General features: G+C 40.0%; 1 protein-coding gene across 2 annotated transcripts; it reads right to left on the bottom strand.

Annotated features, from left to right (window-relative positions):
- Positions 1-24,788: 24,788 nt before the first annotated feature.
- Tspan7 (tetraspanin 7) lies at positions 24,789-136,277 on the bottom strand. Of its 2 annotated transcripts, none has more exons than NM_019634.2 (8): positions 136,155-136,277; positions 41,890-42,078; positions 39,154-39,228; positions 37,256-37,351; positions 35,741-35,896; positions 31,174-31,257; positions 26,039-26,114; positions 24,789-25,763 (listed from the first exon to the last, which is right to left on the bottom strand). In NM_019634.2, the coding sequence occupies exons 1-7, from the start codon at positions 136,233-136,235 to the stop codon at positions 26,046-26,048; spliced, it is 750 nt and encodes a 249-aa protein (NP_062608.2). In that variant the 5' UTR covers positions 136,236-136,277; the 3' UTR covers positions 24,789-25,763; positions 26,039-26,045. The 2 variants fall into 2 exon arrangements, with proteins under 2 accessions (NP_062608.2, XP_006527646.1); XM_006527583.1 differs by lacking the exon at positions 136,155-136,277 and adding an exon at positions 103,957-104,146.
- Positions 136,278-144,179: the final 7,902 nt, after the last annotated feature.

The following is a 144,179-nucleotide window of genomic DNA, read 5'->3' as shown; positions in this document are numbered from 1 at the left end:
GATTTGGGACCCCAATTCATAAGAAGAAAAGTACATTCTAATATATGATTCTTCCCACTTGCCTCCCTGACTTCCAGCTAAGAAATTCCCTATCCAGATCACTGATTTTACATGGAATGCAAAGTTCTATTTACTTACTTACTTACTTACTTACTTACTTACTTACTTACTTACTTATTGTGGTGGTTAGTACTGATGTCAAGCTGTTAGGAGGCAGACCTCTAGACATGTCTATGGAACTATCTAGACTGGGATACCTGAGGTTGGAAATGGCATCATTCCATAGACTTGAATCCCAGAAGTAATAAAAAGGAAAAAACCAAGCCAAATACCAGCTTCATCCCTCTCTGCTTCCTGAGTGTGGACATCATGTGACCAATCATTGCCTCATTCTCCTATCACCATGGCTACCCTCCCATGATGTAATGAATTCTTTAAAGAGGTAAGCCAAAAAATAATCCCTTTCCCTTCTTAAGTTGCTTTTGTAAACTATTTTCCCACAGCCCTGAGAAAACTCCTAATACATTTTATAGCCTTTCCACACAGTGAAACTGGCTTGACACTGATTGAGAGCTTCATAAAAACAGGACGCATGTACTTTTAAATATCTAGTGAGTGTTTAGTTTGCGGAATGAAAAGCCATTAATTCTGTTCCTTAACACATGTGTACATGTGTGAGTGCACACACATACACAGCACACACAATACTGATGTATAGAAGAGATGGAGTATATCATAATGTGCCTTTTGTTCATAATACTTTGTAAAAACATATATTGTTGTACATTGCTGTAGGTTTACTTAGAATAAAAATTTCAGAAAATTCAAAAATTTCTGGTACTAATGCCATCATTTTTGTCTTGTTCTTGTCTCTGAGTCTGATCTTTTAAAGTTTTGTATATTTTTTTCACCATTGAGAATATCATAGATCCACATGATATGTTTTGATCAAATCTACCACCCATTACTTCCCCTGAAATTCTTCCCTTATTCCCTCAACTACTTTTCGCTTCCAACTTCATGTGCTTTTCTAAAATCCCACAGAGTCCACTTAGTGTTACTTCTATGGGCAATGGCACAGGACCACCTACCGGAGCATTAGTAGCATCTTAGAGGCTGCATCCCTGTAGAAAACTGATTCTTTTTTTCTCAGCAGCCATTAATTGCAAATAGGGCCTCAGCTACCTAAGAGTGGAATTTTGTGAGCCCTCCCCTATCCATGCTGGAATTTTGGCCGTCCTAATGTGTTGCAAGTCCCCTGCATGTAGTCACTGCTGCTGTGAGGTCATATGTGCAGTGGCTCTGTGGTGCCCAGTAAATTCTGTTTCACTGAAGATGGCCACAACCTTTGGCTCTAATACTCTTTCTGCCCCACATTCCTACACAACGGACTTTGAAGGTAGAGGATATGACATTGCTATTCCATCTGGAGCTAGGTACACCATAGTCTTTTATTCTTTGCTCCTTGACCAGTTGTGGGTCACTTCATTAATCACCATTTTCTGCAGAAAGAGCCTTCTCTGTTGAAGGATGGGAGATGCATTAACTTATGGGTATAAAGATAAGAACTTATGGCACAATTTATCACTATGTTCACTGAACAGAATAATAGTAGTAAGTTCTTCTCTAGGGCCTATGGCGTAGCTAGCCATAGTATTTGCTACCAAATATGAGTTCCATCTTGTGGAACAAACCTTAAGTCCAATCAGAAGAAGCTTCAATACTTTCCTAACATTTGCCCAACTATTGCACCAATGGGCAAGTTTTGTTGGGCCTATCACTGTCACCGCTCAAAGGATTTAAAGATGGGAGAGATGTTGGTTACTCTCCTTCCCAGTAGTGTACATAGACTTTCCCAGGTCCATTTCAGCTAGTCTACGGAGGCAAGTTTTCAGGTCTGTACCAGCTTAATTTCTCCATGTCCCATGACTCAAATATGTGATATCTTCAGCAATAGAGTCTTACAGTCAAGTTATTGAGGGTATCTAAGAGCACTGGCAATAATAGCCTATGATATCTGTGACTGGGGGATCCCACTGACCATCAACCCTAAAAGAGGTAGCCTATTCCTGGTACTGGGATTTTTATTTAATAGACAACGAAGTCTAGGAGAAGAATTGTCCCCCTCCCTTGTTATGAGATACTTTCATATAAACTTTTATAAATATATATAAATGTATATATGTATGAATATGTATATGTGCATAGATATAAATATATTAATATATGTATGTTTATATGTGTGTATGTATGTACATGCATAGACATCATATGCATATACATGTTACATACACATACATATACATCATATACATACACATCATATATCTATACCTATACATATCGATATGGAAGCTTCTATAGTAGGTTTTCATATGGCATTTCAGAGGTTTTTAGTGTTAGTTATTTCCTCCTTTTACTCTCTCCTTTACTTTGCTCTCCTCTCCCCCACTACATTTAACTCGCTGGGTTTATTGCTCCCTTTTCTCCCCCTATACCACCTGTATTCTATCCACCTTCCAATTAAATCCCTGCCCTGCCCCCTTACTACTTTCCTGACTCCTATGTGTACTCCTATTTAAGCACATATATCTAAAGATTCAAATGCAACCTCCACATATGAGTGAGAGTGTGAAGTGTCTGTCTTTCTGGGCCTGGGTAACCTCACTCAGTGTAGTATTTCATAGTTTTATCTATTAACTTGTGAATTACATGATTTCATTTATCTTTCCAGCAGAAATAATATTCTAATCGTGTAAATGTATCCTATTTTTATTATTTATTCATCAGCTGGTAGACATCTAAGCTACTTGTATTTCCTGACGAAAGCAAACGGAACAACAATATGAGCAGATATCTCTGTGGCTGCATGTGGAAGCCCTTTGGGAATCTATCCGGGAGTGGAATAGATCATATGGCAGAACTGTTTCTAGTTTGTTTTTTTTTTTTCTTGAGGGACTGTCACACGGATTTCCACAGTGGCTGTATCAACTTACACTCCCACTAACAGTGAATAGTGTTCCCCTTTCTCACCATCTACACTGGCATTTGTAGTCATTAAAAAAAAATCTTAATCACTCTTAGTTGGCTAAGACAAATAATTCAGGGGCTTGATCATTTATAACCTTTCTTAGCTGGATATTAGTTTGCTCTAAAGTGGGAAAACTGGACTCTATACTTGTCAGAGAATGACCATGGTATAGGTTGAATGTAACAATGGGCTCCCTTGGAAAGTAAGGTTCACTTGCATATTATTTCTGCAATCAGATCCAAAGTCTTCCAGTGGCACAGGGAGCTAAAAGAGTAAGCCAACAAGGACTAGTTTTGAAAAGATGGTACTATTACAATCAGGATGAAGAAGAATATAAAATTGGAGGTGGGAGGAGCAGAAGGTAAGCCAGGATTATCTTTACATTGCATCTGCTGAAGCTCTTGGGCAACTATTTCCTACCAATGGATACTTAAGCATACTATCGTATACTAGAAATTGATCAATTATATCTTGACTGCTGGGTTTTATTTTCAGTGTATGTGTGTGTGAGTGAATGTGCACACGCACAGGTGCACATGTGTGTGCCTCGTGTAAGTCTATGATATATGTGTGTGTGTGTGCTTGTTCATGTGTATGAGTATATGTATGCATGTGTCAGAGTGTATGTGTGGTACAGCACAAACTCTAGCGTCAATAGTCAGTTTTCATCTTGTTTGAGACAAGTTCACATGTTGTTTGCTTCTGCATACAACCAGGGTAGCTGGCTTGCAAACTTCCAGGGATTTTCCTGTCTCTGCCTAATTAACATCTCACTGAAGCAGTACTAGGATTGTAGGTGTGCTCTTTCATGTCCAGATTTACGCGGGTCCTGGGAATTTGAATTCATGCTTGCACACTAAGTATTTTACTTACTGACTTCCCTCTACCCCTACCTCAAAGCTGGATCCCGTTTTTCCCCTTCTCCAGAGGAATTAAGATACAAAGTCTGTTTGAATCCTATGGAGACAATTACAGCAGTCTGTCTGAAGCCACGGATTAGGAATGGAGTCTCCCAGTAACCTGGTAGGCGGCTTTGTTTCTGCCCCCTAGCGGTTCATTTGGAGTGGTTGCCCTGTAATCGGAGCTGCTTTGAAGGCTTTCTTGCCATCTGTTCAGGAAAAGTGAAGCTAATTTTCCCTAGGGGGAAAAATGTTTGTTTGTTTGTTTGTTTTTGTCCATTTTTTTTGCATTTTGAAACAGGAATTTATGGAGTATGTTCCATTTAATTGGTCACCACTACATGTCAACTCATTGATAAAAGCTTAGCTTAATCTATAAAGAACAGCAGGCATCAACTCTCACTTTTACACAAGCCTGGCCATGCTTTCAAAACACATTATGGTTTCTTGATTCTGATGAAATGATTGACACACTGATTTCATTACCTCCATCCTGTCTAAAATTGTTGATGGTGTGTTATTGGGCTTGATCTTCCTTCTCTGTTAATCTTGGCTAGATTTGCGATTTGTAATCCTTATGTAAGTAAGCAGCATTCTCAAATGATGTCCTTTTTGTTTTACATTAATCTGAAATGGAATGTTATTGGGTAAAATACCCCTTAGGGGTATAATGAAAGAGACCCATTAATTTTCAGAGCAAGAAGGCTAATTACTCCCCTCCCCCTTAAGTCTGTACTAATTGCTAATAACTTTTTATAGAATGGAGTACATGAAGTTAATTTTGATTTCTTCTTTCCAAGGTACAGTGTATCTGAAATGTTTATCCAGAAAAAGAAAAGGAATTTCGAAGCTTGAGCATTTAATAAACATGCTTTATGGCTTTGCAGTTTGTAAATGAGTCAAAATTGAGTGGAATTTGGGAGTTTTAAGAGGAAATATTTATGTTTTTAATTAAAGGGAACTGTAATGGAGTAACCTAAACATTTCTGAGTGCATGAATGAGCAGTGTTACATAGGAGGCCCCTTTAGAAAATAAAAATGAGGCAGCGGGGCATGCTGGGTAAGAGTCCATTGCTATCGCTTCTCAGCCTTTTGGCTAAGATCAAGCGAAGAGTCCATTGCTGCTCCTACTGACTCCACTGTTGCAATCTCATGGAAAGTGGCCTGTTTCTTGGTTTATAAATCTGTAAAATGGGAAGAAAAACACTCCCTAATTCATATCCTTGATTTGAAGATTAAGTGATATTTCCAAATACCTTGAAAACACTTGCAGACATTAGGACCAACAATTTTTGCTCTTGTTCCTGGTAGAAGACATGCTTATGTTCATAGCAGCATTATTCACAATAGTCAACAGGTAGAACGCCCCTGGACAAACAAAATGGATCAAGGTGAAAACACGGCGTGGAACGTCAGTGGGATTTAACACAAGAGGAAACCTCGTGTCTGAGACGACACAAACACAGATAAACCTTCTGGAGGGAATACACCTAGTGAAATAAGTCCACAAGGCACGCGATTTTTACATAAAACCTCTAATGAAGTTCCTAGAGACAGCCAGCGCAGTGGTGCTTTACAGGGGACCCCAAAGAGGGGAGCATAGGGACTTGGTTAATGGGGACAGAGTTTCAGGGCCCAAGATGAAAAAGTTGCAGCATTTTGTTTCACAACCACATGAATATACTTAACACTGTTCAACTGAGCAGCACTAAGGAGTAAGGTGCTAGAAATGATATAAGTAGTTTTAGCAACAATAGAAAAAAAAAGAGCATTTTGTTCTGAAAACCAAAGAGTTTCTGGGAATGTGTAATTATTCTATTCTTGGCCTTTGTCAAAATTTGTAGTTGTTGTTGTTTGCGAAATTTTGTCAAAACATGTTTATAATTTATAAACAATAATTCCTATATGTCTGGGTTTTGAATAAAATGGCCTCCATTGGCTCATAAGGAGTGGCACTACTAGGACTTGTACTGCTGTTGGAGGGGGTGTGGCTTTGTTGGAGGGGGTGTGGCTGTGAGGAGGTGTGGCTTTGCTGAGGGAGGCGTGTCATATGGGTGAGCTTTGAAGTCTCAGAAGCTCAAGCCTTGACTGGCCTGTCACAGTCTCCTGTTGCCTGTGGATCAAGATGTAGAAGTCTGAGTTCCCTCTCCAGCACTATGTCTACCTGCATGCCTCCATGCTTCTTCCCTCCACGGTAATAATGGACTAAATCTCTGCATTGGAAGCCAGTCCCAATTAAATATTTTCCATTATAAGAGTTGCCTTGGTCATGATGTCTCTTTACAGCAATAGAAACCCTAACAAGACAATGTATTTTATACTAATGAAAAGATTTGAAAGAAAGGTGTTCCATTCCTTCACTGACTTGAGCTGACAACCATGCAGCCAGGAAAAGCACGCAGCTGTTTGTGAAAACAATTTTAAATATCACGCAGAGTCAGCAGGTGTGTGCAGAATGTAAAGAATTCTACACCCATTCCCTAATGTTGCAATAAACTGGAGAAACTATGACAGTGTAACAGAGATAGAGTTCTTACTCATTTTGCAGACTTTAATTTACTTTCTTTTTATTCTCTTGTATTTTATTTTATTTATTTTATTTTTATTAGATATTTTCTTTATTTATATTTCAAATGTTTTTTCCTTTCCTAGTTTCCCCTTCGAAAATCCCTTATCCCCTCCTCCCTCCCCCTGCAATCAGCTTCAGGGAAAGACTCAGAATTCAGTGACAAAGCTATTGTCTTTAAAAATAATTAACAAACACTTTTAGCACAGTATTTTACAATAGCTTTGCTTTATAGCACTGTATATTGAACCATATAAAGAATATAATGCATTATTTTAGTAGGTCCTCAGAGTTGGGGAACGATTGCAACAGCCAACTTTAGACCACTTTTATCATCTCACAAAGAAACTCCATTCCCTTCAGCAAGAACTGTCTATTTCTCTCCAGTATTCACTACAATCTATTCCAGGCTGTGGGCAATCGTGACTACTTTGAGTTTAAAGATATTATTTTTAGCACAAGTAGAATCATACAGTACTTAACCTTTCTGAATCTGATGTCTTTTTCTTAGCATGGTACTTCATCCATGTTATAGCATGAACCAGTATTTCACTTCTTTGAATGTCTGGAAAAATATTCTATTGTTTCATTTACTTTGCAGTGGATAGAGACATACAAGTTATTTCAACTTTTTGGCTGCTATGAAAAATGCTGTTGTGAACCTTTTAACTTTTGTAGAGAAGAGATGGTTGCATTTCTCTTGAGTAGAATATACATATTTGACATTCACTAAATGAACCTACCTAAAGTGTATAAATTGGGAAGTGATGATGTGTATATACACTAAAGCCATCACAAATATGATCATGATAGTAGACATCTGCAATGTCTACTCCCAAATCTCATTTTCTTTCATCACTCTTTATCACCAGCATGGTACCCAGACAACCTTTAATCTGATTTCCATCTTCATGAAGGGATTTGTACTTCCCATTGTTTTATACAAATGGAATCATATAGTACATATTTTTCTTTTGGCTGGTTTCTTTCACTTGGTATTGTGATAGCCACCTGGGTTCCTTTGTGGATTCGTTGTTCATCACATTTTATTTTCCAATGTATAAATTTTCTACAATCTGGTCACCCATTTACTTGCTGATAGACAATTCTATCTACAGTATATAGGCATACCAAATGGTATGATAATCAGCACTTATATGATAAATCATTTTAATTTTGGCCATTGTCATAAATGCATAGCGTAGTTATGATTTACTGAGTTAACTATTACACAATTACAATTTGAATTTCCATTTTCCTAATGACCAATGTTATCAAACATGGCTGTATGTACTTATTTAGCATTGGTTGGGTGTATCTTCTTTAGAGAAATATCTGTTCAACTATTTTCCCATGTTACTAAGATTGATTTCTTTGAGAGCTTTTAAAATGCATTCAAGACACAAATCATTTATCAGGTACATGATTTTCAAAGACTTTATTCCAATCTGTAGCTTGTCTTTTCATTTCTTTATTGATGTTTTATCTAAGAAATCCTTGTGTAACACGTCCTTTTTTTTTTTTTTTTTTCTAGAATTTTGCCACCTCCAGCATGGTGTGGTCCTGGAAATTTGACTAGGAAGATGAAGCAACGAAGAAAGGTCAGATACACATACACATGCAGGTCAGGTGCGTTATGCTTGCTCTGATGGATCAGCACTGTGAAAGAACCCAGAACGGTGGGGCATTTATCATATACAGCATGAGAAGGGACTAGCTAGTCTTGTAGGAGATCTCTAGGAAAGCAGTCTGAGGTTGCAGTCCTCCAGAAGGAAGAAGCTGTAGTTTTGTATGCACTGGTCAGTCATTTGTAAGCACCTGTGTTTGGATTAGAGGAAGGCTTTTGCTCTGAGACTCATGGGAAGGAAAAATTTTCCAATTTCCATAGATCCAAGCTATATTGGTTCTTGTCAATAACACACACTCGCCCAGAACTTCATCCGTGCCATATGGATTCACTCAAGGCTTCCTTGGCTCCCAATGGGGAGACTGTAGTTTTAGGTTTTACATTAAATGTGTAATTAATTTTTATGAAAGAGTTACTACAGGTTCTTTGTGTATGTAGCCATTCAAACCTTTCCATATTTTCCAATGTTGTTATTTGTCCCTTTGCTTTTGAGCCTTTGTGAAAACTCAGCCACCTGATATCTCTGTTGCTCTGTTCTTTAGACTCCCAAGTCTCTTCCATTTTCTTAGACTGATTTTGGCTATGGTGAGTCTTTCATATTGCCATATGAGGTTTAATATCATACATATAACTTTATATGATATAATAAGCTTTCTGGAGTTTGTATTGGGACTATATTGAATTTGTCAGTTCACAGGAACTGAGATCTCAGCACTGTTGAGTCTTCTGAACAATTAACATGATATATATATATATATATATATATATATATATATATGCATATCTATTTTGATTTTCAATAATTTGTCAGCAATATTTTTTTTTTAGTTTTCAGCTTATAGATTTGGTAGTATTTTCTCATTTTTATCATTAAGAATTTAATTGTAGAGCTGGAGAGATGGCTCAGTGGTTAAGAGCACTCACAGCTCTTCCAGAGCTCCTGAGTTCAATTCCCAGCAACTACATGGTGGCTCACAACCATCTGTAATGGTATCTGATGCCCTCTTCTGGTGTGTCTAAAGACAGTTATAATGTGTACTCATATACAGAAAATAAACTCTTAAAAATAATTTAACTGTAAGTGGCATTTTAAAAATTTCTGTTCCAGATTACTTATTGGTGATTCGCTTGTTTGTAGTTTTTGAGGATTCATAAAGAAAATGCCTGTGGTTGAGGAGATTTGAGAACAGACATGAAAGATTTTGGTTGCCATGTCTTCAAGTGTGTATATGCACATCATCACTTATTAATTTATACACTTTAGATAGGTTCATTTGTTGTACGTCAAATATGGAATATGCATATAATACTCAGGTATATACTATATATACACTCACATATAATATATTCAGATATTGGTATATTGGATCCTCAGGTATCTACTCAGGTATAGAGGCACTGTAGGTCACACAAAAGTTTCTTAGATAAGTCACAGGTAAGGAATGAAAAGACTGGCTACTCTGGAAAACTCTAGCTACTTAACTGTCGGCTCAATTCAGAGCCTTGCTATCGAAGAGTTCCTTCTTCCTACAAGATAGCAATGAAATGTTCTCAATATTTTATTTACTCATTTCTAATCTACATGCTATTAATTATTTTTTCTTATCTTACTGTCTTTACTGAAAATTTATTACAAGGCAGAAGTCCTGATTCCCGGGATCAGTGCCACTGTTAGAATGAGAACTTCTGCCTCATACTACAAATTCTAGTAAGGACAGTTAGATAAGAAAAATATTACGGAGAGTGTTTTGTTGCCATCACGTAGAAAGGAGGAACTGTCTGAGATCAAGCCCTCATTTTACTGCCTGTGTTGCTTTTGTTTTATCTGGGCTTTGTTCTCTTCTTACTTTTTCCCCAACCATCATCAGATTGAATATTTAATCAAGCCCACTTATTGAATTACTAATTATACCTTTCGAGTTCTGTTAGCTAGTTTAGGGTTTAGATTGTGCATCTTTAACTAATCACAGGATTGTTGCCTTCTTTCAGTACAATAAAAATGTTATCCCACAATCTTCCCACATAATACTTTTCCCCACTTGAAGAGAAGTTTATGGACATCTTTATTCCTGTTTCTTTTACATAATCTATTTGTTCTATTTGTTCTCTTCTGGCTTTTACATTTCTCTCTTTCTCAGAAGTTTTCAGTAAGTTCTTTAACATATTGTTTAGTGTACTTTTCTTCTGTCTTGTGATTCTGATTTTGTTCCAATTTACTTTGTATTTAGAATTTTCATCAAATCTGCACAAATAAAATTGTAATTGTTTCATTATCATTGTATGCTAAATCAACCATCTGTTTTAACTCCTGGGTTGATTTGATCGATTGCTTTTTCTTTTCGCTACAAGGATTATTTTTTACAAGTCTTTGCATACCTGATCATCTTTTTATTAGGTGCCATACACTATAAATTTTACCTTTTTCAGTACTAGACAGTTTTGTTTTCCTATAGATACTCTTGAGATTTGCTCTGAAGTGCATTTTAACAACTTCAAAGCAATCTCACACATGCAAATCTTTAAGGTCTTGTAGGGTGACCAAAGCTATGATTATTCTAGAGGCAATTATTCAATCCCAGTGAGGAAAGCTTCTTGAATACTGTACTAGCCTGGCTAGTGGAACCAAGGACCATTTCTGTACCTGAGCCCCAAGTAATATTCCCATTAGTCCTTTTGGGCAGTTCTTTCCACAATTTCTGATACTTTCCCACATATATACATAGATCTCTACTTTAGGGATGATTTAAGTCCTTCTGTATCCCTCTGTATCCTCTTAAAGTTCTCTCTGCGTGTTCCTTTCCATTATGCAGTACTGTGTCTTGAAAACCCTAGTTTCTCTTCTGGAATTAACTGTTCAATTCAGGGACTTGACCTCAGAGAGTTCCTTCTTCCTACACGATGGCAACGAAACTCTTTCAAGAAAGTAAGCTGGGGAGATCACAGGGTTCATCTCCTCCTTTGACTCTTGCCTCAGGAATATCTGTTCCTTTAAAGAAAATGGCTTATTCATGCTTCCTGGCTGGTGGTTCAGTGTCTGTGAGCCCCTGTGGGTCCAAGTTAGTTGATTATGTAGGTTTTCTTGGGGTTTCCTTGACCCTTCTGGTTCCTACAATCCTTTCTCCCCCTTGTCCAAAGGATTTCCCAAGCTCTGCCTAATGTTTGGCTGTGAGTCTTTGCATCTACTTCCATCAGTTGCTGGGTGAAGCCTCTCTGATGATGTTTAGGCTGGGCTCCTGTCTCTAAGTGTAGCGGAATATCATTAACAGTGTCAGGGGTGGGCTCCCTCTCACGGCATGGGACGCAGGCTGGATCACTCATTGATTGGCCATTCCCTCTTCACTGCAGCACATCTTGTAGGCAGGACAAATTTTAGGCCGAAGGTTTTGTGGCTGAGTTGGTGTCACAGTCTCTTCACTGGAGGTCTTACCTGGTTACAGGAGATGGCTGTTTCAGACTCTATATTTCCCATTGCTAGGAGCCTTAGCTAGGGTAACCCTCACAGATTGCTGGGAATTTGTATTGCCCTAGGTTTCTAGTTCCTTGTAGAGATGCACCACCCCCATTCCAGTTGTGTCTCCTTGTACTCTCTTTCCCAAACCTGATCCTTCCTGTTCCTATTCCCATCCTCACCCTCATCCACTCTCCTTCCCCCATCCACTATGAAATGTATTCTATTTCTCCTTTTCAATAAAATTCATACATTCCCCTTTGATCCCTCCTTGTTACTTGGCTTCTTTGAGTCTGTAGATTGTAGCATGGTTATCTTTTACTTTATAGCTAATATCCTCTTATAAATGAATCCATACCATGTCTGTCTGTCTTACTGGGTCTGGGTTACCTTACTCAGGATGATCTTTTCCAGTTCCCTAGCCTCAATAGGAAAAGATGCATCTAGTCTTACTTCAATTAGATATGCCAGGGTTGGTTCATATTCATGAGATGCCGCCCCTTTTGTGAAGAGAAACTGAGGAGTGGATAGAGGCAAGGGGAGAAGGAAAAACTGGGAGGAGAGGAAGGAAGGGAAACTGGAGCTGTGATGATAATGGACTGAACCTCTGAACTGTAAGCCAGCCCCAACAAAATGTTTGCCTTTGTAAGAGTTGCCTTGGTCATATGTATCTTCACAGCAATGGAACCTTAACTAAGATTCCATGGTCATGGATTGTTGCAGTTTTCTATAGTTCTTTTAAATCAGAAATCATCTTTTTCTGCCAATTCTTCCTTGCATAGATGATATTTTTTAAATATTATATTGTCCTATTTTATTTGTGCTCCTGTTATTCTGAGTTTTGTGGTTTTTTGAAGTAATGTAGTATTTTAATGAATGCTTCCATACTGTGTGCTTTTCTATCAGGGATTCATGGAAAAGATAATACCCAAAAGATATCTTTCACTCTAGAAAGGTACTTTACTGGAAATCTTGCCCATAATTGTGTGCCTGTGGATGTGGAGTCTCAGAAAAAAAATATAAATGTTGATTAAACGAACCTCTATATGTGGAGGCTCAGGCTATAGAATTGTGCTTACTTTCTGGTCAGGGAGGTCTCACTTAGTTTCTGATTGTCTTAATACCAGTGAACCCTCAAAGAACGTGAGGAATCATTAGTTCATGTATTCAGAAACATCTATTTCCACTCTTCATTTTGTAGATGAAAATCTCAGAAAATTCTTGGCCCTAAGCTGAGACTTGTGTCTCTCTTAGCTCCTCTCCTGGCCATTCTGGTTACATGCATAACAGCTCTCCTCCCTGCACATAAATGTTAGTGAGGACTGCACTGGGGATATTTCGGAGACATTGTTACATGCTGACTGTCATTTAATTCAGAACTGTTACTCTATTTCTTGCTTGTGAGTAATTTAAACACTGGATTTTGGCATAGGAGCAGAAGAATGAGGCAAAGTGGCCTAAAAAAATCCTAGACATTAGGGAAAATTGAGTTAGGGACCTTTCTGGGGACTTAATCTGGAAAGTTCTCAAGAGAGGATTCTTAAAATCCTTTCTCCCCATCTATTACTTAACGATGCCATAATGGTCAATAGAAGATGTATATTTGAGATATACAGTATGCTATTTTGATATATGCACACATTGTGAACTAGTTACCACAGTCAAGTTAAGTATTAACTTGAGGAGCCCCTCAGCTCCTTTTGTGTATGTGAGAAGATGAAGATCAACTCTCTGAACATGTTTGAAGTATACGTTATCAATTATAATGACTATGCTGTACATTCACCAATCAGAACTTACTAAGAAGCTTATTCTTTTAACAACAACAAAAAAATCCCTAACCCCTGCCTTCTGTCAAATGCTTCTATTTCCACACTTCCACTGAGTTTTCTTTCTTTAAACTCTAGCTGCAGAGTGAAACCATGCAATCAGGAGCTGCCATGTACTGTCTGGCTTATTTCATTTATCATGCCTTCCAGGTTCATCTATGTTATCATGAACACTAGGATTTCTTTCCTTGAAAAGACCTAATATTCCAACATACACACATTTTCTTATCAATCCATCTGTTGATGGACACATATGTGGTTTCCATATCCTGGTTTTATGTGTAGTGTTGCAAGGAGCATGAAAGTATAGATGTATGTCTAACACATGCCTTTCATTTCCTCTGGATATATACTGAGAAATGATATTGTTGGATCGCATGGTAGTTCTAATTTCTTCTTCAGGCTCTTTGAAATGACTCTCATAATTTCTGAGGATTGCTTAGCTTTATCTGCTCTTGAATTTCTTATTAATAGGACAGTATCCTTGTTAGTATATTCTTTCACTTTATATTTTGCCTGAGATATTCATCCATATTATTGTGTGAAAGTTTGTTTTCTGTTAATGTGTAGAGTTTGACTCATAGAGCATAGTTTGGTTATCCATTCTTCGATTAATGGATACTTGAGTTGATTCTAGTGTGAAGCTATTATAAATAAAGCTGCTATTAATATTCCTGCTGCAGGTTTTAGTGAAAAATACACCTTGACTATTTTATAACCCCCAAGGGCACATTGGGGCCCGTGTAGAGTTCCCCCACAACTACCCTAGTTCTTTATGGTCCCAAAATGGCCTTGGATGTTTTAAAATTAATCCCTGTTTTTTTTCTATATGAATGGGATAAATGACATTAGGAGATCTTCGAAATATGTCAGTGAACAAAACTGATTTACTGTTATAATGCAAAAAGGAAATGCTTGATTTCCTTCAGCTAAACCAGACATAGAGAAACAGTGTCCTGGACCAGGTGCAATAGTCATCAACATGATTACCTGTTCTCTGTAGGCAGATCACCTTGTGGTAAGGAGTGGAAGCTGGGGAACTTGGGCTTCCTGGTTATGACTACTTTCCAATTTGAGGATGCAAACCCCTCAGGGCTGCATCTACAGCAGCTGATTCATCTTCAGATTATGTCCCACATTTATTCATATGTTATCCCTCTTCTCTGTTTTTCAACTGTACTTTTTGATCGTTTCTATTACTAGTAGTGTGCTGGCTTAAATGTAAAGGATAGGCTGTGGATGGGCTTGGGAGGGTGGGCTTTGGGGCCACATTTGGGCTTTCCTGCTGAAAGACGACTTTTCCTAAGTACCTTGGTAGACTTGATGATAGAACGGAAACAACTTACTAAGTCTTGGGCTAATAGCTCAGCCTTCATCACCGTATTTCCCTGTGGGCTAGAAATCAGGCTTTGGTATATTCTTGGCTCAGAGAAACATCCCAGCCTCTGGAATAGTCTACAGTATGGGCCACTTGCACAGTTACATCCTCAAAGTTGCTAGTTGGACATTAATCCACCTGAGGCTCCTGAGGACATATGGTACTCCAGACCTGGAACATGGTATATGTTATGCTATGTGGTGGGAATTTTTCAAAATTCTACTTTCTCATTGATTGTTTCCCTTATTTCTAATGGACTTTCCACTGGCATCTTTGGTAACATGATGAGTTTGGCTTCATTCTTTCTACCCATGCTGAGTACAACCTAGCTTAGGACATTTAGTACACTCAAGCTTTCAAATTTGTCCTACAATTTATTTTAATGGTAACATATGAACAAGGCTCCAAACAGCCTAACTTTGTATCTATGTACCTCTTTCTTCATCCCTTCTTACGTCTTCCATTTTTTTCTTTGCATTTGTGTGTGGGCACACATTCATGTGCAGGCTGGAGATTGACTTTAGGTATTGTCCTTTATCACTCCTTTTCTGAGACAGGCTCTTTTATTGAGTCTGAAGCTCACTGACTTGGTTGGTCTATCTAGCCAACTTGTCCCAGAAATTCTGCCTCTACCTCTGGAGCACCGGGATTACAAGCAGGCCTCCACGTCCACCCAACTTTTTGTATGGATGCTGGGGATCGAAAATGTGGTCCTCATGCTTTGGTGGAAAGTGCTTTATATAACAGAACCATCAAGCCTCTGCTTTCTGTCCCCAGGCCTTTCCTTCAAGATCATGGAGTATGTGAGAACTCAAGAATCAATGCTTATGCAAATTTTTATAATGAACATCTACAATTTTGTTGTCCGTGATACAAAAGCAATAGTGTACCATCTCCCCTCTACCACACCACCAGCTTTGATCCCGTAGAAGCATGTACTCCTTGCAACAGCAAGGATATAAAGGGACTAAAATCAGAAAGGCAAAAAGGTGGAAATCGTCCATCCAGTTCAGTTTCATAGAAGAACTCTGTGCTGTATCCATTGTCTAGAAGGCATTAAATAAAATTAAGGTTACTGGGGAAACATTATTTTTTTATAAGTTCTTGTTTTATTTTTAAAAGAATATTTTATTTTAATTGTGGAATATGTGTGTGTGTGTGTGTGTGTGTGTGTGTGTGTGTGTGTGTTTGTGTTCATCCATGGAAGCTACCCAAGGGAATTGGAAACTTGAATCCCCTAGAACTCGAGTTACAGAGCTTTGTGAGCCACCCTCACTTGGGTGCTGTGAACCAAATTAGGGTCCTCTGAAAGAACGTTTCTTAACCACGGGGCCATCTCTCCAGGCCCATTTTACAAACTCTTAATTGAAAATATTCTCATAGAATACATGTTATTTGAGAGAGAAGAGTAGGGGTTTTGACTGGCAGTCTTTTGTGTATGAAAAGTCCCAACACTTACCTTTAAACAAGAGCCACAGACTGTGTGAACAAAATGCTAAGGTTGTGGAGGAAGTGGGTGGGGATACAACTCCTTGTATTAACATGTTTCCAGTGGATCAGCTATGCTACATTTATTCATGGACCCTGTGTATAGTGGTAGACTTGCGGTGGGTATTCCCATGGTGACCATACATACAATGAAATACATAGCTGAATTGCAAATCTCAGTGTTACAGTGTAAGCACATTTTCAGCTACCATGGACATTAGTTTGGAAGACCACAGCACTCAGAGGTTTTAGTACTCTCATATCTGTAACATGGAGAGCATCCACTCTCAGAGTACCGGTTTTCACTTGTTATTACAAGCACGCATGCTTGATTCATAATGAAAAGCTCACTGCAGCCTGCCTTCTGAGCATCAAGATAAAACTTCACATGTGCTTCCCTCTAACAATATCTAAGTTAATGTAGCTTTAGGACCATGGGGAATTTAATATATTAGAATTCTTAAAGTAGTGTATGGCTTGTGTGTTTCCATGATTTGATATTAATTTAAAACCCTGAAAGTACTCATATAGATTTAATTGTTCAAATCACATTTCTGGGAGAGAGACAGACATGGAAGAAGGGTGCCCAGACCCAAAGGTATCTTTTTATGAATGTTCTGTAACTAGTTTCTCTTGTCCACCAATCCTCTGCTGTTTGCTTTATGACTTAATGAATGCAGAAGACCTTTCTATTTACTGTCTCCGGCAGCTCGAGCTATCCATGTGGCTTCTTTCCCTGGAGGAATTTCACAGATAAATTATTGCATACAATTACATCAAATAAATTTAAACTGAATAGGGTGGGTAGCAGGCAGGCTAGTTTTTCTAAGTGTTTCTGTGGAGTTAATCCCTAGTGAAGAGGGGGAAAAATCACTGCATATAAATGAGATATCGCTGCTGTCTAATCCAGCTGATAAATGATTCCATCTGCTGGAAAGGAATTCTCAATGCCCTTGACACTTGTCCCACCCAGTTACCAGAATAGCCATTCTCCATTACTTACCAGCTTTCATGTGAAAGGATGGGGCTGGGGTGACAGGCTGCTATTTTCCTTCATTGGTAGAGGGTTGTAGCTGATAGACTTAGACTATAAATCTGGTTCTTTGTGTAGCCACACGGTCCATATTTTTAGACTCCAATCACATTAGGGCTCAATCTGTGGTCTAAATAAGAGTGTTCTCAAACTTGGCTACACATCAGAATTCTCTGGGGAGCTTAAAAAAATGCCCAGCCTATTCCTCAACTCTCAGGTCATTTCGGAAGTAGGGCTAAGTTTGGAAAACAGTGGCCTAAATCCCAAATAAGCACTTTCTCAACTTTGTGTGAATCTGAATCCCCTAAAGTCTTTCAAAAAAAAATAGATGCTGACTCTGAGTGTGGCTTGAGATTTTGCTGGTCTAACCAGGCTCTCAGGTGACACACACACTGCTGATCAAAGATCACATTTGTGTAGCTCTGAGTTCTTTCATTAGCATCACAATCTAGCTCAGTGTTCTGAAAAAAAAAAAAGGAACACCTTTTCTTAAGGCCATTGGCATCCTTTCTTTAAATCCTCCGTTACAGCAAAGCCTTGGGTGTACAAAGAGCATATCTGTTGTTGTTCCGAGGGTGAAAGGCTAGGGCTACTCCACAAAGCTAATCCGGCAGTATCACAGCATGTACCTCCTTTGTTAATATTCTCCCATGAACACTCATCCCTTTCTGTCTGAAGGTAATTCTTCTATGTAGCAAGATGTCTAATCCTTGATTTACTTTCTTTATGGAAGCCCATTCAGGGTCCAAATTTGGGGAAGGTGTTTGTCTTGTTTATGTTAGTGTAAATAGCTAGCTTTAATACTGATATTCTCTTGTAGCCAAAAATGTCTCAGCCCAAACCCTAGGCACATATTATCTGATTCCAGCCCACTTTTCAATGAACTCAGATGAGATAACAGCTTGCTTGTCCAGGTTTGTGAATGAAAGTGAAAGTTCACCTGCCACTCCTTCACATTTACTGTTGGTGCCTATCACCAGTCTTATTGAAGCATACACTCTTTTCTATTCTCTTTTAAAAATTTCCACTTTTTATTATATATGCATTGGTGATTCACCTGCATGTATGTCTGTGTAATGGTATTGGATCCCCTGGAACTGGAGTTACTGGCAGTTGTGAGCTGTCATGTGGGTGCTGGGTACTGAACTCCTGACTGCTGAAAGAGCAGCTAGTGCTCTCCAGTCCCTTGTCATCTTCTCTTAAAACATAAGTTCCATATAGATAATGGCCTGGGCTGTCTTGTCACCACTGTAGTCCCACAGTGGTTAGCACATAACATTTGCTTGCAGAATTAGTCCATAAAGGAAATCTATTGAACTTCTAATTTCTTTTAGTTCAAATCACACTGACATGAACCTCGCCTGGATTAGATCCTGTTAGTTGCATCTGAATCAGCATTTTGGATGTCCAGGGTATCTTTCTGAGTTGTGTTTTTTCGCAGCTAAACTATACACATCTACAATTTGCAAGACTGTGAGTTGGATAACCGAAAATGAAAGACACTGCCATCTGTATGGTGATTAAAGCAACCTGGACGGATAAAATTGCCCAGGAGGGGAGGATTGAGATGATGATCAAGGTTTGATCCTCATGAACTCCCCGTTTAAAGAAGAAAACGATATTCCTCCTTAATGTGCCCCACTGTCATATATGCAAACCTGTACAGACCTGAAACTGTCACAAACTCCTTCAAGTCAAAGATGAGCCTTACTGTTCTTGAGAGTACTTCTGGACATCATTGACCAGCTTCTCAGTGGCCTCTGTACACAAAGCTATGACAGTTAAAATGACTCCCAACATTTATTTGAGTGTATCATGTAAAATCACTATTGATAATGAAATAAAACTCATGGGGAAAGGCTAAAATCAACTACAAAGGAATCTACCTTTAATGATTTCTTTTGGGGGCTATATGGTCATAATATCTATGGGGGCACGAAACTAAAATCATCACTATATGTTTTTAAGAAGTGAACCTAGAGATCCAGAAATTAGAAACCATTCCAAGGCAATAGAAAAACACTGTTGATATTTTTGGAAACTTGAAGCATTATATTTTTTAACCAGGACTTATAATTTCTGAAGAGACCATTTGAGGAGAGTTTGAAACAAGCCTTGGCTAATCATAAATGAAATAGAAAGCATTAAGATTCATAAAATTTGAGTCTGAAGGTAGTGTAAAACATGCTGCTTGCTTAATTTAGCTGTCATTACCTTAGGCTGTATGTGAGGTTTTCAGCAAGTCCCAAGGGGAGGCAAACAAAATATAATTGTGGTATGTTGGCTCTCAGGCTGGTGTCCAGCAAGAGTAATCTTCTAATAGCTACAGCGGTGTATAAGCCTCTTCCCATTTCACAAGCTACACTTATTCAAAGGCCGCTCACAAATGGGTAGCACAGAAGTGATGTTATGATAGAAAACTCTGGCTTCTTTCTCGAATACTCTTGCCTTGATTGTTCATTCAGGGGCAAAATAACCCTGCAGAGAATCACATGGCAAGGGACCAAGGGCTTTCAACACGTGACTGGGCTGAGAAGCTGATGTGCCCACCTCAAGTTGAGTTTTCACAGGAAGTCCCAACCCATGGCCTCCCTATTAGGGCCAGAAACCTCTAGCTAAGCCATACTGGGATGGTGATTTCCCCAAACCTATAGTAATAATAAGTAGCTGCTATTTGAAACTGATAAATTATACAGTGTGCCGATATAAAGCAATAATGAATGCAGTTTTACTCATACATGACATTGTATTAGACTTATTACAGTCAACTGTACAATTCTGAATTATTCTAGCAGAAAGTCTACTAGCTTTCACTATTTGCACTACATACAGCAATTAATCAACATTGCTTGAAGGTACATGCACTATTCTTTCTTCACATGTCCCACAGTCTAAATTCTGAGTGTTTTCAAATAATCTTTTTAAAATTCTGTGCATATGTTATCTATTTTTCTGCAGAGAGCCGCTGCACGAGGAGTTCATTTGTCAATTTTTTGATCCGCTTTTTGTCCATTAGCCAATATTACACATATCAGATTCTGTTAGTGGGCAAAACCTACCATATTTCTTCACTCAAGAAACAAAATCTAAAAAGTAAAATCCAGGTATATACTGTAAGTCTACATAAAAGTCCAGATTGGATCACACCAATATTGCTCAAGACATGAAGCTCTTTATTGTGAAGGCAATGTGAAAAACTATGACATACCCAGGAGAAAATGATATGGCTCCTTAAGTAGGAAAGGGGACTTGGCACAAAGACAAATACTACAGAACTCTAGAGTTAACACCACACAAATAAGACTTGGGGAAGAACTGAAGCATAGATAGATAGATGGATAGATAGATAGACAGATAGATAGATAGATAGATCCCTACAAGAGAACTTAAGCTTCTGACACACAGCTAAAGCTTTGGAGTACATTCATTCATTGTTCAGAAAGGAATTTGAGAACCCCCAAAAGTGCTAAGTTCTGTGTGTCAATGTAGGGATATAAAAACACTGTTAGACTGTCTTTGTCCTCAACAACATTATTAAAAATGTCAGTGAAATTACAAACAATTGGGGAAATCAGAAAGCAGACTGTGACACATTGAAAATAGTGTAGCTAATATGTCCTGGTAACAAGACAACCTGAAGGAAGATGGGACTCCCTATGGAAGCAGAACTTTACAAGCTGGATACAAATCTGTTGAATTATTCAACCTGAACTGATAAATAAAACCTAAAGCAGGTCATTGTTTTGGACTCAGCCCTTCTTTGTTCTAGGCATCAAAAGGTGAAACCAAACCAGAATAAATTTTCTAATCATGTGTGCACCCAGTGTGTGTGTGTGTGTGTGTGTGTGTGTGTGTGTGTGTAAAGTAAAGAGCACTGGATCCCCAGAGCTAGTTATTGCTGGTTGTGTGGGGGTTCCAGGAATAAAACTCTTGTCCTCTTTAAGAGCAGTATGTGCACTTAACACCAAGACTATGCCCTAGCCCTTCATTTTATAATTGCCTGAAGAGGCCAGGAGAGTGCATCAGATCTCCTGGAATTAGAATTAAGGTTGCTTATTAGCTGTCTGACCTGGGTGCTGGGAACCAAACTCCAGTCTTTGCAGGAGGAGCAAGAACTCTTAATGTCATTTATCACAGACACACTCCTGAGTCCCAAAGGATAGACACAAGAAACAAAGAAGATGGACTGAGACTCATGTAGGGAAATTGAAACTATAAAGCCACTAATAGGATTAATTTGGGGTGACTGTAGAAAAAAAATGTCAGGTAAGAGAACCATGCCTGTGACAGGTGATTGGAATCAAAACCCTCCACCATCTTGGCATTGTCTTGGAGGAAGCTGGGGAGTCTCATTAGCTTTAAATTTCAAATATGCCTTCTAAGAAATTAATATTAGCCACTGAAGTGTAAGTGAATTTATACTATAAATGTAAAGCATAGGTTGTCAAGAAAGAAATAGCATGACATCACAATTCAAGAGAAGAGAAAGAAAAAGATAGGCGATGTTAGAAAAAAGTAACATGGTAGAAATAAAGTCAACTGTGTCAGTAACAATAGCACACAACAGGACTCAGCTGTCAATTAAGGCTACCTCAGACTGACCTAAATATGTGGTCATATGCTACCACGTGGGAAGCACAACTGAACTACACAGGAAAAAATCCGAAAAATAGAGGGATAAAGAACAATTCTTTTGACAAATACTAGCTAAAAGAAAGGGAACAGAAGAACTGTAATTTCAAATAAAGTGAACATGAAAGAGGAGTCATTATCAGTGGTAAAAGGAAGCTATCTCACCAAGGAGACGTTAAACTTGTTCATCCCTAACAGTGCAGCTTAAAAATAAAGCAAACTCTGAAAAAATCCACAACCTTAGTGGGGACTTTTAATATACATTCACAGAAATGTATTAAACAGATGAGCCCTTCATAAGAACATGGACTATGTTAAGATTTATAAAATTTACTATTTGGATGTAGTTACAGGCATGCTTTCACTTTGCATCCAACAGTCAGAAAGTATATGTACTGTTTGGTACATGTAAAACAAACATTATATCCATTAGGGTACACAGCAGACCTCAACAAATAGAAATTATATCTTCCTGCCAGAGTCAAATCTTTGTGCATCAAGGGGAAAAAACTAATTTCATCAGAATACTCACACAACAAATACAAGGCAAAGTTACATCTAAAATCAATCAGCATTGCGGACCAATGTACTGTTCGTGCTAAGAAGAAAGACCAGAAAAAAAATAAAATAAAAAAAAGGAACAACAATATGAACTAACCAGTACCCTGGAGCTCTTGACTCTAGCTGCATATGTATCAAAAGATGGCCTAGTCGGCCATCACTGCAAAGAGAGGCCCATTGGACTTGCAAACTTTATATGCCCCAGTACAGGGGAACCCCAGGGCCAAAAAGGGGGAGTGGGTGGGTAGGTGATTGGGGGGGGGGTGGGTATGGGGGACTTTTGGGATAGCACTGAAAATGTAAACAAGGAAAAAATACCTAATAAAAAAATTTAAAAAAAAATAAAAAAAAAGAAGAAAGACCAGCTTTTTGGGACTATCCACATTACTGCTTAACCTCTCTTGAGAATTATAGTCAAGAACTCACTGTATTTGGATAAGAAGTCCCAAGTAAGAACAGATGTCTCACACATGAATCCAAGAGAGAATTTGTACATAGAATATATAAAGAATTACTATAAATCAATAAAGATGGCTGAATCACAGACAATGCAAAAATACCTAAACACCTATCAAGAAGATATTAAAATGGCTAATGGAAGGAAAATAAGTATTCAATACTGTTAGTCACATGGAGAAGAGAAGTTAAAATAAGACTCCACTGTACCTCCACTGGATGGATAAAATAAAACATTGAGAACAGTAAGTGCTAGTGAGGATATGCAGCCAGACAGCTCTTTGTACTGCTGGTGGGATCATACATTATTACATCAATTTGGGGGGGAAATGTTAAGCAGTGCTTTCTAACTTGGAGCATATATTATTTTCAAGTAATTCTGTGCATGTGATTATGGCCACAAAAGGATGTCTCAATAGTGTTCATTCTAGCTCCATTCAAACCTGAAAACAATGTCAATGCACAGCAATACTAAAGCAGACAGATCGTACAATATTCATAGCGTGGAATCCTATATGGAAATGAAAACGAGGCAATGCACTTGAAACAGTCCACGTACACAAGTCTATTGGTAGGAAGTTGAAGGATAGACAGGACGAATCTTTGATAATAGGACTGCAGGACAGCGGCTGCTCCTAGGCGAGGATGTGGGTATGGTTGCTAACAGTGAAGAGGAAATATCAGGAATGCTGGGAGTATTTTCTCTACTGGCTTCTACTATGTACAAAGTTGAGTTGTGCATTCAGCAATTTGTTCATTGTTTTATTTCTGAATATTTAAGGAAGGTATTTAAAGTTGTGTCTTTTTAGATTTTACTTGAAGGAGAAATGTACATTGTATGAAAGTTATGTAGAATTGAAATGCAAATACTTTAAAGTTTTGAAGTAAAATCAATCTGAGCCCAAATGTTTCATATTAAAAGTATGTAGTGCAGACTTAAAAATAAACTTAAACTTAAAAATTAAATATTGAAAAAGTTTTGAGTGACACATGTTTCCCAAAACAACTCTCTGTGCTTTTCTAAGAAACTGACCTTCTGGAGAGGGGACATCTGAATGCTTTGGGAATGCTATTTTGTACATCTTGTATGGTTTACTGTGTGTAGAGTTCAGACTCATTAATGCACGTCACTGGAAAGTCACTGCTGCCCTAATTCCATGCTGTTTTACAAAGAAAGGGCCCTTTCAGATCCACTGCTTTGGTAACTAATCAACTTATGCTTTTACTGCTGTTTCTCTTTTGGACAGCTCATCAAAAAGCAATGATTGGTGCGGGTTGTGGTGACGCATGCCAGTAGGAATTGCTGATAAAACAATGACTGTAGATAATCCATCCTATTGTTAAAAATGACATTTCCATTAGCTGTAAGCATCTCATACTTTGATACGGACTAGGACACTGGGTCATTGAGTTGCTCTTTAGATCATTTATACTCAACCTGAACCAAAGAAAAAAGGAAAGAGGGAAGACTATATAGCCATAGAAATGATGAAAGAAATAAGATACTCATCTCGTTTTAAAATTAAATCAGGACTTAAAAAACTCTGCTGATACCTTTGTATTTCTTTCATGAATTTCAGAGGTACAGAATACTACCAAGGCTCTAACTCTGCAGTCAACGGTCTATCTTGTTCATGATAAGTGATTCAAGTTTCTGAAATAACCAAATAATTAAAAAAAGAAAACAATTGCCCAGCGTTTCACTTAGGTGGGAATACATGGAGACAACTGTGTCCATATAGAAGATGGGGCTGTCTGCCAAGCCCTGGGGAGCAGGATAGAATGGGAACGTTCTAATTCAGAGATTGTCATCGCAATCAAAGAAGAAAACCACAACATAGCCATTTTTAATTGCTCTATTTATTAATACATGTATCACAAATGTTCACAATATCAATGCATTCTTGTTGGCATGCTAGACAGAGGCATTATTTTTAAGATCTTTTAAAAATATGTTGACTTTCGTTTCCCTTCCACACTCACTTTTAAATTGATCTGATGAGGTCCTCAACGTCAATAATGTCAATGCAAGAAAAAAATACAGGAAAACGAAAGCGAAATAATAGTAAGTAGTTGGGGCAAATCAGGGAAGTAACAACACAACCTGTAACAGGATTACACAGGCTTCATTCGAGAGGATCCTACACTAAGCCGTCTCTCCACACCCATCTCTTGGAACAATGAACAAGGAAGCCAGCTAATGCTTAACAGCACTTTCTGCCATGCCTGCCAGACGCTGTTTTCTCCTTATGAATCCCTCCCACTGTGTCTCCTCTCCCGTGCTTGACAGCCTGAAGAAGGTAGGAAAGAATCCAGGGAAAGGGAAAAACCAAACCAAATCGGATTAAGCCAAAAGAAAAGATAATTACCATCGGCATATCTACGGAAAGGTGTGTGGCATTCTTGGACCACAGTGAGGGGCTGACTGAAGCCTCCCCTACTACATGCAGGGCCACAGGGGCCAGTGAAGATGTGATAACCAGTCACCTACAGTTGGACCAAGTACATGTGAGGGAGCTGGCGCTCACAGGGCCTTAGGGTGGGCTTCACTATGACTAGCTGCAGGGGGCCTGGCTACACTGTGGGGCACAACAGGGCTTCACAAGATGGACACTACGTATGACGTGGGCTGAAAGGCAGAGCTTTGACTGGGTAGGAGTGTCAGTTGCACGTAGGGGGAGGGGCTGCAGGGAGCTGGGGGTGGGAGCAGGGCAGGGATAGTATGTACTGTGCTCTAACGTTCTTTGGAAGTCTTTCAGAGATTGCGGCAGTTCCTTTTTAAAAACAGGCCTCTTATTCCAAAGTTCTTGAAAGACTAAGAGAAAAGAGAAAGAGAAGACATGTGAGGGATTCACCATTGCTAACAGCCTGCCCCAAAAGGTTTAAGGTGAAGAGCAAGTGTTCCCACTTTCCCCAATGGCATCCACTCCACCTCTTCCCCAACATACGGATATGAGGTTTCTACAAGTGGGCAACGCCACCAGGCAGTTCAGTGGCTCAGTGGCTCGGCAATCTTCCTGCCCACTTCAAGGGGAGTCTGGGCAATAAAGGGGAAAATTCCCAGATCCAACCCTCCCTACTCCCACTCACCTTCTCTTTACACCATCTCATACTGATTGGCAGTGATGAACCGGGACAGACAGCAAGCCAGCAGCATGCCAATCAACTGTGATCAAGAAGAACAAGTATAAAAGAAGAATCTTACGTCACAAAGCTATCCCCTGCTTTCAACTCTAGAAATACTTGAAATTAAGCTTTGATACATACCAACTGCATCTATCTACCAACACAAAGAGTTGTCCTGATACACATGAATATCCAGACATGACTTTTAATAAATAGAAGTTTTCTTATTTGGAAAGGGCAAAGGTCAGGACTGAAGAATAAATCAGATTTGAATTATGGGATCAAAGTTTGAGCTAGTCTAAGTACTGGTATGGGACCAAGAGGAAGTTCTGAAATTGGCAACAAGGTTCAGAGGTAGCTCACTCTGGACATTTCAGAACAGCTTCTGATATCAACATGTATTAAAATATGACCATGCTATGAGATTAATGCAAGAAATAATTAAATGACCTGAAATTGGTATGATATTAACTGAAAGGCTAATACACTTTGAATTATTTGGAAGGCTAGATATATTTGGCAGATTTTTCAACATAGTATGATACTCTGGTTATACTTGGCGGGCAGAATAGTGGTTCTTTCCTTGAGACAAGAATAGAGACATTATTCTTGACTAGGTCCATTTGCCAGTAAGATAACAAAGTCATCATTTATAAGAGGTGGGTGGGGAAAGGAGAATAGGAAGGGAGAGCTTTAAATTCTGTCTCTCAATCCTGTAGCTCTCACAGGCCTAAATAGGCCCACATACATTGAGAGACCACTTCCATGTTTTTCAGAGGCCGCACAAAAACTCCTCTCAGTTTGTCCCACCACTTCCATAGAGTATCTTGGCTCCTAACCTTCTTAACGCCTTGGATTAGCCTGTGGCGCAGGTGAACCTGATGAGAAATGATTCTGACAGTGTCAAGACACCCTCAGTCACATCTTTCTTCATTGGTTAATAACTGATAGCTTTATAAACCCAGAGGATCAGCTTCTTTGGAGAGGTGCTCAGTGGTAAACTTGAGTCCAGAGACCATCTTCTTTTGGCTAATGGTGCCTTTAAGAAACTGGCTATGGGGTACTAGAGAGATGGCTCAGAGGCTTAAAGCACTGACTTCTTTTCCAGAGGTCCTGAGTTCAATTCCCAGCAACCACATGGTGGCTCACAACCATCTGTAATGGGGATCCGATGCCCTCTTCTGGTGTGTCTGAAGACAGCCACAGTACTCACATTCATGAAATAAATAAATCAATCTTAAAAAAAAAGAAGAAACTGGCTATGTTTTGTTGTCTTATAGGTAGTAGGGACCTCTCAAGATAGTCTGGTGCAGGACAATAGTGCCACCATCACCTGCGATTTTATCAGAAATGAGTGTTTTCAGGTCCCACCACCTACCTGTGAACCAGCCACTGAGGACAATCCAGCAAGTGGTATTTCCACAAGCCACGCAGAGGTAAGAATCATGTTGCTAGCCTACCTCATCACCCTCGCGTGATCCGTGAGGGACTTGTGGCCATTGGTGCCTGCTCTGTTGCTTGGGAACACCTGCACAGTGTTCACCTACCTCTTTACTCACCTTGCAGGCTCCAATCCCCACTTCTTATCTTTAAAAAAAATGTGCAAACAATAACCCCTGTCAGGAATTAAGTACTTATTACCTTGTGGCCTCTGTCACTCCATGCCACAAAATACACATTGTCATACACTTACGCGGAGTGGCCGAAGGTACCATGGCTATAATGTTCAGATTATATTGCTGACTGAGAACCTAAATTCCTCTAGGTGTGCAAGAACTTTTAAATTTACAGCATGTCCCATTCTATGAGACTGTTATTTTCCAAAATCAACAATTCTAGATTATATGTCACAGTGTGAAAATTTATATTCTACTAATAAATAAATAAATAAATAGGCATTGAATGTATATAACAAACTCCGATAAAATAAAATGTTGACTGTTTTTACTACAACTCTTTGTAATATTTTTTTCAACTTTCCAGATAAGAAAATGGGTTTAATAGGTTCAACTCTCTTCCCCAAACTATGCAGGTAATCCTTCCAAAGATTTATGTTGCAGCCACTTTCGTATCTGAGAACAGCCCTAACTTGCTCTGCCCTGTAGAGAGAAAGGGGAAACAGGCCCCTTTAAGGTTCTAGTAAAGAATTACTGGCACAGAAGAAATCATCCTATCAGATTCTGGGCCCTAAGGAATGTCATGGAAGGGGGTGGGAGGCCAAGAGGTGAATTTGTAGGAATGCATTCTATATTTCTTGGTGAATATCTTTTGTCTTTGAATTAAGAGACTTAATCTCTTTCCTAATAAAGAAAGAGGAAGAGGGAAATAAGGGAGAGAAGAAGGAGAGATGGAAAGATAGAGAATAAGGAATGCACATCTAGCAACTTCCCCTAGCTCTTTCCCATCCATCCAATCCTTTTTAAAAAATTCTTATTAGATGTTTTCTTTATTTACATTTCAAATGCTATCCCGAAAGTCCTTTATACCCTCCCCCCATCCTTTATACCCACCCACTCCCACTTCTTGGCTCTGGCGTTCCCCTGTACTGGGATGTATAAAGTTTGCTAGACCAAGGGGCCTCTCTTCCCAGAGACTACCCATCCCATCCTTATCCTCTCCTCTCTTCTTGCCCATGTTCCCTCTTGAAGATGGTAACTATCAAAATCGTAGGGTGAAACAGGTCTGGTGGCTCAGGGAGTGGGAACGCCTCAAATTGAGTTTAGCCAACTCAAACTGAGTTTATATGGGGAGTGACAAACAGTGAGATTGTCTCTTCCCTGAAGAAAAGGAAAGAAAACATCCAGTCAACACTCAACTTCTTTGTCTTTGAGAGGACAAAGGCAACAGGAGCACTAGGGGGCGCCAGATTCAAACAAGGGCTCTAAGCCAAATTACCTATGGGACATGGTGAGTCAAAGAAAACTGGACTCAGCATATTTTGCCTTGCACCTTTATACTGCCTTTCCAATCTGACACAATAGGTGGGCACTATGCCGGTCTCTCACAACAGTGTGTGGGGAGAGGGCAAGAAGATGGAAAGTAGATGAAGAAAAGTGGAAGGAAGAAAGGGACACCGTGAGGGAGGAAGAGAGAGAAGCAGGGAAGATGGCATTCATTCAGTAGAGCCTGCTACATTCTAGGAGAGCCACGGCAGACCACTTTCATTCACATCAAGCAGCATCCGAGAGGTTTGGCTCTACAATATCTGAATGAATTTTGTAAAACAAAACAAAACAAAAATAACCAGCCAAAAAACCCTCAAGCTCTTCCTACCCTTTCACATACCTACCCATGACTACATAGGCACCTAGGCATATTCTTAGATGAGAAACTTTATCTATCAGATGAGGATCGCTGAGGTATTCTCCTCATGTATTATATCAGCAATGTGACACTTTATTTCTCTAGGGAAGCCATGAAGACTTCAGAGGTGTGTGTGTGTGTGTGTGTGTGTGTGTGTGTGTACACATATACCCAAGTGTCAACCATGCTTCCATATTTCTGTTTTTAACAGCCTGTATTGAGGAAACTGTGTGCTCAAGGCTGTTGTGTGTATCCTAAACATTTGTATGAGTCACAGGGTGTGGAATCCTCAGAATTGTCCCTAGGCCATTACATTACAGAGATGTTGCTAAGTATTATTACTGAAGTGTTGAAGCAATTGGGAGAAAGTTCAGGGCAGTAAGTGCCTTTCAAATGTCTCTGGAGACTGAGTTAATTGCCCTGCTTGTGATCCGATTAGAGTTTGTCTGTGTTGGCATGTGTGTGTGTGTGTGTGTGTGTGTGTGTGTGTGTGTGTGTGTGTAGGGGGTGTTAATTCAGTCCATAAGGGAGAAAGCAATGAAGTCTGTTTAAGGAGAATTTTAAAACTGCAACACAAGACATACTCATAGTGACTGACTTCACATGCTCTTGGGAGATGCCATGTCACACAAGTTTTGATAATTACATGGAAGAAAAGCATTTCACTGTCTTTAATACTAAATCCTGCTTGACAGAGACACACACTATCAAGTTAAGAATCTATCCCCTGATCTAAGCAAGGGCCACATAAATAATAACCTACTAAACTACAAAATTATAATTTAGTCACTTTTCTTTGAAGTTCATATTTCAATGAAAACACCTCAGAAACAAGTTAGAACACAGCAGAACTGCATTCGCATTGCTGAGCAGAACAACAGATGGGGAGGGAGAGAGTTAGACTTTGAGATGGTCTCTATAGAAATGGAACATTGGAGCCATTACTGACATGTCAACTGGGCTTTCTATGAAAAATGATCTGTTAGTCTGAAAAAAAAAACTAAGTTAAACCTAAAATTTTTATTAAGCTGCTAAGTATACATGTCAGTTCTTACACTTGTAGACTATTATAACAAGGATATACCATTTGCTCCCCAGATCAAGAAGCCTGTAAAACAGGACCTTACTGGCGATAGGCAGGCTAAATTTTAGATTTAGTTTATATGTGTTGTATCCGTTAATACCTTTAGCTTACTTAACTGGCCTAATTATATCTCCCAATGGTTTGTAAAAGGTGAATAGAGATGAAGAGATGAGCAGTTGAATACACAAATAATTAAGTTTCCTCTTCAGAAATGGGATATTCAAATCTAAAGATTAAAGTTCACAAGATGAAGCCTGTTAATGTCACGCATAATCCAAAGAAACTAAGAAAGAACACACAGAGAGAGAGAGAGAGAGAGAGAGAGAATGAGAGAGAGAGAGAGAGATCAACCAGGAAAGAGCCTCCCTCAAATCTAGACCAGTCAGTTGATGTTTAGAGTTGTTTAAGTCCCAATAAAGCCAGCTCCTTCTTCTGTCCCCCCCCCCCCATTTGACCTGTGAAGAAGCAAGATGCTTTACTGGAGATAGTCATTAGTTAAACTGTAACCGCTATTCCCTTGACAGAAAAACTTCATTTAAGTTGAAAAAAAAATCAATAAACAGATGACCTAAGGCCTAAGGAGCAAGAATCCTTGCCTTCCTCTATCCACCTTTCCCAGAGCACAGAAAGATAAGCTGGACACTGGAGGCTAGGGAGGCAAACCAGGGTGGGAGGCTGGGCGAGGCTAGACTCAGCATAATCATTTGAGTACCTGGGAGAACGCAATTCCAAATGCCACTCCAGCAATGATCCCCATGTTAGTCTCCATAAAACTGGTCACCAGATCATAACAGCCCTAAAAACAAAATATTGGTAAGTCAAACCCACCAACCAACCAACCAACAAACCAACCAACCAACCAACCAACTAAACAGCCAACCATCCATCAAACCAAAGAATTCAAACATACAAAAAAAGTATAGAGGATAGTACGATGAACCCACATAGGACACTTTTCCTAATATTATAATTAATATATATTTTCCTAATATTATAATTAATATATTAACATTAAAATTAACATGTTGTGGAGGTAGACTATATTTTATCAACCTAGTCCAGGAAGGAAACACCTATTTCTTTTGTATCTCCCACAACACAAAGAAAGGCAAAAGCTGCGGTTACTAGAAAATCCCTTCCTTTCAGATCAAATGGTAGGACCAGAAGTGTGAGTGTGTGCATGTGTGCATGTGTACGTGTGTGTGTGTTTAAACGTACATTTACATGAAACTAACCAAATCAACCTATTTCTGAGTTGACTTCTTCAGCAAAGAATACATGGCCTTTTCCAGTGAAGGAACCTGACTGGAATATAAAAATTAAGAAAAAAAAAAAAAAGGGAAGACATTTAAAGGACAGAATCAAAGTAGTTCTTGTTTATCTAGACAGTCATTGTAAGTCATAATAACATCTGAACCACCACAACAACTAGTCTCACTGTCTTTTATTTTTAAATTCCTATTTTGTTTAACAAAGTTCATAGTGTGTGAAAATTCTACTAATATTCTTGGCTCTAAATCATCTTCATCTTCACAGTATCTTTACAGAGAGAAGATGAACTTGGAGCAGTGCTGTAACATGGCTTCAATGCAATTTACAAGCCATACTCCTTCCTATCTGATGTAAATATGAAGGTAAGTGCACGCTGGCTCATGGGGGACTTGTACAATTTGATTCTTTCCAGTTGAAACCTGCTGATCTCACTTTTACTAAGGATATGATACATCGTAGTACTTCCCAAACAGGTAGCAGGAGAGCAACAAGTGGGTTAGGAAGACTTCAATAGGCACGAAGACAAGCAGTTATTCAAACACTTTTCCAAACGATGCTTCTCTAAGCTGGCCATCATCACAGCCCTTTCCCCCACAGTGATGGCCAAATGGAAGAATGAGCTTCAAATCTTCAGCATTACATTGACCCAGCATATAAAAACACAAGCCTAAGAATCCCAACAGAGAGGAGCAACAGGGAAGTAGCTGGCTGAGATTTTTCTGCTTGCTCTCATTGTGACTTTAATTCTGCACTCAAAGCAAGTATGTGTTTCTATAAGTATGAGTGCTACTGTTTTAGGGGGAGGACTTTTGCTTGTGTTTCTCCCATGAGAGGCCTGGAACACAGGGCTTCACGCGTACTAGGGAAACCTTCTATCACCGAGCCACATCTCAGCGCCAGTTTTGGACATTTTTAGAGTAACTTTATTTTTGATATACTCATGTCAACCAGGAGGAGAAAACACAAACATAAGTAATGGCCTGTTCAACTGTGGCCGAAACAGTTCTCCCTGTTACACAATGTGTTGTTCTTCAACGGGCAGCACAGAACTTATGAGAAAGGCCAAACTGGAGGTTCTACCCGAGACTTGAGGAACCAGCACCTGCCATGTGCTTGGGATATTCCTCTTTAATTTTTTTTTTTTTTTTGGTGAATTTGAATGCACTTTAACAAGCCCTCCAGGTATTTCATATGTCCATTAAAGCTTGAAAAGTGTCAATATTCTTCGGTAAAGAAGAGTTAGCTAGATTTACTACAAATAAGAAATAAAATGAATACATCCTATCAGTAATAGAGTGAACCAAAAAGAGAAGATGAGGACGATTTGAAAAATGTTTTCCATCCCTGAATTTATTTTCTCTATTATTCATCATTCAGCTTTACACTCTTCTCTCCATGTTCCCACACACCTCTACAGATACAAGGATTGCTTTGGTACAACTATAGGTCATATTGGCATTCACCCTAAAGTCGTGTGCTAAGGCATGATCTTATCTACCCACAATCATCTCTCTCAATTTCCTAACATGAGAGCCTGGTTGTCAAGCATGAGATAAATCTAGAGACTTGCTAGGTCTCCCAGGACACACTGAGAAACCGAGTGGTTAACTTCCTCACCCTCTTGGTGTGTCTAAGTCAACAGCCACCAATGCAAAGGTGTCTGCAAGTGGCAGCCTTTAAGTATTTGCAGGAGAACACAAGTTCCAGAAAGGTCCCAAAGGCATCTCTGTAGCTGCCAACCAGGGCCAGTAGTTCTACCTCTGTTCTTAGAAACCGGGCAAGAAATTCCTATGGTAGGGGCTCAGCCAGTGCAATCAGCTAAATGAACCTGCAGGCACTTCATCATCTCGCCACCGAAAGAAAACGAAATCCTATGCCCCAAACCAACCAATCAATCCCCTGTGTAACGGTCCCCACTTCCTCCTGCCTACTCTCCAGTCCAAGTCTGTATAATGGAGGCTCCCCAGGTCACTGAGTAAAAGCCAAACTTCATCTTTCACAGGGTAGGGTTCAAAACACCAAATGATCACAACACATGAATGTGTGTGTGTGTGTGTGTGTGTCTGTGTGCTTGTCTGTGGGTATTCAAATGTTCCTGTGGAGTCCTTAAGAGGGTGTAAGATTCCCTGGAGCTGGAGTTAGAAGCAATTATGAGTTTGACAGCCTCAGTGTTGGGAAATGAATTCCTACTCTGCACCAGAGGAACAAGCTCTCTTCACCCCTGAGCCACCTCTCTGGCCCCCAAACAGAAGCTATTCCATATAAGGGTGTGCTGCATCATTTCTAGGAACCCTGCTGAGGTCATATTCGCATCACAGTTTGTTGTTGTTGTTGTTGTTTTTTCAAGACAGGGTTTCTCTGTGTAGCCCTGGCTGTCCTGGAACTCACTCTGTAGACCAGGCTGGCCTCAAACTCAGAGATCCACCTGCCTCTGCCTCTCAAGTGCTGGGATTAAAGGCGTGTGCCACCACTGCCTGGCATCACAGTTAATACTCATAGTGTCTGTGGTCTGTGCCTGACATTATGTTTTAGATAATTTATTTCACTCATTCCTCATACTAATTTTTAGTTAATCTATTTTTATGTATATGTGCAATCTGTCTTCAGACACACCAGAAGAGAGAGTCTGATCCTATTACAGATCATTGTGAGCCATCATGTGGGTGCTGTGAATTGAACATTTAGGAAGAGCGGTCAGTGCTTTTAACCACTGAGCCATCTCTCTAGTCCCCCTCATATTAATTCTAAAGATCAAGTACTACTATTATCTATCATTTACATATGAGAAAAAAATCCTGAGAAAGGTTAACTTCAACAAGATCCTCCAATGAACAAATGCCTGGTTCAGAATTTAAACTGTCTCTAGTCTCTGAATTTAGATTTGGTCCTTAAATTTCCTAAAAGAGAATGTTTATGTGAAAAAAGTTTTTTTTTTTAACCAAAATTGGATGGCTGCTGCATTTACCAGCCATATGAATCAAAACACTCACTGTTACAGATCCCAATACAAAATGAGTAAAATACAGAAATGACCTTATAGAATTCTAATCTTGAGAGAACAGCTATCATCTCTCTATGAATTATTCAGTACATGGTCCATATAACACAGAACTGGGAAGATATTGGAAGAATAGACTAGAATAGAATGTTTCCTTGGTAAGAGAATAAAATTTGCCCCATGTCTAGAGAGCTAAAGACAAAGTCAATAGCGTATTCTCCTCCTTTGTTTCTCAAATCATAGTTTATATAGGGCATTTCTTTAAATGTTTAAGAATGTTGATAGGCTCCATGCACAGCTGTAGCACACAGCTGTAACAGTCTTCATTGTATTCTCTGTAAAGTGTAATACAGGATTGCTTTCCCTTCTCTTTGACTACTGGAAGTTCACTCTTCTTTTCTCCCTATGAACTGGTGTCTATATCTCCTTCCACCATCTTTTTTTGTTGTTGTTTTGTTTTGTTTTCCTGCTCTCTTTTTGGGAATTCAGATGTTGACAGTGAGTTGAATTGGAGTTGTTTATTTCTTTTCCTACACCAGTGAACTCCCTAAAATAAAGGCCACCCTCCTAGCAGAAGCAGATGCTGTCTGTCAACTCTACTCCCTTCTTCCTGACAAAGACTGGCACCCAGCTGTGAATAATTTTATGTTTTGATGGTATATTAAGTAGAAGAAAGGCGCCCAGAAAGAAAAAAAAAAGAAAGAAAGCACTCTCTGTCTGACACAGGCATCGGGGTTAACAGGAACCATTTGCTAAACCTACATATCTGTGCCTGGTGGAGGCTTGCTGTGGGAGAGCCACAAGAGACCAACTGGAGGCAGAGCTTCCTCCTTTAGAAGTGAGCAGCCTCAAGGGCTTCTCCTAGGCGAGCAAACACCACAAAGGAAGAAGCCCAACTCCCTCTGAGACAACGTTTTCTAATCTATTTGTCTTAATTTCACAAAAGTAATAAAATCCTCCCAAACACAGCCCGCCTGCCTGTCCCATTAGGGCTGGGAGGAAGAAGTACCTTCTGATTAACTTTGGTGGCGGCCACAGTCAGATTGTGCAGATCCAGGGGATTGCAGTCAGTTTCGTTCATGCAGCAACTGGGGGGGATGCCATGGTCCAGGAAGTAGGGGCTGCTGCTCCAGTTGGTGTAGTTCTGCACGCCACAGCAGCTCAGCTGTTAACAAGAAAAGAAAAGAATCCAAGAGTGCTTGAGCAGATGCTGGGACCTCCTCACTCCTTGCTCTGAAGCTTCTATGAGAAAAACATCAAGCTGGGTAGTGGTGGCACATCCCCTTAATCCTAGCACTCAGAAGGCAGATACAGGAGGACAGTCGGGGTTGTACATCAGCCAGGTTCCCAATGTAGCATATACCTTTGGTGTGGAAAAATCAACTTAAGCTCTACTATCAATCATCTTTGGTGCCCATTTGAACTCTGAGAAGGAAGATGAGGTCACATTACACTGTCTTTCTTACTACCTCAACAAGTAGAGTAATATGTCTCTGACCTTGCTTAATATCACAATCATATAAGAGTGCTATTAAACATGCAGATGCACATGGTAATTACACCCAGAATACTGATAGGCAATTAATGGTTTCTAAATGTTCTCCACTAGACCTACAATAATAAGTAAATAAATAGCTTAGAGATAATACTTTTTATGTGGGATGGAAAGCTGGTATTGGTAAGCCTATCACCTGCCAGGTTTTATACAGGTGTTTTGAGACCTGATCATGCCATTTGTTTATGTATTGCCTATTGTCCATGGCTCCTTTTGTGCTAGGGTGGCACAGTTGATTGTGACACAGAGTATAAGACCATCCCCATAGTCTAAAATATTTTCTATTTATCCCCTTTATAAAAGTTTTCTGATATCTCACATAGAGAATATGAAAGCAAATGCGACAAAAAATGTTACTGGTTGGTAAAACCTGAGTGTATAGTTTTTGAGTTTCCAAAAAGTCTGAAATGTCACCAAAATAAAATGGAAAATATTACGGTTTTAATTTTTTAAAATTGTATGAAGTTTAAATATAATTACATCATACTCCCCTTTGCAGACTATACCTGACAGATTCTCAGTTTCCTTTTGGTCCATTTACACTTTTAGTGCACTGCCCCAAGTAGATGCTGCTCATCTGACTTCTCTGTCTAGCCTGGAGTTACCAATTCTAGATAGCCAGCCTTCAGGAATCAGCCGTTACTAGATCAACACATACCCACTACCTACCTACCTCCTTTCCAATGGTTCAGCTTTTAAGGACAAATGGAGTATTGTTGACGGGTTCAGCACTCTTACCAATACAAGACACATTGGAGCATGTGCCTTCTTGATGCTAACTTTCTAGAAAAATCAAAGCCTAGGCAAATGCTTAGATTCAACTCTTGAAAACAGAACTGGACTAAGCACTCAAGGATGAGAATCAACAGTATATGCAACTGGCCTACCCCACCTACCCACCAAGCCTAGAGGATTAAGCCCAGAACTGTACAGGCAGGCTCTATACCCACATCTCTCCCTGAAACTTACGCTGCGCTGCACATGGTCCACAGCCCGGCTCCTCTCATCATTGCCATTGTAGTTCTGCATGGCATCCGTGTAAGTCCTCAGGAAGGTGTCCTTGATCTACAGAAGATAAAGGGGGAATGTATATCAAGTCCATTGTGTCCTAATCTGACTCAGGTTCCTCTCAGTCTCCCAGGACCATCTCTTCTGAAATTTTCTCAATTGACTAGGCAGGGAAAGCCTATTCTCTGAGACAACGGAGCTCAGAAAATTCACCAAAGGTTTAACTAGCTGAGGAATTTAAAGACAAAGTTGGTTTCAACCACCAATTTAGAGGGAATCAGTCCTGTCAGATGGCTCACTGAAGTGGCTAGGTAAGTTTTAAAAGTGCTATAAAGGTGACCAACTGGCCAATCATCAGGCATGAATTTTCTAGTTATTTTTCTTTTAATTGATTCATGGCAAACTTCCTTTCTATACCATTCTTTGACTTATGCAGACAGAATGGTAACAGGCCAGACACCAGCGTGATGTGAAGATTAAGGTATTGGCCCCAAACTGACCCTTTTTCCACCATGCAGGAGTGGAACAAAAGCCATCTTTCACTTAACTCTAATTACTGAGGCCAAAATGAAAGAGGCTAAAGGACAAGGGCTTTCTTGTTAGTAAAAAGTTAATGAAACCCTTTCTCCTTGTCAGTGAACATATTTGCCCTTGGGCTCATTTTCAAGTCCCATCCCTTTGAAATATGGGGTAAGTGAGGTGTTAGGTATACAACTAGGCCATGTCGCTTATGGTAAAACTAAGGCCTGATTGATGCAATGCCTTGGGATTAGGAGAACAGAAAGTGGCAATAATTATCTGGTGGCAAGCTCCAAGCTAAATATGGTAACTCTTCCAAGCAGGGATATATATTCCTGACTAAATTCTGAAAGTAATGCCCATCGGACAGCTACAAGGCAAAGTGGCTACCATAGCCAACTCTGTACCTCACTTCACTCTTAAATTCTCAGGGTGGGGTGTTGTATATAGAATAAGGCTTGTGTTACCCCGAGGACACAGGCTTAAGAAACAAGACTGTGGCTGCCCTAAAGGCAATCCAGGCTTCTTTACAACATCGGTCCAAGTAAATGGTATCAATGCGACTTACTGTTACCCAGTGAATTTCACAACTTGACCAAAGTCAACCTTTATTTTGTAATCAGGGTGAGACTGCAATCCCTAATGAATATAATGAAAGGGAGAATAGGACTTCTGGTTTTCACACTTACACTGATGCCCTCCAGCAGGGCTGTTGAGGCCACCACCCACTTCACCCCATTTCTCTCCAGCTCACTGTAAGAATGGGTAATCTACCTAGAGGCAGCATCCATGAGCAACAGGTTCTGGAAGTTAGCGTTGGCATTTTGAACACTACCTACAGTCAAAATCAGGGTAATGGGGAAAGGAATGGATCATCCATATGCCAAGCTCCCAGAGAAGATAGCTCAGCAGGATAAAAACAAAGAGCCTGGGATGTGCTGCCGGGCACTCAAGAGCCACAGCCAACCCCCTCAGTGCATTCACTGTCTATGGTGTTCTGGCTCCATCACCACACACCTTTCTATTACAGCTTTCCTGTTCTTTGTAAGAGTGGATTTACAAGCAAGACAATTAGCTCAGCTTGCCTCTAGTGTCAGAAATCTTATAATAGCACGAAATGCTTTGTGGAAAAAGCTACTTTCAAAGGAGTATCTAATCCATATAAGAAGTCATTTTATGAAAGAGCTACAGAGAAAACTTAAGTGAGGGTTAACAGTGAAGGGTGTAAAATTTTGGGGAAGTTCCTGCCTAGCCTTCACGCACCCTTTACACAAGCCATTCGTTTCCAAAATGCATCTAAACACACAGACTCTAGGTCTTTCCACCCTGAGCATACTCACCTCATGACGAAACACAAATCCAGAAATGCCAGCAACAAGCTCAGCCAGGAACACCAGGGACAGGAACATGGCATACTACAAACGAAGTGAACGAGGATAAAGTCAGAAGGCAGGATTAAGAGGAGGGCTTTTCAGGGCTGGGAAGATTTCTCAAGAGTTCAGCGCACAGACTGCTCTTGTAGAGGACTCAAGTTCACTTCACAGCACCAACATCAGTTGGTTCACAAATGCCCATTATTTCGTCTCCAAGGGCATCCAATGCCTCTGGCCACTGTGGGCACCTGTGCTCATGTATACATAGCCCCACACAGACACAGACACATGGATAGAGAGGGAAAAAGAGAGGAGAAGAGAGACAGACAGACAGACAGACACATAGCTGAGAAGGTATCTTTAGAGTATCTTTCTGCTAGGGGCAATTAGGTAAGTCCTTACTATTACTAGAGCAAATTCAGAAATGTAAATACCCTTGTTAGAATTTCACAGAAGTAGCAATTTAGAAAATTGTCATTTTAAGATGTACAAACATCTTGGGGTACGGATGCTGAGGAGACCTCCACTGACACTGTGTCCATCAGCTCAGATCGATCAGGAGAAACATGAAAGGGTCATGTGCTCCAAAGTGTTGTTTTACTTTTAATATGAAAATACTTAAGCTAGAAAAAAAAATATTTGCTCTGGAGTTCTCACAGGACATTGTTCTGCCTAGAGGAGGCGTTGCAACCATCTTAACAGTGAGCTAGAACCTGAAAATTAAATCTTCTTTTTACCCTCTTTTTAATGCCAGGCATAGAACCCAAGGCCTTCAATACTACCCCGCTGAGGTGCTGCCCCAGCCCTGACTGTTCTATTTCCTAATTGTTGCAATTATCAGAAAAACTTCTTTGCTTCTGGCCACAGGTCTTCCTACTTCCAATTTTAGCCAGTAGTGGTTCTGCTTTAGAAAGCATAAGGGCCCAAGCACATGTATATACATTAGTCCTTTGTATGTATGAGTATGGCTGGGATGCGAAGCTGTGCATTGGGCAAACTTCTCTATTTTTCTTTTTCTTTTTTTTTTTTTTTTAGCCACATCTCACAGTAAATGACTACAGACCCATTTTACTTGGAAGTGCAGCCTGTCATCTTGTGTCAAAGGCCCGGGTGTATATAGCATGACATACTTCTTCACTTTGCTGGCCATCTCTGAACTGATCCCCTCAACCAGTTCATGTGGGGATCCTTGCCTCTGGGCTGGGCAATTCATTGAATTTACAACCTCTAACAAAGCAAGTGACCAAGACTACTAACAATCATCCCAGTGTTTCTCATCCTATCTTACCTGCACTTTTCAATTCGAAAGATTGTGTCTCTGTCACTGTCTTTCTGAACACATGCATACAAATATCTGAGTTCAAGGACATTACATAGCACTTACGAGTTATGAAGGCTTTGCTATTTTTCTGACTTTGAAAAACAGAAAAAGGGAAGAGGAATCAACTCCTTACCAACATGTCATATATATTATAACCTTCTTCTTTGTGTCTCAAAATAGGGCCATTTTGAATGTTTGCAAGGACCCTAAATGATGCTGTGGGTGGACTACACAATACCACATAGCTTAGCTATAATATATACATATGACTTATAAGTATATAAATTTGTATGGGATCATAAAAAAATCTTACTGACACATATGCTAAAAGAAGAAAGCATTGGGTTAAAATATCCATTTCTCTAAATATTGATGAAATTCTATATAAGCACACAACCAGTAAAATATTAAGCATGCGGTAATTATATGCAATCTACATAATTTCTTTGTATAGTTCATAGAAAATATGATCAGAAGCATGCACTACTCTGTGGAGAGGCTCATACCAAACACTACAATTCACCACAAAGTTATGTGGAAAGATAACTATCAGAAGGCAAGTGGGAAAATGGACATTTAACTCTGTGGTCAGACATCTTCTTTGGGCCTCCCTATAGGATAAATTGTTCTTATTGATGATTTTTTCAGTTATTAAGGTTAAAGCTAAAAGAGTACCATAAGATTCTAATGGTAGTTAAAACCGCCGTAAGGGTCTTTCAGCAGCCTGCCCTTACCTTTAGGGATGTATTATTGCTCTGTCTGCACTATTAGACATAGGCCTCTGCTGTGGCCCTGGAAGCTAATTGTCATTGCATCAGCCCTTTGAGTGAGAGCTTCTGGCTTAGTTCAACTCCCACAGCACAGGGCCAGATAGTACAACTGGAGAGAAAAGCATGTGCACACCTCCTTGCATGACAAGATTCAAGGAGAAAGAGAGGTCTACTCCAGTGGGATCTTGGACGTGGAAGGCTGTTCATGTTCAGAATGATCCCTTGCCCGCCGAAGCTGCACATCACATCCCACAAGGGATTTCTAAGCCAGTTTGAGACTGGCACAAGGCATCTTGCCAAGAAGACATTAATCGTTCATTGGAATCAATGGCCAGTGCTTTGCCAATTTACCTCAGGAAGCTGGGACTACGTTTATTGTGCCAGGCTGTGTTTGGGGTAGCTTTTCCCACTGGGAGGTTTAAAGGCTGGATTAGTTAAGAGTCTAGTGTAAAATTAAAATCAATGAATATTAAAGTCTTTTGTGTGTGTGTGTGTGTGTGTGTGTGTGTGTGTGTATGTGGCTTCAAGAAGGGCTACTTAACTGCTGCATGAATTTATTGTTTTATAAAAATAACCAAGAAAGCACATCACATCATGCTGAGTTGTACTCACCAGTTTCAGCATCCATGGACTACCACGGCATGTAGCAAAGCATCCAAAGAGGCCAAAAACCACGATGGTGGTGCCGGTTCCAATGAGCACATAGGGAGCATTTGTGGAGTTCTCAGCAATCAGGGAGATATAGGTTCCCAAAGTCAGCTTTCCCCAGACTCCAACGGCCAACAGGATCACCCCAGTGATCTGCGAAAGGAGAGAAGAGAACATGAAACATGAAGCTATTGCCAAAAGACATTGTCTTAGTTCCTCCTCCATTGCTGTGACGAGAGACCATGGCCAAGGCAACTTATAACAAAAGAGTTTATTGGGAGCTTGCAGTTCCAGAGGGAGTACATGTCCATCAAGGTGGGGAGCATGGAAGCAGGTACAGTACTGTAGCAGAAGCTGAGAGCCTACATCCTGATCCACAAGTATAGGCAAAGAGGGAGAACTAACTAATTGGGAATGGCATGGTATTTTGAAACCTCAAAGCTAACGCCCAATGACACACCTCCTCCAACAAGGCCACACCTCCTAATCCTTCTCAAACAGGTTCACCAAGAGAGGAAGTACAAATTTAGCATTCAAATATATGGGCCTGTGGGGGACATTTTCATTCAAACCATCACAGACACAGAGCAATGTGGCCATTAAGATTCAAGCTTCCACAAACAAGGTGTATTTGCTGAAGGCTTTGTCCTCAATGGCAAGAAATGTCAGAGATCATTAGCTAAAACTGTCACACAGTAAACGCACATTGATAGTATGCAAATTATATCTTCCCCTTATATATCCTATACATAGTTTTAATATTAATTGGAAATCAAGTCAATAAAGGACATTTTTTTTAAAAAGCTGCTTAAAGAACATCATAAGACACTTTGGAGAGGCATTCCTCCAATGTGTGTCTGTCCGACACTGAACTAGGCATGACTTCAGAGAGAATGCTGGCTCCTTTCATCAACGGCATGTGAGGGTAGAATAGGTTTTATGGCCATCTTTTACAACACTTTAAGAACAAGGATATTCTTCTTGCCCATTATCATCGAAATCTCTATAAAGAAAATATTCTAGACAGTTTTGAATCCCCATTGAGGTGCCACCTTATTCATTGTAGAGCAACAGAAGAGTCTGAACATCTCTTGGTATTGTTTGTAACGCTATTTGTCAAATATCATTAACCATTCCAATTGAAATCTTTATAACATGTTTAAACTCTAGCCCCGTGCATTTATCAGCCCCTTACCTAAGGTAGTGCATTCAGTGCTATGTATTAGGCCTTACTCTCCATTGCCTGAAGATCCCAGGCCTCAGCAATTGTGGCTGGTGAAGCCATATGCTGGCTTGTGTCCCCCACCATCCCACAGTTGCATTTAGAACTTGATGACATATTCAAAAGTAACCGTTTTCAAATTGCTACCTTTAGGACCCGAGGCTTAAGTGCTTTCCGAGTTCTACTCAGGGAGTTCAGTGCTGTCCCAGCCTAAAGCTCAATGCTCTGTACTAAAGACCGCAGGTTTCTGCTCAGTCTATCCAAATGAAGAGGCAAGATGAGAAGCTAGAGGAAAACAGCAACACACACACGCACACACACACACACACACACACACACACGCTAAATTGCCTTTTGAAGGAAAAGGCATAGGCATAGGCAGCCTTAACATTGTGTGCTGCATAATTAATCTCCTTATGAACTTTAGTAAAACACATGAACTTTGTAATGGTAACTCCCCTGTCTTGTCCCAATAGCTTATTTTGTAGAACTACCACTGTGCATGCCAGACTTAAGTGTTAGATGAGAAAAGGGTGAAGAAATGATGCAGACTTGAGGAGAAAGCATTTGATGCTAATTGTGAGGAGAAGGGGCCCAGTAGAGGCTTCCTGTGACGGGAATGAATGGTTTCAGTGAATTAAATCCAATAATGCAGATGTTGCCAAAAGTTTCACATCCTCTGCTGACACCTGGTGGTCATTTGTAAAAAAGCACATTCTCTGAACAGTTTCCTTTGCCATACTCTGCCAAATAGAAATCTAACAGTAGCTTTACCCACTAGAATCAAGTCTCATGTTACCAGGGGTGAAAACAGACCATATTGGTAAAATAAGATGCTCATCATCAACTTTCTACCCTTAAATTAGCTACAAAGAATTCCATTCTAAGATGTTCAACAGCAAGGGCAAGGCTGTACATATGATACATATGACAGTTGACATTTGGCACTGCACACACACGCCTGCGCACACACAAACACGCGCGTGCGCGCGCGCGAGCACACACACACACACACACACACTCAGAGACAGATATACATATAGAGAAAGAGACAGACAGACAGACAGACAGACAGAGATAGAGAGAGAATGCGTTTGGGACTAAGGACATTTCAGAGCTAGGTCTTAACTTTCCAGTACAGTTTGGGCACAGCTTAAACTTAGGAACAGGATACCACCAGCTGCTACTAATACAGGCTCTGAAACAAGGCCAAAGAAAACTATAATAGTAGCAGCACTAGCAGAGGTATATTGGCGCTGGGGAGGTTAACTCAGTTACACAGCCCAGCATGAATGAAATTCTAAGTTCAATATTTAGTACAGGAGAAAAAAAAACCCAAAACATTAGATTAGACTGAGAAAAGCTTTGAAAAACTAGCATATGTTGCTTTAAATTTTCAATGAAAGAAAGTCCTGGAGAAGTTTGGCCATATGCCACAGTGTTCCCAAAGGCTCCTGGAAGAGACTCGCCAGGCGGCATTTTTAATCATAAACAGAATATTTGGGGAGCGGGCAGTAGACATAAGTGATCCTCTTTGTTCTTATCAGGTCATTCCAGGTAACACTGGGAGGCTCCTTGCCAACCCTGCACCCTCCTGGTTTTTCTCAGGCATCCAGAGCCATGTGATTCCTTCTTGCTTTGTTAGAGCATAGACCATAGATCTGACCAACCTGCTAAAGCTGCACACATGATATGCCAGATTTGCGTATGAGAGGGCAAAGTCTCCATCATTACTCAAACTCCCTAGCACCTAGCCTGGGAGCTCCACCTTCTAAATGAACACACCCAATCATTTCAATGATGATACGAGTTTAGCATATTAACAACTAAATGATATCTTAGAGGGCAACGGTGGGAAATGAAGTCATAGAGGTATAAGGTACAGCTAAGAGACCTGTCCTAAGAAGCTCTATGAGATAGAAGGCACTGTGTCTAAGCACTGATAAAAAAGAATCACCAAAGAGACAGTAGGAGGGAATTGCAGCCAGTTCACATTTTCATGAGGAATCTATGGCTCAAGCATTCCAGAGCTTCACAGGTTCATTTGTTCTTGTTGACTACACACAGAGGGACTGTAGACTAGTGCCTTCCACTCCCATGCCTCTGGAACTCAGAGACAAAATGGATGATGCAGAAAGTCTATGGCAATTATCAATAGTTAAAATATAGATCCCTCGGGTGCTAGATTTAAGAGGAAACGTAGGCAAGAGAGTATCCCTGTCCTTACTTAGTAGGTGAATGTGCTTGCTGAAGGGAGACTAGAGAGGGATGTTTTCTGAAGCATCAGGGACATCATTCTAGAGAGGACCGAAAGGAGTCAGACTGGCAGGGAAATCAGAAGCCTCTGTTATCTCATGATTTTCTCTTTAAACTCTGAGAAGTACATGCCCATTGCATTTACAATTTTGTTTTTTTTTTATTATTAGTTATTTACCTCTGTAGCCAGTACAGCAAAATGGACTAAGAATATGAATGTATAAAGGGGTTTCTAGTGGGCTTGGGAACCCAGTCGAGGATAGGCAAGGAAAAGGAACCTGGTGTATTTAAAAGGGGGATGTATGCTGGAGTTCCAGACTTGAGGGTTAGGAGATAGGGCTTGCAGTTTCTTTTAGTTGTGTGGGCTTTGGCAGATCACCAAAGCTTTCTTGGCTTCGATTCCTTCTCCAGTGAGATCAGGAGGTAGAAAAATCTGTACTTCCTCTTGGGCCCCTTTCCTTCTGTTTGTTTTGTGTTATCCCAATGTATTAATTTCTATTTTATTATTCTATTCCTTTAGAAGCCTCATTGTTTTTAATGAGAAATAGAGAGAGGGCAGATCTGGATGGGAAGTAAGATGGGGAAGAAATGGGAGGAGCAAAGGGAGGGGAAATTGTAATCAGGATATATTATATGAGAAAAAAAATCTGTTTTCTGAAAAAGGAAAAGGAAAAGAAAAGTCAAGACCAAGCCAACTATTTTCTAGGTTGCTAACTTCATTTGCTAAGGACGTTCACTAACCTAACTTTGCATTTAACTTGGAGGAGTGAACTGAAAACACCAGAGAGGGATGGCAACGGTAGCTGTACAGCATGGTTCTTATTTTTATTAAGAAGCACTGTTCTGCACTTGCAAAAGTTGAAAACAGGTTCTAGGGCTTTGACTTCCACTCATAGAGAGTGAATTGCTCCTTTTCAACTGTCCAGAAAGCCTTGAAAGTATGGAATGAGCATAGCAGAGCATAAGACTATTCAGAAGGCACTCACACCTCTGGCTTCCTTATGACCTAGATACAGAAATAGCAATCATCCAGGTGAACTAGTAATTGGAGATAGCAAAGCCACTTATGAAGAGATTTTATGTACTTAGAAACCGGGACCAGCTGTAGTAGTTAAGAGTGGGAGACACTTAATGTTGGGGGAATTCCCTCCATGCTACAGCTCTCTCACAAAGCTCCAAGGTTAATCACACTTGTTTTTAAAACTCGGCTGGTGCAGTTTAATTCACAAAGAGGCCGCATGACTACCAGCAGTGCTAAAAGGCTGACTGCCATTGGAAGGGAGCCAACCACCACTGAAGGAAGACTTGTGGGAGAAAGCACTGCCCTGGCTCATGGCACTGGCCCTTTGAGAACTTGGTGGCTCAAATCCCACACAAGCAAAAAACAAGAGAGATTTTTTTTAAAAGATCACATCAAACAAGTGCATGATCAAGAAGCTACAATGATCTTAATGTGTATTGAAAATTTCTGTAACCACATGTTTATCCCATTCTGTATTACTGTGTACACACCAGGGACTTAAGAGTCATGTGAAGGAGAATAAAGAGAATAAAGCCCTTTGCTTCTTTGTAGCACCCAATGTCTCAGCCACTTCCTGTGTCTGATTTCCGAGACAATCTGTCATTCATTCTGTCCTAATAGCCATTCAGCTAAACCACTGCTTCTTTGATTCTGAGTCCAAATTTTCAACTTTGAAAAAAATCAGTCACTGGTGCCTATAGCACAATGGCCCCCTGGGGCCCATAATGAGGGTTTGACAAATACAATGTATGTCTTAGCAATGCTTCCTTCATGGGCTGTATCCTTAGGAGCTATCAGATGGGAATAAGCCTGAATCGACTCATCTCAACAATTATTCCATATGAATATGAATCTAATCAACAATCTGTGACAGAGTAGCGTGCATGTCATGATTATGGCACTCAACACATTGTTGTTCTGGGTTTTCATTATTTCCAAAAGGGAGATTGTGTTTTGCATATCATCTCTAAGTCACAAAAATAAAAACAGATATGAATAGATATCGTATATACACATATGAAAATAGATGAACCCAAACACCCAAACAGTAGTCATTCAGTTCCCACACTTTCTGTGGCTTTATATTCTGGGAGTGTGGTGGAAGGGGGAGCTATGTGGGATGGGAACTTCATATCTCCTTTAAAGCAAACCTAGGGCTGGGGATCATACTTTCAGAAAAGGATCAACTATGAAAAGAGGTTAATACCAAAGAAAATCCATGTGAGGGATTCCAAGCAAGATTCTCATGAAAACAACAACAACAACAACAACAGCAGCAGCAACACACAAAAACCGGTGAGATAGTCTTTCCTTAACTCTCTCCTGAGATAATAATATAAGGAAGATAAAACCCCTCTGGTGACTGAAATAAGTTGCCCTCAGCCCTGTCATGTCCACACTGCATGCATGTGTGATCACACCACTAAGTAAGATGCATAGTCCTGTGCTGGATGACAACACTTCAGTAATAAAGAATCACCCATGTCACTGTGATCCCACAAGATTATATTGCCGTGACATGTGGACTTACAAAGTTTACACATCTTTGCTCTGATAGTCACACTGTGGAAAAAATACCCTGCAGTACATTTCTCGGGAAATATACCAGTGAAGTGATGTACAGATTGTACTGGCTAAGTTCATGCATTTAGTACTGATAAAGTATTATTGAAATAACAGACTCTAAGGTTATAACGCTCTTGGCAAACAAAACAAGACAAAGCAAAACACCAGAAAACAACAACAATCAATTAAACTGCAAATAAATTGTTTCAGAAAAAGGTGATATAGTACCCCCCCACACACTGGCAGTCTCCCACGCTCCCTGGTGGTAGACCGTACCCTTGTCCCCATACTCCTTTCTCAGCAAAGCAGCAAGGGAGACTCCAATGAACCCTGCATCCAACAATCCCACTCCTCTGCTAAAGATACTCACACGGTGTCTCACCTCCTAGAAAAAGAACCAACATTCTTTTTTCCCTTCCCTTTTATTGGATATTTTCTTTATTTACATTTCCCCTTTCCAGGTCTCCCCTTCAGAAACCCCCTATCCCATTCCTCCTCCCCCTGCCTCCATGAGGGTGCTCCCCTACCCACCCACCCACTCCCGCCTTCCTGCCCTGGCATTTTCCTACACTGGGGCATCAGACCCCCTCAGGCCCAAGGGCCTCTCCTCCCACTGATGTCCAACAAGGCCAACTTCTGCCACATATGTGGCCAGCGCCATGGGTCGCTCCATGTGTACTCTTTGGTTGGTGGTCCAGTCCCTGGGAGCTCCTAGATGTCTGGCCAGTTGACACTGTTGCTTCACCTCATGAGGTTGCAAATCCCCTCAGTTCCTTCAGTCCCTTCTCCAACTCCTTCATTGGGGACCCCGTGTTCAGTTCAATAGATGGTTGTGAACATCCACCCCTGTATTTGTCATGCTCTGGAAGAGCTCTCAGGAGACAGCCATATCAGGCTCCTGTCAGCAAGCACTTCCCGGCATCCACAATAGTGTCTGGGTTTGGTGGCTGTATATGGGATGGAACCCCAGGTGAGGCAGTCTCTGGATGGCCTTTCCTTCAGTCTCTGGTCCACACGTCGCCATATTTCTTCCTGTGAGTATTTTGTTCACTCTTCTAAGAAGCACTGAAGCATCTACACTTTGGTCTTCCTTCTTCTTGGGCTTCATATGATCTGTGAGTTGTATCTTGGGTATTCCGAGATTTTTGGCTAATATCTACTTACAGTGAGTGCATACCTTGTGTTTTCTTTTGTGACTGGGTTACTAAACTCAGGATGATATTCTCAAGTTCTTATCTGACTAGGAAGGGGCTGCTTGACCTGCAGCTTTTACGGCTTACTCTTTTGATCTCATGTGGCTCTCCCCCTGTTTTCTAATCTCTCATAGGTCTAATCTTAACTGACTTTAAACTGATTCATTCTCTCCATATTTGCTACTTCTCCTGGAAGACTTTTGAGATCTCCAATTTCTTCCTTTTTACTCAATGAGTTCTTTAACAGAATAATTTAAACTAAAGCCTTCCCTCCAGTAATGGTCCTGTTGGTTTTTTTAAACCCCTGGACTTGGGGCTGGAGAGATGGCTCAGAGGTTAAGAGCATTTGGCTGGTTTTCCAGAGGTCCTGAGTTCAATTCCCAGAAATCACATGGTGGCTCACAACCATCTGTAATGGGATCTGATGCCCTCTTTTTTGTGCAGGTATACATGCAAATAGATCACTCATATACATGCATAAATCTTTTTAAAATGTTTTAAACTGCTGGACTTATCTGGAACACTATAGCCTTCCCTCCAATAAGGATCCTGTTTTATGGTTTTGGTTTTGATTTGTTTTACCACTGGACTTATCTGGAACACTTAGATGTACTCACTTTGTCTATATCCAAAAATGAATCTAAACTCCACAAGGGCAAGATTTGATCTTATTTGTTGGTTTATTCCCCAAGCATAAGACAGCCTGTTGATAATAAATGCTTATTAGTATGTACTTATTAAATGTTGGATGATAGGCAGGTTCTGAAGTCATGAATCCTATTTACATTAGCACCATATTAAGGAAGTCAAATATGAGGCCTGACTCCCATATGATTCATGCAGCTATATTAGCACAAAAAACAAAACAAAACAAAACAAAGCAACAAAATTAAACCTGTTCATTTGCTTCTAGTCCAGCAGAATGCTTTCTAAATTGTCTGTTTAGGGGCCACAGGGAGGACTAAATAAGATAGCATGGGAATGGTTCCTTCCCACTATGGAAAAATAAGTTGAAGCTCTAATTTTTTTCATTTAGCACAGTAGCTGCAATTAATTGACAGGAGTCCAGAGAATGGACCCAGTACTAGGACCCAGTGCTGGGCACTATGTCAAGGTCTCCAGCGTTTTAATTGGCCCAATCTGCTGGATAAGCCAAAGAAATTAATCCTAGGTTACTTACAACTAACTGAGAAAACAGAAACGTAACAACTTCTGACCCTCAATCCTTAATGTATCCTTCAGTTCGTCTCTAGGACTTTCTTCCTCCTCATCCCTCAAGAAGAACTCACAAGCCAGTGTGGTCCATCTTGGCACTGATGTAGCATGAAACAACCTTGAGAATTTGACTGCCACCACTAAAAATTAAAATCTGTATGCATGGACTCTGACCCACTTATTTTAAAACATTATCCATTACTTTCAGGTACATACATCTCCCCCAAAATGGAAATATATTCCACTTCAAGCTATGCATACTTCAATTCCTTAATAGCAAGGTCAAGGAATACATATCCTGTTGTATATGTAGGGGTTAGACTAGAGATTTTAAACATTACAAGGAGCAGGTGCAAACCTACGGAATAATCAATCTGCAGATCCAGACTAGTTTGACATATAAACAAAAATACAGTGTCATGAGTACTGTTTTTCATCAAGTATATTTGAGTAAGAAAACAAACAAACAAACAAACAAAAACATCTTAAACTACAGTACTCTGCTTTGAGCCCTAAGAAGAATAAGAGGGCATCATAGCTGAAATAATAGAAAGCAAGCAGTTCCTTTGCAGAACTTCAAGGAATCTCCGATCCTAAGTAACAGGTTGGGGAGCATTAAAGCTATTCACCCTAAGTTCTAGAGTGGAATCTGATATGTCTCCCAACTAACGACACACGATCTAGAAACACAGTTCACAGAGGATGCGGGTGATAAATGTCATTTATTGAGCAGACTGTGTTTCTCTTACGCTTCATCACATGCATTCTCCATCTCTGTCTTACAGGTGCGAACCTGAGGCATCAGAGTCAACAACTTGTTCAAACACATGGAGCGTATAATAGATAAATGACACGCCCTAGAGTCAAATTCATTGTCCAACTGGAGGCAGTTTTCCAAGCCAGTATGCTCTCCTGCTTGCTGTAGCCAGCCAAAGTAAACCAGGCAGGCCGGAGGGCTGAGTTCTCCTTCATTCAATATTGCCAGGCACCCACTCTCCCATAGCTAAATAAGAGCCATGAAAGGAAGGCTTTCTTGAGAGTGAGTTACAAGGAAGGCAGCACTCTGAACCATTGTGGAACAGAAAGAGTTTTCTTAGGTAGTTTTTGTCAATACTGAAAAAGAAAAGCGGAGTTGGGAGACAGCCTCTCCCGATTGACTCTATGAGAACTTACCTGCTCCTTTCTCCTTTCCTTGGGCAGTCTCCCCTATTGGGAATGCTCCAATAGATGAGCAGGGCTGTGTGCTGCAATACTGTTCATACATTACTTGTCTGGAACTGCGACTGCTCTTCTTTGAGGAGCAGTGTTATATACGGTGGCTGTGTTTCTATGCCAGCAGTCAATATTTAAAGACAGCATTAGGGAAAGCTATAGTGAGACAGAGTTTCTGGCTCAGTATGAGGTTTTTATATAATAACCATTGCCCAGAACGGTGTAGGTTGCCTTGAGAGGTATAATAACAGAAGCTCTCTGGTGTCTTCACAGAGCCTACAGAGGCAAGATGTCCAGGCTGAAATGCAGAGATTCTCAGACGCTCTTATCGTCTGCATCATCCAGGAAGCCTTATGATTTTCCCCCAATTATCTCCTTCCCTGGATTTCTATACATGAATGAACAGGAACTGCAGCAATGTAAGAGCCCCTGAGACCATTTTCTCAGGCCCAGAGTTTCATCGCCTTCAGAATACCAGAGGAAATGATACGCCACCTAATTCTGTGACATGAAGAGCAAACAGAAATACCTGCTCAGTGTAAAGAGGTTGCAAATAAAACGAGCCATGTTCTGCACTTGAAGGAACATTTGCCCTGTTATCTTAAATCTCTATTTTCCCTGGGAAAATACATTCCTTTGCATTTCTTGGCCATAGTCAGAAATCATGTATTACTTTAACAATCAGTCAACTTAGTTAAAGGTAAGTTTTCAAAAGCTATAGAGGTAACTTGCCTAACTTTAACATATATAAAAAGGATTCTAATTATTTTAAAACCTGACATATATACTGGAACTACTTAGAGGGCATCTATGAATAGTGGTCTACTTCATTAGAGAACCATTCCTTTAAACAACTATGTAGTTCTATAGATGGGAATGAAGCAAACTCAGCTGTAGCTTTTAGTCATCAATAACACAGTTGCCAAGCCTGCTCCTACAGAATGTATGCTGTTTCTTCCTTCGAACACAAGTAAGCTCTGTTCCCCCAACATTTTTTTCTGACATGCAAAGATAATAGTCCCCTCTGAACATGCTTAGGGTTTTCTATATATCTCTCATGGATGGTTTGGAATCTTTATGAATATATTGTTTGCATTCCCAGTTACCTCCTTTTGATATTGAAATACCATTAGCAAGTGGGCTTTGAATGCAAGTAGCTTTTACTTAGGAAACTAAATTTCCACTCTGTCTCCTAGGTTGCTAAAAGGCTGTGGATGGAGTATAAGTGGGTCATATGGCCTAAGAGGTTTGTGTGTGTGTTGTGGGTGGTTGCTAGAGAGACATGACAGCCAAGTGTGAAATACATAGTAGAAGTTATTGCTACTAATTTCATGTTTTGCTTTACAAAATACAATGTCTACTGTGGTCTTAGGCAAATCAGCCCAGAAAATGCTGTGATCAAGGCAACCTATGAATGCCCGGTACCATGAAATTTTCCTCCTGAAATAGAAGACAGGGACTATGAAGCAGTATAGGTGTTCAACTTGACTTGAAATAATCTGTAGTCTATGTAGCACTCTAGAAAATTCCAGTATTAGACCAATTACCTGCAGATGCCTTTGTCCTGAAGACTCTAGGGAACCTAGATAGCTAGGACCAGCCTGCAAGGGTGGGAAGCCTGGGCTGTTATCCAGGGTGAGTGAGGGAAGATATAGCACAGGTAACTCCTAAAAGATCAAACCATTCTTCACTTAGGCCCTTCCAAAGCATGGCAGGGGCCCTTGACTATTTATATGAGACTATATGCAGAATGATCACAAATAAATCAAGGCACATTAAAATAACTGGTTGGTTCCCAAACACACCATACTCTATGTACCATTTAACGAATGTTTCTTTTAATGATCCATCAGCATTGGTGGGATTTGAAGGACACCCTCCAACTTGGAGCAACCTTCTCACATCTGGCTCGATACTACCCATTTCAGACTTGCAAGTTCAGCCCATAGTTATTGCCACTACTAGAACAAGGGCTTGGCTAATAGGAGAGGTAAGAATATAGTATAGGGGCTGAAGACATGGCTCAAGAGGAAAAACCACTTGCTACTCTTGCAGAGGATCCGGGTTTCTCTTCCTAACACTCATATCAGGTGACTCACAACAACCTGTAACTCTGGCTCCAGGGGATCTGACACCCTTTTCTGGCCTCCATCTGCCTCTGGCACTCAAAATGGTTCATAGGACTACATGCCAGCAAAATAACCACACACACATAAACAAACAGATAAATATATATTTTTAAAAAAACATAGCATATAGCAAGATGCCGCATTATGCACAGTCTGTTACTGTATTCATTTGGGAAGTCCAAGGGCCTACTGCCAAGCAGATAGTCATTACTCAAGAGACTCGGTTTCAGCAAGCTCATGGCAACCACATTTCCTATGTTCAAGTCTTATATATATATATATATATATATATATATATATATATATATATATATATATATATATATATGGTGTAGTTTTCCCTCATAATCCCTACACCTTGTCCTGGATCCCTTGAAACATTCTTAGGTTACTTATACTAACTAGTTCTATGATGCAAGTGCTCTGTCAACAGCTGTTATTGTTAATGAAATAACAATGAAGCAAAACGTCTGCAAGTGTGCAAGAGGGGTTGCCAGAAGGACCTCACTATACAAGCCCAAAAATGTGAGTGCAGAAATATTAATTCACGGTCACTGACAGCAGGAGAAAGAGAATGGCTCTTGGAGTCTTTACCACCACTTAAAATATCTTGTAGCATCTGTGGTTTGTACAGTCTTTTCTCTCACAAAATTCCACATCTCGAAAACAACCGTCCACAAAGCCCACATGATTAGCATGCCTGGCTGTAAGACAGAGAAGGGAGCCCAGAAGAAATTAAGTGCAACCCCAGACCCTCAGACTCTAAGGGGCCAATAACAAAAAGGCAACACTCTGACTCCTAGGCCACGCCTCTGGACTAGACTATGCTGGGAATATGTATGAATTCCTCTTGTTTACTTTAACTTACTGAATTTTGTATATGTGATTTTCAGTGATCTGCTTCTCTCTAAGTGGTTAGCTCCCTGGAGCAATGAGCTTATTAACATCATCATTACCTAAATATATATGGATCGAGTCTACAAACTACTGCATTCCATTGGGCACAATTTCCACTAGGTTTAACATTTAGCACTATAGGCTATCCAGTAATCAAAATATAGTATTAAAAAACTGATAATTAAAGGGTTAAAATAAATTCTATTACATTCCCATAACTGTGTCACTTTGTGGGCTGTAATTTGCACTTGTTACAGCTCCATGGATGTCAACCTGGTCCTCTTAAAATAGCATGGGAGCAGCTGAATCTTTTTACATTTCTAGGGGCACACAGAATGGTGCCTTCCATATAATCCATAATAAATGTTTGTTTTGTACTATATACTTGATATATTCTATCAACAGTGTCAAGAAGACAGTTTCATATCATAGACAAAAAAGTATCTCAGTAAACGTCAAGGTGGTTTATGTGCTAATGGAGTAGGCGCTTCTGCTCTGATGCAAGTACGGGCATCGTTTACAGAGCTTAACTTAGGCAGAACAGTCAGCAAAAGCCACTTTCAGAAATGTATTTGAGCACATTAGAAAGAAGGTGCTCTTAATTTTTTAATGGATGCCTTTCCTGAGTATCCTAATAAGGACTTCTGTAGGCAGGGTGGGGTTCTCTCAGCTATGATGCAGGCCTCCTCCTGCAGGGCTCTGTTCTCTCAGCAGCACAGATGGCGTTCAGGTTGAGTTAAAGAGGCTTGGGAGCCTGTTTCTTCCTGAGTAGAACACTAGGGAATGTGAGCACTGAGCTCAGAGCGGGACGGGAGAGGAGAAAACAACCTGCTCTCCTGTGGCCACTGGTACCTAGCAGCACAAAGACACAGATTCCAGAAGTAATGGAAAGATGGCAGTAAAGCAACACCAGGTCTTGTTCTTAAAAGCCAAGAGTTGAACCACATCTCATGAGCCTATCGCCAGAATGTAAACTTTGAAATTTGGAATCAGTTTGCTCCATGGAAATGCATATATTTAGTGCATCTACACCGTACACTATGCCCTTGAACCTAGAAACCAGATTATTCCTTTTGGCAAACACATCATGACTCCACCTTGAAGATCATTTATAACTTTAGAGGTTTTTTTCCCCCCCAAAACAAGGAATAGATTTTTTCCTAACGATATCCACCTCTCCAGTGTGCTTTAGAACATGTCTAGTGTCCACAGCTAGTCATCCCTCCACATCTTTCCATTTGATTATGCTGACACCCAAGAAGGCACAATACTGTGCAGCATCATTTTAAGACCCCAGAGCTAAACATACTATATATTTGAGCCATGCTTCCTCAAGGTGTACTAAGCAAAGCCATTGCCACATCCCACCAGCCACACAATTCTGCAGCCTTTTCTTTCATGGGTGAGTATGTAAGACAAAAGGTAGTGTAGCAGAAGCTCTGTGCCATTGCCTCGGCAGTAATAGCGAGGTGCATTTCCTCCATGTTTCATTAGTTTTACAGGCTCTGTTAGAAGCCACACCAACTGTTACTAATGAAAAACCGAATCTGTAGTCTGTTCGATCAATAGAAGTCAGGAATTTGCCAGGTCAGTAACTCATTAGCAGGGAATTGGCAAGAAGTATATCAGCTTAAATATAAGGTAGGCAGACACCAAAACCAACTTAGCAAAACCCTCATAGTCCTATTAGTTCAAACGTCGCATGTGCAAGCTAGCTCAGCGTTACTGTTTTCTATGATTGCTGAGTGGCTTAGCTAGATGTAACTTGCTGAACTACTACTCAGGGGGAACTCAGGTTTGGTAAACAGGAAAATTTAAATGGACCTGTGGCTTTACTAGTATACTACTTACATTACTTGAGCATTTCTGAATATTTCCACAGCTATACCTTCTAAGACTCTGTACTACTGGGGCTGGAGAGATAGCTTAGCAGTTAGGAACACTGACTTCATCTTCCAGAGGTCCTGAGTTCAAATCCCAGCAAACACATGGTGGCTCACAACCATCTGTAATGAATGGGGTCTGATGCCCGCTTCTGGTGTGCCTGAAGACAGCTACAGTGTACTCATGTACATAAAACAAATAAATAATTCTTTAAAAAAAGAATCTGTACTACCTAGAATTTCTTTACATTTTATTACTTTTTTAGCAGTCTTTATGCAATTGGGTATCTAGAGCTATGGCTCCAGATGTCTGTTCTAGATTTCATGGAAAATAAAGCATCTTGTTTTGCAGCTAGTTAGGCCCCATTTCTGCATGGCCATTTCTAGCTCAGTTCCAGTGAAAGCTCGCTAGCATTTCTTTTTCATCAGTGATAGTTAACTGTCTTAAAAATTAGTTCTTCGAAAGGCAATGGAGTTTTGGTCAGGGTGTTCAGTTGCGAGCTAAACTTAGGATCAAGCACCTACCTGATGGTGTGGATGAGAGGATTAAATAGATGCATCTAAAATATTCAAAATATTTCATGAATCAGAAGCTTCTGATTGATATCAGTCATTATCAACATCTAGTCGAATCCTTACAATCTCACATAGGAAAAGACAGGGTCCAGAGAAGCAAAGGACTTGCTCAAGATCATACAGTGAGTTAGAGACACTGACAAAACTGGAACCCAAACCTTTCATGAATCCATATAGAGTCCATTAAAATGTTGCCTTTAAATTTCTAGGTGCCTTGCATTAAAAAGTCTCTGAGTTGCCTGGAAAGATTTAGCAGAACTGTTTGTAGTGATCGTATTTATAATAACATGTAAAAATAATCTGAAATTCAAATTCTATTAAGGAAATGAAGATAGAAATCAAAAAGAGATGTGTGAAATAGTTGAAAAAACAAACTAGAGTATGTTGCTTGAAGATTTATTTTCATAGTAGTGTGTCTTCTCCTATCCAATTACTATCTGGTGGTCATACAAGGTTGAGATAAAGATTTAATATAAGAAAATATCATCAGAACAACGGTGCTGACTATTTCTTAAGCACAAGGTCAGAAGCATCAATTATTGTCAACAGAATATCCCTCCAAACAGACAGCTGGAAATAATTTTAGCTCATAGATTACACTATTGAATTAAACCCTCTCCCTGCAGCATAGTTTACAGAAGTCAGTGGAGTCTGAAAAGTGTGTGGATTGGAGGTGGGTGGGAGTTGGTTTCTGCTAAATTTTCACATACATTGAAACTAACTGCCCCATCTCAAGAATAACACTTAACCACATCAGAGCCAGAGAAGCACAGATGTCTGTTTGCAGACTCCCATGAACCCCAGTTGGTCTTTTACAGCAAAGATACTATCCTTAGGGTGAGCATGCCAATCAGTGGTAGAGAGCAGTTGTACAACATATACAAGGCACTGTGTCCCAGGTCTAGCAACACACACACCACCACCACTACTGCCACCATCACCACCACCACCATCATCTTTCTTGTCCTTCATTTCCATCATTTCTCATTCCTTACAGTCATAAGAAAATGGGCATAAATTCCCAGATTTCTTTAAATATCTTAACTATGACTTTGTCTCCTTGTAAAGAATTCTCTTCCTCTTATATTTAGCTTCCTATGCAGTGATTTTGCTTTCCTCAGCAGAACAGAGAATATTCTAGTTTGTTACAAGCCAAATTTCAATTTCATGTTATAATATTAAACACTTTTGGAGTCTTATCAATCAAAGACTACAGAAACATGCCTTTCACGACCCTTTTTGCTATACTGATAAACTCTTTTATAATTATTTAACTATATATTTGCTTATATAGTCTCCTTAAACTGAGATAATAACTATTTTACTAATGCCTTAAAGTCTAACTAGGGTCATATTTTCTCTCAGGACTTAAATGTCCTACACTTAAATCTGATATCACAACAATATCCAAACAATATCCGCTGCAGAGTCTTCCCCAGCCCATCATGTGCCTCTTGTCTTTGTTGATCTAGACATTAAACAGTGAAAGGTAGAACTCACCTCTGATCAGTCCCCATCACAGTACCGAGCACACTGAGAAGCTAATTTATGAATACCCATTGGTGGATGGGATGACGTTTAGCCTGCCAGAACATATATATTTTTTTGACTTTCCCAACTAATCATGGTCACCATGAATGCTAAGCGTAGTCTTGAGATGTCCTATTCATAGCGGCCTTATATCACGGCACATGCAAGCTGGACATACGTACCCTTTAACCTGGGGAGACCATTGCAGAAAGTTACAGAGAAACTGCAGATCTGCTCTCGCAACACACTTCTACACCCTAAACACCACATAAACCCAACACGAAAAGTATCTAATGTAAATGATCTTTTATTTGTATGTTTTCTGATTTTGTAATTTTACGGTGAGTGTGTGTGTGTGTGTGTGTGTGTGTGTCAGAGAAAGAGAGAGAGGAAGAGGGAGAGGGAGAAAGAGGGGGGTACTATAGAGTTGAGTGTGTGGGGATTTGGGCAGGATTTGGGAGAGGGGAAAAGGGGATAAGAATATACTGTATAATTTTTTTTCAATTAAAAAGAAAAAGGAGAACTACTGGAAAGAGACTACTATCTCACAGTTTGTAATGGAAACTAAACAAGCCATGGTAGCATGAGGCTGCAGAATGGAGACAGTTCCCAATGTGGAATTGAGATGAGAGCTTCCTAGCGTAGATGGAGAGGTCACAGAGAAAGGCATTTTTTTTCTTTCTTGGCTGCTATCTACTGACTCCCTTTTCATCTGACCTTGGCCACTGCCTTGCTGTGATCTTGCCTAACATTGCTGATTCAACCTTTAATCTATAAGAGGAAGATGCTATTTGCTCTATGGGTGACAACATGGGTGTGTGTGTGTGTGTGTGTAGACATCCTAAAGTTTACCAAAATTCAAAACTACTTGCTCTTTAGCAGTACTTAAGAGAGAAAAAGGAATGAAGTGGGGAGGGGGTACAGGATGGGTTCTTCTTTTTCCAGTATAGCACTGGAAAACATCTGGACCAGGGCCGCCCTCCTCCTCCTCCTCCTCCTCCTCCTCCTCCTCCTCCTCCTCCTCCTCCTCCTCCTCTTCTTCTTCTTCTTCTTCTTCTTCTTTTTCTTCTTCTTTTTGGTGTGTGTGTGTAAGCTTTGGACCTCACTTCCTCAGTCACCTCTGGTAACATCACTTTGAAGGTAAAGATAAGAGAGAGCTTGGGTTTATCAAGTTAACTGGCAAGGGAGCTGTCATCACCCATGCCACATAATTTTCTTTGTTCCTCGACTACAAGCAAACATCAGAAAGGACAAACTTTCACTTCTATGGCCTTTCTTCAGAATGGCAGCAGGAAGAAATACTTGGGGTAGTGTACTCAGAACATCAGTCACACTATTGACAGATCTGAGGTCTCTCATGCAGGTGGGCTATTCAGTAGTCTCCACAGTGAACAATTTACAAACAGATATCCTCAGAGAAACACTAAGTACTGGGAGATACAAAGTCCACCTCTCATGAATCCTTCACATGTAACCTTAGGTGAAACCTTCCTTATTTAATGTGCCACTGAAAAGAACCTATAACTCATGAGCACCTGAATTATGAGCATCCATATAAAAGCTGGGAGTGTGCATGCATAACATAAGTTCTGAAGGATGGAGGCAGGTAGATTCTGTGGGTTCGATGACCAGACAGTCAAAGTCATGAGCTCCACATTCAGTGTGAGATTCTATCTCAAAAACAGAAGGTGGAAAGGGATTCAAGAAGACATTTCAACACCAGCCTCTGGTCTCCACATGTACCCACACAGGCAAGGTCATCCCCACATGAGTATACACACACACACACACACACACACACACACACACACACACACACAGAGAGAGAGAGAGAGAGAGAGAGAGAGAGAGAGAGAGAGAGAGAGAGAGAGAACAGCTACAGCTAGCTACAATGATTCTCTAACCCAGGCCATTAGTCCACAGCAGATAATGTTAATAGATAGCTGAAGTTATTTTTCTATGTACCCTAGGGAGCTCCTCCTATCCACTAAGGTATGAAAATAAAATGTAGCACACCTCTTTCCAGAAGTCCTTTCTTTAAACACTTGTATTCTGGAGAGAAGCTGGAAATGACAATAAGCTGACCTTCCTGGGGGCCAGGAATTAATAGAAAACCAAGTACACACACACACACACACACACACACACACACACACACAGAGAGAGAGAGAGAGAGAGAGAGAGAGAGAGAGAGAGAGAGAGAGTTAGTTCACTACAGCATCCGGTGGTTTCTCTTAACGAATTCTTTCCCAGAATCCTTAACTCAAGAATCCCTTATATCAATGTGTATACTTATTGCCTTATAGCATGCAAAGTGGCCATAATTTCATCTGTCCTTGATGATTTAGCAGTGGCCTTGTCCAGATAATAAAGGAAGGTTCCACATAATTGACACTTCGATGATCAAGATCTGGAACAACTATAAAATCAAACTGCTAGGCCAAGGAGACAGTTTGGTCTTTCAGACTTGACTGTGATCCACATAAGAACTAAAGTTTATCTGGGTATGTTGGCATGAGTCCGTGATCCAAGCATTCAGGAAACTAGGCAGTGAGATCACTGTGTTCTTTGGATCAGCCTGGCATACTAGCCAATGCCAGGCCAGCCTAGGCTAGAATGTAAGATGCTGTCTTGGGGAAAATAAGAGAACAAAAAAGAAATAAGATTTATACTGAATCTCTTTACACACACACACACACACACACACACACACACACATTCATGTATTAAATGGCTTCTTAAACCCACACTTAGCTTCACTATGAACAGACATATATATTCTATTTTATGCATTTCAGTTTTTAATGGCTGATTGTGGATCACTAGATTCGTCTTAGTATCTCGCTGTCTGACAAACCTTATATTAGCACTTGGGTTTGTATCAACGGGGGCCTACATGTAATTCCAGAGGCAAAGACTGTAAGCCAATATAAATTCAATTAAGAGAAAGCAAAGAGCAGCTAGAGAAATAGCACAGAGGTTAAGAGACCCATCTGCTCTTCCGAGGTCCTGAGTTCAATTCCCAGCAACCACATGGTGGCTCACAACCATCTGTAACAGGATCTGATGCCCTGTTTTGGTGTGTCTAAAGTGTACTTATATAAAAATAAATAAATTGAGGGTGGGGAGGTGGGTGTGGATGGGTGGGTGGAGTAACACTCATAGAAGCAGGGGGAAGGAGAATAGGATAGGGGGTTTTTGGGAGGGGGGAACCAGGAAAGGGGATATCATTTGAAATATAAATAAAGAAAATATCCAATAAAAAATTTAACTGTTAATGCATAAATAAATAAATAAATAAATCTCTCCAAAAAAAGAGAATGTGAAGAGTCAGGTATAGTCACACACCTGTTATTGCACTAGGGAGCCTGAAGAAGGTAGATTCCAAAATTCAAGCTAGTCAGAGGTACATAAGGAGGCTGTGGGCTACTTAAAAAGACACTATTTCGGATGAAAAAAAAACAATGGAAAAAAAGATGAAAGGCTGTGATGTTTTCATGAATTGAAGAAGAAGGAGGAGTTTAGGGTTGCTCTTGGTTCTTTCCCCTTCACATACTTGACCAGGTAATGCAGTAGAGAAAGCAAATTCTCCCCAGCACCATTCAACAGATACAGGTACTGAGGCCTCTCTAGTGGCTCCAACACTGTTTTAAGAGATAGACAACACTCTTGGGTCTGGGGCAATTCGTTATCTTAGGACAGACCTGTAGCATATTGTAACATTGACACATTCTTTGCATAAAATAAGCAAAATGTCACGTTTCATCACTCAAGTGTCACACATTAAAAACCCAAGTATATTTTAGGCACTTCACCACATACATAAAATAAGTTCCTATCAATGGGAGCTTACTGTGTTACTGGGTTGCATAGCACTGCTGTCCAGGGAAAATAAAGTCTTTGCAACTAGGAGAAAACTGTTGGCAGCCACACATGCTGGCAAACTGCTGGGTCCATATGCACACAGAAAGATTTCCTCCTATCGGCAGGGGCTTCCAGTCCCATGAGGAAAGATGCTGTGTTTTAAGAGGCAGCAGGAAACTCAGCATCCTTACCAATCACTAAGTAACATATGAAGGAAGAAAAGCCCTGTGGACCTGGCTCCCTCCTGGGAATCTGGTATTGAATTGTAGCAACAACTGGCAGGGCATTTCTAAGTTTCAGGCCAAGGACATCAAATTATACATCACTTAGAATAGACCAGCTTTAAGCACATACACCAGACACAAACTGGAAGGAGTATTAAAAGGAAGCAAACATAGCCAGGGGTCACAAGATTAAAGTGACTTTTGAGTCACTGTATTCAAAAGAACGTATAGGTCACATGAAACTGAAACACCACTTCTGGAATTTTACAGGAAGAAGATTGGCCTATCAGAGCACCCAAAGGCCAGTTTTTAAGATACCGGAATGCAGCAGTAAGCGGAAATCCTAGCCAGACACAGGAGCTTCCAGTGCAGCAGAGTAAGGAAACACCTTCCAGAAAGTCAGGAGGAATCAATGAGCCTGCACTAGTAAGATGTTCTTTCTTAAAGCCACAGGGTTTGTAGCATCTTGGCTAGCTTCTCTGCATTTCTTTCAACAGGACTATACCTTTATTGTAGAAGGTACAGGGGACAAAAGCTTGCTGATCCACTGACCCTGAGTCTGTGACTCACTTAAACTTCCAAAAAGAAAGGGAGAAAAAAGAAGAAAAGAAAGACAGAATTGCAGTCAGCCCTAGTTAATGTGCATAAATAAATTTATTGGTGCTGCTATTAGGGCATTAAAAAAGTACTATCTAAACACGAATAACAAAATCCTTTGCTAGAAATGAGATGGTTGCAACGAACCTTGCACAGTGGGGCTTCATAAAAGGAAGGCCTGAATTGCATCTCTGAAATTCCTAATGCAGAGTCCATGATGACAAAGAGCCCGCATGGCTGCTGTAAGAGTTGTACAGACAGCTGCAGTACAGTCTCGCTCTGCTGCTGGCTGTTGTGAAAACTAGGGCAAGTGGCCTATTCTCTGTCTCAGTGTCCCTGTCTATTAAATGATGATAGCATTACTGCAATTACCGTGACTCACAAAGCTGTACTGACAACTAAATGAGGTTCTCACTCCATGGTGAATGTTAAGGTACTTTGAGGCATATAGTAAACAATTGAGAGATAGTATTATCATTATTCCTTTAGATGATTATAAAGTGGAATTTATTTTCATCAATCAATAAATATTTTATTTATTTCTGGAAACAAAATAGTATCAGTACTCATCAATAGAGATAGGAAAGAGTGTCTCTTTCTTAAGAAACATCATCCAATGTCTCTTTCATCTTCCTTAGGAAATGAAACTATTACAGAAGGTCACATTATGGCACTGCCTGTCCCCCAAAGTCTTACCATCACTTCAGAAGAACCATTTCATAATACTTTCTTCCCTTGGAGGTCCCCTGGCCTCTTCTAGAACCCCTTGCTTCCAAGCTAATGTGGACAAATTCAAACTCGATCATGGTGTGTGTTGTTTAGCATGTATTTAAAACCAGTTTCAGAATGGATTAGCTGGCCTGTCTCATGTCTAAGCTTCAGAATTCCAGTTGAAGATGTAATCTATTTCTCGCAAGGGAAGTCATAAGTCACAGATGTGCCCATCCAATACACAGTTGTGAAAGGACAAGGACAGGAAGGACAATCTGAAGCAGCAGCATTCAAGGTCACTGCCTGCATGTTCAGCAGGAATTCAGAAGCAGACCTTTGTCCTCTCCCTGGAGTGCCTCATCTGGCTTTCGAGTTGCTTTGGCTCTAGATAAATGTCCCTACTTTATGCTTTGCAGAGAGCTTATTTCCTGGTCCCCACTTGACCAAGGCTTACCAGGCTCTGCTCTCAAGCAGCAGTTTAGCAGTATCAGTTTGCTGAGGTTCAAGAGCTTGTTTTTATACTTCGGAATCTCTATGCTCATGTTCATGAGAGGCTGGGAAAGAATTCGTTACGAGAAACCACCGGATGCTGTAGTGAACTGGGTCAAAGTGAGGTTCTTCGCAAAATGGAGAAAATGGGCATGATCAAATCTCAAAATGTACACGTATGGGGATGTCACGGTGAAATCCATTAATCTGCACCATTAATAGGTTAATTGTAATAAAATGTTCACTAAAATAAAACAATAAGAAAACCAAATTAGCAGATCAGTATATACTGAGGAACAGCGTATAATTGGTCATAGAATAAACATAAGAAAGAAACCTGGGGTTTGAGAGATGACTCAACAGTAAGAAGGCCTTGTTTTGCTGCAGATACCTGGACTCAGTTCCTAGCACCCCTGGCTCAAACGTCAACACAGGTATGGCTTAGAAATAATTTATTTTGAAAAAGTCAACTAGACATGTTGTTGGAGCAGTTAAATAGAGAGGGTGAATTTCAGGCAAAGTGAACAAAAGATGCACTAACCAAGAATTCTATAGCTCAGGTAGATACGGTTTACCATCATTGCTACATACACAAAATGCTGCTTAACAGTCTGGGGCAGTTTTAGCATGTGGTGCTCTTGAAGCTTCAATAACATTAGCACAATTAGAAGGGGAATAGTTTACATCAATTAATCAATTACTCCAATTAATGAAGTTCTAAATTTAGAATCCATCCCCTAGAGGATGTCCTCTGTATAATGCCTCTTTCTTCTCCATACTTTACTATGGGGCAGGCCATAAGAGCTAGTAATACAAAAAATAATTACAAATGATATGTTAAATTTGTAAAATAGCATAGAAAGCCTTTGGAAATTTTACATATGGTAAAGAAGGTTTTCTTAGGATAGTGTCACACCATGAAAAACCTTAGAGGGTTAGAGAAATACACATGCCCTTACATTGAGGCTATGAAATCAGACAGACAAGGAGCAATCACATCCCATCCCATGCCTCACATTACGGGAACAAGAGATAAATAAGATGTCTTGAAACTATAAGAATGACTTTATTGCAAACCCTAAATTCTGGGTGAACAACAAAAATATAAAAGTGTAAAACTATGCTTGTTGAAATAGTCTCTATGTAAATAGGGGGTCAATCAAGATTCCCTAAGGAAGGCAGCAATTCAAAGCCATACCCACACCAGTTCCACTGCTCTAAGGAGTTCTATGAACTTTATATCCTAAGATGTACTGAAAGCATCTCCATTAAGATGTCAGAATTAAAATCTGACTCATAGCCAATGTTTAAAGATTCAACTGAAGTCAACAAATAGATAGGAATGCCATGACATATACACATAAACTTTTACTCAGCCGCAAAGAAAATTGATACTGTGTGATTTCGACTTAAGTAGACTGCCAATCACCATATTAGGGGCTATTAGTCAGACTCTGAAAGACAAGTGTTATTGTTGCATTCATATGTGTTGTCTAGATTTTAGTGTGTGTGTGTTGAAAGCAAATGGGAGATTATTTAGGAAGGAGAAGAGGTATTGGGGGTCAAGAGAGGCTAAGAGGAGGTATATCTGATCAAAGAACATGATTTACATATATTGTATGCTACACACAAACCGATTCTTTCTGCAGTGAATTTGTGCTAATAAAAACGATGAAGAAATAAAACCACAATCTAGATGGCTGACAAGCAAACTAAAGAGTCAAGTGGAAAGATGTGTACTTCAAGTTTGATTGAATAAAAATTTAGAACAATTTATTTAAAGCCAGTTCATATTTTAAGAATTATATCCATAGTTAATTGATCATTTACTATCTAATATAAGAGGAAAAACATCTGTTCTTCCTCTTTTCCCCCCAAATACTTGTCTAAGTGGGCAGTACAAATAAGAAGGCAAGGGTTTGAGATTATTCCTGTTCTTGGTGCTCTGTTTCTGCTCACTCTGGGCACAGGGAACCATGAGCTCTACTCACTTGTCATCACAGATGCGACAGTGCTGTGCCATTTTGTGTCTCTGTCATAGGATTCTTCTCTAGGAATTTCAGATATAAAAGGAGATCATCTGGAAAGACTTTGGGGTGGTGGTGGTACACACATGTAATCCCACTTAGCACTAGGGAACTTAGGGAGTTTGAAGAAAGCCTAGGATACATGAAAGACCTAGTCTCAAAAAAGCCAGAAGAAAGACAAAAGGATAGACTATCCAGAGACTACCCCACCCAGGGATATATCCCATAATCAGCCACCAAACCCAGACACTATTGCATATGCCAGAAAGATTTTGCTGAAGGGACCCTGTTATAGCTGTCTCGTATGAGGCTCTGCCAGTGCCTGGCAAATACAGAAGTGGATGCTCACAGTCATCTATAAAATGGAACACAGGGCCCCCAATGGAGAAGCTAGAGAAAGCACCCAAGGAGCTGAAGGGGTCTGCAACCCTATAGGTGGAACAACAATATGAACTAATCAGTACCCCCAGAGCTCGTGTCTCTAGCTGCATATGAAGCAGAAGACGGCCTAGTCGACCATCACTGGGAAGAGAGGCCCTTGATATTGCAAACCTTATATGCCCCATTACAGGGGAATGCCAGGGCCACGAAGCGGGAGTGGGTGGGTAGGGGAGCAGGGCGGAGGGAGTGTATAGGGAACTTTCAGAATAGCATCTGAAATGTATATAAAGAAAATATCTAGTAATTAAAAAAAAGAGTCGATGAGAAAAATACTCAAAAAAAGCCAGACCTAAACAAAAACAAAAAAACTAAATGATGAATCAACAAACAAACAAACAAAACAAGAGAAATTGCTAAAGGTGGAAGGGATAACAGGGAAGAAGAGCATGCTAGCTCTCTAAATCACCTAAAGGCATACAGTAAATTAAACATGATGATAGCAGAAGATACCAAAGCAACGCACTATACATATTTGGTCCTCCTTTGTATGCTTGCATTTTTAAAATGATATTACAGCAAGAATGCTCTAATTCCCAAAAGTTCTCACATCCAGACCAAATACGCCCAACTTTGAATCTAGATGGAGATAAATTCAGTCATTCTGAATTTAAATTTCTATTTGAAAAAGTGGAAAGCCTTCAGACGATTCGTTGTTAGGAGAAGCCTCCATTGTCCCCATACTGTAAGTATATGGCTTGTTGATTTTCCAAAAGCATTAATGGAAAGAAATTTTAAAAAGCCACCATGTACTTTCAACAATTACCATATTTGGTAACAAAAAATCAAAACCACAACATAAAGTTAGCAATATATGACAGCACTTTTAGCTTACATGAAGCATATAATCATTTACTAAAATGATTTGAAATGCTTTAGAATATATCTTAAGAAAAACTAAAATCATAAATTAGCATTATCATTATTATTTGTCCCCTTTCCCCTTAGCAACACTCTAATGAAAATTCTACTGAAACTGTCCCCTTTCAAGCATCACCACAAGTGTCCTAAGCCTTCCATAGTATAAGATAGTAAGTTACGAGCCAACCATTCTAATCACAAGTGTCCAATTGTCTAGCCCGGACAATGCGAAGGAAGGTGCTGAGGTAACGAGTCCCCAATGTTAATAGGCAAGGCTCTGACGGCATCTCTACCATTGGAGAGCAGCAGATACCAAACTAAACAGACCTCCAATGAAACAAGTCTGCAGTAGGATAGATGTCACAAGAAGTCCCAAATATCTGGAAGTCCTATATGCTCCTATTTACCTGTTTGGTGGGAGCCACAGCTCAGGTTGCTAGAGGGCCTCAAGTCAAAGGGGCATTGAATTGAATTGAACAAGGGCTAATGCACTTAGGCCTTTTGACCCTCCTATCATCTCCCGCCTTCCTCCTCAAGAGTCACTGATGTAGTGAGCCTTTAATCATGGTGCTGCATCTGCACGAGTGTTGTGCCTCATTACAGCTAGCCCTGAATTCTCAGCCTAGCTTTCACATCAAGAAACGCTTTCAGATCAATCTCTTGTGTATTTTCTCATGTGGATTTAGATTTTTAAAAAATGACATGAAAGCAGAGGGAGGAGGAGGAGGGGGACCAGCAGGACCTCAAAGAGCAAGATGGGGCGATGGGAGGGTCAGGAGAAGTGCAAACAATAAGAACACAGATACAGGGCTGTGCCATAATTAAACCCATTATTTTGGATGATAATAAAATGTTAATCAAGAAGAAAACTTTTTAATAGAGATAACAATAGTTCTCTCTCTTTTTTTTTCTCTAATGCTATTCAAAAAGCAACAAGGTGCTGAACGGTGAACAGCGAGATATTCATGGCTGTAGTGTAAGTGATTTGGGTGCACTGTTGCAAATTTAATCAAGATGCTGCTGCTCACAACAAAATCCATGAGAAAACCATAGCACAATACTCCACAAGAATTGTGGTAAAGGCTCTCCACACTGTATCGTAAATACTTTTTCTTTCTCGACACAGAATCTCACTCTGTGGCTCAGGCTGGCCTTGAAGCTAAAATTCCCCTGTCCCTGCTTCCTGAGAGATAGGATTACAGACGCATACCACTCTTCCTGACATGCAGACCTTCTCAGTTTCACAGCACGGTACTGCTCACGCCACAACCATTCACCACAGTGGCTACTGAGCATGTCAAATGCGGCTGCTAAAAACTGAGAGGTAGCGTAAGTGGAAAATATATATTGGATTTCAGCAAATATGAGAAATTAAGGATAAAATGCCTAATCCCCCTTACTTGTTTTTAATTTTGAATAAGAGTACTTGAACATTCCACATGAGGCATATATTGCATTCCTATTGAATAAAACTTCTTTTAAAAGATAACGTGTATCTCAAAAGAGATACACCTGAAGTGTGTACTATGGTTCTTGGCTATGCATACATCTGTTACTTAGCCAAGCTCAAATACTATTTAAGGACCAAAATGCAAAGCCACCTGCATCACAGTATCCTGATGTCAGAGTTTCTCAATTTTCCTCATGCGTAAAGATGCTACTCTTGGTATTTCTCTACATAATTCCTCATTGTTGTATGAAAACACCTAGATATGCAATGTGAAAATAAAGGACTGGATGAAATAGGATACATTACATGATTTATGAAGAAAAAGCTATGGGCACAAACCAGGCTACACTAGAGCCACCAATCTTAGCACAGAATGGTGGCTGAGTGAGAGAGAAGCCAAGAGCTAACCTCTCCCAGGATACTCTAGTGTCTCAGAAAAGCTAAGACCATTAGGCAACCTCATGGAACACTACAGTGACAGTACCTCCTGCCCTGATTCTCCTAAGTCCTATTCTAGACCCCAGCGCTCAATGACAGATACATTTCCTTAAATATACAAGTAGCAAATAGGCCGGTTGTGCTTTGGATTTCTGAGACTGTTTGCCAGATTGCTATGCTATGTTTATATTTAAGTGTAACTGTAAATGGGTTGGCTTGTAGTCAAAATGTAGAGCTTCCCGGTAGGAATCCACATTATCGACTTGAGGCCAATACTAAGTTGCATATTTATTTCTAAAATAAATGGCAGAAATTTCACTTTATAGATACCAGTTTTTATACACATGCCATATGTCAGTTTTAGAAAGCAGATCTAAACACACCCAGCTAGTTCATGGAGTTCCACTTAAAGACGATGTCATCAAACCTCAAAAAAACCAAATGTTTAGTAATCATGAAGGAGAAGCAAGTCAATAACTTGATAGATACGAATGTTTGAAGCAATTCAGTTTTCCAAACCTACCAATGAATGGGCAAGCCATCAGAGGCACTAGACATATAAGAGCAGCTGGACACCAGCTGAATAGGACCATCTAGTGATTGCCATATCCAGGGATCCATCCCATAATCAGCTTCTAAACGCTGACACCATTGCATACACTAGTAAGATTTTGCTGAAAGGACCCTGATATAGCTGTCTCTTGTGAGACTAGGCCGGGGCCTAGCAAACACAGAAGTGGATGCTCACAGTCAGCTATTGGATGGGTCACACGGCCCCCAATGGAGGAGCTAGAGAAAGTACCCAAGGAGCTAAAGGGATCTGCAACCCTATAGGTGGAACAACAATATGAACTAACCAGTACCCCAGAGCTCTTGTCTCTAGCTGCATATGTATCAAAAGATGGCCTAGTCAGCCATCACTGGAAAGAGAGGCCCTTTGTACGTGCAAACTTTATATGCCCCAGTACAGGGGAACGCCAGGGCCATAAAGGGGGAGTGGGTGGGTAGGGGGTTGGGGGAGAGTGGGTATGGGGGACTTTTGGGATAGCATTGGAAATGTAAATGAGGAAAATACCTAATTTAAAAAAAAAAGAAAAAAGAAAACAAGTAGCTTTAACATGCAACTCTAAGACTGACCTGCAGTGAGTCACAGAAGAAGAAGGCAACAGCACAAGTGTGCATGTGCAATTTTTACTAAGCCAGTTAAGCAACATTTCATCGGTGAGCCTTCACAGGTAGATATCATGCACCAGGCCCCCAAAACCCATAGGCAAGGTCTCTTTCCCTGTTGAGCACCAGAGGATAGAGGATAACACTAAACCACCAGAATAGCCACCACAAGTGGACCTAAGGTCAAAAAACCATATTTGGCACAACACTTCATAGTCACAAGCATGTCCTTGTTCAGAGACAGAACTGTGATGACTCCAAGAGTCACCTGAACATCTGACTCAGTGTCCGGTTACCAACACAGTCCTCATACCCCATGGTGGACAGTGGGATGAGGCATCTAAAGGGCACTTAACATTAATGCCAATAGAACTCTGTTCCTGGACAGCTCTCAGGAAAATGATGTTGCACTAAAAGTCCTGCGTCTATCTGAAAGACCTATCTAGACAGCAAGGAAGTTGTCCTTGAGCCATGGGAGGTTAGAAAGCTAGCCTAACACAAGCATTCTGGCAGTTAGGTATACTTGTTACCCATGTTCAAGTCCAGAGCGGGTTCTCTGAAGAAAACCAAGTCCTATGGGCCCAAGGCTATGTAGAGAGCACTGCCCCCCAGAGGAGATAAGTGTTACTACAGGTTTAGAATCAATGTTACTCTGTAACATAGAAGTTTGGGTGTGTCCCTCAAAAGTTCATGTAATTGCAAACCAATGCGATAATTTTAAAAAATAACAGATCTTGAAGAAGTGGTGCCTTACAAGAAGGTGATTTGGTTCTAGGGCCATCACTTTCAGATGATATTAATGTAGTTCTTACATGGCCAAGTTAGTCCCGTGAGAGTGAATTCTTATGAAAGAGTAAACCTAGTCCCTCTCCAGTGTCTTGCTTCTCTTGTATGAATTCTGACCCATGTACACCACTACTCTCACCTATACATACTCCTGCTATGGTGCCATTGGCCATGCTGTGCCAGAGCCATAAGTGCCTCACCAGCGGGTAAGAAGCTCAGGCCTTTGACCTTTCCAAACTATTAACCAAATAATCGGTATTCTGGAAAAAAAGCCAAAGAACTCAGCCTCAACTATTCTTGTTATAGTAAAACAGAGTAGACGAATACAGAGTCAATACTCAATTTCAGAGCCTAAAAAAATAAGTCATTGTTTTCAAGAGACTTGTGGCTTGACATTAGTAGGTGTTTGATATCCCTGAGAGGAATTAGGTAGTAACTTGGCCACAACATTCTTTAAAGTGGCTCTGTTTATCTTGGCTGGACTTACAGACCTGGATGTTAGCCAATTGTCAGTTGATCTACATGTGAAAAGATGGTGAGGTATGATCTACCCGTGGCATTAATTTCATGATTTGCAAAATTATTACCTCACTATAACCCAACAATTTGGAAAAAATGTCAAGAAATCCCTCTTTACTATGTATACACAAAGGCGAAGAGAGCGAGTAGGTCCAGTGTTCTGCTAAGAGGCCTCAGGTAGTTCATCCCTATCCATCAAGATGACTATGGAAATGCAGACAAATAAGCCAAATAGCATGGCTGCTTCATTTACAAGCTGTTGCTCATCCATAGGTGGGAACTTTTCCAGCTATAGTTTTTCCAGTTGGAGTTTTCAATCTGTCTCCTTCTCTCCTTTCCCATTTGGTGGTAGATAGAAAAAAAAATGGAATCAATTTTCTACCCCTGCTTAACATTCCTACCCTTTGCTATGCAACAGTATCATTCCCATCGTGACTTAGCTACAATTTTAGACAACAGGGTATTAGCAAATGGAACCCAAGCAGAGACTTGAAAGGAATTGAGCAGTTGAACTTGTTCTTCACCTTGCCCTCATCTTCACTCTGATAAGGTCATGTCCAGACAAGTCCTCAGGTCCCAGGAGGTAGATGAGATCCACACAGTATATTCAAGTACCTCCAGCCTAAGACAGTAGAGATCAGCTGACAGTTAGCTAACACCCAGGCATGTGATCAGGTCCAGCCAAAACATCACCACAGCCACTTAAGTGACTCCCATTTAACTCCAAAACTTGACACAATAAATATGCAACAAATACTGTTGGATGCCCCTGAAGTTGGATGGTTTCTTGGTGTGCAAAATTAATCTGGCAAGGAATCCGGGTACATACTGAAACCCCCTCCCCCCAAAGCTGGTTCTAGTAAATCAGTTCCCTTTTTTTGTCTTCTGAAAGTGCCACTCACTTCTTAGCCCTTTATAGAACACGGTTCTCCTTAGAGACAACTGCATATTCTGTGCCATTTCTCTAACGCTCAGCACTCTCATTGCCATTAAACACAGCTTCTCTATCGTGTTCCAGTGCAACTCCCAGACCACTGCCACTCCATTCCCTAATGGCCAGCCTTCTCCCCTGATACTCAGACCATCTGTCTATACCATCTATTACAACCCTTTCTATTAGCTACAACTACCAGTCTGTTTATGGCTTTGCAAGTACTGACAGCTTGCTAATTATTGTGCACTCCCCTCTATGCCCTATCATCCACGTAACTTCTGCCTTTTGGCACCTCAAAGTACCCCCAGTGGCAATGATCTTTACCTCCACTCCATAACTGGCAGCTATTCCTTTGTATACAACATTTGTTAGCACTTAGAAATAAATGACTTCTAGAAGTCAATTACAAATCACACCTTTTGCCCATTGCCTACCTTGTTTGGTCCAGTTCTCATTTCTTCAGTGCTACTATATTTATTAATTGGTCAGTCAATCATTATTCATCACTTGCCACTTACTGGCATCACACAAAGCACTGGAGAAATAGCATCAAGCAAGAACATCTTTGCAGTGACAGTCCCACAAACCCCATCTTCAATAGACTATATCACTGATACTGGGCACTAACTACCATCTCCTTTCTGACTCTTTTTTAGTTCCATACTTATTACTGTAGAGACTCCTTACCACTGATTCCACATTAGTATCACCTGAGGAGTTTTTAAAATCCTGGTCCTGAGCGTATCCAAAGACAAAAATCAGATTTTGTTGTGAGCCCTAGGCATCAGACCTCTTTAGTACCTCTAGCAGTACAAAAGTGCATCCACCATAGATAATCACAATCTTACAGTAAAGTCCACTCAACTTGATATGTTTGCCTTTAAATTCAAGTGAGCAACATGCAGAAAAGTCAAATATGGTACTTATGGGTCAGACTAGGTGATCCTACTTGAATCATTTTTTTCTTCTTGATCCTTTAGGAACTACTTCTAGGTAATACTTCTGGGCTTAGGAAACATCAATAATTGAATCCTATTCTATGTGACCTATAAGATTACTAAGCACTAAAAAGACCCTATAAAGAGGAGTCAAGATTGATTGCCCCCCAAAAGCAGAGACACCTCTCAAATGTTAATAGAATAACGTGATGACCTAAGAGGAAGTGCAGTAATTTGCTCATGACTCAACGGTCTTCGAGACAATCTGCCAGCATTTTTTTCCAATAGGTTGGCTTGATTAAACTCTATGATTCAGTGTTTTAATAATAGAATCTTGTGGGCTGGAGGTTACAGCTTACCAGGTAGAAAGAGAAACACTGAAAAGAAAATTATAGCTATACATCACAGGTTATCTCTCTTGCTTGGAATCACCCTGGGATATCCTATCTTTATAAAGGAACTCTGGGGGTGGGGGGCTCTGGAAACACAAAGCCCTCCAAATCATCACAGAGTTCTTTTCTGAGAGAAGAAGAATCCATGTATTTTGGCTATATGGCATTGGGTCTGTTTCCTTGTTCTTAAAAATCCAAGGGATAGGAACCAACTTATAATGTGTTTCAGTTCTACTGCATCTCTTCTTCTTGACATGGAGGGTGACAGTGGGTCAAGAAGAAGGATACAGCACACAGTTTCAGAGAGAAAGAAGTGGGGGGTCTAAGAAAGGTCACAACTGTAAGTAGAACTGGGTTTTGTTTAATTCTTGAGGGGAAAAGATTATCTGAGTTTAGGAATCCGGTGAGCTTTAAATATGAAAGCAGAGAGAGCGTGGGCTAAAAGCCTCAATATTGAGAGAGAGAGAGAGAGAGAGAGAGAGAGAGAGAGAGAGAGAGAGAGTGTGTGTTTTGAAGATTGAGATGATATTTAAAATCATAAAAGTGGATGAGGTCATCAAGGAGCAGAGGCCTGAGCCTGCCCCAATGTGAGAAACTAAGGCAAAGGGGAAGATCTGATAAAGGAGGCTGAGGAAAAAAAAAACATATGATGTAAGAAGAAAACTAAGTGAGCAGAGTACTCTGGAAGATCAGAAAGCGAAAGCTCCAGAATGTAGGGCAACACATTCTGCATCTTCTTCTAGCTTATTTGGAGGAATGGGACCTCTGATCTTACTAGGGAATAACAGTATCAGCACCCATGCCATTATCACAGTAAACCCCATACAAAGGGCCTGCTGCTGGGAGAGCTCATGGATAAGAGGAAATGAACTTGACAGTGCCCACACATCACCTACAACTCTACAGAGCCTTGAAAAGATGGATTGGCATTGGGTTCATCTGACCTTAAACCTTTGATGCTGTTTCTTACAACATATGAGTTGTTATACAAATGATTTTTTTTAAAAAAAAATCAGGGTTTTAGTCTCTATAAGCAAGAAAATCTCAAACACAGAAATAGGCATACAACTAAATTCTGTCCTGTTTTGTCTGAGAGAGAGAATTTCAGCAGGATTCTCAGACTGGCTTTAAGCCTGTGGTCTCACTGCCTCAGTCTCCTGGGTACTATAATTACAAGTGTATGCCATCATGGTGGGCCACAAGAAATATTTGCATCCTATCTCTCACATCATACTAGTGACATGGCCAATATTAGGGTACGGGGGAAAATAACCAAGTCTCAATGGAACAAGCAGGGAGAACCAAAATTAATGATGGACATGAGATCTAGCATGGTTTCCTTTGTCTTTGATGGTCCTATTTTGTTGAAGGAGAGTAGCTAACTTGATAATCAATCCACTCTAAGCAGAGCCCAATAATGATCAAGAGAGCACACACCAGTCAGTCAGGCTCTTGATCAAAGGCATGAAAACTTACTTGAAGCCAAGAAATTCTGTTCTTCTGAGCTTTTTCAAGCCTAGACAAACCAAAGAATGTTATATTCTATAACTAAACATCAACAGTTTCAAGCTGCCATAAAGATCTAAGCTCCATGCCAATCATTTGCTTGGCCAAGATAAGGAAACCTGAATTTTTTTTTTCTGATTCAGTTCAGGGCTCTAGAATTATTGTATGTACCACACTGAAGCCGTTATTCTTGGCTTAAGAAGTTAATTTAGCTGGCAGACTATCAGAAGACCAATGGTGGGTTGTAAATGAAGAAGTTGCTTATCTCTTCGGTGACTATATCTGTTTTGAGAGTCAGCGTCACTGACATTAATCACATTGGTAAAGCAGAGGGAGATGGCTCATCACAGCCTCCATCAGTCTGCCCGTTATGCTTCTGACAGGCAAAGTGACACAGAGACTACTCTGGCTTTGATCAAATTTTGCTTTTAATTCATTTACTTCCAAAAGATCATAAATAAGTGCCACATAACATTTAAAAGACACAAGGAGATGGATAATGAAGAGAATCTGCCTTCCACTCAGCACCCCATATTCTCGTTATTCCCTGGGGTTAAACTCCAGCACTAATTTAATGTTCCTTGTAGCTGTAGACTTATTACAATGTTTTTTAAAAAATCATTTCTCTAGCAGTTTGTTATTTATTATTTTAAGATAGTTCATTAAAAATAACTATAAATAGCTGTGGTCTATCATGTGTCTTATATACCTACCAAGACAGTCAACATTCAAAGCCTGGGGTACCATTTACTAGGAAAACACTGAAAGGTAAAACAAACAAACAATACATCTTGTGACAAAATAACAAGTATCACTTCCTAGAATGTCTTTAAAAGATTAATTTATCTCTCTAGTCTTCACCTAGGGCTTCTTGAAAAAATATATTAAAACTTCTTATATTTATTTATTTTATGTATATGACTGTTGCGCTTGCTCGTATGTATATCTACTGTGTGTTTGCCTGGTGCCCACGGAGGTAAGAAGAGAAAATGGGATTCCCTGGAACTGGAATTAGAGATGGTTGTGAGATACCATGTGAGTGTTGGGAACTGAACTTGAGTCCTCTACAAAAGTAACAAGAGCTCTACCCACTGAGCCATGTTTCCAGCCCCTACCTAGGAGTTATTAAACTACTATGTCAATCAAGTATTTAAAAGAAATGACAAAGAAAAGAACATTGCCTTAACAGCAAGAAACCAAAATTCTGTATCATAGGCAGGCTTTGCTTTAAAAAAATGAAAGCAAAGTAGTAAATATTTTGCTGTTGTTCTTGCTTATATCACGCCTGTCAAGAAGATCCATATGATGTGATCAATCTATTCAGATGGGCGAATATCTGTAATTCTGGCAGGCTCGAAGTACATATTTTATGGAGCTCCAAGTACATATTTATGGAGCTTCTGTGAGTAGCAAGGATCGTGCTACATGTTGGGAGGAAAAAAAGAAGGCAGTAAAAACTATTTGTAGCTGGGTGTGGTGGCGCACGCCTTTAATCCCAGCACTTGGGAGGCAGAGGCAGGCAGATTTCTGAGTTTGAGGCCAGCCTGTCTACAAAGTGAGTTCCAGGACAGCCAGGGCTATACAGAGAAACCCTGTCTCGAAAAACAAACAAACAAACAAAACAAAACAACAACAAAAACTACTTGTACTGGCCTCTATGAGTCAGCAATTTCTGAATGGCAAGGAACAGAGACTAGCCACATACATTCCCAAATTCATTATTCCTTGCCAAATGGGGTGCTGAAATGCAGTCAACGCCAGCTTTCTATGTCTATCCACAGCCTGATGATGGTTTTCCTTATGACATGGGGAATTGCACTAGGATACACCTGTGAGGGATCACACACACACACACACACACACACACACACACACACACACACACACAGAGTGAGTGAATGAGAGAGGGGGAGATCTGAGTAGCTATACCACATATATAAGCTTTGGATAGCTTAAATGCTTTAGTCTTTCTTTTTTAAATTTCAGTTACAGTTTTGTTGTTCTTACTGGTCTTGGATTTAGTCAGACTCTCACACTGTAGCTCAGGCTGATGACAATAACTCACTATATGCCCAGACTTGCCTCAAACTCATGGCAATCCTACTGCTTCAGACTCCCAGTTGCTGCATTATAGGTGTGAGCTACCATTCCCCATTCTTAATATACGGTTTTAAAATTATTTTGCTTATTATTATATCTAACTATAAAATAACAGATAATTTGTAAAATATAGGAAAGCACCAATAGTCCTAAAATTTCATTTGTAAATTAGATAAAAATTTCCAGCTTAAATCATATATTCATTGCAGCGTTAATTTGTAATGGCTAAGACATAGGAAAAAGCTAAGTGTCGATTAATAGAAAAGTAGATTTAAAAACCAACTATCACACACACACACACACACACACACACACACGGAATAGTAATATTCAGCCATAAAACCAGAAAATTCTGTTACTTATGGCAACATGAATAAATCTGGAAGACATAATGTTAAATAAAATAAGGAAGGCAAATAAAGACAGATATCTTTTTTTTTCCATTTTTTATTAGGTATTTAGCTCATTTACATTTCCAATGCTATACCAAAAGTCCCCCATACCCACCCACCCCCAATCCCCTACCCACCCACTCCCCCTTTTTGGCCCTGGCGTTCCCCTGTACTGGGGCATATAAAGTTTGCGTGTCCAATGGGCCTCTCTTTCCAGTGATGGCCGACTAGGCCATCTTTTGATATATATGCAGCTAGAGTCAAGAGCTCCAGGGTACTGGTTAGTTCATAATGTTGTTCCACCTATAGGGTTGCAGATCCCTTTAGCTCCTTGGCTACTTTCTCCAGCTCCTCCATTGGGAGCCCTGTGATCCATCCAATAGCTGACTGTGAGCATCCACTTCTGTGTTTGCTAGGCCCCGGCATAGTCTCACAAGAGACAGCTACATCTGGGTCCTTTCGATAAAATCTTGCTAGTGTATGCAATGGTGTCAGCGTTTGGATGCTGATTATGGGGTGGATCCCTGGATATGGAAGTCTCTACATGGACCATCCTTTCATCTCAGCTCCAAACTTTGAAAGACAGATATCTTATGTTTTCACTCAGATGTAGAATCAAAAAGTCATAACAATAGAGAGTAAAATGGAGATTTCTAGAGGCCTAGAATGGACAGGATAAAGAGAGACATACTGGTTAATGGGAATAAAGTTCCATTAGATAAGAGAAATGAGTTCTAGGGTCCAATTGCACACCGCAGTGAGTATCGTTAACAAAACATATCTCAAAAGAGCCGAGGACTTTTATCTATACTTATCAAAAACAGCAAATAATCCTGGTGATGGATATGTTAACTGACCTTCTTTGATCATTTCATAATGCACACATATAGCAAAGCACCACATAGTAAAACATACACACACACACACACACACACACACACACACACACACACACACGAACACAATTATCTGACCATTAAAAATAAAACATAAAAATTTTAAAAGAGGGGGGTAGATTCTCAGTCTAAATTAGGACCTAAGGGTTATGAATAGAAAATGGCAACACGTGTCTCCTGAAAACAGGTTCTTGTCTTGCATACAACTCTAAGCCCCCTTATGGGTACTGTGGCCACAATTCTAAAAACCTGCAGCAAATGATGGTTTCAGAGACAAGAAGAAGGCCTCTCCTGCAGTCCTCAGGAAGGACTGAAGGACAAGCCTGGGCCTTAGCTAATTAATACTGATGAGCACCCTATGCTAGAGACAGATTTTGTCATCTAAACAAGGAAAGAACACACTGCCTGTGGAAAAAAAGAATATAGCACACTTGCTGGGCTCTTTTAGGAAACTCCAAGTGCTCAGAGCAGGCTGAACTCAGCAAGAGGGCAGCAAACCAAATCCCAGTAGGCCAGGCTGGATTCTAGTGTACATTCTGGTACTCCAAGAGTGCAAGGAGCTGCTATGACTTCTTCTTTCTCTACCTCTCACAAAGCAAGAGACTTGAGACATGGCAGTGGCCAGCAGTGGCTAATGAATAGCCTTTTCCTTTAGGATTGTAACACTAGCCACCTGCCTAAGATCTCAAGATGAATAGTGACGTAACATTCCCTGGACATTTAGCAGGTCCTAAGATCACATGTCATAGAAAAGATGCACTTGGGATGGAATCCTTAGGGAGGTCCATGTGCACAGTAGCACAATGTGCTTCAAGACAGTTTAACTTCCAGAAAGAAGAGCCTTGCTCCTTGCCTGCTCCAACTTCCAATAAAAGTCAACCGCTTTGACACCCATCCACCTGTTTATCCCATTGCATTTTCAAACTAAGTGGAGGTGTACAACGGAACGTATGGGGGTTGGGTCTTCTGAATTTCCTCTCTTTAGAAATGTACAAGCCAGACTTCCTGTTCTGTTCAGGGAAGAATCATATTCAACCTAGCAGAACAGCTGCTTCAAAGTTCTGCAAGAGCATAACTGTATACTGGATTGCCAAGCTAAAGGGTTTTTGCTTCCCTGGCATATTTACTGATGTCTCTATTATCTAGACTGTTTACAAATTCCTGCTTGCTCCTATCCCAGCCGGTCAACATGACAATCCTGCACAGAGGTAACCTGCTCCTCCCCCATTTCTGCTCCTTCTCCTTCTTATAAACACACCAAGAACTTCCAAAGTTCGGTTTCTCTCTAGTGTAAACATCTTTTCCTTAATCCATATAAAATACTTTAACGATCAGTACAAGTTACATCTTCCACATCTTTAACGGCCATCTTTGATATGTGCAAACGGAAGATAAAAGGATGAGATTTTCCCCAATTCCCAATCTTTCTCTGTCTCCATCACCCTGTACAAGAACGAGGAGGAGGAGGAAGAGGAGGGAACAGAGGAAGGGAGGAAGAGAGGAAGAGAGGATCGGAGAAAGAGAGAAAGAAAGAGAAGAGAGAGAGAGAGAGAGAGAGAGAGAGAGAGAGAGAGAGAGAGAGAGAGAGAGAGAGAGAGAAACAGAGACAGAGACAGAGAGAAACATTTATGATTTGGTCAAATGGAAGGATGAGCTTCACAATGCAAGAGTCAGACTAAGTCAGAGGTTTGTAAGCCTCAAAGGATGGAGAAGAGCCTGCAAGCAAGGGAGATGTCCATACTGCTGCTCCAAGCGTGTTGTGGAGCTACCCTGCTTCACAAAAGCATGTTTTCTCAGTGTGTTAAAAATTTGCAAAGAAACAGTCTTCAGGCTGTCTAAACCCCTCACGTCAGAGGAAAATTGCACACTGTCTATATAGAACATACCCTTCCATGCTTCTAAATTCTAAGCTCCCCTTGCCTGCAGGGTATTTTTGTACCTTTATAAGTTACAGGCCCCTGACAGATATAACACCTGCCATGTTCCCTGCAAGGGGAAGGGTTAGTTTTGCCTCCCTTTGCAGTTTAGTTTGTTTCCTCAATGTAAATGTATGCATTCTGACCTTGCCCTCTCTGAACTGTGTAGCACCAGCCAGGTTTCCACACATGAATACAATGAAAATTTTAACTCAAGTTCAAGTTTATCTGTATGAAAGTAATGACTGTGTTTTTTTAATGAATATTATCACTAAACAGGGACACGTCCAGGAAACTCTATTTTTAAAAGGTGATTCTTCAGCAATACAAAGTGGGGAAGACGACCCTGAAAGCAGGTTCAGCAAAAGGCAGCAGATGGCAGTCAGCCAGGCTCTTGGTAAATAAAGTTTTTTTGGCACAAAGCCACAAACACTGTCCGTGGCTGTTTTGCAGCTATGGTGGAGTAGTGCCAGAGGCCTTATGTCTTGAAAAGCCTAAAACGTTTACTATCTGGTACTTTCCAGAAGAACTCAGCTAACCCCTGCTACTAGGAAGTAGCCTTCAAAGGTCTCCATTGAGCAAATCTTTCACGGCCACGACATTGTAGCTAATGGACAGGTTGGGATGCTAAGTAGAAATATCAACACAAGGCTTGACACAGCTCCCAGAGGTGGGAGGATGTCTGCAGATGTGTGGGGAAGTTGAGCATAGCACCTCAGGTTTGGGGAGTCCCGAGTGGCCTCAGGAAGGTTATGGAAATGTCTTCAACTGTCTCCCCAATCCATTATACACTATGGATGACCTATCACTGCCTATATTAAGCAAATGAACAGGAGAGGAACACTGTCCTATTGAGGAACACAAGCTAGCATGTCTTTATTAATCACTTCCTGGATAGTAGTAAAGCCAGAGTTTCTGGAGCCAAGCCATCTGAGTGGAGAGACCAGTTCTCCCACATAACAGGCAGTGTAAAGCGTGCTTTCTGTGCTTCAGCTTTCTCCTTTATAAAGTGGGAATATTAACATAGTGAGTACCACAGAGATGGCACACACACACACACACACACACACACACACACACACACACACACAAACACACACACATACTCTCTATATGGTAAGTATGGAATAGATATAGGTTAACAGGTACAAAGTACAGGTGATCAGTGCCATAGCTATGGTTAAAGCCCCCAACTACACTATAGTCATTCCATTATACCCATCAGGCATATTTTTTCCTAAACTTCACATTAACCATTCGAACTGCTAGTTACCCTCATTTTATGATGAAGAATAAGCCTAGAAAGGTCAAAGAACCTTTTTCCCCCTCTTCTTCTTTTTTTTTTTAAATATTTTTATTAGGTATTTTCCTCATTTACATTTCCAATGCTATCCCAAAAGTCCCCCATACCCTCCCCCCAACTCCCCTACCCACCCACTCCCACTTTTTGGCCCTGGCGTTCCCCTGTACTGGGGCATATAAAGTTTGCATGTCCAATGGGCCTCTCTTTCCAGTGATGGCCGACTAGGCCATCTTTTGATACACATGCAGCTAGAGTTAAGAGCTCCGGGGTACTGGTTAGTTCATAATGTTGTTCCACCTATAGGGTTGCAGATCCCTTTAGCTCCTTGGATACTTTCTCTGGCTCCTCCATTGGGGGCCCTGTGATCCATCCAATAGCTGACTGTGAGCATCCACTTCTGTGTTTGCTAGGTCCCGGCATAGTCTCACAAGAGACAGCTATATCTGGGTCCTTTCAGCAAAATCTTGCTAGTGTATGCAATGGTGTCAGCGTTTGGAGGCTGATTATGGGACGGATCCCCAGGTATAGCAGTCTCTATATGGTCCATCCTTCCGTCACAGCTCCAAACTTTGTCTCTGTAACTCCTTCCATGGGTGTTTTGTTCCCAATTCTAAGAATACAAAATGGAGGCGGACTTAAAACCTAAGTCCAAGTCCAAAGTCCAATGTGAACTCTCTCCGAAGATTTGAAGTAACCCCATCCTCAACAGTACCAGGTTGGAGGCGCTGGTCTTTCCAAGTTCTCTGGAATTCAACATTTGCTTTGAGACAGCATTTTCTTTCTAGTCTGACAAAGGTCTAGTCTGACAAGCCTATATTTTTTCTCTTGGGCAAGAATGGTAAGAGATGATCCACATGATAACAACAACACTAAAACCCAACACTAAAATTATAAAATATGAAACATTTTATAACATATAGAACATATAACATATGTTCTCCACCATTTTCTCCAAGGTAAAAGGTCTAGTTAAACAGAATAAGGAAGTTTAACATGTGTCCTTACAATTCTTTTTAAGGCTCAAATTGTTTCTTAGAACAGCTTAAACTGGTCCAGCACTTGTTTAATCCTTTTAACTGAAAAGGGTTCGTCCTATTAGTACAAAAAATAATTTACCCTAAGACATGGAATACCAGCTCAGGTATTTTATGGTTCACAGGCAGCAGCAGGGTGATAATTCTTTATATCTTAAGCCATTTGTAGGCATTTTATAATATATTGTTCTAAGCAAAGGCTACCTATAGGTATGGGAAACAATACAGGCAGAATCTTATAGTTACTAACTAAGTAGCTATGCATAGAAGGTTCACTGCAGTTGCAAGCTAAGAATTAAACCCTGTGTACTCAGAAAATATATTTGTCAATATTTCTAATACTCTAACATACAAACTTATCTAGCCCCTATTTAAAGCTCGTCAGTGCTGAAATAACTTTTGAAACATAATGTAGTTGGTTTGACAAAGGTCTGCACAAAATACTAATAGCAAGTAATTAAATCTGCAAAGACTGTAAAGATCACAGTAATAGCTATATTCATTTTATGGATCAATGGCTTCCTACTGCTGCAAAAAGACAGCAAAAGCATCAATAGGAAATTGAGATGCTGATGCTCATGACATTGAATGAATAATGAGTTGCCTAGCCTTGTACTCATATAGAAAAGAAGTCCTTCCTGACAGTGCAGTCTCACTTACAGGCATATATTCCACTGGGTAGACCAGAGCAGCATATGTGTTTTGTTCTCTGCGCAGAAGGCGCAACAGTGACCATGAATGCCCTCAAGCCACACGCCAGGCTAGCAGGGAGAGAGTTCCTGCAGCTGAGGAAGGCACATTTCTCATGCTTTCTGGGAATCCTGTTTGCTTCCAGAAAGAGGAAGCAATGTTGGTCAATTCAAAGCATATTAGAATAGTTTTTTTCCTTCAAAACCTAGTTAACTCGTACTGGTCCTGATAGGGTTCACAGGCATGATTAAAAATTAGCCCTGGCAAAGGGAAGAGTTGGACTTGTCCAAAGCTTTCACGGTGTTTTGAACCATATTTTTGATTATATTCATTTTTATTCATCTTTTTCTTTCTTTTGTCTTTTGTCTTTTTGATACAAGATTTCTCTCTGTTGCCCTGACTGTTCTGGACCTCACTTTATAGACCAGGTTGGCCTTGAACTCAAGAGATCTGCTTGCCTCTACCTGCCATCATTCCCTGCTCTATTTTCATTTATAAAAAGCTTTCATTATTATTTTATTCTATGTGTGTAAGTATTTTGCCCGCATGTATGCTTGTGCATCAAGCAGGCACCTGTAGCACACAGAAGCCAGAATAGAGCATCAGATCCTCTGGTGCTTAAGTAATAGATGATTGGGAGGTGCAATGTGGATGTTGGGAATCCAACCTGGGTCCTCTGGAAGAAAAGCCAAGTGCTCTTAACGGCTAAGTCGTCTCCTCCAAAGGCATTCCATAAAGACCCAGAAGCCTTTGACTTTGCATCATCAATGCTGACAGATTCCCATAATACAAAAAGGAACACAGAACCCCAGCTACCAAGATGAACAGAACACATCCTTAGGATTTCATTCCCTTGAAACCACACCAAGAGCGCCAAAAGAAGTCATTTGTCTTTTTTTTTCTTTACAAGATAAACTCAGGAGGTGAAAGCAGCCTGTAACAGCAACAGTGCTTTAGACGCTGCTGGGTAAAGAGTAAGTTGCTCAGCAGGCTATGTGGGAAACAAATAACCTCTACCCAGCGGGGAGAAAACTGACAATGGGCCTCTGAAACTGGGATGAAGAGGATGGCGGAAGCACGTGGGCTAGGAAGAAAGCCATTATGCTTACTTCTCCATTTTATCTGGTGGAGGGACGGCCCAGTGCCACCCAAGGAAAGGATCTGGGCCTGGGAGGTAGAGGCATGCTAGGAGCATACTAATTGAACAATGGGCATGAAGTGATCAGATGCATGTAGAGGCAGTCTTCCAGTCCTCTTGCCCCTAGAGGTTACCAGACTGGGCATCAGACCTAAGTGCCCTCAGCTTCTCTAGGGCATGTGACTCAAGGTAAAAGAATGACCTAAAGATACTAACCCTGGAGTTTCTCAGCCAGTGCCCAACTTAGATCCAAATTCCAAAGCCACACCCACCTATTTAGAGCTTCAGCAGCTATCTGGTTTCCAAGCAACCACGGATTATCTGAGAAAAGCTTCTGCCAAGGAAGACAGATCAAAACAAGAGCACAAAAGACCAACTTGCATGGAATAGAGGCTTTGCAGCTAGAACACACGAACACACACACACACACACACACACACACACACATACCAGTTGAATTTTCAAAAAGATAATAGATGGTGCCCATGAAATAATTTAAACATTTGAAAAACCTAAATATGTTTGGAATTGAAAACTCTTGAAAAATCAAAAACAACAGAAATACTAACAGCCTCTCCCCCCCCATGAGAATGACACAGTAAAGACCAAGATATTAAAAATATAAGACAAAGCTGAAGAAAGGGCCACATGATTGTAATCCTGGCATACAGGGAATAGAACCAAGGTCAGTGGTTTAAGGGCAGCCTGGATGCCATAAAGCATTTGCTATGGAGACTTTCAGCTTCTGGATATTAGTCTCAGAATGGAAAGAGGAAAGTGAAAAGATAAAATAATTCGAGAAATGTTAATCCCTCAGGAGTCAAGGTGCCAGAATGAAGGTATATACAGTAGTTCACAGAAAGCCGCAAACAGTAGATGCAAGTAGACCCATGCCATAGCCCTGTTGTGTGTGATATCTGAGACTTCACATGTTCACAGAAAGGAAAAGAAATGAGGCCATAAGTAGCCCTTTGGCGATCTAAATGCCTTTCCATTCCCCTACAACTAACAATATAAATTGAAAATAACAGAGAGCAATATGCACATTTTCATTAGAAAGTTTATTTCTACTTTACTTTTTGATGCTAGGGATGACCTCAGAGCTCACACAAGACAAGGACATGTTCTATCACTGAGCCTCAGGTCCCAGATTTCTACTTTATTATCCTCACAATCTCTCAGGAATTGATAGAAGAATAGATATTTCAAAGTAAATAAAGAGTCAAAAACAGAGTTCTCATGTATACTCTCTCAGGAAGTTACTAGAATGTATTCTAGTACAATTGTAAAAGGAAAAACAGTAAACTAAGCTCTAGCATGGGATAGAAGTTAAGGAAAACTATGGATAAAAGTACAGAATTATCCCAAATGGACACCTGCACCAGAAGTAGGGAAGCCGATGCAAACTGAAGCACTGTCAATCAAGACAAAAACAAATAAACAAACAAACAAAAAACAAAAAAACCCAATATGAACTAACCAGTACCTCAAAAAAAAAAAAAAGAAAAAGAAAGAAAGAAAGAAAAAAAGACATGCTGAGGCCTGTTTTTCCAGCTATATGTCTTTGAAGTGTAAAACAAGGAGCAAGTCAACTGGATGAAGATTTTTCTGTTTGGCTTTTGTGGGCTATGGGTTAAAGTGCTTCCTGCTCTTTTGTGCTGCCTGCAGCATCAAGGACCCTCATTTCCTCCCCTTTGCCCTCTTCCTGAGAGCTGGAGAGGAGTGTCTGTTAGCTCAAGAGCAGAAAATGAGAGATGACCTCTGCCTGGGGCCATATTCTTACTGACATTCAATACACAGCGCACCCTATGTGGTGATCAGATACCCTGATTGTGATGAACCCCGTCTTCTGTACTCAGAGTTGCACACAGCTACAACTTTTGAGGCTTTTATTGGATACAATGCCGTTCCTTCCTTAAAAGCTAAATTTATATTAGATGCTGCTTTCAAAATCATACTGTGTAGCATGTTTAGCTAAAGTAGAAAAAGCAAGAAGTGTAATACAAGGGATTATCTCTGGTGGGAGGGAGGATAATGCAAATGTGAAAGGACACATAAGAGACCTTTAAATAACAACTCTTGTTCCATTTCTTAAGCAGGGTGGTTGATGCATAGGTATGGGTTTTATTATTTTTTTTATACTCCATCTTTGTTGACTTTTTTATATTCCCAGAACATTTCACAAATATAAAAATAATTTGAGTCACAGATTATGCCACAGAGGGTATCGTGATGTGTCCTATTTGTCTCTGCTCTCCCCGAGAATAGCAGTGACAGTATATTTTTATCACCACCAATTCAGAGACGGCAGTCACCAAAATGGAAGTTGAGAAGACACGTTAGGCAGGGACAAACAGAAACAGGGTTCTCTGTAATTAGCTTTCATGTATGGCCATAGTGAGAAAAAAAATGCCTTCATGCTCCTTAAGATTTCTGCAAGCTGACAGGCTTCTAGGGACAACAAACTAGTGTCTGTTCAAAAGGGGCTGTTCTTACCATTCTCCTCGAGACAGTCTTGTTTGAATAAAATGGCAGTTGATTCAGATGAAGCAGAGAAAACATGTTGTGCATTAAATACTGAACTATGTTTGATGAACTTCTCCAAATGCAATATAGCCTATGCTTACAGTTACCAAGAGCCACATTTTTTTCAGAGGCATTTTGGTGTTTCCTTTTTCGAAGCTGCTATAACAGAACAAGTCTTTCCAAATTTTTATGTGCTGACTGCTTGGCCAGTCAAACAAAGGAATGGACAAGAGTAGAGCCCTTGCAGAGGATTGAAAATGCCCATGCCTTGTGTTGTTTATCTATCTGGTTGAAATGAGGCCTGCCTGGTCTACCACCATCGGTAGACTTTTTACAGATTCAGATGTGGAAAATTCAAACCACCTAGCTACTGATTTCAATAAAAGCAACTTCATTCAGTCACTAATATAACAAATGAAAACATCTGGTTAAAGTATGTTAACACAAATGAACACAAATGAATCTCCAGTGTAACTTTTGTACAGTGTCCTCAGAAACAGACTCTTCAGAAGGAATTGGTTTTTCCCAACCTTTAACCACTTGTACTTGAAGAAGACCGACCGGCCCTTTGGAAGGAGGTTCACCTCTCAGAAGACACAGTAAAGTGAACCAAATCAAGGGTCCAGTGATAATCTTTCGTCAGTGATTTCTGACGACATATAGGACATCGGAATATGTTCCTTCTCTAAGATCAAAGTTGCTTCCTCTTGGTTGCCATGAAATCCACCCAGGGAGCTAGCTCTGGATCTTCCCTCCTGAGAAGGCTTTCCCCAGACAGGAGGCTGGGGTAGGATACTTGAATTGTTCAAAGGTTAGCTTAATACCCAGTCAAGGCTATAAACAAGATTGGGGGGGGGGGAGAAAAGGGGATCATTTCCTTTTATCCAAATGTCATTTTCAAGAAAACATGCTGGAATTGGAATTGGAGATCATCCTGTTGAGCAAAATAAGCCAGACATAGAGGAGACAAATATCACATGTTTTCACTCATGTGGAAGCTACCATATATATACCATATACCACATATCTATCTCTATCTCTATCTCTATCTCTATCTCTATCTCTATCTCTATCTATCTATCTATCTATCTATCTATCTATCTATCTATCTATCTATCTATCTATAGGTCATGACAATATAAGAGGACTTCTTGGAGCAGGGAAGGAAACTAGTAGAAGGGAGAGGAAGCTGAGAGGATAATGGGATGAATATGGTCAAAGTACTTGATGTATCTGGATGAACCCCAATACTTCGAATGAACATTTAATAAAATACAACAAACATTTAATAAAAATGAATATACATATTATTCAAAAATTATAATTCACTATTAAAAAACTATCATAGCTGCAAACTATATAAATGCCAAACAGTTCAGGCTGCCAGATAATTTGGACTACCTCATTCATTCTGAACAATTTGTCAATGACTGTGAACCATCCTCATAAGTGAGGTGGGCTAATATGAGTGGGCATTAACTTAGTTGATACTTATAAAATTCTCAAAAATGACTAAGATCCACAATATGCCACAGAAATGTTTGCTGAATGAATGACTATTAGTCATTACTTTCTGCCAAAGACAAACAATTAAAAACAAAACAAAACCAAACAGTAACTGGGGGGGCTCAGTAGTTGAGAGCATTTTCTGCTCTTGCAAAGGACCCAGGTTCAGTTCCCAGAATCTACACTGTGACTCAGAACCATCTGTAACTCCAGTACTAGGCATCTAATGCCCTCTTCTAGTCTCAATGGTCTTCAGGCATATACACAGTATATGCAGGCAGATACTAATATACAAAAAGTAAAAATAATCTTTTAAATCCCAGCAACTGAATTAATTACAAACTGAATGAAATGGAACTGTCTTGGAGATACCGTATGCACACATGGGGAATACAAACCTCTCAACCTTTTGGACCAACCTCTTATAAAAGAATGTTAGCTCTGGAAGAGGGGACATTTTTGAGATCCAAGATGGGAATTTAGCATTACATAGAAACATTCTTGCTGTATCCGCCCTTCTCCTCCTCCTCATTTCAGGTACCCATGTCTTTATTAATAAAAATTGAATGTTGCATTTGCAAGGATTAACAAAAACATAAGCTTGAGAATTCTGAGCTTTATTTTCTTTTTTTTTTTTTTTTTTTTTTTTCCCTTTTTTATTAGGTATTTAGCTCATTTACATTTCCAATGCTATACCAAAAGTCCCCCTTACCCACCCACCCCCACTCCCCTACCCACCCACTCCCCCCCTTTGGCCCTGGCGTTCCCCTGTACCGGGGCACACAAAGTCTGCGTGTCCAATGGGCCTCTCTTTCCAGTGATGGCCGACTAGGCCATCTTTTGATACATATGCAGCTAGAGTCAAGAGCTCAGGGGTACTGGTTAGTTCATAATGTTGTTCCACCTATAGGGTTGAAGATCCCTTTAGCTCCTTGGGTACTTTCTCTAGCTCCTCCATTGGGAGCCCTGTGATCCATCCATTAGCTGACTGTGAGCATCCACTTCTGTGTTTGCTAGGCCCCGGCATAGTCTCACAAGAGACAGCTACATCTGGGTCCTTTCAATAAAATCTTGCTAGTGTATGCAATGGTGTCAGCATTTGGAAGCTGATTATGGGGTGGATCCCTGGATATGGCAGTCTCTACATGGTCCATCCTTTCATCTCAGCTCCATACTTTGTTTCTGTAACTCCTTCCATGGGTGTTTTGTTCCCACTTCTAAGGAGGGGCATAGTGTCCACACTTCAGTCTTCATTTTTCTTGAGTTTCATGTGTTTAGGAAATTGTATCTTATATCGTGGGTATCCTAGGTTTTGGGCTAATATCCACTTATCAGTGAGTACATATTGTGTGAGTTCCTTTGTGATTGTGTTACCTCACTCAGGATGATGCTCTCCAGGTCCATCCATTTGGCTAGGAATTTCATAAATTCATTCTTTTTAATAGCTGAGTAGTACTCCATTGTGTAGATGTACCACATTTTCTGTATCCATTCCTCTGTTGAGGGGCATCTGGGTTCTTTCCAGTTTCTGGCTATTATAAATAAGGCTGCTATGAACATAGTGGAGCATGTGTCCTTCTTACCAGTTGGGGCTTCTTCTGGATATATGCCCAGGAGAGGTATTGCTGGATCCTCCGGTAGTACTATGTCCAATTTTCTGAGGAACCGCCAGACTGATTTCCAGAGTGGTTGTACAAGCCTGCAATCCCACCAACAATGGAGGAGTGTTCCTCTTTCTCCACATCCTCGCCAGCATCTGCTGTCACCTGAATTTTTGATCTTAGCCATTCTGACTGGTGTGAGGTGGAATCTCAGGGTTGTTTTGATTTGCATTTCCCTGATGATTAAGGATGTTGAACATTTTTTCAGGTGCTTCTCTGCCATTCGGTATTCCTCAGGTGAGAATTCTTTGTTCAGTTCTGAGCCCCATTTTTTAAGGGGGTTATTTGATTTTCTGAGGTCCACCTTCTTGAGTTCTTTATATATGTTGGATATTAGTCCCCTATCTGATTTAGGATAGGTAAAGATCCTTTCCCAGTCTGTTGGTGGTCTTTTTGTCTTATAGACAGTGTCTTTTGCCTTGCAGAAACTTTGGAGTTTCATTAGGTCCCATTTGTCAATTCTCGATCTTACAGTACAAGCCATTGCTGTTCTGTTCAGGAATTTTTCCCCTGTGCCCATATCTTCAAGGCTTTTCCCCACTTTCTCCTCTATAAGTTTCAGTGTCTCTGGTTTTATGTGAAGTTCCTTGATCCACTTAGATTTGACCTTAGTACAAGGAGATAAGTATGGATCGATTCGCATTCTTCTACATGATAACAACCAGTTGTGCCAGCACCAATTGTTGAAAATGCTGTCTTTCTTCCACTGGATGGTTTTGGCTCCCTTGTCGAAGATCAAGTGACCATAGGTGTGTGGGTTCATTTCTGGGTCTTCAATTCTATTCCATTGGTCCACTTGTCTGTCTCTATACCAGTACCATGCAGTTTTTATCACAATTGCTCTGTAGTAAAGCTTTAGGTCAGGCATGGTGATTCCACCAGAGGTTCTTTTATCCTTGAGAAGAGTTTTTGCTATCCTCGGTTTTTTGTTATTCCAGATGAATTTGCAAATTGCTCCTTCTAATTCGTTGAAGAATTGAGTTGGAATTTTAATGGGGATTGCATTGAATCTGTAGATTGCTTTTGGCAAGATAGCCATTTTTACAATGTTGGTCCTGCCAATCCATGAGCATGGGAGATCTTTCCATCTTCTGAGATCTTCCTTAATTTCTTTCTTCAGAGATTTGAAGTTTTTATCATACAGATCTTTCACTTCCTTCGTTAGAGTCACGCCGAGATATTTTATATTATTTGTGGCTATTGAGAAGGGTGTTGTTTCCCTAATTTCTTTCTCAGCCTGTTTATTCTTTGTGTAGAGAAAGGCCATTGACTTGTTTGAGTTAATTTTATATCCAGCTACTTCACCGAAGCTGTTTATCAGGTTTAGGAGTTCTCTGTTGGAATTTTTAGGGTCACTTATATATACTATCATATCATCTGCAAAAAGTGATATTTTGACTTCCTCTTTTCCAATTTGTATCCCCTTGATCTCCTTTTGTTGTCGAATTGCTCTGGCTAATACTTCAAGTACTATGTTGAAAAGGTAGGGAGAAAGTGGGCAGCCTTGTCTAGTCCCTGATTTTAGTGGGATTGCTTCCAGCTTCTCTCCATTTACTTTGATGTTGGCTACTGGTTTGCTGTAGATTGCTTTTATCATGTTTAGGTATTGGCCTTGAATTCCTGATCTTTCCAGAACTTTTATCATGAATGGGTGTTGGATCTTGTCAAATGCTTTTTCTGCATCTAACGAGATGATCATGTGGTTTTTGTCTTTGAGTTTGTTTATATAATGGATTACATTGATGGATTTTCGTATATTAAACCATCCCTGCATCCCTGGAATAAAACCTACTTGGTCAGGATGGATGATTGCTTTAATGTGTTCTTGGATTCGGTTAGCGAGAATTTTATTAAGAATTTTTGCATCGATGTTCATAAGAGAAATTGGTCTGAAGTTCTCTATCTTTGTTGGATCTTTCTGTGGTTTAGGTATCAGAGTAATAGTGGCTTCATAAAATGAGTTGGGTAGAATACCTTCTACTTCTATCTTGTGAAAAAGTTTGTGCAGAACTGGAGTTAGATCTTCTTTGAAGGTCTGATAGAACTCTGCACTAAACCCGTCTGGTCCTGGGCTTTTTTTGGCTGGGAGACTATTAATAACTGCTTCTATTTCTTTAGGGGATATGGGACTGTTTAGAAGGTCAACTTGATCCTGATTCAACTTTGGTACCTGGTATCTGTCCAGAAATTTGTCCATTTCGTCCAGGTTTTCCAGTTTTGTTGAGTATAGCCTTTTGTAGAAGGATCTGATGGTGTTTTGGATTTCTTCAGGATCTGTTGTTATGTCTCCCTTTTCATTTCTGATTTTGTTAATTAGGATTTTGTCCCTGTGCCCTTTAGTGAGTCTAGCTAAGGGTTTATCTATCTTGTTGATTTTCTCAAAGAACCAACTCCTCGTTTGGTTAATTCTTTGAATAGTTCTTCTTGTTTCCACTTGGTTGATTTCACCCCTGAGTTTGATTATTTCCTGCCGTCTACTCCTCTTGGGTGAATTTGCTTCCTTTTTTTCTAGAGCTTTTAGATGTGTTGTCAAGCTGCTAGTATGTGCTCTCTCCCGTTTTTTCTTGAAGGCACTCATAACTATGAGTTTCCCTCTTAGAAATGCTTTCATTGTGTCCCAAAGGTTTGGGTACGTTGTGGCTTCATTGTCATTAAACTCTAAAAAGTCTTTAATTTCTTTCTTTATTCCTTCCTTGACCAAGGTATCATTGAGAAGAGTGTTGTTCAGTTTCCATGTGAATGTTGGCTTTCTGTTATTTATTTTGTTATTGAAGACCAGCCTTAGTGCATGGTGATCTGATAGGATACATGGGACAATTTCAATATTTTTGAATCTGTTGAGGCCTGATTTGTGACCTATTATGTGGTCAATTTTGGAGAAGGTACCATGAGGTGCTGAGAAGAAGGTATATCCTTTTGTTTTAGGATAAAATGTTCTGTAGATATCTGTCAGATCCATTTGTTTCATCACTTCTGTTAGTTTCAGTGTGTCCCTGTTTAGTTTCTGTTTCCATGATCTGTCCATTGGTGAAAGTGGTGTGTTGAAGTCTCCCACTATTATTGTGTGAGGTGCAATGTGTGCTTTGAGCTTTACTAAAGTTTCTTTAGTGAATGTGGCTGCTCTTGTATTTGGAGCATAGATATTCAGGATTGAGAGTTCCTCTTGGAGGATTTTACCTTTGATGAGAATGAAGTGTCCCTCCTTGTCTTTTTTGATGACTTTGGGTTGGAAGTCAATCTTATCAGATATTAGGATGGCTACTCCTGCTTGTTTCTTCATACCATTTGCTTGGAAAATTGTTTTCCAGCCTTTCATTCTGAGGTAGTGTCTATCTTTTTCTCTGAGATGAGTTTCCTGTAAGCAGCAAAATGTTGGGTCTTGTTTGTGTAGCCAGTTTGTTAGTCTATGTCTTTTTATTGGCGAGTTGAGACCATTGATGTTAAGAGATATTAAGGAAAAGTAATTGTTGCTTCCTGTTATTTTAGTTGTTAAAGGTGGCATTCTGTTCTTGTGGCTGTCTTCTTTTAGGTTTGTTGAGGGATTACCTTCTTGTTTTTTCTAGGGCGTTGTTCCCGTTCTTGTATTGGTTTTTTTCTGTTATTATCCTTTGAAGGGCTGGATTCGTGGAGAGATAATGCGTGAATTTGGTTTTGTCGTGGAATACTTTGGTTTCTCCCTCTATGATAATTGAGAGTTTGGCTGGGTATAGTAGCCTGGGCTGCAGTTTGTGTTCTCTTAGTGTCCGTATAACATCTGTCCAGGCTCTTCTGGCTTTCATAGTCTCTGGTGAAAAATCTGGTGTAATTCTGATAGGCTTGCCTTTATATGTTACTTGACCTTTTTCCCTTACTGCTTTTAGTATTCTATCTTTATTTAGTGCATTTGATGTTCTGATTATTATGTGTCGGGAGGAATTTCTTTTCTGGTCCAGTCTATTTGGAGTTCTGTAGGCTTCTTGTATGTTCATATGCATCTCATTCTTTAGATTTGGGAAGTTTTCTTCAATAATTTTGTTGAAGATGTTTGCTGGACCTTTGAGTTGAAAATCTTCATTCTCATCCACTCCTATTATCCGTACGTTTGGTCTTCTTATTGTGTCCTGGATTTCCTGGATATTTTGAGTTAGGATCTTTTTGCATTTTCCATTTTCTTTGATTGTTGTGCCAATGTTCTCTATGGAATCTTCTGCACCTGAGATTCTCTCTTCCATCTCTTGTATTCTGTTGCTGATGCTCAAATCTATGGTTCCAGATTTCTTTCCTAGGGTTTCTATCTCTAGTGTTGCCTCGCTTTGAGTTTTCTTTATTGTGTCTACTTCCCTTTTTAGGTCTAGTATGGTTTTGTTCATTTCCATCACCTGTTTGTATGTTTTTTCCTCTTTTTCTGTAAGGACTTCTACCTGTTTGATTGTGTTTTCCTGTTTTTCTTTAAGGACTTGTAACTCTTTAGCAGTGTTCTCCTGTATTTCTTTAAGTGATTTATTAAAGTCCTTCTTGATGTCCTCTACCATCATCATGAGATATGCTTTTAAATCTAGGTCTAGGTTCTCAGGTGTGTTGGGGTTCCCTGGACTGGGCGAAGTGGGTGTGCTGGGTTCTGGTGATGGTGAGTGGTCTTGGTTCCTGTTAGTAAGATTCCTCCGTTTACCTTTCGCCATCTGGTAATCTCTGGAGTTAGTAGTTATAGTTGACTCTGTTTAGAGATTGTTCTTCTGGTGATTCTGTTACCGTCTATCAGCAGACCTGGGAGACAGATTCTCTCCTCTGAGTTTCAGTGCTCAGAGCACTCTCTGCTGGCAAGCTCTCTTACAGGGAAGGTGCGCAGATATCTTGTATTTGGACCTCCTCCTGACCGAAGAAGAAGGCCCAAAACAGGACCTTTCTCAGACACTGTGTTGCTTTGGCAGTTCCCAGGTGGTACAGACTCTCACCTAAGCAGACTAAATTCCTAAGTTCCTTGGAGTCCCGGGACCAAGATGGCGACCGCTGCTGCTGTGGCTTAGGCCGCCTCCCCAGCCGGGTGGGCACCTGTCCTCCGGTCTGGAAGGTGGCCGGCTGTCCCCGGCCCACACAGGGTGCTGCCTCAGCGCCTCTGTGCTTCCGCCTGTTCCAGAAGCTGTCAGGTTCTCTGGCGCACCCTCTCACCTGTTCAGACTAATTTCCTAAGTTCGGCGGGTCCCGGACCAAGATGGCGACCGCTGCTGCTGTGGCTTAGGCCGCCTCCCCAGCCGGGCGGGCACCTGTCCTCCGGTCCGGAAGGTGGCCGGCTGTCCCCGGCCCACACAGGGTGCTGCCTCAGCCCCTCTGTGCTTCTGCCTGTTCCAGAGGCTGTCAGGTTCTCTGGCGCACCCTCTCACCTGTTCAGACTAATTTCCTAAGTTCGGCGGGTCCCGGACCAAGATGGCGACCGCTGCTGCTGTGGCTTAGGCCGCCTCCCCAGCCGGGCGGGCACCTGTCCTCTGGTCCGGACCCTGAGCTTTATTTTCAAAGGTGTTTGCCACAGCCTCACTCAGAAAATAACTTTTTACCAAAGACTTCTCTGCACCCTTGTAAGAAACAGAGGTCCATGAATTTTTTTTACTGTAATTGTCAAACAAAACAAAACACTGCAGGCAAACACGATGCACAGAAATCCAGTGATTCTAAATGATGTCAAAGTTAGAGATCAAAACTGAAGGCAGTCTTGAGATGCATGTGTGAGCAGATCGTTGGCTGAATAAGCTTTTCAACTACAGAACTGCAGATAAATATAAAATAGTATTTAAGGAAAACTATTTCCATAGACGAAGCTCGAAACGCAGAGGAAACCCGAGGGTAAACATTTGGTGTCTCTCACACTGTCTTTCACTAAGAATAGAAGCTGTTCCTTATCCCAGGAAATGCTACAAGGGACTGTATGACGACAGAAAGCTCCAATAATATTCCCCAGAAACACTTCAGATACATTCTGCTTCTTAACATTTTCATTCAAGAAACTAACCCCCAAACTCTCTACATCCCTTCTTAAAAATAACAGTAGCTCATTTTATAGGCCACAGGATGCTATTCAAACACTGCTAAGGACTTAGGAGGGGTACCACATTTCTGTAGGGCAATGAATGAGCCATTTGGGCATCAAATGCAATTTAAAGCCTGTATACCTCTAACACAAGACTCAGCTTCTAGGAAGCTCTCATCCTGAGCCAGTCTCCAGGCATGTGGACATATTAAGAGAAATGTAAATACATAATACTATTTTCAGGAGAGAGTGTTTACATAGGCCAGGGAGCAGGGCTCCATTTTGTAAGCCCTGAAGAAAACTGGGTGTAGAGCAAAAATTTAAATATAATAAGATGTTAAATTAGTTATAAGACATCCATGGAATAATATAGTATGTAACAAAGAGGAGGGAGGGGAGAACCCCTTTGCCCACCCCTTCCTCACATTTCTCAAGAATTATCTACAACAAGCTCGAGCAGTGGCGCCTCAGAAAGTTTCCATTTAAGTGTTCATTAACTAAGAAAGGGTCAGAAAACCAAAGCAGCAGTGCTGAGCTTCACAAAATAAACTTCATCCACAGAAAGTACCTTCCATGCACTGATTCTGCTGCAGGGCTACAGGGCAGACACACTATTTGGTATGTTCATTTTCTAGATCGTGTAGCTCAGGACAAAGCTACCAGTTTTCTTACCTCCCTTGGTTCTTTTTCCACAGCATCATCTCCATAAAGCCACTGCACATTCAAACTGCCTAAAGGAAGTTTTCGAAGTTTTAAAAGCATACCCTAGGGCTGGAGAGATGCCTCAGAGGTTAAGAGCACTGGCTGCTCCAGAGGTCCTGAGTTCAATTCCCAGCAACCACATGGTGGCTCACAACCATCTGTAATGGGATCCTATGCCCTCTTCTGGTGTGTCTGAAGACAGCTGCAGTTGTACTTACATACAAAATAAATAATGAAGTCCCTGTAGACATCTGTCAGTCCTCCCTGTAACCTTAGCTTCTACTTTCTCTCCTCATTTCCACTTTCTAATGGCTTCACTACTAGATTGCAAGTGATGCCTCAAACAAGACCGATAGAGCTCTGGAAGATATTCAAAAATCACTCAAAGCTTAATTCCATGTCAAAACCAGCTTCTCCTAGGACCCATCTCTTAAATCTAATTACAGCAGCCTTTCTGCACATAGGAACCCTGGCCATGCTTTGGCCTCTGCAAGGTCAGAAAGACTGAATCCTCTGAGCAAATTGAAAGATCAGTGGTCACCTTTGGTCCTATGCATGAGTCTCAGACACCCAGAAGGGTAATTAAAGGATAGCAGAGTTGAAAAGAATTTTCTGACTTTTATGGATGAGTAGCTGGTTTGGCAACAGCAGGAGAATCAGCCCACAGCATTTCGTGGCCATTTGTTTAAATGTCTATTTTCTGGCCTCACCACAGGCCCAAGTGCTGGCTCTATACATATGCGAGCATACAAGCTCTCCAAGAGCTTGGGCTCTGCATCGTTGGAAATTATTACTGTAAGATAAGAAACTGAAGTTGAGTGAGGGTATAGCTTTTTATCTCACAAAAGTTTTTTTAAGCAATTATAAGTTGGACAGCTAAATAGCATCACAATTCTTTTCCTTATTCCACAGTCGCCAATGCCATTCCCATGTGTCTCCGAGGCATCTTGCATTCCCAGCTGTCTTTTCATTTTTTACTTCACTGTGTCTGGAAAAACTCTGCTGACCAACAGCAGGCAGCCCAGTGCAGTCTCTGGAGCACGAAGATGTGCTTAACTCAAGCTCCTCTGGCAAATCACTGGATTAATGAAATTTGTCAAACATGGATGTTCTTGGATGTCAGCTACATGCAAAACACATCTAACAAGCTACACTGCGCATCTCTACATGAACTCCCAGAAAGTCAGGGCACCAAGTGCTGGAGTGGGAACTTGATAATGACCATATTTTCACCTAAGCCTAGAGTTCTTTGTCTTTTTTTCATAGACTGTCTCCCCTGAATGCAGGCAGTTCCATCTCATCCAAAGAATTCTATGTGAGACATGTAATTGAGGCCTGGATGCATTCTTCACACCATGATGATCTGACATGAGACTAGATTTGCAATAAACTGTCATGATAATGAAATCAACTCATATAAAACGGCAGCTTCTTAGGAAAAAGCTTCAAGCTTTTTGAGAGGCAGAGCTAACACAGAGCAAATATGCTACGTATGGGGTCACAGCTCTAGCTCTGATAAGACAAGAGATGTGGAGGAAGGTGCCCTCTGTTAAATGCCTAACCTCTAGGATGTTGAGAAGTGATGCTATGGACTTAGGATTCAATGTTTAAGACCAAGAGGTTTATAGTCATCCTACCAGCTACTAACGCTGACCTGCTGCATTCAAGAAGACTGTAGCTCTGGCTCCTCTATTTCCTAAGGTTCAAATCAACTGCTCCTCCTCCCCTCTGCTCCCCTCCAGATCCACTTTCTTTCTGTCTGTTATTAGAAAAGAATGGGCTTCTAATGCTCCTGCCGTGACTTCCCTCTGTGATGGACTATGATCAGAACATGTAAGCCAAATAGACCCTTGCTCCTCAAGGTGTTTTTAATATATAATGTATGTGTTTGTGTGCATGTTCATGTATGTGTCAGTGCCCACAGAAGCTCGAAAACTGTTTAGAATCCCTAGAGTTACAGGTGGCTGTATGCCACCCAACATGGGTGCTAGAAACTGAATTCCAGTCCTCTGGAAGAACAGCACAGTCTCTTAAGCGATGAGCCCCATACAAGTTGATTGAATTCTCTTGGATCTGTATCTAACAGTAGAACTGCTGCGTGTAGGGTAACTCTGTGTCAGTCATTTAAAGAAATGCCAGGCTGTGTTCCAAAGCATCTGTACCACTAGAAGTTCCCACCAGAAATGCATAAGAGTTCCAATTCTTTCACAGCTAGAAACATTTTGTTTATTATCTAGGCAGTCGAGTGAGTATGAGTAGTATCTTGTGGTTTTGATTTGCTTTTTCCTAATGACTAAGAATATAATATTAAATATTGATCATGTGTTCTTTGGCATTTTGCAAACATGCTTCAGTGAAATATCTGTTTATATCCTTTGCTTTCTCGCTGGCATGAATTTTTTTAAGAATACAGCTCATTTGTCTGCCACCAATAATTTCCCCACTTTGTGTTTTTCTTGTTTATTCATGTCATGATGCTTGCTTTTTCCTCATTAGTATGTGTGTCTGTCTTTAAATTAATTCACTACCTTTGGTGCCCTTTCTTCCAAAGAATACACAGAAATGACTAGATTATACACTTATGACTATTTTCATTAAAATACCCCTGCTAAACTGTTCTATGACTTCTCTCTCAGAAAGTACATTCATCATATTAATTAGAACCTTGGTATTCCTTAGACCTCATCTGTCATACCTTATCCCAGCAACTAGAATGTGCCTTTCTCTTTAAAATGATTTGGAAACCTGATATTCTACCATGGGAGATGATTATATTAACATTCCAATAAGTAATATCTTCTCATAGTCAACCCTTTGTCTAGGCTCCCCTCCTACAATGGTACTGCGCTTAAAGACACTCACTTGTTTTGGCCAGCCTAACACAAGAAAATGCTATTTAAATAGAGGCATGAAGAGTTTAGAGGCTGGAGAGACGGCTCAGCCATTAAGAATAATGCTGTTCTTCCAGAGGATCCAGGTTCAATTGCCCAGCACCCACATCGCAGCTCACAACTTTGTCAGTTCTAGAGGATCCAACACCTTCACATAGCATACAGCCAGGCAAAACACCAATGCACATAAAATAAAAATAAATAACTAAAAACTGCTTGTACATTACTACTGAGAGATCTTCTGCTATGGTATGGAGAGACATCACAGCTGACGAAGAATCACGAGAATGATCCCAGATCAGCACAGAGGCAGAGATGGTCTATTCCTATCTACTCTATGCCACTAACTTATAGCATTCCGAACAAATAATTCATAGTTAGTTTCAGTTGCTAAATTTTGGGATCAATTTAGACACAGCAACAACTAATTGTTCTCTTACTGATAGTACACACATAGTGCAAATCAATAAAGGCTTATACAGCCAAGCATACACTTCAAAACACAAGAAGTCTTTAATAAGCCTGCCTAAGGGTTAATCCAGATGCTTGTCTTGTGGGAAACTGTAGAACTTGTCAAGTTGAAAAATCAACACGTCCCACTTGGTTATAGAAAAATTAGGTAGGATACATATTTGTGTATATGGAGATTTGTTAAATGGCCGATGGTCTCTGGGTATTTCCATAATTACTAATTTCATATATGTTCATTATAGATACATATGTATGTGGTATCATATATATCCCAGGCTGGCCTCAAATTCACTATGTAACAAAGGATGACCTTGAACTGTTGATCCTTTTGTCCTCCCTTCTTCTCTCAAGTGCTGGGGTTGGGGCAAATGCCATTATTTCTGGTTTATTCAGTATTGGAAATCAAACCCAAGGGTTTGTGCATGCTAGGCCAGTCCTCTACCAATTATGCTATATTCCAGTCCCCAAATTTATGTGTATTATTTCCTTCATGTGAACTTTGTAAGTTTGTAAACAAACTCTTTCAGGGGAAAAAAGCCTTTTAAGATAGATTTGCAGTGTTTGTAATCTGTGGTTTCTTCTACAACTACACCTTATTTTATGGCAGGGGACATCATCTCTACCAGTGTATATTCAAGAATGAGTCGTAGTATTTTAAAAAGCCCAAAGTGAAATGAGCTCACTTGCATGACATATCCTGTACAGCGCACACTTCCAAAAAGAGCGATTTCTCTGCTTTACTAATTAACAGCCGCAGTCACTTCCAATTTCCAAATCTGCTTGAGAACAGCATGTTCTGCATTCTCTACTCACTATTCCTGACCCTGTTCCTAGAGTGTTTACAAACCACTGTCTGCAAAAGAGAATTGGGAAGGGCAAACCAAAGGTGCACTCAGGATCCACACTTCTCCCTGTGACCAGAGAATGGAAATTCAGATAGCACAGTTTGATTCTCAATCTGTTGATGGTGTTCAAGTTGGTCACAATTGGGTAAGTTAACCTACACCAGGAAGATGCCAAAAACAAAACCACCATTACTAGCATCTTAAAATTAAACACACACACACACACACACACACACACACACACACACACACGCATCAGAAAACAAACAACAACAAAAAAACCCCAAGTTTACTCCAACTCTTTGCATTGGGCGTGTGATCTGGATAGGTGCTGACATCACAACTCAGTTGAAATGAGAAAGAATTCAAAGTAGTTTTCCTACTTTTCATAAGGAAAAAATGGCCACTTTTAGTTAGAAACTCTTACAAGTTTACAGCACTAGCTCTCCAACTAAGCAAGCGGAAAGGACTTTGGAAAACATAAAGGCAAGTGAAATTATGCCTCACTAGGACTATTTATAGCTAGCTGGTCCCGTCATAAGATCCTCCTCTTAGTTTGGTCAGACAGACATGACAGAAACAGGATAATAGTTCTGAACGTGACAAGCAGCTAGCAGGGCTTACATACTTCTTTCACTGAGAGAAGAAACAGAACAAAGGAGCAGAGAGCCACAGCCAGCCAGCAGGCCTGGAGGCTGATGCTTCGAAGTGCACCTTCCGTTTCTGTGCAAAAAAAAAAAAAAAAAAAAAAAGATTGAGGGAAAACAAGATCAAGGGAAATTTAAGACCCTTTGTATGTTTAAGTTTCCCAGCTGGGTAGACAGCTCAACCAAATAGCCATCCTCTCCTGCTGCTTCTAAAAAATACATGGGATAGTTGTTCTAAGAAGAAAATGTCTGCACATTCATCACGGAGACAGGAAGACCCCCATGATAGCTTTTTTATGGGACTCCAAATAATACCCGGTTCCTCTTTCTGGTTCTCTAGTTCTGTCGAGAGGTTAATGAAAGTGCCTGATTGATAATGAGAAAGTTCACTTCCAGACAAAATTTTGTCTGTTCGCGGCTGATGCTGGGAATGAGCAGAAACCTGAAGTGCCTTCAAAGCAGCTCATTGTCAAGGCAAACATTCTGTCATGGCAACTAGAAAAAGAACTGCACATTGTCTTCTACTGACTAATGTTAAAATGAAAATTCAAGGATTCAAGTAGGGAAGAGAGTAGATGATTGACACAAAATTGAAAAAAAAAGAACCAGTACTGCTGGAAGAAATGAAAAGGAGTGTTCTCATATAATTAGAAAGCAGGGGCTTCTTTCTGTGCTAAGGCATGTAGAAGAAATACGACGAACATTCTTCTTGCAAGCCTTGCAGTCCCCCCCCTTTTTTTTGATGAGTGCCCTTTGCTTCCCTGCTGCCAAGAAAATGTAGGACAAGCTAATGCAAGCAGCACAAAATGGGACGCCATTACAGTTGATTGCAATTCATCTCCATACCCCGAGTCCCTGATTGACTCAAAAAGGCTGTATCTTTGTGCAGTGTCCTTATTATTTTCTTATTTTCACAATGTCCATTGTCTTTGAGTTCACCACTGGTATTACATTTTATATTTGGTCATTTTGTTTCTCCCACACTCCACACACCAAACATACAAAACCCTTCCACATGGGATCAATTCAATGGCGGAGGCTCCCTTACCAATCCCTGAGATGGAGATCTTAAAATATGGTGTTTTAATACTGAGAACTGAATAGACCACATTAAGCTAAATCTCTGATGAATAATCCACTCACAATGACCTTGTTTACTTGCATTTATTATATTACCATACATGCTAACCCAGTGTCCATCAGAGACCAGAATACAGACAATACACACCTCATCTTCCTCTTTTTAAGCCCCCCCCATCTCTTTATCCTACCTTCATCCTGAGATCACCACTATCAGGAATCATGTGGGAGTCTTTCAGATACTCCAGTCATGAAACCCTGATGGTTTGCTTTGCATTCGTCTGTCATTTTGCATGCTGTAATGCTTTCAGGGCAGTGGAGCTACATAGCGAGACCCTGTCTCAAAACAAGCAAACACACACAGACAAGAGGGACATTAGCTTCTTAAGACTTTCCTGCACTGGTTTCCTCTATGGTTCTTTACTTATTAACCAGTGTTGCACTGCATATCGTAAGATGGGAAATGATTGGCCACAGAAGAAGTTAGCACGGTTTTCCCTGTACTTCAGCTGTTTGGACACTGTCCAATAGGGATCACGTATATGTTCTATACCTCGGAGCAGACTCAAGCTGCTGAGGCAGGAAGTTCACTGTTACTAAGTCACACTTATCCCTAAATTCTGATTTACGAGGCAGCTCCTGCATTGTCATGCTCAGAAACTCCTTGCACAAGGTAAAGGGTACCTGTGAAACCAAGTGGAGCTGAACCATTCCTGTCTGTCCCTTGAGGCTCTCACTGACTTCTGTAGGATGGAAATAGTAAGGCTACCACTGTACAATAGTAGTAGTACAATAGGCTTATTATAGTCTTAGCCTGTGAGGCCACTTCCAGATTCATGAAAAAGAAATGATGCACAAAGCCACACAGTTGGAAGATGTATTACGCCGTCAAGAGACCTTCAAGCGTAACAGCAAGCCTGGGGGCTGTATCAGAAAACCCGTATCACTGCAGAGTGGGCCACAGTACGAGCTGTTGGGACTTTGATGTGAACCTGAACTAGAGCAGCTGGAAGGGTTATGTTACAGGAAAAGAGGGTATTAGGAGCCTGTGATATTTAGGCACCAAAGCTGACATAGACCGTTCTAAACATAAATCTTCAATTAAACAAAAGGGAGGGGCGTAGTTAACATAGACACTTGTTCTGGAGTAATGGTAATATAATTGTCTCAAATGCCAGGCCCATAAGAATGACATTTGCACAGGACAGTAAGACCCTCTCTGAAATACTGCTTTATCGCAAGAACATTCACAAAATACTGAAATGCGCTTTTGTAAACTACCGAGTTCCTTTGTTACTGTGCTTAGAATCCAACCACAACCTAACAATCGCATCTCAGTGTCAAGCACCAAAGGGAAAGGGTGGCTGACTGAAATTCTAGGCCAGTTGTTTTCTATAAAGCTCCCTGTCACTCTGTGCAGCACTCAGGTTCTACAAAGTCACTCCAAATACTAAAGTATCTATGAGAATATTGTTCCTTGGAGGAAATGTTGTATTAGGGTCACACAAGTCTTTGATTACCCCATTAAACGAGAAATACATGACCCTTCCTGCATGTATGCTTCTGTTTGAAAATACCTCATTTAATATATGTTGTTTACATTGTTAGTTCCTTGGCATTACCTTGCAGTCACTACTATCAGCATTTATCCTTGAAGGAAGCTTATGAAACACACATATTTTCCCTGTAAGGTATATTACCACCCTTTTAGACTTAGAAATAATAAACATTGCATTAATGGCATGCTTGGAGACTACCGTAAGTCGCAAAAGCTAGAAACCAAACCATGGAGACCCTGGTACTACACTGACTCTGACAAGGAAAGGTGTTACAGAATGAGTGGGAAAACAATAAGGGAAAGAACTGCCTTATATGGCCTAACCCAAATCTGTGTCTACTAGGCAATTCATTTGTTTGTTCTCCCCATGCATATCTGTGAGCAACTAAAAATGCACAGCAAACATTGATCTGGAGCTACGAATAAATTCTAGCGAGTAGGCAAATTCTCAAATATACAATCTGTGAACAGTGAGGAGTGATTCCATTTCAAGAAATCCCTGCCTACCTCGAGGCATCAAAATGTACTTTAATAGATGTGCAGAGCCAAGTAATGACAATATCAGTTTTTTAGGTATATGCTCTCCTTGGGTGAGATCACAATGGACCTCTCTCTAGACCTCATATCCCTTCGCTCTTTTCCCGGGAGCCTGAAAAAAAATCTAGCTTACAATGGGTATTTAAATGAGAAAAATCCAAGCTCTAGAAAATTGTGAAACATGCCATTTTTGTCAGAGAGAGAGAGAGAGAGAGAGAGAGAGAGAGAGAGAGAGAGAGAGAGAGAGATTATGAATGTGTAGACTCCCTTGTTCCTAAGCAGGATTTCCATCTTCACTAGTAGTTTTTCTCAAACTGTGCAATGCCCATTCCCCTAGGGGATGTTGTAACGAGTTTAGTTTCTGACTCAGGAGGCCTGAAGTGATATCTGAGGCAATCCTGTCTTTCGACCGAGCTTCCAGAAAATGCTGATGGTGCACATGCTCAGAGTAAGAAGGGTGTAGATGAAATGTACTGGTGCCAGCAAGGACAAATGTCTCACTGATGATAACTCCTTGCAGGAAACAAGCAAACAAATCTCTTCTGCTCATGGCTACAGAGTGCATACTTGAAAAATAAGCTTTTAGAGTATCGAGAGATATACAAGTAAAATATTCTATAAAAGACAATGACATCCATTCATCTGTCTAAATTTATCAAAACTATAAGGAAAATAAACAATATACTCAGATCTCACTGTTACTTTCCAAATAGGATCTCCCATCCTGGATTTTTTCCCCCTTCCTCTTCGAAACAGACCACAGAGAGCATTTAGAGAGCCACGGTGCAAACTTCTGCAAGGCTCAGAATGCTTAGTTTGCAGGCAGCTGACACTAGCAGGCAAAAACACCCCTTGTGTGTCTTAACATGCAGATAAGGCTTGGGGTTATTAGGAAGCTGCTATCTGCAGATGAAGACATTTGCTCTTCGCTGCCTCTCTGCTCTTACCCCGAGATACAATAAATCAAAGATGACTTTGTGAAATAAGGGCAGGGAAGTGCGGGTCAGGCAAACTGTCATAGTGCAAGGAAGTCTGGCACCAAAGAGCCTGGGAGAAGGGCAGTTTGAAGCAAAACCTCCAGTGGAAATTTGATCTATAAGATATTCAGAAGAATACAAAGAATCAGAGCTCCTAGAAACAAGCACAAAGCAGATGAAAGGAAGGGTACTTCAAATGGGTCACCATCTGAGGGAGGCTAAGGTTGAGAAAGGCATTTAACGCTCATCCCTTCACATCACTGCGTCCAAATTGCTAGTTTGTGTTTAATAATTGAAAACCTCCAAGTTCAATTTGAGATCCAACATAGGAGCATCCACCATTTAAGCCGGTTTGATTTTTCCACCATACTAAAGAACTCTCCACAGCTGCCCTTTCTCCTTACCCCAAGGTTCTTTCCGCACACATGGCGCCAATTGCAGCTAAGGAAAAATTAACAGTCTGCATCCAACTCCATGTCAATAATGTAAACATCTCGGCTGTTATATTTTGTTTGACTTTGACAAGATAAGAAACAAAAATGTTGATCATTGTAAGCAGAGCTCGGCTCAAGCTCTAACTGTGAACATTCCAGAAAGTAAGAGAATTATATGTAAAGTGATGACTAAAAGGAGAGGAAAAGAATTTCAAAATCTAATACTCAAAGAAGCATCGTTGGAAATATGAAGGAATATTCCAAGGATCCTATTTATAGCTCCATACAAATTTTGTTTTGCTTTTCTCAAAATTATGGGAGGTGCTTTCTATTTCCTATAAAAATTAAAAAAAAAATCTCAAAGGAATTTAAGGGACATAAAGAGCTATTTCTCCAAGGAGTCTGCTAAGACTTCATATAAAGAGATGAAGAGATGGCTCAGTGATTAAGGGCCTCTATTACTCTTCCATAGGACTAGAGTTGGGTTCTCAGTTGCCCACAGGGTGACTCAAAACCACATGAAACTCCAGCTTCAGGGAATCTGATGCCTTCTTCTGGCCTATGTAGACAACTTCACCTCTCTCTCCCCTCCCTCCCTCCCTCCACACCTGCCCCCCTCTCTCTCTCTCTCTCTCTCTCTCTCTCTCTCTCTCTCTCTCTCTCTCTCCCTCTCTCTCTCTCTCTCTCACACACACACTGAAGGAAATTGTGTTTTAGGAAGTATCTATATTAAGAAAGTACCTCCAATATGAAAATATATCTATACAATATTATTCACTGAAAATTCATTTGAAATTACAAAATATTGCAAATCACCAAAATGGAGATTACCAAAATTACCATAAAATGGAGATTAGCTATTATAATACAGCCACATGGTAGACATACAAGTAAAAAAAATATGAAGATCTCTCTCTAGAAGCAATATGAAATAATGTACAAGATTGTTCATGAGGACAAGTCCTCACCATACATAAGCAAACGTGCAAAACAGTAACTATAGATGATAGATGTGTTCATTTGATCATGGTAAGTATTAAGCAGACAGGAAGGAAGGAATTGTCTGTTTTGGATACATATATATTCTACTTGTCAAACATTTTAAAAAGAAAAATATATAAAGTAATCTGTAGAATGCTACAGTTCATGTAAGAAAGGTACAAGAAATAGGATAAGGATAAGCCAGAAACCAAAGAAATTTGTTTAAGGCAGTAGACAGGAAGAAACGGGGTGCAGGGGGAATGGGAAAGAGTACTGGAGATAGGAGAATGGTACTTCTTGGCATACATATTTTTTTATAGCACTGATTCTGAGAAGCATAGCAACGAACATATAAACAAGCAATAAAAATCAAAGGGGATGTTTTTGTTGGAGGAAACATAATATAGTACAAATACTAAACAAAAAAAATTGCACCATGAGTAACTAATATAACTATGCTGAAGTGGGTAGACAAGAATAGAACGAATTTTCCTAACCGTATAAACAGTATTTGGCCACTAAATTAATATTTTAAAAAATGTTTACACAAATCCCTCCCCTTGGGGCTCAAGGATCTATATATAAACGGGAGGCAAGAACAAATGGTTGTTGTAAGAGGATAACAAGGAAACAGTGCCTTCTAGACACAACAGGATTGATGTACATATGAACTCACAGAGATTAAAGCAGCGTACAAAGGGCCTCAGAAGTACCAAAGGTTAGTGGACAATCTCTCATCTGCAAGCAAGAAGGTATCTCCAATTGATAATCACTCACATTGGGAGAATTACGTGCCTTCTATGGTGGCACACTGGCTATATTAACCATGTTCAAGGCTAGGCCACATGGCTAGGAGTAGATGGCCAACGCTATCTCAATGGTGTTTTCTGTCTTTTTTTTTTTTTTACATCTTGATTTGGGAAATTTTGGTTTTATTCATCTTTTACTTGTATATTTTAGTTTCCAATTTTGTGGGATGTGTGTGTGTGTGTGTGTGTGTGTGTGTGTGTGTGTGCGCGCGCGCGTATCTGGTTTTTTGTTTGCTTTTTTAAAAAGAGAAAGGTTGTGGAATAGGATGGGAGGGGAAGGGGAGGATCTGGGAAGAGGTGAGAGATGGGTAAGCATAATCAGAATATATTGCCTGAAAACTCTTTTTTTGATAAAAATAAGAGCTTGAAAGAAATATTTAAGCCATTAAAGGTGTTCGCCAAAAAGTCTAGATGAGCAGTTCTGAAACTAGTTTGTGTAACTAAGATTGAGTACAGAAATGTATGTAAGTACATTACTTATGGGAAGCAAGGTTTCTCATCGCCAGAGAAAGAAGGCAGAAATGAACTATATGGTATTGAACTAGAATCAAAGATACCACCAGAAGCTCATAGCTTTTTAGAAATAAATGAAGAGATGGATGGGTGGAGAAATGGCAGATGAAAAGACAGCGAGAAAGAAAAGGGAAAAAGGAAGGGATCTTAAGTATTTTGTGCTGCTCTAAGAGTATATCTGACGTTGCAAAAGTTATAAGTAATAGAAGTCAATTCCTCACAGTCCTAGAGACTAAGAAGTCAAAGATCATGTATAGTGTTTGAACCATGTATAAAGACTAACTGTACAAATAGAAAAAGGTTAGACATGAAATATATTACATATAGCTACAAGGTTCTTTAGACTATAAATCAAGTTACACAGTATCATATGATAGCAGGCCACAATCTAAACATTTATACACATCATAACTGAGGCTCAAAACACAAGAAACTAAACCGATACAATGGCAAGGAAATAAAAGAAAACTATTTATTTTTTTTAAAAATGTTTTGTAGCCAAAACAGTGCTCCAGGAAATTTTTATAGCACTAAGTGATATGAGAAACAAAAAATCTTAAGAGTAATGGCACCAGATTTTACCTTCACATATGAGAACACGGATCCTAAAATAAGCAAGCAAGAGAAATAAAATCAGAGCTGAAACTAATGAAATAAAAAAGATATCAATTGTTGTAGAAAGTATTTAATCTCAGTCCTGTTTTTGATCATTCAGTTCCCAGAAAAAAGACACATAACCTTTACATTTATATTAAGCCTTAATCAGTCCTAGAGCTGGGCAGATATCTACCCTCTATGCTATTATGTCTACTTCCCTATCAAAAGCCCCAAGTTATAACTTGCTATGTTCCATGTGGGTTCCTATTAACTCCAACTGGCCAGCTCTCATGGCCATGTTTTGAACTTCTTACCCCATGGTGCCTCCTGCTCTCCCCACTTTCTCTCTCTCCTCCTAGAAGTTCTCAGATCCCAAGCCTGGGAACCCAAAACCTTGCCATTCTCAATTCTGCCCAGCTATAGGCTGTAGGCATCTTTATTCACCAATCAGGGATAACATGGGGGACAAGGTCATATGGCATCACTTGGTCTACATTTAGATTCTCTCCTCCCTGGGGACAACCAGGCCCTAGGGGCCAGTATTTAGTATTACAGTACATAGCAAAAGATCAAACTTCAATAATCAACAGAGAGAAAAAAGTTCAATCCCACAAAAATGTTTGTTTGTTTATTGGAAAAATCAACAAAATTGATCAGTCCTTCACAAATTGCCAATATGAGGATTAAGAGAAGCAACTTACTATAGATTCTACAGCTGTTGAAATCCTAATCTTGTGTTACTTAATACTTTATGCTCATTAATCTAAAAACCTATTATAGATAAAATAAACTAATTACTTGAAAGACAGAAATGACCATACTACAGTAATAAATATGTAGATGCCATAAATTACTCCATTAAAGAGGTTACATTTATACTTTATATATATATATATATATTTTTCCCCCAAAGAAAAGCCTCAATAGCTTTACTGGAGAAATCCACTAATCATTTCAGGAGTAATGAATACCAAGGCTGCAAATCACATCCAGAAATTAGTATAAAAGGAAATCCTTAATAACTTAGACAGACACAGGAAACTCACTCAACAACAACAACTCTCAGAGACATGGATATATAAATTCTCCCACCCAAGTACTCAGTAAGCCTGACCTTATGTACCTTCCAAGATTACACAAGCCCAGTTGTGTTTAAGGTGGTATGGCCATATCCTGGTAGTATAGGTTTTATTCATGGTTTAAGGAGCTTAATGTCACAAAATCTAAAAGAATGATACAGGAATACAGTAGAAAATAATCACAAAAAATGGAATATTATAGAATCTAAAGCAGACCAGAATTTCTAGTCATGATGCCTTAATAGTATGCCGTACATAGGGCTTTATAGAGAGGTTAAGGAATGTTAAATTCCAATCATCTATAACACTGCAGCGTCCTCATGCCCTTGTCCACCCAACTCAGTTTAAACAGCATCTACATCATAAAGTCGAAGAGAAATGGAAAAATTGTTAATGTGCAACAAAGCATTGGATAGTTAGCTTTAATGTATTTGCAGTCTGAAAAAGAATCAAACACCATCAACAGTGAGGACAACACAATAGAAAATGTATAACCAAATTCCAACCAAATCCCAATCTAACACAACTTCATGTTCTTTCTCACTACCCCCGCCAAACTAAATTGAAGAAGAAAACCAACCAAACAAACAAACAAAATCCACACACACACACACACACACACAAAAAGGCAAAAATCCAACAAGGAATAACAAAAGACATTATATACAAAACCATGAAGTCCATTTTGTATTGGATAACTACTACTGAGCATAAGGCCTACCCTGGAGTGTGGCTGATATAACCAGTGTTAGACCACTGAAGAAAACTGATTTCCCTCTCTCAGCAGCTACCAACTACAAATAGTTTCTTGGTCAGGGATGGGATTTTATACCCACTTCTTCTCATCAGTAGAGTAGTTGGGATTATTCTCAGAACTCAACTGTCTTAAAAGAAAGATGATGCCTGGTGCTCAGAGACCCAGGAAAAGGGGACTAAGACAAACATTAATCCTCAAAGTCTTTTCTTAAAAAAAAACATTGTTTGGTCATTTAATTTTATGTTTAAATGTTTTCTTGTATATATGTATGTACACCATGGGCATGCTTGGTGCCCAAGGAGGTCAGAAGATGGTATTGGATCCCTTTAAAGTAAATACATATAAATGTCTGTTAAGGGCCATGTTGTTGCTGGGAAATGAACCTGGGTCCTTTGGAAGAGTAGTAAGTGCTCTTAACCACTGAGCCATCTCTCCAGCCCCTCCTCCAATAATCTTTTCTTATCATTTGAAACACTGTGTGCTACCACAAGCCAAGCCATGATTTTTGTCAAGTTAGAAGGCTACTTAATTCAGGAATGTTCTGAAATACTAAAGCTACCATGTAGAACCACACAAATAATCCCAAGATTACATAGTGGATTTGGCAGGATTATTGAAGTATGATTTCTTTCTCCAGCAGTTTTGATTGCTGGGCAAGTTCAAGAGAGGGGAAAAACAGGAAGCCCAACATTTTCAACTTGTAGGCACATTTTTCCCAGTGTATCATTTTTGTACTGTTGATATTGGCCTACAATAAGCCCCCAAAGAAAACCAGAAACATTACCATGATCGCTGTAACCCATAGGCAACAGTGTTAGCACTTAGTTAAATAGCTCTAACAGTTGCAGCTCTGCTATGCACTTCCCTTTCTGCTATCCAATGAGAACTGGTGTGTTCTCATTATAACACAAATAGAAGACCATGAATGGAGAATACGTGCCAGCACCAGCCTTCTAAACTTTCTGTGTTTCCTTCTGGAGCTATATTGGCCAGCTCATTCCAGAACTAGGAGTACAAATTTTATATTGACTGGAAAGGGACTTACAGGGGATGAGAAAACACCTGCCAAACTGTATTTATGGTAATTAGTGACCAAAGCAAACCTCTCACTGTTCAGCTATGGAAGTATGAGCTTCCATGCGTTTCACCATAGACAAGTAGCGCTATGACTACCTATCAAAGTCGATTTCTGTCTCCCCTAAAGCCAACCTTCTGGAAATTATCCTTTAGGAGAAAAATGGAAGCTCTGATTTTGCACCAGATACCTAGTTCTAATTTATAATTCCAAGAAAAACATTTGGCTCCAGAAAATACAACGGGAACCCCGAAACTTGTGGCCATAAAACTTGACACCTTCTGCCATAGGCTAATGTAGAGATCTATTTTGTAATGTGAAACACAACTCCTATGCTAATCATCCAGATGTTGAAATGTGACCCTGTAATTACGTAACATAAAGCAGCATCGTGTTAATACTAAGAGAGAGTGGAAATGTCACACCCGCCCATGGCTGTCTTCATTAATTACCACATAGATGTTACTAATTAGTCACAAGCTACCAATCAATACCTAGATTACAGGTATCCCCTTCATCTAAAATGTAATGCCATTTAACTAAGACATATTTGAAACTACAGAACTATACTGTAAACACACTAATTTTGTTGTTATTGTTCAGAGCTGGGAATTGACTCCAAGGCAAGGGAACGACCATGGGGCTTAAATTTCATCCTGTATGCAAAGTTACATGGTTTTGTTAGTATCCCCCCAAATGTTTATATGCATAGACAGATATAGCTATATACATGTGAATGAGTGTTCATGTCAAAATTCATTCACCAAATTATGGGCTTGTGGACGTGTGTGTGTGTGTGTGTGTGTGTGTGTGTGTGTGTGTGTGTATAAAATCTCCAAATCAAAGCTGGCTGGGAAATATTAATTAAGGTCTCCCAGAACATGAATATGAACTGATAAATAACTGACAACCATGGACATAACATCTTGAAAGAAACAAAAAGGAAAAGAGAAATTTATTTAAGTTGGAGCTTTTTGGTTTTAGCATTCCCAATACCTAGGGCTACTTAATTCTGAACACTTAACAGTTATGTCTACTGTGTGATGCTAGTCACATATTCATCGCCTTCCTACTCTGTCCTCACTACATGCGATTCACACTTCCCTCCATTAACTGTGACAGCGAAAACTCTTTGCAGACACTGCCAAATGGCGATGAGGGTGGAATGGGAACAGAACTAACATCTCTCCAAGATCCCATGGACTAGACACCCATTGCAAGGTGTAATATGTAAAGTCTGCTAAAGACCAAGTAGAAAGGTCACAATTTCAGAGAAAGAGCAATAATGGAAGACTGATGATAGCTTACCAGTCTTTTGGGACACCTTCAAATACAGGCAATCAATGTAATCTGCTCTAGCTAATGCGAGAATACCCAAGGCTGGAGACACCTCAAGTACACTTTTTCAAGAGCTGTCACAAAGCTCATGTGATAAATTTTATAACCATCAATCACTGTCATTGACTACCTCTCCCAAGTAGCTCCATAGATGGGCCATTTGCTCCAGCAGAACACAGGGGAATTTAAGGAATTGATCACATCCCTACACTGATGAGGGATTGCTAATACATATTAGACTTTTAATAAATTACTTTCAAGAAATTGTTTTTTTACATTTTAACCTCTAATTTCAACATTCAGTCTAATTTTAAAAAATCCATAATACTCTTAACTTTTACAAAAATGCCTAGTAAATAAGGCCTCTTGTAATACAGACTCTGTGTAAGGAGCTAATCTGATCGTTTTACTTTTTTTGTTTTTTAACATGTGCCATACCAGCTTTAAAGAAACAAACTGTTACGTGACTTCACATTTGGAAAAATATTCAAGGAAATAACCTCCCCTCAAGACAAGACCAAAAGTACTCAAAGCATTAATAGCTTATCAATTATTCTACAACTCCCAATTCTGTAAAGGGAGACAAGGCAACAAAATGCTTTATGACAGGCAAAATAGTGGTTGAGAATAATCTGAGCAACCGATGTTCAACTCATAATGGTTAGGGCAAAATAAGATGTCTCTTAGGGGAAAAAATGAAATACAGACCCAAATTGATCTAAGAATGGATAGCACAGATATGAAAATATACTTCTCCATTATGAACTATGAAGATACACAATGGAAACACTACAATACTATCACACGTCTGCTAGGCTGGAAGAATATTGAGTAGATTAGCCAGAACATGTGAAGAACTACAGTTCTCACCGATCTATATCACTTTCAAAATCAAGGGGAGGGGTTTGCTTTCTTTTCTTTTGTTTCTCGATTCCTTCTCTGTTTTTCCTTCCACTTTGGCGTATTTTTGTACATTATGAAAACGAAATAGTCTTCCATGCCTTCTGATCACACAGGAGGACCAACTCCAGGGAAAGTCAAGAAGAAAGTAAAACATCTCCATAGAACTGCCTAGAGCACGGGGTAGAGGAGCGAAAGTCTGTATCACAGTGACTTAGTAGCTTCTGGAAGGGACAACAATTTAACTACACTATTACTTGATTTTTAATTAAAGTAGACAAATATTTTACATTTCTTCCACAAAACAAAAGATTTCATCTCAGGCACAAGACACCCAACCAGTTAGCCATACCCAAACCTATACCTGAATAGCACTAACTAGGAAAAATGGAATTCTGTGTGTTTGGGATGCTTTTTATCTACACTACGAGGAAGATATGAAAACAAAGGCTACAAGAGAATTGGAAGTGCTTTGGTGGTCAAGAGCACGAGGTGCTTTTCCTGTAGGCGTTCTTAAGTTCATAATTTCAAAACAATTTGATTGGTGTCACATAACAGATTAACTCTAGAGCTGGTAGTATTAAAACAAATCAATCTAACAAAGAGATTCAATTGACAATGGCTTTAGGATAATTAAAGCGTGAACTGATGCTTAATAGACAATTTCAGATGGCAAACAGGCAAGGAGGATTTGAGAGACTTAACATTGTGTACATAAGCCTCCATGTGGACCAGATCTACAACTGAAAAACATTAGCCGTAAACAATCATTGAGCGACAACTCTATTTCATGTCAAAATGTTTTTCTTGTCATTACAAAGAAGGGTGCCAATTACCCAAAATGAGGTTCCTGTGCTCTGCTTTGTTTTTCCTGTTACAAGAATTCATCTTTAGGAGGGCAAATCTGGCCCAGCTGTCAATAGGAGTCAAGTAATAGCAATCAAACAATAAATTGACTTCTAAATTACTTGCTTCAGCTCAGATAACTGGGGTAATCAGCTTAACAATGGATAGCAAATACCAGAAATCACACTGGGTTCTGAACTATCTCAATCTACATTCTGAGCCTCCTTACCCCTCAGGTTTCAACTTAAATGCCACCTCCTTAGAGAGCTTTTGTGATATCTCTATTACTAGGGCCCTATACCATCACTTCTTGAACTATTCCTTTGGAGCACTCACCGCCGCTTGAAGTGTTATTCTTTCTCTCCGTGTTTATTGTCTATTTCCTACCTTCTCACCAGATCACCTTGTTCATTTGGTCCAACTGAATCCTAGCACTTAGCATTTAACAGGCCCTCGATATTCTGAGCATAAATATTCTCTCTGGCATAAAAGCAGAGAATGAGGAAAGCTGACAGGCAAGCAAATAAATGGTTAAATGATTACTATACAAGCAGAATATAATAGCTGGGCAAAGTTGAGAGAGAGAGAGAGAGAGAGAGAGAGAGAGAGAGAGAGAGAGAGAGAGAGAGAGGGCAGGGAAAGTTTACAAATGGCTTCCTAGGGACTGTGATCACTGAATAAACTCTTGAAGACTAGTAAGATTTAGTAACCAGAGAACTGGAGACAGTGACCTGAATGGAAGCTAAAAATAGGAAAGGGAATGAGGCTGTGTGGGGATATTAATGTTTTATCAGCAGGCAAAAAATTTGAACTTGGTTTTATAGGTTTTATAATGGCTGTTTTCTTTTTCAATTTGGCTTTAAAAAAAACAAATTGCTTGTTTAGAATAAAAATCACAAACAGGAGTGAAATGAAGGGATTTGGAGTAGGGGTCTAAATCGCTGTGATGGTCCAAGACCAAGAGCAAGATGGTAGCACTGGTTTTACTGTTGTCATGGTCTCTGGACAATATAGATGAAAATGAATTGGCAATGCAATGGAGAGAAGGGATTGGATGTAAATGCTTTCCAAGGTCACTCCCAGATAAAATTCTAAAGGATTAGAAAGCTCTCAGTCTGTCTGCTTTGGGCAGACTTAAAGACTAGGTACAGCCATGCCTGTCAATTAAAATCTCTCAAATCTTTAAAAACAAAACAAAACAAACAAACAAACAAACAAAAAATACTCAACAGGACTTGGTGATCTGTACTACATGAATGAGAAGACAGCCAAACATCAGTCAGTGGCTCTCAGCCTCCCTCATGCTGCAACCCTTTAATAAAGTTGCTCAAGTTTTGGTGACCCCCCACCATAACATGATTTTTGTTGGTACTTGAGCGGTTAGTACTGTATGAATCATAATGTAAATATCTGATATGTAGAGTGTTTGATATGTGACCCCTAAAGGGTCAGGACCCAAGTTCAGAACCGCTGATTTACGGCAACTGGCTACAACAGATAAGAGAGAGATTTGACAAAGCTAGAAATGAGATGGGGGGGGGGAATTAAAGACAAATTCCATGTTTTAGTCGCTGGAAATAAGCACAGGGAACTACTTTACAGTTAAAACAAAAAAGCAATACAACTCTACATACGCTGCTCAGTTCAGGTTTAATTTGAATGAAGGTTTCTGTCTCTGGCTCATGACACCAGTCTACCAATAGTTTTAAATACTCTTTAAAATTTTATGCTTATTTATTTTGTGTGGGGTGGGGACATTCTAAGCATGAGTACAGAAGTCATATAAGGATAACTTTTGAAGTCATAAAAGAGGATAACGTTTGAGATTGAGTGCGCTCTCTCTCTCTCTCTCTCTCTCTCTCTCTCTCTCTTTACCTTAAGGGTCCTAAGGATCAGACCATTTACTGAATAAGCCATTCAGCTGGCCCTACAAATAGATTTTTTTTAAAACAAAATATTCCAAAATCCTTATTAATCAAATCTTTACAATTAAAGAGGCTTGATGTAGAGGGAAGTCAGAGGATCCAAACATAATGTAGTATTTACTCTCTCTTTCTCTTTCTCTCTCTCTCTCTCTGTGTGTGTGTGTATTACTGCTATCATAGAATTGGTTTTACAAGCAAAAAAATAGAGATGTCTATCTACAAATGTCTTTTTTTTGAAACTGGAATTTAGCAGCATTGGGAAATTTCTGTTTTTGAACTAGACTTTATCCAGTGTTCTCCAGTCCCTTAAGCTCGTCTCATCAGAGATAACACAGCCAATTAACCTTATACAGGCAAGAATTCCTGTCACTATTCACAGAAATTAGGAATGGTCAGGTTTGTTTTCCCCCCTAAAAGCAGATACAGAGAGTGGAAACAAGATCACATCAACAGGCAAAGCCTGAGTTGGCAGCTGTGCAAATGAGCCTTATCTGTGTGTCCATGTGTGGATTAGATAACAGCTTAGCTAGTGTCAGCTCCAAAGGAAAATGCCTGACAGTTCCCACTGCCTTTAGCACTCTTCAGGGCAAAGGCAGGGGGAAAAGTTGCATCTCTAGCAGTTTTTACTTCTTTGGTTTCCGGCTGTTCAAAGTGGTCTGGGGCTTGTTGCCATAGGAATCAGTTTCATATGTCGACTATATTTTATAGCAGTGGGATAAATAATATTCATGTGCTTTGGAGCAACAATTTAGAATCTTTAAGGCATAAGATAATTTAATCTTAAATGACAGTCAGAGTATCATCTACCCAGTGGAAATTCTCAGGACTTTTGATGCCTTATCTAACTTACATCAACCATGAACTAAAAAGGAAAAAAAGGAAGATTCGTTATAGACTCAGACTTTTGAAAGAAAAGCAGGAGTTGTTGCTTAGTTGTTGACAAGAAGAGTGTATCTCCTATTAGGGTTCCTTATCCTGTATCCCCAGTCTGCAAAGTATTGTTATTCTTACTAGGAAAACTGAAGCTTGGAGCTATAAGGACAGAAAAAAATGGGAATACTTCCAAAACTATAAACCAAAATAACCAGAGACACTAGAGCTGTAAACTTGGATCATTCTGGAAATTAGAAGATTTCTTTCTTGTACAGGAAATTTTTGCCAGTCCATAGGAGCAAAAACAATTTTTCTTTTTTGCAGGAAAGCAAATTGATGACTAAGAAAGGACTCAAAGAGTAACCTCTAATCATCTCCAAAGGCTTACCCTGGAGAAATGTGCTTCTGGAAACAGGACACTGGGCCCAAGAAGGGTGAAGAGGTCTATAACAAAAACCCCTTTCAGGCATGACTGTGGGCCACACTCTGGACGTCAGGGGACTTCCTCTCAAAATAAGGAACAGTAATTACTACCTCAGCAAGTTTGCATGAGGACTAAACAAGATAACACATGTTAAATGGTCAACCTTATCCTTGCCTTTACTAACTGCTCAATAATCATACAGCAGTAGTTGGGTTCATAGCAATATCACCACCTTGATCTAATCCAGTGATCTTCGTAGAGTAGATACTGTTGCTGCCAGCAGTCATGATTCTCATGTTTGATCCATATGGACAACACAGCCCTTTTCTCCATTCAAGTCATAATAGTCCACTTGGAGACAAAAATAATCTAATCAAGGAGAAAATACCATCCCCTTCCAAACTGCCAAATAAAACACCTAGAAGCTAACAGGGTAAAGTCTATCTTGAATTTGTTTTTTCTAACTGTCAGAAAATAGGATCAAAATGCATAAAAATTGAATTGATTAATGTTAATGTTCAATACGCTATATTGGAGACACTTAAACTTACACAGTAAGGAAATATATGGTATACACATGTGTGTGTTTGTAGCTAAACTTTAATCAAATTTTACTTCTTATAAGTAAACATAAAAGGCCCCAATGAAGGAAAAAAATGAATGGACAACGACATATCACACAACAAATGAACTAGGGATTCACAGATTTCTATAAAGGAAGAGATAGCAAATACTCTATATTTTCCAAGGCATACAGCAAAGGAGTGAAGACCATCCTATCCCAAAGATGCTCACTGGTTATTGATCATTTTGATCTAGTAACATCTGAGACACTGTAGCTTCAGAAGAACTGTCTAACTGGCCTCTTTGTACAGGAAGCAAACCATAAAGATTCCTTTGGGAGGGGGAAGTATACCCAAACCAGAATGAGAACTAACCCACAATCACTGGGGAGCCATGCCACAATGGACTCATACAAATAAACCTAGTGAAATAGCCCTTATCTTTCACTAGCTTTACACCCTCTATATGTCTCCTAATTACATCACTAGAATTCATTATCCCCTGTCAAGATCACCTTGTCCCATCACTAACTCCAGTATTTACTGGTACTTGTTTTAAAAATCTAAAAGCTTTCTGTTTTGATCATGTCTTCAGACCATTGCTCTCTTGTGACAGTTCAGCATATATGTAAAGTCAACACAGTGTGAATATATATATATTTTCCTGTTAATCTGCCTTGTGTCAACTTGGCTAAATTCTTAGCCTCAGCCAAAAAATCACATTATTGAAGTAGGATTGGCTAAGGTGTTCTTCATCCTTCTCCACAACAATCTTTTGTGACAGCTGTCATGGCATGAAAGCATCCATCAACTACACATGAAGCTTGTTTCCAAAAAGAGATGTCTGTACACTACTGCAGATGCCAGCAAGATTTTGATGAAAGGACCCTGATATAGCTGTCTCGTGTGAGGCTTTGCCAGTGCCTGGCAAATACAGAAGTGGATGCTCACAGTCATCTATAGGATGAAACACAGGGCCCCCAATGTAGGAGCTAGCGAAAGTACCCAAGGAGCTGAAGGGGTCTGCAACCCTATAGGTGGAACAACAATATGAACTAACCAGTACCCCCAGAGCTCATGTCTCTAGCTGCATATGTAGCAGAAGATGGCCTACTCAGCCATCATTGGGAAGAGAGGCCCCTTGGTCTAGCAAACTTTATATGCCCCAGTAATGCCAGGGCCAAGAAGTAGGAGTGAGTGGGTAGGGGAGCAGGGCAGGGGGAGGGTATAGGGGATAGCATTTGAAATGTAAATTAAGAAAATATATAATAAAAATTTTTTAAAAAGAGATGTCTGTAGATTTGGTTCATGGAAAATCCCTAAGGTTGAGCCTCATCTATTAACATGGAAACGTGACAGAATATGTTAAACCAAAATGCTAAGATTCAAGGCAATATGCTTAGAATGATTTATTTATGTGGACTTTAAAAATATAAAAATAATGCTTTATAGCAATTATGGGGATATATATATGTGTATATACATATATATGATTAAATATGTACAAAATAGACTCAACTAATGAACTATATTTAAGACAGAGAGGACAGGATAGGGCACTGAGTGTAAAATTTTCATATTTCTTTAAGAACTAGTTGCTTAAGGCAAAAATAGCATAACGATAAGATCTGATAGAGCTGATTGGCAGGCAATTATATTATTTCCTTAAATTATATTTATAATATAGCACAGAAAGTTAATGCCCAAAAGGAACAGACATTTTCCTTTATTTTGAAGAGACTTAAGACTTAGAAAGAATCAAGTTAAATTTGGTTTTGCTCTTCATTTACTCAACCCAATAAGAGAGGATCGAGCTGATAAACTGTTCCATGATAAATGAAATGATATATGTTTAAAAAGCACTCCATATTTGAGAAATAAAATCAGATAGGATGTAATATATAGAATGTCTTAAGCATTTCTTGCTTTCTTCATTATAAAAGTAACACCTTCTATATGCAATGCTAGTTGAAGCCTTGGAAAACACACCAAAAGGGAACCCATAAAGTATTTTGCCTCTTAGCCATAAGTGCTAACATTGTGTGTGGAGACCTCTTCAGTAACTGTTCCATGCACTTATTTTTCTTTACAAAAGCAGCATGTCATATACCATGCTGTTTGCTTAGACTACTCATTTGAATACCTTCTTAATTGGAGTGTTCATTTATGAGCCTCTCTTTTTCTATATTTATTTTAAAGATATTTGAGATGCTCTATCCAGAGCTCACTCCCAACATCTCATACTTTGTCCTGTGTTCCTGACAATATGGAGCAGTGCATTTCTTTTCCAGTGGTCATTAGACTTTAAGGAAGGCCCCTCCACCACCCACCATCACTGACTGTAAGTAGGCATTGAGGCACCTCTCAAAGAGTTACCTGTCTGAAAGCATGTATAACCCCATCAGGGTGGGCAATACCACTGTATTCTAGGCACCCCCTTCTTTTTTAAAAAAGTACAACATACAAAGCAATTACTTGTTTGTCCTTGAAACATCTTTGAAGAATACAAACCTAAAGAACTTCAAAGCTCACTCTCCAAAAAGAGCAGCTGCTATTAAGGAGCTTAATGAGTAACTTGCTCAAATGATTTGCTACTACCATGAAGGAGGACCTTTATCCTTTAGACAGGACTTACTGGAAACACAGGCTTCCTTTAGTCCTGGTGGCGCAATGCTTTGCTACACCTATTATCAGCAAGCAACATAGCATTAACTGTGCTTAGAATTCTGGGCGTACCACACAGTTGAAAAGGATAGCTATACTGTCTCATGCCTCTTAAATGACCTAATGGGCTTTCCCCAACCTTGTCTGACAGCCACACACTGCTCCTGTGATGCTCTAGTAATTCCACCCCTGCCTTTCTAACCACTTCAAACATCCAACTCATCACCTTTCCTGGTTAGACAAGAAATTTAAGAGAACAGGAGCCGAGGAGGCTAGGAGTCACTCCCCAGTTGGACAGGCCTCCCAGAAACATGAAGTGCCACTTCCAGCTGGAAGGGAAATGATTGGGCTGCTACCTGGCTGTCCAGGAACCTATATGAGTTACTGACTGGGAGTTCACAGTGTCCATTCCAGGTCTCCAGCGTGCATGCATCTACTGTTACCTTCCTCTGAGTTTCTCCTGCCCAACATCAACAGGTGCTTTCTCTACTCTCCCAGTGCAAAAGAAGAGCCATTCTCTTCTGCTCACCTGACCCCACATTTCACTGACCAGCCAATATACAAATACAAGTCGTATCTTTCTCCCCAGGTCAACCAACTGTGACCACGGAGGGTGAGAGGTAGGTGCCACACAGTACAGAGATGGCCAAAACTTCACCACCATCAGCTAGAAAATACAGCAAACTTCTGAGAGTCAACCTATCCTTCAAAGTTACTGTTATCTCAAACTAAGCATATACAAACTATAACAGATCCTATCAATGTTAAACCAGCTCCTTAGGGTCTACAGTGCCACAGGGGTATCAACATCAGCTAGGATCTTTAAGCGCAGAATACTGTTCTTGCCATATATCCTAAAGAAGCCATCTTCTGTCCTCCACTGCTCATTCTCAAGTCACCTGAAATTAGACTTCACTTCCTAGCTAGGTAAGCTGGTTTCACTTTCTCTTGCCTTTGTATGGCAATTTAATGCTTTCAGACTAGACCTGTAAAGTGTATCTCTCATCTATGTGTTCAGAACTGTGAAAGAGTATTCCTTGTGCTAGCCAGCCAGTCCTAGTCAACCAATAATAAAACCTATCCCTAGCTTACCTAAATAGACCACACACCTTTCCCTTTAGTATGACTAAACTCATTCTAGTCCCTCCAAACACGAGTACACTATATCACTTTTCTAGTTCAGAGCTATCCAAATGAGATAGAATGGCAAGCCATATAGACAGGGTCTTCACATGTAGCTCATGTTGGCCAGAAACTCCCTATGCAGCCTAGGCTGGCCTTGTACTCATAGAAATCCTGCTTCAGCCACATGAATGCAGGGAGTATAGCTATAAGCCACCATACCCAGCTCACATTTATAGCTTTAAATTTTGAACAACACTCAAGTTAAAATTATATATAATTAAGTCTTACTAATATGATTTTCTTAAGCCAATATATATCTGAAATATTACCAATTCAATATGCAACCAAAACAAAATGAGATGCTTTGCATTTGGTACTAAAACTTCAAAATCTGATGTGAATTTAACACGGCACATTTTACTTTAGAAGATTCATATCTGAAATACTGTAGTGGTTACTTTGTTGGACAGGGTCTAAGTAGCCTTTGTCAATGTAGAAGATGTGAGGCTTGCTTTGTTCCCACTCTCACTGGCCCATAGTAAAATTTACACTATGATTTACTGAAAGTAAGGGTTAGACCTCCCTTCTATCTGCAGCCTATAGAGCAGGGGTCAATCAATTTCAGTCCATGCATGAAACCTCGCTGTCCATCTGGCTTGGTAAATACAATTTGCTTGGGCTAGTGCCTTATTCATTTATCTACGTCATTATCTATGCTGCATAGGCTTCATTTAACACTAATTAGATGCATGGTCCATAAAACCAAAAATATTTACTATCTGGCCCTGGATAGTAAAGCTGTGCCAACTGTTTCTCTAGATGTTTCTCTAGATTGCCTCAAATGTCCTTAGCATAAATGTCATAAAACAGAGTCATTGGTCTATATTGAGAGACGATGTCCATTAGAAATAAGAGCTTTTGTATAAATGGCTAAATGAAGAAAGCAATGTTAACAGTTGGCACAAGGTTGTTTGTTTGTTTGTTTGTTTGACCTCACCACAGTTTAGTTGACAAATTTAACAAAAATTACAATTTTGTTAAATACTTTTAAAAAATAACCAAATATATCAGTATTTTATTTGCTTCTGAGTGTCTAATTTAGTAAGCCATCTTTCTTATACCTATATTGTATCTATGTTGGGTTTTCTTGGGGGGGTTGGTTTTTCAAAATAGGGTTTCTCTGTGTAATCCTGACTATCCTGAAATTTGCTTGATAGAATTGGCTGGCCTTGAACTCAGAGATCTGCCTGCTTCTACCTCATAAGTATGCTGGGAAGGTGTGTGCCATCAAGCCTAGCTCTACATATTATGTCTATATAAAATTATACTTTTTATATTTTATATATAAATGTAATTTTTGCTTTATTTTATATTTGAACACTTAAATTAACTGAAAATGTTTATGTGGTTTAGGCAAAAGCTCCAATTACTTTTCCATATCTAGTAGTACCATAAGCATTTAAAACTAGCTTTCTCCCACTAGAAAAACATCCTGCTTCGTTTATTAAGTAATGCACACAAGTCCTTATTTCTGGATTCCTCAGTGCCCTCTTATTTACTAACCTTTTTCTAAACCAATGTTATGCAATACTGACTAGTGACTTTCCAGTTGTGTCATGTATTATTTCATAATAATATTAATAATATCAAAAGTAGATATTGGAAGCAAAATGCATTTACTGTTCCATAGGTTTTGTGGGGCCATTAATCGAGGCACAGGATAGCAATACCTTCTGCCTATGGTTCCACAAAGCTTCCATTAAAGTGTCAGGTAGGGCTCACAGAATGCTCAAGTCACAAAAGAACCTGTTTCCAAGATCACTCAATTGTTGGCAGCATTCAGTTATTCCCATACTGCCAAACTGGAGGTTTCATTTTTCTCATTGGTTGTCAAGGTAGAGAATTACCCACAGTTCCTCACTATGTGCCCCTCTCCATAAGGCAGCTCTCAACAAGGAACTTAAGTTTTCAAAGCCAGAAAGAGACATAGCCTCTCAGTAAGTAAAAATCCTATGTAATATGATTATATGGCACATTTGATCACCTTTATAATATTCTATAAGAAGCAAATCACACGTCCTCATGGCACTGAAACAGAAGGGGTGGCACACAGGCATGAATGCCAGGATCTGAGGATTGTACAGGGTTGTCATTGTCCCCCCTAACTGTATATTCCATTATACATAAGGTATCTACTTCCCAAATTCCTACTAATTTCTCAGTTATCTGTTTCTACAGTAACAATATAATTTAATCAAGTACTACCATCTCTCCCCAAATTCTACCAGAATTCTATATGAAAAAAAATATACATCAAATAACTTTTTAGAAAACTGGTCATTTTATGATATTGCATCTCCCAACTCAAGAGTACGTAGGTTTCTTTCAATCTGTTCAGGGCTTATTTTCAGTGACGTTTCTCTTCCATTCCACTGTATCAGAGTCTTCCTTACATTTCTTATTAACTATTTTCTGCAATAGTCATGATTTTTGTTGGTGCTGCAAAGAAAGTACTTTTTCCTTCTAAGGCTTGTGTGATGAACCAATGAAAGGCAGCTAATGTTTTATGCTTACCTTATATCCAGCCTGTATATCAAATTCTCTTAGTGTTTTTTTTTTTTTTAACTAGACTCTGGAATTTGAGGTAAATAACAACTTTAGCCACAGAAGATGGTTTTATCTTTTTCTATCTTAATGTTTTGTATTTATGCATTTGAAAGATAAACCGAATCATAAATAACAGTGGTAGTTTAGCATGGTGACTTGGTTCTCTAAGCCCACTATTTTGTAGATGCAAATTTGAAGCCAGCTCAAAAGATATGCTTTAGTTATAAACTACAATTGACTAACACAGCTCTTTCTTCCTTTGATAAGTAGTAAATTCATCATTTTGCTTTATATATTAGATGATGGCTCTCTCTCTCTCTCTGTGTACATTTCTAGGAACAGAAAGATATCTAATCTCCAATAATTCATCTGTAAATGTTTACCAAATACCAGTTCTGTGGGTATAAAAAAACAAAATTGTATACATTATATCCACATATGAAAACTTCATAATGAGAGTTATGTATAATTATGTATAATTAATAGCTATATCGCAAGCGAACATCAGAACCACTTTGTGGGGTTCTCTTCCTAATGTACATACCCAGGCCCCTCTTCATAGCAACTAAGCATAACAAATTTTAATTTAGGTTTCAAAATTATGACTGCTAATTTGTTCTTTAAGAAGACCTTTAGTGGGCCAGCAAAATGACTTGGCAGATAAAAGCACTTGCCACCAAGCCTGAACTAAATTTGATCCCAAGAACCTACATGGTAGAAGAAGCCACTTGTGCAAGTTGTCCTTTTACTTGTTTACAAACTGTGACGTACCTCTACCCTCAATAAATAAATGCCAAAAGGAAGACCCTTGCTGATTAGATAAGCATTGTTTTATTTAGCAATGATAAGTGCAGTCTCTTCAGGGTGACAAAGCTACTTTAGTTTTGAGGAAAGCATTATAGATCTTGCCTCAGACAAAGATGAGTCAGTTAGTAAGCCCATTCTGAACACTTCCTAGCTACCTCCAAATCCAAGAGACTCAATATGAAATGGCCTGCTTTTAGCTGCTATGTGTTTTTAGAGTTGGGGGTTTATAACTGAATCCAATTTGAACAGTGGAAATCTTTGAAATTACTTATTTCCAAACTATTATGTTGGAACCCCATCTGGACCAACTGAATCACAGCATCTTAGAACATAGCTTAGACATTTATTTTAGGGCAACTTAAGGCAATTCTTGTTGAGAAAAAATGGGTTAAAAATCACTGATTTAAGCTGCTCAATTAGTATCTGTTCTAGACCCAACTGATTATCCCTTAACATAAATACTTACAAACTTCTCCTAAAATAGATTATGATGGGAAATACTCACCTTCAAGAAGGCACTAAAGAGAATATTTCTAGACAGAAGCAGGATCCTTGATTTTATCATTAGATTGTTTAAAATGCTTACACATTCAACTGATCAGAAACCAAAATGGAAAACAAAAACAAAAAAGGGGGAAAAAACCTCTCTTCTATTTTCTCTCTCTTTCATTCTTTTCTTGATCGGTATTAAGAGAATAAAATGCTTTGCCAAGTATGGAAAGCATCCTGTCCCAGCAAGAGGGCTAACAGCCAACAGAAGTTTCCTCGTCAATTCAATGACCTGCTTGCTACCATGAAGTGATGATGATAGCTCGTATCAGAAGCTACTGGAATTGGACCAAAGTAGAAAAACTTAAGAAGGTATTGTAAAGTGTTGGTTTGACATGGCATTAGTCATCAGTCTCAAGGGTTTAATGTGCTTAAACAAAGAAGCAGTCACAAATGACTTCCAGTTCTCAGCACCTTCTGAGATACATACTTCAAACAGGATGTGATGCTGAGCTAATGCCTCATCACAATGTAGTCCACAGTAAGAGCAAATCAAGAACTCTCGCTGGGATTAAAGTGAAGTGAATTTCATTTGATTTTGACAAAATTTCAGCTAGGTTCTAAGCAACTCCTAGATAGAAATGGCTTAATGTTCCCCAGATGGTATAGAAGATAATATGCATCTCCTAACCTCGTAGTGTATATAAGAAATAAAGATGACTGAAAAAGAGAATATTCTCTAGATTATCATATGGATGCCCTATAACTGTAATAGCATAAAAAGAGTAGTTTCACATCGACTCTCCCACCATACGAACATCACACGCTAAACTCTTAGGCAGCCATATTAAGTTGGTCTAGTCCAGTCTGAATTAAGTCAGAAAACACCATATTGAGTCTTTTCCTAGCAGGAAGAAATTAGAAGGAAAGAAAAATTTCCAGTAACCTTCAGGGCATCATCCCTATTTGTCCAGTCCCCGATAACCAGATTTCATTTTAGAGACTGCTTTAGTAAGCCTATTCCAACATAGAATATTTTCCTTGTCATCAAAACAGGTTTTTATAAATATACTAATAGGATAGTGTGCTTCCCTGACATACCTAAGTCAGTCTAACTATATGTGTATATGTGTGTATATGTATGTGTATGTGTGTTTGTACCAGTACTTATGATAGTCCAACTATTTCCATTTACATGCTCTATTCAAACACTCAGAATCAATTGCTTATTTAATTAATAGCATGCAAAGTAGAGATGTAGATAGAAAGGACTTCTAGTTAAAGATGATGGATTGTATACATTCATTTATCTTGGCTAACTCCTAAAATTCCCCTGATGTGACACTGAAAACATCTTTTTAAAACCCTACAGTAGCAAAGAGGGGAGAAGAGACAACCATATTGATATCCTTAGAGCTAACCAAAAATATTTTAGTCACTTTGAAAAATCCCAGAATAAAGGTATTTATTCCAAAACACCTCCAGAAGACCCAGAGGGCTGAAGTTAGGGAAGGAAGGAGGCTGAAAGAAGAAAGAGCTAGCAAAACGTTTTAAGGAGCAATTAGGAAATCTCCAACTTCCTGTTTCTGGTTTTTGTCTTACTCTGCCATAGGTTCAGGGATGTAACCCTAGAAGAGCAAAGCAGAAAGTCCCTGACCCAAGAACACAGTGGACATTTGTATACCATATGTGGGGTCTGTTATATTGCTACCTTCTTGTTCAGAAAGTAATGAAAAGATTCATCTGTAAGTCATCTGATTAGACCAACAGACAAAATCTAGGGGTGGGGGTGGGGAAAGTATTGATCTTGATCATAAAACTCACCCAGACCAACAAAGTCACACAACTTAAAAGCAGCAAACATGTGAACAGAATCATGATAATAGCTTCCAAATGTTTTTAGATAACCCCCTCTTTTTTTAAAAATTGGATATTTTATTTATTTACATGTCCTGATATCCCCCTTGGAAACTCCTTATCCCATTCACCTTCCTCCTGCTTCTATGAGAGTGTGCCCCTGCCCACCCACCCACTCCTGCCTCCCCACTCTCACATTCACCTACACTGGGACATCAAGCCTTCATAGGGCCTCCCCTTCCATTGCTGACTGGCAAGGCCATCCTCTGCTACATATGCAGCTGGAGCCATGAGTCCCACCATGTGTACTCTTTGGTTGGTGATAACCCCCTTTTAAACATATATAAAATAATTAGCAGAAAAAAAACCCGAAATCTGTGATTATAACATACCCTAAAACAAAATGGTTTGGAAGAAACAATGAAAAAATTAAAACTTTATTAAAATAAAAATTCCTATTATTTTCAGAGAGAAATTTCAGAGCATTGTGAATATGCAAGTAATAAAAAAACTTCAAAGGGGGGAAAGCAAGATTGAAGAAGAATTATAATAATATCAAATTTTCAACATTAATAACAAAAAGACTTTATTACTTTGTTTAATGTATAGAGTAGACAGTAAAGCTTTTGATGTAAATGCTTTCGAAACAACAATTGTATCTTCCCCTAAACTATCAAGATAAATGAAGCATCAAATAAGAGTTTTGAATTTGTAAAGACTTAAGTATATGACTTCCCATGTTTCCTTTCCTAGAAAGAAAACTACATGAAAATTTGCTCTACCAAAATGAAGGGGGGAAAAATCAAGAAGTAGAACAAACAAATATTTAGGAACTTTGAGGATTTAACAGAGTGGAGGCCCAGAGAAAATTAGTTCAAATTGAAAGCCAACCCAATCCAAGACAAATGTCTATAACATTAGGCCACAGAAAGCTCCCATGAACTGCTTGAATACACTGAGCAAAGATAGAATTATTGAAAAAACTATGGAAGTGAATACTATACTAGATGCAAAGGGAAAAAGGGAGGTGTTTGCTAACTTCAGGGAAATATCCATGCCACATGGCTCCACTATGAAAAGAGTATACTGCTTTAAACCAAATGATACACTGATAAATGACATCCCTGGGAAATGGGCTCATGAGAGAAAAGGAAGGGGACAAAGGAACTAAATCTTCATCTTCTATAGTGTGACAACAACAGATAACACCTAGAAACAAACAATTTGGAATTGAGTGTATTACAAATAAATGTAACGAAAATGCCAAGTGTGTATACAGTGAACAGATGACATCTTTTAGACTATTTCATATCTGATATATGACAGACATTCCAACCAACGTTTGCTGAACTGAACAGAAACAATTTTGTCAGGAGTAAGTGTGCGTCGCAAACACTCTGTAAATGTTAGGGCCTCTCTTTAGGATTTTCCCCTCTTTATTCAATTTAATCACTGAAAGTTGCTCCATAAAAAGAGAACAAAATAATATTATTTTAAAATTACCCCAAAATGATTGTTTATGAAGGAAAAGAAAAATCACTGGTATTTCACTGGAATGATTTAATAATGCTATTAGTAAGCTAATTACATTCTTAAACAATAAAATAATCAAACCCAATATTCACTAAAATGAAGCATAAAATGAAGCAAAGGATATTTCTCTTCACGATACTGTTCAGATGTAGTCTAGTCAATTTAAATCTTACCTTAGAACTCAGATGAGTATTGAAAGTCCATAAAAGCTTATAAATCAAAACAATTCTCTGGTAAGTAACAGTTAGATTTACAAGGTTTTCTTGTTTGCCTCTGAATTATATTTCTCACGAAAATAAGAACCTTAGTTTTATATAGGGTAAGATTGATATTTTTATACAAACTTAAGTTCAATTACAGTTAACCGAAATATCCAACAAAAGAGATCACAAAAGTATAAGGATTTAACAGTCTTTATTATGTAAGCAAGTCCCTAAGTCCCCTAGTCATCTATCGACATGTAAATAGAAAGAACACATTTAATCCAGCATAAACAGACTCAAAATAGTACACGTTTGAAAGCTTCCCCCAGCTGTGGTGGGTTTAATAACTAAGCCAGTAGTAGTTGATACATTTCATTTTTCATTCATTTATTTAGAATGTAAATATTTCCCAAGGAAACTACCATGCAATACTCTTTCTGGTCTTTAAAGCACAGAATAACTTGCTCCTAGGTGGCTTTTTCCCTCTGAAAACCTGAAATAAAACCTGAAAATAAAACATACAAATCATGGAAAATAAGAACATGTTCTCCAGCATTCCGGTTGATATCACTGAAGTGAAAGGAAAACCATCCTATCCATTAGAAACACAATCTGTAAAGAGTCGCTTACCTTTAATCTTCAAATAAACCAGCATGGCACACCATTGAGGATATTTTTTTTTCTTCTTAAAAGTGGTTGTGTTGAACATGCTGTCTGTGATATGGTGAAACAGTAAATTTCCCATCACACTCTTCTTTCCTTCATAGCATTCATTACTGCTCAATCTCGATAGGATAAAGGTCACCAGTACTATTAATCTTTTGAGCCAGATACTGGGCAGAGCTCAACCACTGCAAGGAGTCATCAGGTGGCTGCTTAGCAACACCTGTGGTCTCTACCTACTAAATGCCAGTGGAACCCACTCTAGATGGAACCAAAAAGGGCTTTAGGCATGGCCAAACATGGAAGAATTGTCCCCTGTTGAGAATCATAGCTTTATCGAAATATAGCAGTCAAAGGGGATGACTGTAAACCTAAGAATACAGATAAAAACAACAATCTGTTTGCTTTGGTACAGGCCAATACTTCTTGATGTTACTAACCTACCATCATTTTAACATGAAGCACCTTCTACTCCTCGGCCTAAACTGAAGTGAAAGAAGTAAAATTAAAACAACTCACAGAAAACACAATGGAAATTACTCTGACTAATCATGTCTCTGCATTACTTTTAAAAGAGTGCAAGCTCATCCTTTTCTTCTATTACATGGCATAAGTCCAGAAATGTAAAAAACAAGTGGAGTACTTACCATGTGTCAGACATAGTGCTAGGTATTCAAGAAATAGTCATATATCAATTATATTTACCCAATTCAGGAATAACACTTATAAACAGTTTTTAACAGGTTATTCTTGTGATCTTTGGCAAAGGATTCCTTCATGTGATATCAAAAGCATGAACAATGCAACAAACAAAAAGCCAATCCATTTGCACTTCATATACATATATAATACATATACATTTGTACATATATGTGTATACTCATATACACACACACACATATATATGTAATTTTCACAGTTCAAAAAACAGCTAAGGGGAAGGGAACCCAAAAAATGGAAAAAAAACTGTTTGCAAAAACTTCATATTGATAGGATTTTATACCTGGAATATAAAAGAAATTAATAATGTAATAATAGATAAATAAGATGGTCAAAGAATATGAATATATATCTTTTCAAGAGATGACCAACAACCATTAAGCACTATAAAATATTCAACATTAGCATTCATTAAGGAAATTCAAAGCAGAATCACACAGTAAGATATCTAAATGCACAGGAACCAGGATGGCTACATTAAATAGCCAGATAGTGACAAATTCTGGCAAGCACATGGAGAAACTGGAATCCTCGCTGTTGAAAGGACTATAAAATGGAACACTTGCCCTGAAAGACTAGTATGGCCATTCTTCAAACAATTAATCATAGAGCTATATGATTCCATACAGATCCCCAAATACATAGCCAAAAACAATGAAAATATAGGCACACACACAAATGGCACATAAATCAGAACCTCACCATCCATAACAGTCAAGAGCCCCCATCAACCCAAATATCCACCAATGGAAAAAGGAGAAATAAAACACAGTATCTTCACAAAAAGGTATTCTATTTGGCCATACAACTGAACGAAGTACTCACACAGACTAACAACATGCATGAATCGTGAATGTGTCATGCTAACTGAAACCAACCAGTCAAAAGGGGCAAATACATGACCTCAAGTGTATGAGATGTTCACAACAGTAAAATCTATAGCAACTGAAAGTAGATTCATGATTGCCTAGGACTGGCTCCAGGAGAGAAACAAGTGGGAGGGAAAATGGGAAGGAAAGGGACAGGACAGGGTTTCTTTTCAGAGATGATGAAACAATTGAAAATGGTCTGTAGTAAATGGCTGTATTTGTGAATACACAAAAAAGATAACAAATACCTAAAATGCAAATTATCTATATGTTAAGCATGTATGCATATACCATGCTTTAAATGGGTGACATATATCATATGAAGTACGCCTCAGTAAAGCTGCGTTGTACAAAATAGCACTTAAGGTACAGTTAAAAAAACAGCATTTGGACTACGGCTTATTAAGAAAAACATCTTTGAAGTGTCCTATTTTCTGGAGAGATCTTATTCTTTTGATTGTAAAATCTGAAATGATCCTTGAATCCTATTTTAACAGGTGAAAATACTCTGGGTAAATATTTAAGAATATGAAAATCTTGAAAGTTTAAAAAAATAAATGAAAACGCCATCATGAGCAACTTGCAGGGGCAGACAACACATTGACCATTTCAGATGTTTTAGGAGGCACTGAGTCATTGGATGGGGATGGGGTGAGACAAAAAGAGTTAAATAATCCATATGAAAAGCCGAAGCCTGAAATGCCTCCTCCTTTACCAGGCTTCAGAAATGCTCCAAAACCAGCATTCCTTCTTTCTCCTGCACCATAAACCTTCTTTTTCAGGAGCCTAAGATAACCACCCATAGATTTACTCCAGTTAACAAATAGGAAGTATATAACAAAGGGCAAAACAAAAGCAGACTTAAAGGGATATATAAAGAGCAAAACCAGTGCCCAGCAATGGCTTCTTTGAAGTTGGACCATCACCACCAAGTATTGCTGCTTTTTCCAGGCAAACATAAGCTAAGATCCTTGAATGTATAGCTAGCACACAGTTCCATTCCTGAGATGATTCAACCTGTGTCATTTCCATTCCAGAAAGACTCAGCTTCTATGTTTGGCTTATGTGATGGGCTGTTTTGGTCTTGCTACTCTATCTCACTGCAGAGCCCCTGGTCTGTTCTGTTGCCACACTCCATGGTTTTCCAGACCCGAAGGATCACCAATGTCAGTGGCAAGGAAAAGCCTAGAAACATTAGGGATTTTGTTTTAAATCTGTAATAAATCTCAGCTCCTGCCTTGGCTACTGCAAACAATCCAGTTTACCATCAATCCTGATATAGGTACATCATTCAATACTGTGCTCCACTTCTGAAGCAAAAACAGGGTTAATATTGGGGTAGGAAGGGCAAGAAAAAAAAAACCAACCAAAGGCAAGCCTGGTTCTTTTTTCTTTCTTTCTCTATCTGTCTGTCTGTCTGTCTGTCTGTCTGTCTATCTTTTTAAACAGGGATTCAGGTTTCAAAATGACTGCTTTGGGAGCTGGAATGACCCAGATCATGGTGTTGCGGGGGGCCAGGGTGGTGGTGGCAGGTATTCATTCCTTTGCAGGGTGGCTGTGACTTGAGGTGGGAAGAGGGAACTAGGGTGGGCATCTATGTGAAGAGAGAAAGAACTGGAAATGGTCTTTAGGTACCACCCACCTCTGCAAATGAAATCACTGCAGTGTCAACCCTGCACTGATTCCATGAATTGCCAAACAGGATGAGGTAAGGCATAAGCCCAGAGCCCCCTCCTCCCCTTTTCCCTCCTCCTGCGCACAGAAGGGCGCATCCCTCAGCGAGGTGCACCACGCAGCCCTTCGCGGGCCTGGGCTGAAGGGCTGACGTCACCTTTCTGCATTGAGCTCAAGGACTAGTAGCAGTACCAGTTAGGTGGGGAACAGGGGCGCTGCCGCAGCCACCAGGTGGTAGGGGGTCCTCCTCTTGGGCATTGCAGATTGGGTTCACACAGAAAAACACAATAACCGAGTGGAAACAGTAAGGGGTGGAAAGAAATCTGAAAGGGGTCGTAAGAGCCAGTCGCTGAGGAAGCTCAAAGATACCCCTGGCTTATGTAAGACCCTCTCCGTGCGCCTCCACGCGGTGGCGGCGCCTGTCCCGCATTAGTGCGCTTGGGAGACTGATCGCCCTTGTCCAGTCAGGCAGAAGATTCCTGGCGACTCTCTCCCACAGCCCTGCAGGGTTAGGACTAAGTCGGGATCTTAGATCTAACCCCGCCGTCCTGCGCCCGCTCCCAGCCCGCCACAGGTTAGCTCCATTAGCTCCAACAGGCACCCAAAACTGGCTTGGTAAGGTAAGGAGAGAAGTCCAAAAGAGCAAACAGACAAATCACAACAACTTTCCCCAGGGGCTGATCCTGTCCTGAGAGTTTAAGAAATCAATGCATTAAAAAAAATTTTTTTTTTTTGGAAGAGTGGAAAAATCTGCAACCACCGCCACCACACAGCCCACTTCAGCCTTCGTCGGACAAACTCGAGGGTTGGAGCAGCCCAGACCTGCACCCTACCATCTCACAGCCCCGACCCAGCAGCCTGCGGCTGTCTCCTTGTCCACCGGCTAAGATCGGGTTTGGGGTTTGGGTTTTCCTTCCACCTTTCTTTCTAAGAGCATCACCACACGGTCTGATAGACCGCGGCCCGGCCAGTAGCCAGAAGTGGGCACTCACCCAGAAGACGAAGGAGTAGATGATGAGGAGGGTTTTGAGACAGGTTATCACAGGTTTGGTCTCCATTCTCCTCGATGCCATACTACTCAGCTCCGGCGGCGGCAGTGGCGGCGGGCGGCGGGCGGGCGCAGGAGGGGGAGGAGGCGGGGCCGAGGGAGGCGGGGCGGGAGGGGGAGCGCGTGCTGCCGGAGCTTCCCGTGCGCGCGCAGGCTGGGCGGCGCGCTTGCCTTCGCGCGCGCCCTGCAGAGCTTGGGGAGAAGGAGCAACTAACTGCTAGGAATGCCTCCCAAGTCTGCAATCTGGCCCAGGCACAGACTTCCAGCTGAAGTCAGAAGGAACCTGAGAGCCTAGAGGCTGGGCTGGAGGTCAGGGTAGCCTTTCTCAGACCACCCTAGCTTTAAGATTTCGGCTTTGTTGGAAACAGGGCCTGAACCTGCCTACATAATGATTGTATAGAGTGCTCTTGGCGATTGGACACTCAGGAGTCATGTCCTTGCCTTGTCTATGCCAGGAACAGATTGTGACAACCAGAGAGACACCTTGAAGGATAGTAAGGAACCCTGGAGTTCAGAGACACCCAAATCCTGGCTACTTTACAGTTCTCTATAGACTCCCTTTGAACTTCATAGTTTTCGATTTCCTCACCTTTGGAAATGACAAAAACGAGATTTAGCAACGTTCTTCCTACATATTAGATGTTTAACAGATAACAACAATAACAAAATTTCTTTAAACTACCAGAGATTCATTTGCCTCACTTAGAGAGCACTGCCGTTCTCCTGTGGAGCCCCACTGCAGCAAGGAAGCAAAATGGGAAACAACCTGTTATTTGCTCCAAAAGTTGAATGTAAAGTCACGGTAAGAACTGCACTCCTAGATATCTATGGGAGAGAAATGGAGACACAAGTCCACCGGAGAACTTGGGCACGAATGTGGAGAACACCAGTCCAAGCGAGCTCAGCTGACAAACGGATGGTTCACTTGTCATCCAATGGAAAACTTCGTCTGTAAAAAAGAATGAGGTGCTGCTGACCCGTGCTTCCAAGCAATAAACCTTCCAAGTATGCATAGTGAAAGGAGCCAGATACAGAAAAATTGCATACCGAATTACCCACATCTAAAATAAACAAACCCATAGAGAGGGAAAAATGGGTGAGCGGTTGGTGACGGGGTGGGGGGCAGGAATAAGGAGTACAGCTGATGGCTTGGGTGATTGCTTTGATTTGGGGAGTGAGGAAAGTGTTGTAAAATTAGTAGTGATGGGCGCCTGCATGGTCTTGTGAGAATAATAAAAACCAATGGATAACATAGTTTTCAAGAATGACCTTTATAGCCTGTGAACTATATCAGAATAGAAAATAATATACACTCTACGTAGATTTCCTGTGGCTAGCTTTGCAAAGACAAGCACATAGTATTGCGTCTGCAGAGATTTCATCTGATTCCCCAAAGAAAGTACAGCATCACAGGCTAACTCCACGTGGACGGTGTTAGGAATACATTCTGTGAAAGAGTGAAATAATAGAGTCGCGAAGGCTTGGCAAAGCCTTTCAAGATCAGCTGTGACTAGCATAATTATCACCTGCATTGAACTAGACATGATTGCAGGTCAGTAAGGTCCTTATACAAACAAGAAACAAATATGAGAAAGAAAAAGACCAGGTGAAGAAAATGGCCAAGCATAAGAAGCATCTACATGAAAGAAAAGGATTTTACAGTGATTCTTAGTAATTGGTGCTTAAAAGAAACAGTGAATGCCTAGCGCAGGCCTAGCCAGTCTGGATTATTTGATATGGACTGAAGGGCTCAGAGTCGTTAAAGGTCTTCAGGTGGTTCTGATACTAAACAACATTGATTGTTGGACATTGATTTTTCGATTGTGAGAGATGGCAGACAACTTTCTGGAGGAACAGAGAAACGCTTCTAACGACGTCAGGCTCATGGCTGGAAAAGACTGGGGCCGTGAAGTCAAAAATCGTAACATCTTCTCAAGGATAATTTGATGAGTTTACATAGACTGGAGTGTATGGTTAAAAAAAAACATCATTTTGAACTAACTCTTCATTTCATTTTGCAGCTTTATTTTGGACTAATTTTTTGAAAACTTGGATTATTGTACGCCAAATAAACTATTTACATGTAGAGCTAAATATCTGCATATCTTAAGTAATATAGCTAATAAGTAAAATATTTGCAACTAGCTTTGCTAAGGAATTATGATTGTAACTTGGGGTTTAAGAAACATCATTGTAATTTTACAAAGAGAGGAATTTCCTTGCATCCACAAGTTGTATTGCTAAATCCAGAAAGATCTTGCCCAAAAGAGGACAGGTTGGCCTTGATGAACCAGATAGGAACCTGTGCAAAGGAAGAAAAGGCAAATAGCCTCTGGGCCCTTAACAAATCCGGAATTCTTTCTTTCTGTCTTCTTCTTCTTCTTCTTCTTCTTCTTCTTCTTCTTCTTCTTCTTCTTCTTCTTCTTCTTCTTCTTCTTCTTCTTCTTCTTCTTCTTCTTCTCCTTCTTCTTCTTCTCCTCCTCCTCCTCCTCCTCCCTCCTCCTCCTCCTCCTCCTCCTTCTTTATCAACAACTTTGTTTTGTTAAAGGCCTGAAGGCCAGAATGTTTACCCACTAGGAGCCCATTAAGACTGCACCAAACTAAGATGAGTGTGGTTTGAGACAGCAACACAAATAAAAACCAAAGATAAGAAGGGACTGTCAGTGTAGACAAATCTAATTAAGCCCTCTGGCTTCATTTGTTTTTTAGTTAATGTAAATAGCACTGATTTCAAAGGTTGAATGCTTTTTTTTAAATTTAAATGTTCTCACTGGCTTGTTGGATATAACACATCTGACATGTGAATTATAACAGTTGGCTAGGTTAATGCACAGATACTTAAAAACTGCCTTTGCAAAACAACAACAACATAAGAAAACAAAAACCAAAAACCAAACCAAACCAAACCAAATCAAACAAACAAACAAAAAAAAAAAACTTGGATTCCTTCAAAGAACCTACTGATATCCCATGGGATGCTAAGCTTGGCAAATCTGTCTTCAGAGCAGTCTGTCATCTTTGCTGCCTCAACCTTCGCATCCGACTCTGCTCAGGTCTGCATCTTGGCATGTTGACTAACTGGGAAGCTTTTTGTCCGAAACTGTAATCCAGAATTAACTCGGCCTATTGACTCCTGGGGCTGATGGGCTTTTTCCTGCTCTGCCCTTGTGATTTCTCAGCAGCTCAAGCACTGAGACTCCTTCAGCTCTGTCATAAAGTAAGAATGTTTATGTAGCATGATGACACCACTAGCAGCTCAAGTCTTCCTGAGTGAGCACTTGACCCTGAACCCACCAACTACAAATCTAGGATGCCCGTGCTCAAGAAGGGAAATAGCTCTTGAAACCATGCCCACAACGAATGGACAATTACCAAATTTTACCCAGTCTCTCACCAAATATATCAAAGTTGCGGGTCTCACTTCTCCAACAAACAGGAACATAGATCGCCTCTTGATCATTGTGGTTTTCCTCCAATTCCAGGTGATGTTGGACAGCTTGGATCAATGTCCTAATAAGGCTTTGCCTGCCTTATTTGAGAACTTTGGTCCAATGTCAGATCCTACCATCTGGTGTCAACCCTATCCCTGAACTAGTAGCGCTGACACCCATTCAGAGAGTCTGTTGAAAACATGAAAGTTCAAGGCTCCATTCAAGGTCCATGTTTAAATCCCTAGGATTTAACTACAAATAAGTGCCTGGCAGGGGCTCACTGTTGACTTGTAGACTTCCAAAAGATATATTAAAGCCCTAACTTCAGTACCTCAGAAAATAACTTTGTTAGCATTTTGTCTAAGCTCTGTCTCACAGTTACCTGGCAGTAGCCAGGTGTGGTGACTCACTATAAAAGGGGCTGCTGGCCCCCTCAACTCTCTCTTCCTCTTGCCTCTTTGTTCTCACTCTGTCCTCTTGCTCCTCCCCCCACATGCTCATGGTCTGCCTCTACTCCTCTACTCCTTTTCCTCTCTTTCTGTTTTTCTTTGTCTCTCCTACCCTCTCAACTCTCCTCCCCATGCCCTGAATAAACTCTATTTTGTACTATACCATAGTATATGGCTGGTTCCTCAGGGGGAAGGGATGCCTCAGTATGGGCCCGCAGAGGCACCATCTTTCCACCCCCACACCCCCAATCCTGACTGCACATCCACCAGACATATTCCTTTTCTCCTTATCTTTTTATAAACACAACAAATTTCATTTCAAATAACCTTGTTGCAAATGTTATTAAGTTAATATGGGGGTCATATTGGACCATTCGGGGACCTTAATCAGTAATGACTGGGTCTTTTAAAACAGAGGTAAATAGGTAACTTTGACCTCGTGATTCTAGCCTTCAAACCTTTTAGAGAAAATATTTCTATTGCTTTAAGGCACCAAGTTTGGGGGTTGGAGATGGATCACTGGTTTAGAGTGCCTACTGTTTTGATGGAAGAAGGGTGTTTATAATTCCCAGGATCCACACTGGTTAGTTTACAACTGCTTATAACTCTAGCTCCATGGTATCCAAGGCCTTCTCCTGGGCCCCATGGGCACCTAGACTCACATTCATATACTCACACATATACACATAATTAAAAATAACGTAATCTTTTAAAAAAGACATCCAGTTTGTCATGCTTTCTGTGTCAACCACAGACAATATGACCCACCATTATGTATATATCAAAAAGAATTGAAAACAGACATTTAAACAAACAGTCGCATATGGATATTCACCGTAGCACTATTCACTATAGCCCAAGTGCTTCATCAAATCATGAATGGCTAAACAAAATGTAGTGTATATATGTAATGGAATGTTATTCACTTAGAAAGAGAAACAAATAACCTTTTATGTGCGAGGATGTGTATAAACTTTGAGAACATTATGCTAAGTGAAAGAAACCAGACACAATGGGCAGATTTAATTATTGCATTCCTGTGAGGGATCCTAAATTGTACTTTAAAATAGATAAAGTGGTAAAGTTTATGTTGTGTTTACTTTACCACATACAGAAATACTATATAACCACAGCAAGTCCAAAGGTCCTGCCACCTGAAAAAGGGTGTGTTCGAGTAACTGAATGACCTTCCAGAGGCAAAGAGGAGTGCGGGAGGCTAGAGAGAGATCAGTTTCTCCAGGCCTTATAACGTCATAATAAGATTTCTCTCCTTTTATCTAAAAGTGAGGGGAGATTTCAGTTTTTGTTATCTCAATACTGGAAAGTATTTTAAGGAGAAGAGCACTACCCCCCAAAGCCGCTATCTGTCCCTGCTTCCTATCATCCCTCCAATCTGTTGACTATGTAACATTTCGCCATAAACTTCAAACACAATCCTTAGCATGTTAATCCTTAGTTCTTGCCTTCTAAAAGCCCCAAAGGGCTTTCCATCTCTGCACTTGGAATCCAATTTCCACTCTTTACCTCAGCTTGGAAAACACACGTGAGCTGGCTCCAGCGTTGTCTGCTACTGATCTCCTTGGCCCTGTGCTTCAGCTGCTCTGGCATAAACAAAGTGGTATGGCTTCTCCCCACAAACAAGGCGCCTTTCCCACTAACTAAACATGCTTACACACACACACACACACACACACACACACACACAACTGAATGTTTAGTCCCTTCCTTCCTGCTATTTACATTTTAATACAGATGTCACCTCCTGAGAGAGGCCATTCTGGATGAAAACAGTCACCCAGTCATTGTCTTTTCTATTTCTTGGCGTAGCATTTTCTTGTTTACATACTTGGTTTGGGTTTGGGTTTTGGATGTGTGTGTGCTTGGACTTTTCCTGTTGCTGGCTTTATCGGCCCCCTTCACTCACTAAAATGTAAACTCTAACAGAGCACGGCCTTTGTGTCTGTTTTGTTCACTGACGCATCCTCAGCACATAGATACAGTAGGAACGCCAAGAAAATTGCTGGACAAATGAATGGTGCACAGTAGTGACTCAATAGATGATTGTCAACTAGTTGAATAAGGGAGCGATATTTGAAATGGGCCTTGAAGTATAAATGGGATAATGGTGGTCTTTGAGGATGGCAGAGGCAGCTCATTACAGGCTAGAAACAGCTCGAACAAAGGCAGCTTGAACAAAAGCAAAAAGCTCACTCAGAATCCTAGCAGTGCAGTTAGAGAATGGAAGGGAAGCCAAAAAATAGTTGGCTTTGCTGTGATGGCAGCGGGCCTCACTCTGGCTAAGACCCTACGTTCGCATCTAGTACAGGCAGTAGGAGCAGTGAAACATCCCCCCATTCATGGCATGACTTAATCCGACATGGTCTGGGGAAGTACTTTGGGAAGTAGTATGAAGGTTGAGAAGTTAGCAAAAGAAAGACAGCAAAACCAGGGGTGGGAATTGTAACAGCCTACCTTAAAGTCCAGTAGGTCTGAACCTAAGGAAGGAGAAGAGGTTGGAGCATTTTCTCAATTCTGCTTACATTAGATTTCACTGGACACTTTTGAGATTTATGAAGTGTGGCCTTCCTCTCCGACAGATTCTGATTGTTCTGGTTTAGGGATGGGTACTGGCCATTATTTTTGAAAGTTCCCAGGTTGCTTTAGGTAAAATAGAAACCTTTGAGTGTGGCAAAGAAACTGTTCTGACATCAAATAGATATCTCCAAGAACAGAGAAGGCCTGGATGATGGTAGAAAGTATGATTGAGTAAGCTTGGAGGTCAGATTTTAGCACATGCAACCATAGTATATCACAGATGCCAACAATGAACTAGCATGTAATCATTTAGAAATACATGAATGAACTTTTTTTAGTCTTAAAGGTAAATTGTTTGGGGAAACAATAGAAAAATACATGCAATCTCATATTAATCTCATTCTTAAGTATAGAAAGGATACTGGAATAAAATAGATTTATAAGCTAAGCATGATGATTGGTGTGTGCCTATAATCTCAGCACTCAGGATGTGGAGGCAGGAGGATTGCTATAAATTTGAGGCTAGCCTGGACTACACAGTAAGTATGAGGCAAGCCTGGGTTATGTAGTAAAACCTTGTCTCTAAAACAAAATATGTATATATTTTTCAGCGTTATAGTTGTAAGTACCTTATTCATCTTAATTTTTTCTGGTTCCCCAAATTTTTTATTTGTAATCAGAAAATATTTTATAAAGGAACCCTCTGCCCAGAAGATTACAGAATATTATAGCTTCAGGACTTAAAGAGCTTAATCTCTGAACTGTTTTTGAAAAGTTGCTTATATGAACTTTGAAGATATTTTCTGTCTTAGTTTGCTTCCCATTGCTATGATAAGATGTTGGCCAAAACCAACTTAGGGAGGAGAGAATTTTTTCTATCTTATAGGTTACAAAACATTACTGAGGGAAGTCAAGGCTGGAAATCAAACCAGGAATCTGACATCCCCAACACTGACTGCCCTGGACAAAGTAACAAAGCTCATAGTGGGTCGGGTCATTCCACATCAATCATTAATCAAGAAAATGCCCCACCCACTGATGTAAAGGCCAATCCGATGGAGGCGTTTTCTAAACAGAAACTCCCCCTTCCAAGATGACTCTAGATTATGTCAAGGTCACACCCACACACAAAAATTAATACTATATGTTCATTTTTCTACACTCCTACATTATTGTTATATTAACTAATATTATATTAACTATATTAACGTATTTGTGTGTCTTCAGGGTCCCTACCTGAGCTTCCGAAATGACTTTTCCCCTGGAATTCAGAAATGTCTGCGCAACACACTGAGGCTGCTTACACAAAGCAGTGAGGAAAGCATTCCACCAAAGAGCAGGGGATGCTGAGCTTAGGAAACTTGGTTCAAGGGGACTTGGTGGAAGCACATCAGAGGATATGGTTGATCAGTGCTCAGAACACTGGGTAGGAATGTAAGAGACTCAGCTTCCTCAAAACCAAACAAAGCCAATGGAAGCAAGAGGCCAACAGCACTTACAGGACTCTAACCCTGAGACTGTTAATGAGATAGCTGATAGCTGATAGCTGATAGC

The sequence above is a fragment of the Mus musculus genome, chromosome X, assembly GCF_000001635.26.
Source record: "Mus musculus strain C57BL/6J chromosome X, GRCm38.p6 C57BL/6J".
Taxonomy (NCBI): Eukaryota; Metazoa; Chordata; class Mammalia; order Rodentia; family Muridae; genus Mus; species Mus musculus.
This window is presented reverse-complemented; position numbering and strand designations above follow the sequence as displayed.

Excerpts from the sequence above, each read along its gene's own strand:
- Tspan7 (NM_019634.2), bottom strand. The coding sequence starts at position 136,235 with ATGGCATCGAGGAGAATGGAGACCAAACCTGTGATAACCTGTCTCAAA. Across the intron at positions 31,258-35,740 it reads CCACCAAAGTTAATCAGAAG|GGCTGTTATGATCTGGTGAC; the intron begins GTACTTCTTCCT and ends TTTTGTTTTTAG. Across the intron at positions 26,115-31,173 it reads TTGGAATTGCGTTCTCCCAG|TTGATTGGCATGCTGCTGGC; the intron begins GTACTCAAATGA and ends TCTTGATCACAG.